General features: G+C 40.7%; 2 protein-coding genes across 8 annotated transcripts; one reads left to right on the top strand and one right to left on the bottom strand.

Annotated features, from left to right (window-relative positions):
* Positions 1-1,483: 1,483 nt before the first annotated feature.
* DHRS7B (dehydrogenase/reductase 7B) lies at positions 1,484-69,979 on the top strand. 3 transcript variants are annotated; one of them, XM_072597606.1, is made up of 7 exons: positions 1,484-1,597; positions 35,530-35,708; positions 41,324-41,433; positions 55,144-55,354; positions 58,909-59,001; positions 60,308-60,460; positions 68,317-69,979. In XM_072597606.1, the coding sequence occupies exons 1-7, from the start codon at positions 1,578-1,580 to the stop codon at positions 68,520-68,522; spliced, it is 972 nt and encodes a 323-aa protein (XP_072453707.1). In that variant the 5' UTR covers positions 1,484-1,577; the 3' UTR covers positions 68,523-69,979. The 3 variants fall into 3 exon arrangements, with proteins under 3 accessions (XP_072453707.1, XP_072453708.1, XP_072453709.1); XM_072597607.1 differs by lacking the exon at positions 68,317-69,979 and adding an exon at positions 67,409-67,567 and having other exon boundaries at positions 1,512-1,597; XM_072597608.1 differs by lacking the exon at positions 1,484-1,597 and adding an exon at positions 27,122-27,276.
* Positions 69,980-74,098: 4,119 nt separating this feature from the next.
* On the bottom strand, positions 74,099-88,611 carry TMEM11 (transmembrane protein 11). Of its 5 annotated transcripts, none has more exons than XM_072597610.1 (3): positions 87,866-88,324; positions 85,388-85,675; positions 74,099-75,002 (listed from the first exon to the last, which is right to left on the bottom strand). In XM_072597610.1, coding segments are annotated over exons 2-3 (519 nt in total). In that variant the 5' UTR covers positions 85,390-85,675; positions 87,866-88,324; the 3' UTR covers positions 74,099-74,485. The 5 variants fall into 5 exon arrangements, with proteins under 5 accessions (XP_072453711.1, XP_072453712.1, XP_072453714.1 ...); XM_072597611.1 differs by lacking the exon at positions 87,866-88,324 and adding an exon at positions 87,215-87,363; XM_072597613.1 differs by lacking the exon at positions 87,866-88,324 and adding an exon at positions 87,281-87,359.
* Between the last annotated feature and the right edge of the window lie 55,568 nt (positions 88,612-144,179).

The following is a 144,179-nucleotide window of genomic DNA, read 5'->3' on the forward strand; positions in this document are numbered from 1 at the left end:
TCAGTTCTTTCTCTGGGGATAGAGAGTATTTTTCATTATAAGTCCTTCAGAGTAGTCTTGGATTGCTGTATTGCGAGAATGGCCAAGTACTTCACAGCTGATCACCTTACAATATGGCTGTTACTTTGTACACAGTACATTTCACTTTGCATCGGCCCATGCAAGTCTTTCCAGGTTTTTCTTGCAGCACCTTGTTCATCATTTCTTATAGTACAATAGTATTGCACCACAATCACACACTACAACTGTGAGTCATTACTCAATTGATGGGCATTCCCTCAATATCTAATTCTTTACCCCCAGAAAAGAGCAGCTATTAAATATTTTTGAACATATAGGTCGTTTCCTTTTTTTTTTTTAATCTCTTTTGGGATACAGACCTAGTAGTTGTACTGCTAGGTCAAAGGTACCCCTATAATCTTAAGGTGGAGACGCAGCATCCCGGCTCTGCAAAAATGAGCCCTAAGAACACTTGTTACAGACATGTATAGTTTTTGTGTTATTTCTGTATATGCTGTTTTAACCCAATGGCACTGAAACGTCTTGGGACAACTGCCACCACTGAAACGAGAGGTTGTGTTCGTACTTACGCTACGTTTGTGAAGAGTATTAAGATCAACGCAGCGTCAGAAAAAGTAAAATATTTAAGAGTTGGAATTGCAATTTCCGGTTCTGGGCTTCCAAGGGCAGAAATGTCCACTGTTATTGGGACAACTTTTCAAAGACCTCCGAGCCAACAATTAAAGTGTCAAAATGCGGGGTTTTAGATCGCAGAGAGGAACTTTAAAAGGCCACTTAGTGGGCGACCCCCCGCCCCCAGCTTGGTTATTAATAGTAATAACGTTTACGCAGGACTTTCAAGCTCCCACAATCTGAGAGACTCTCCCCGAACCTCGCAACCACCTCGTTAGGTACGGAAGACAAGGACTCCACGAGGTTCAAGGAGTCGCCGACGGGCAGGGGCGGCCGGGGTGAGGCCAGGACTTCCCTCCCCACCGAGGACACGTACCCACAAACCCGCCGTCCCCGTCGGGGTCAGGGCCCAGCTCACGGAGGGCCTTCCCCCCCTTCCCTCCTCCCCCCCGGTCCCGTCCAGCTCGTGGCCCAGAGGGAGGCCGGGAGAAGAGACGCAAGGGCTGACCTTCCCGGGGTCCTTACCCTCCACCCAGAGCGGAACCCCAACGACACGGACCCACGTTTCCCTCACAGAATGCGGGGGCGGGGAACTTTAAAACCCAAGCACCCTAAAAAGAGCCGGCGCCTTCAGCCGGAGATGGAGTGGGGTGAAAGACTGGGGTGTCCAACCTCACACCCCGCCTCTGTCACAGGGGGCGGAGCCGCGCGGAGTCACCTGGGAACCAGCTCCGGGATTTGGGCACCGGCCTTCGGGACGGGGGGGGGGGGGGACGTCCTCCCGCGCTCGCGCGCTCCCACGCACGCACGCACGCAGGCCACGTTCTCTTCGCGCTCCACCTTCCCGGAATTGGGCGGACTCCAGAGCGCGCCGTCCCCCTTCGGGCGGAAGTTATTGAACGCCTTGCGCAACTTCCTGTTGGGGCGGGGAAAGTTGATTTATCATGGTCTCTCCGGCAACCAGGTAGGTGGGTTCTACGGGAAAGAATCGCCCGGACTCTGGAGGGAAGGAAAGAAGGAAAGGGCCGGGGAGGAGAAGCCCATCGCGTCGGGCCGGTGGGGCGGACGATAGGGAGGGAATTTGAGCGAATCCGTTGGCCGTCTGAGAGGAGAGACCGGTGTAGACGAAGCGTGCGGACGGATCCCGAGACGGAGCGGGCCTGGGCTGTCACTTGGCACGGCCTCAGTTTCCTGCTCCTTCCCTCGGGCTGGGTGGGCCACGTCGTCTCCTAGGCCCCTTCCCACTCTTCATCCCCGAGCCCCCGGTGCGCTGCTGCGTGTGTGCGGGGCACCAGGACAGCCCTTATTAAGCGCCTACTGTGTGCCAGGCCAGAGAGGGGGAGCAGGGGCGAGAACCCGCGGGGAGGGGGAGGGGGAGGAGAAGAGAGAGACAGAGCTTTGCCCTCGAGGGGTTTGTGATCCGCTAAACCAGCCCTGTGTTCGTGTCTCCTAGCCAGGCTGCCCGAGGCCTCCCCACTAAGGAGGGCAGGCAAGTCATGGGCGGCTTAGTTTTCACAGCTCCCCAGGGCTGACTTTCTCTTTTGCAAAAGGGGGGTGTTGGAATAGACTACCATTCAGTGCCAGAGGACTAATTCATGCCTTATTTCTGCCTGTACTGATGTGACCCTGGGCAAATTGCTTGACACTTCCATCAGTGGTGCACTTCCGTGCAGGGTTCTTTAATACTTCAAAGAACATATTCCCGGGATAAGTAGTTACAGCATGATGTGCCACTAGAAATGTACCTATTAAAAGAATATTGCCATTTTCTTGTTTCCTTTTCACTTGTATTTGGTTTTGGCCATTTTAGTAGGAAAGCCCCACTCGTGGCATTTTGGGTCACTTTCTCTAATTTTATGAATGACAGTATCCAACTCTCCTGAGACCGCATTAGAACTTATAAAAGTAATAGGTTTGTCTGGTTTTACGTAAAGAGTTTCATTTTTGTAATTGTTTATACCCAGTTTTAGTTTATGCATTGCAAACTTTGCATTTATAAATAATATTTTTTATAATCAACTTAGCCCACTAGAGGCTTCAGTTTTGTGGGTCCATCTCAACCCATACCTTTATTCATATAATCAACAGGCATTTGTTAAATTCCCATTGAGTGCCAGGCACTTTGCTAAATGGTTGACATAAAGAAAGGCAAGGAGGGTATTCACCTACTTTCAAGTAATAGGTTGGACCCTGGGCTGGTTACAGGTCAGGGTTAGGGTGGGGTATAAGGATAAGATAAAGATAAAAGACAGTCTGAAAAAGGTTGTTCCCAAAAGACCTAAGTTAAATAATCATTTTGCATTATTTGTTGCTCTACTCATCTCCTGTAACATAGATAACTGAGTTGACTATATTTATTTGCCTTCCATTTCAAAGCTCAAGTGCTTTATCAGCTTTACCTGAGCATTCTTTAAAGCTCTCAGGAACAAAATGTCATCACTGCTGTACAGAAGATGAAATAGTAAGGTAGGGGAAGGTGAGCCAACTTGCCCTCGGTCACATAGTCACATGATCAGAAACAGAACAACATACTCCAAGTCACTGCACTACCTGATGTCAGTATAGTGATAATGGAGTAACTATAAAGCTAAAGCTGAGCTAAAACTAAAGCTAAGGTGCCTGCAGATGACCATAACTTCATATATGTTGATTTCAAGAAAAATATGTAAGATCCTAAGATCATAGACCTAGAGAAGGAAGGGATTTCAGAGGGCATCTAATCTAGTCTCCTCATTTTACAGACGAAGAAATTTTGAGATGTTCAACAAGGTGAAGTGACATGCCTAAAATCACTAATATTATTTCCTTAAGAACTTGGTGATGTTCAGACCATACTTGTGCCTGGTAGTTTGACATTTTAAGGCCTGATCTTGTCTTATTCCTAGACTTAGTATAGTGGAAAAACCGTTGGAACTGATGTCAGAAAACCTACATTACTAGGACCAGCTCTGACATTTACTTGCTTTGTGATATTTGGGTAAATCACTTGACCTCCACTGAGCCACAGTGTTCTTATCTATAATATTGGGATAGTATATCATCTACTTTGCCTGGATCCAATGGTTGCTATGAAGATCAACTGCGTTGATGTGCATGAAGGTGCTTTTTAAACTGTAAAGTGCTATGTAAATGTGAGATGTTGTCATGTACTGTGTGGTATGATTATGTACTGAAATTATTATTCTAGGTGATAAAAATGAGAAGTATTTTACTAGTTAATTGTTATTTTTTAAGGTAAAAATGTTCTACCAGGTAATATATGTGTACTCCAGCAGCAAGTTTATTTGAATATATTTGTAACATTTATATATTAGAATTGAGATTTTATGGCAGGCTAAATTTAGCTTGGAAGTTTCTTGTTATCCATCAAGTTAAAAAATTTAATAAATTCTTTTTGATTCTAGTAGCATTCTTCCTGCCATCTACTTAAGCCCTCAGTAACCTGAAACTTGGCTAGTAGACTCCTTAGTGTCTGCTGGTGGCAGCTGAACTGATTTAAACATTACTTACCAGTAGAGTTTGAAATTCAGTTCTGTAAGCAGCTCATTTTTTTAATTAGTTAAGGTCTTGCCAGTACTAAGCACAGAGCCATAATAGCTTTGACTGTTTAAATATGGGTTCTTATTAGCAGTGAATTAAATATTTCCAGCATTTGTATAAAAAATTTTTTTTAAGATTGTTATACCAGAAAATATGTTATGAAACGTACTTTTTCAAAATTGTAAATTAATATGGCATTATAACCTAGTTCTATTAAAGTCTTGCTAATGTGAATCAAGGAAATTGTGTTAAGATCCTGTTAAGCAATTGCACATGTAGAGTTACTGTTGTATGACAGGGTTTTGGCCTCCACTTGGAATTTAGCATCTAAAACTAAATTTAGTTAAATTATTCACCTCCTAGACCTTTTGAGGGCCCGATTAAAAAGCTTTTTAACGGGGCAGTTCTAATCAGTACATTTTAAAGACTGGCTTTCCCTTTTTGTCCAATAACTATATACAAACTAGTTGAAAATTGCTTTCATCCATACTATTTTTCCAAGTCTTTTTTATACACAGTCATGCCATCCATGCTATACCAATTTTTGCTTAGCATAATTAAAGATACAGTATGAATCAGAAACATCCAGTGATCATATAAAAAAGTAGCAATACATGTGTTTGCATATAGATAAGCATCTCTATGTATTTATATATTTGTAGCAATATATATTTAAGTAAATGTGTACTTGAAAAGCTGAAATATCAATATGGTTATCCCAGACTAAATTCTGATTTAACTGCTTAATGTTTATAATTTGTGCTATATTTTCAAAGAATAGATGACTGTAGCTTTTATACTCCTCAGCGTTCTATGACATGTAAAAGGGCATCTGGAAGTAGTAAAGGAAGTTTAAATTGCTTCAGTTTATTCTATTAGTCATTAACTGCTTACAGAGCAGCAGTTTTTTTTCTACAATAGCAAGAATTGGAAATTTGCAAATTGTGATAATGTAGTAGTGATCTAAAGTACTTCCAATATCTCTTAATACTTCTTGGCACTTCTGTCCTTTATAGATTCTTTGTAAAACAAATGTGGTTTTTATAAGGGTACTTCCACTACCAAACAGAAGTCTGTAGCTTTGAAAATTCAGTTTTCCTTTGGAACATTGCAACTGATATAGAAAACCAAGAGGTTCACTGTGAGAACACGGGGAATTAATTCCAACTCTCTCCATTTACATAGCCAGTAGTTTTTATTTGTCACCGCTAAACAGCTTTAAGATATCTCTTGACTTTAATTGCTTTAATCTCCTGTTTGTGAAAACATTGCCCTGAAAATAAATATGCTGCTGCCAAAGGTTGTACGTAAGATCTTTGCAACAATGAAGTAAATGGAATTACTTAACTGTAATAATTTGTATGTTACTTTAAGAAATTCAGTTACTGTATCCAAACATAATTTAGAGGCTTAGTGTTTCTTACAGTTGAGAATCCATAGATTTAAAAAAGGACTCCCTCTGTTTCATTTTCCTTTCATTAAGAGTTCTCCAGGTTTATGGTTCTCAAAGGTGGTTCAAGACTAGGTATTTACAGGACCCTTTCAGAGGGGTCAATGAGGTCAAAATTATTTTCATAAGAGTACTAAGACATTTCAGTTTCTAACATGGTAAATATTGGTGGGCTTAACTCACATATACAAAAGTTGTTTGGGAGATCCTCAGTATTTTTTTAAGACTGTGAAACGTGCAGAGACCAAGAAGTTTGAGAGTTGCTAACCCAGTTGATGTAAAATATACATCTGAAAAAAAAATAGAATTATGGCACCTAATATGCTTTATAGATATTAGATACTAAACAATTCTTTGAAAGAATGATTTACATAATTTAAAAGGAAACATATCTATCACATTCTGTGATGCACACCTTTACTGTGTAGTTACTTCTGATTAGTTAATTTATGCCCCTCACCCTCCTAGCTTTGAAAACTTATGGCCCTTTTATTCCTTAGTAGCATCTCAATGGGTGAGAAGAATCTTTAAAGAGATTCCATTTTGTTATCAGATAATTTGTAAAGAAAGGAAATAGAACTTAAGTCACTTATTAAAAGTTGTCTGGAAAAGGACATTTTAAAATAAAACAAGATATTCAAATTATCATTGTCTTTCATTTACCCATTTTTTTTCCCTCTTTTCCCATCTACTTCTCCTCAGCTTAGAGAGCATATCACCCAGCAAATTAATGCTAATGAAACTTTGAAATTGTCATGGCATCTCAGTTGCTGTTTATTTCCGAATTGAAAAATAGAATTCCTAGCAAGAATTTGTTAGTTAAACAGTATGATAATCATATATTTAAAGAAAAATTAATTCATGAATAACATAGTGAAACAAGATTTGTTTCTGCATTGCAGTTGGAAAAGGGTGTGTGTGGTTGGACTATTAACAGCTAAAAGCAGGCCAAAGGTGCTATGTAAAAGGTAGAAAAATACATTCATATGGGAGGAGAAAGATTTTGCAAAACTCTTATCTCTGTCTTCTTGGTTTGATAATTATACATGAAATTATGAGTTTTGCTACTTTTCAGATATTTTTCTATTTAAAATATCTATCCTAAATGACACTTTTCTGATGAAAAGCCTCTATTTTTGCTGCATTTTGTTTTGTAGACCAAGCTATATCCCTCTGGTGTTATTTGAGTTATAATTATAATGTTACTGAGTTTATGCTCATAATTGTTAAATATTAACTGCTTATTGGTCTGTGTTGTTCTTTAGGCGCTGTGTAAAGTCAGGTAAACAGAGGCAGAGTTGTGGAAAGAATTCTGTCTCTTGAATCTCAGAGAATTTGGATTTAAATCCCATCTCTGTTGCTTAATACCTGTGTGATTTTTGGCCAGGTCACTTAAGCTTAATTAAGGGCATAATTTCCTCATCTGTAAAATGAAGACACTGTACTAAATAGCCTCTGAGGTCCCTTTCTAGCTCCAAATCTATGATCGTACAACATGATTCCTGTCCTATTGAAACTTTACATGTGAGACATTATAAACACAGAAGGATCTTATTAAGAAATACTAAGGACAGTTCTATTAATATTATAACTGAATAAATAATAAAGAAAAATGAAGTTTATTATATATATATATTTTTTCAATCAGGAAAAATCCATCTTCTCTCCTATTCCATGCCACCATCCCAAATGAGAACAAAATTAAAACAAAGCTCTTGTTACAGTCAAGCAAATCAAATTTCCATGTTGGCCATGTCCAAAAAATATGTCTCATTCTGCATTTGGTTTCTACACAGCTCTGTTTTTTTCATTAGGAATCCTTGAAAGTCTTCTGATTTCATTAGAGATCCATTTGTTACCGATAGCATATTTTTGGTTATAAGCCTATATCCTTAACCTTCTGAAATATCATATTCCAAACTTTTCACTCTTCTTATTGGTAGCTGCTAAATCATGTGCAATTCTGACTGACTCCTTGGTATTTAAATTTTGTCTTTTGGGGTACTTGTAGTATTTTGGTTTCCTGTTTTTCTGCCTTTTGCCTTTTCCTTTTTCCTAGATGACTAAGTGGCACCGGATAGAACATTGGGCCTGGAGTCGGGAAGGTTTCATCCTTGGCCCTTTTTCTTTGACCTGGAATTTCTGAGTTTTGGCTATAATGCTGCTGGGAGTTTTCATTTGGATGTTTTGTGTTTTTTTCATGAGATGACGGTTAGATTCTGTTTCCACTTTGCCATCTGGTGATCTGCAGGTAGTTGCAACTGTTGGTCTAGACTGGAGCCTGGGAGAGAGGTCAGGGTTAGAGCTGTGGATTTGGGAGCCATCTACTGAAAGGTGATAGTTGAAGCTTTGAGACTTCACCCATCTGCCAATTAATATCTGTGTCAAACAGTTCTATGACTGTACATATCATTCAAGTTATGTGAGCCTCTGTTGCCTCATCTGTAAAAAAAGGGGACAATGACTTCCCCTACAGGGTGGTTGCCATGATCATGTGAGATAGAAAATGGATGTAATAGGTAACTAGATGGTGCAGTGAGTATGATGAGTGCTGGAAGGGGGGTGTGAGACCCCCACAAAGATCAGGATACCTGGGGCAGATCATCTGGAGAAGAATTCACGGACTGAAGCATTGTTGAAGTCAGGGTAAACATTTATTACGCTTTTCAGCAGACAGGAGTTCTTAGGGAACCTGCAACCTTAGAGGGGTACAGGGAAAGTTTATATAGGGTTAGTCTATAGTATCACTTGTGCCAAATACACTAACGAGGTGTTTTGGGGTGGGATTAGGGAGTGGTTAAGGAGTGGTCAGTTCTTAAAGGAACATGCACTTTTGGTATCTACTGCACAGGTATTTTACCCAGAGTTCATCAGGAAATAGCCCAAGGAGGTGTGGTTTTAGACCTGAAATGTCACTAAATCAACCAACAGTCAGGGCTGGCTCAGAAAGACCTGGTTGCTCTCATCAGTGTAGACAAGATAAATGTAAGGGAGTACACGTACGTCTAAGGCTGGGATACAAATGATTGGTCATTGAGTAGCAAACGTTGTTATGACGCAGTGAACATTACACAGCTAGTTCAGACTAAGGAGTTCTATAGGTTCAGCTGGCTACTACAGCAGGAAGGGAGATAACGGTTGTTGCTGGGGCAGGCTGTGTCCTTGGGCTAGGGAGAAACTGCCTGGGAGAGTACTTTGAGGCTAGGGACAAATGTGATTTTTAAAGAGAAATGTGATTTTAGAATTGGGCCCCAAGCACCCCATCAGGTCTAGGGCTGGGCCTGGAGTCAGGAAGACTTGAATTCAAATTCATCCTCAGACAACAGTTGTGTGACCCCAGTAAAGTCACTTAATCCCTTTGCTTCAGTTTCTTCATCTGTAAAAATGGGGATAATAGTACCTACCTCCCAAGGTTGTAGGATGTAATGAGATATTTGTAAAGTGCTTTGCAAGCCTTGAAGCACTATAGCTAGTTATTATAAAGTATTTTGTAACTGTAAAGCATTGTGTAACTATAAGCTATTATCATTATCTTCTTTCTGTTAGAAACTGACTTCATCTATCAACTTAATTTTTTTTTCAATCTTTTACTATCTTGACCCTTTGCTTGGGCTCCAGATGCCCGTATAATATCTCATATCACATCAAATTTAGCATATCTACAGTCATCTTCCCTGTCCATTTCGTTCCTCTCCTACTTTGAGATTTTTGAGAACCAGAGAGGCTCAAATTCTGATTGTTCCTTCCTTTTCATATACCTTTCAACCAATGCCAAATCCTGTCTAATTTTCCATTAAAGGATCTCTTGCATTCATCCTTTCTTCTCAGTGCCCCTGCTACCACCTGTTGCAGACCTCCAGTTATTATTGCAGTAGTCTCCTAAAAGCTTCTGATATCTTCCCTGCAGCCTAACATACTGCCACCAGATTAATCCCTCTCAAGCTGATACTAACTCCGTCATCACAAATATTTATTGACTCCATACTATGTACATGTAGGGTACAGAAGCATACATCCCTGCTTTCCAGGAAATCAATCCATTTAGGGTCTTAAGACACGTTTGATAAGTACATTAAAAAGCAGTATATGATTAATGCCAAGGGAGCATTGTACATATGGCTCTGCCTCTTACTATCTGGTTTACTTTAGGCAAGTTATTTAACCCCTTTGGACCTCAATTTCCTCATTTACAAAATAAGGAAGTTGATTTTTAAGGATTTCTAGATGATTTCTAAAGACTAGATAACTTCTGAGGTCCTTTCTAGTTATAAATCTTTATATAAATAAATGCTGAACAGGTTTCAGGGAGTGAAAAATCATTTTTACCATAGTAATCAAGAAAGAGTTCTTAGAAGAGGAAGGAACTAAGCTGGGGCTTAAAGGATCTTGATAGTGGGAGGGAAGACATTGCAAGGAGACCTAGAATTAGGGATATCTAAATAGAGATCGCTTTATTTTTTCTTGTAAGAAAATTCTTTTAAGCTTGAGGTTTGCTTTTCTTTAAAGAGGCTTTCGTAGAATCTTTGGTTGTCACCCTATTATTTGTCATCTTGCTAATTGGTCACCTGTCGTGAGGTCAAAGACTCCTAGCCAGTTACCCAAAGCTCACCATGGCCCCACTGCCTCCAGGTGACTATATTTCTCCTTGAGACCCTTTGGAGGTCAGGAAAATAAGATGTCTTAGAACCTGAGAGCACCCAGCATCCTAGAGAAAAGAAGGATGTAGACCAAGCCCCTTCCTACATAAGAGACCTTTGTTCCACAGTGATGCCTCCTTTCCTTTTTGTTCTCATCTTATAAAAAATGAGGTCTTGGCAGCACCACAAAGGTGACCTAAGTTGCCTTTACTATGACTTACCATAACTAACTAGAGTGCAAGCCTAATTTTTTAAAACTAGTGCAGAGACCTGTCTCTGTGAAAGCCATGGTAGGAGATTTCCTGCTGCATTGGTCCTTGTGACCATTAGGAGTAATATATTCATGATGAAAGAATGAGAACATACTATACTGGGATGAAATGATTCATAACTATGATGTTATAAAAGGGGGGACTGCAGTTGCACATGAGGCAGAAAGAACATGACTCAGATATTAAAAACCTTATACCATGACCAGACATCTTCAGTAATAGTATGTGGAGGCAGAATGGTATGTTGGAAGGAAGTACTGGTTTTGGTCCTGGTTTTTCTGTCTACCATTGTAAACCTGCTCAAGATGCTTTACTTCTGGATTTGTTTGCCTGTTAGTAAGTTGAGGAAGTTGGACTAGATCAGAGGTTCCCACATTTATTTGGCCTACTGCCCCCTTTTAAAAAAACATTTACTCCCCTCTGGAAATCTACTATTTTTAATCCTTTAATATTTTTTAAAAAATTTGCATCATTTCAAAATAATATATATACATTTTTTTAAATGACAGATCTTACATTTAGTAACTTACTGTAAATTTGTGGGTTTTTTCCTGCATTGAAATTCTGGTGATGCAATATTATATCATGTAACCATATAGTATCATTGTAAACAAGTCATTACATGCACATATTCTGGCCAATACATGCAGGACTTAGCGATAATATGAGACATGCTTGCTTGCCAGTGTTTGCTGGTTGGTGGACTTGACCACTGATCAGTTATAACTTGTCTTAGAAACATGCTTGACACTGAAACTCCGGTTTCAAGGAAAATTTATTTAAAAAGAGTCCAGAGGAATTGGATGTTTCTGGCCAGAAGCTGGCTGAACCCTTCTTTAGGAAGGGAGAGTGCTGAATACTGAAGCAAGATGAGCTTTATACTCTTAATCTGGCGCAAATCCTTTCCTCCTTTAAGTACATTGGTTCATTCCTTGTTAGGCTTCATTCTTTTTTATGCTCATCCTATGTGCCCTCCTTAATATATTCAAGCATGTCCCCCCTCCTTCATCATACATTCCATGATCAGAAAATGGAGGAATAATTTTATGCAGGGTGTGTCAGTTAATGTGCATGAAGCTTATTAAATATGCACTCTGAAGAAAGCTTTCCCCCAGTCGTTGACCCCAGCCAGTTTAGGGCCTGGCTCCCTTTATCAGGAACTTTGTGGTTAGGCTAGCTGCTTCTCCTGAGAACTGATTGGTTGGTAATTCTTGTTATCTTATATCACCTTGAAACTGCAACATTTTATGGAAACCTAACTTTTAGTGTTTATCACACTTGCATTTTGTGTGTTTATTTAGAAAATAATGTAATCACTATGACCTTAACTCTGTTACACAACAGATGAAACATGTATGAGCAGTTTTTCAAAATTCTCTTCACTTCTTTCCTTATGCATCCACCACCCCTTATTTTTATTCAACATTTCCCAGCTGTACCCAAGGCTACTAACACCCCCTTGGATCAGTCCAGTGCCCCCCCAGGAGGTGGTATTGCCCACTTTGGGAACCTCTGGGCTAGATCCTCTGAAAATAAATAGCTAGTTAGCATACTGCCTCTGAGTGAAGCTTTGGAGGACCTGAGTTCAAATTCAGCCTCAGACATGTACTAGAAGTGTGATCCTGGACAAGTCTTAACTCTGATTATCTCCAAAAAAAAAAAGAAAAGAAAAGAAATAGCATTTATGAAATTACATTTCATTTTGTTTCCTCCAGCTTCTAAAATTCTTTGATGTTTTCCTGGCAATCACCATTTCTACTCCTAACAATATGTTAAATCCCTTTTTATGTTTGGTTCCATGTAGAAATGATACATTATGTGGCCTAACTTCACTACATTTCCTTTCTATTTCCCATTTAAATATGCACTCAAGTTTTTCATTGTCTAGAATTTCAGACAATGAATTTTCTAAGATTTTGAAGAAACTGTCATTCTTTTTTACTTGGTATAGTGAAGTTTGTTCCAGACTCTAATTACTATAGAATATTAGAGCTGCAGGGTACTTAAACATCACCTAGTCCAGGGGTGGGGAACCTGCTATCTTGAGGTCACATGTGAATGTCTAGGTCCTCAAGTGCAGCCCTGTGACCACACCCAAACTTGGCGGATTTGTTCCCCATACCTGACCTAGTCAGACTCCAATCATTTTACAAATAAATATGAGGCTCTGTGAGATTAAATATTAAGTGATTTGCCAGTAGCTAGCTAATTGTAGAGCAAGAGCAAGAACCTATTTTTTTTAAGCTCCCAAGTCTACTATTCTTTCCATTATATCACCCTGCCTCTATAGATATCATGCAGAAACTATTTTACTCTGAGGTTGAACAATTTGTTCTCGTATAATTTTAAATTGATGTGGGATCTAGCGCCCTCCACTGGAGTTGGGGTAGTGGGCATAGCATTTGGCTGGATATAATGATAAAATACTATAGGGCTCAGTTTTCTGTTAAGAATGCTAAATAGGGAGAGATTTTATATTAACTATATTTTGGCTTGAAATTCTGGGATGACCCAATGAACATCCTTTTTTAAAAAGTCAGTTTGTCTCCTTGACGTTTTCTGTTGGATAGCAGCTTTACCAATGACAAGAAAGACTAACACTTGTGGGCATAGAAATCAAACCAAGTAAGCAATCATGCTAAAGAAGAGGGGAGGGGAGAAAACATTTCAAAATCTTGAGTTCCCTAATCCAGATTCAGCTTGTTCACTGACAGACCAATTAATGCTTGTGAGATGTGAAAAAATCATATATTTCAATGTATGTTGACTTTCTGGTTATTAATGCAGGGCAAAACAATCCATGCTGTATACTCATAATAGTAATAACTTAGGATAAATGCATTTGGAAATAGCACTATTTGAAATAGAGCCCAGGAGATCAGTGGAGACATTATACCCTAGGCCTGGGCCATGGAAAGGAGTGAGGGGTAAGGGGCATTGTGTCATTCGCTGTTTGATCGTACAGATCCTGAATTTACCATTGTTTTTCCAGTTTGTGAAGTCTTATAAATAGAAGTGATAAACCTCAGCAATAAAGAAAGTGAAGCTGTCTTCCAAAAACTAATGCCAATAAATTCCCTAAGCTCTTAATTTTCACAGGATACACTGTAAAAGAAAGTGATAATGCTGGGTTATTTTTAGATGTAAGTATAGAAGTTGGAAATGGGAGAGCCCTCTCAGGATTGTCGTTTCTTTTCCCTCTCTTTCCCTCCCGTCTGTTGTAGTGTTCTGAAGGTTCATTCTTTGATTGGTTTTTTTACTTTTAGTATTTTCTAACATGAAATGATCATCAGTTGCTGCCCTAAGTTTTTCAAGAAGAGAAGTTTCAAGAACTCTTTTTTCCAATGGAACATTGTTTACATGTTTTGTAGTGATGTTTTTGAAAGGCAGCATGGTATAATGGATGCCACGATATGTTGACCAAAAACACTGTCAACTGTGGGCAGAGAAATCAAGCATTCATCCCAAAGAAGGGGGAGGGGAAAAGCATTTACAATCTTGAGTTCCTTAATCCAGTTCAGCTTGTTCACTGACAGACCCATTAATGCTTGTGAGATATCCAACTCACCAATGGGAGAAGGGAGCTATCTTGGTGGGGGAAGATTTTCCACAGCGATTAGGTTGCAGGGATGATTCAGTGTTTAAGAGTGAGGCATGTTAGCAGCTGAAACATAGTTTTGAAATGTGAAAGTCAGGAACAGAGCCAAGGAAGGGAACATGGCTGGTCATCCTGGGCCCCTCCACAAAATGGATGGTAGATAGGGATTATTGTGATTTTCAATTCTACAAATGGGTTGTTATTCAGTGTCTTTTATCAACTTAACTAAATTATAGTAAAAGGGAGAATTTAGATGTAGACAAATAGTTTCTCTAAGTTCAGGAAAGAAATCAAGATTGCAATTGATAACAATTAAAAAAAATTTTTTTTAAACCTACTCTTCGAATTTTTCTGGTAGACTTAGTCCTTCACAGCACTGCAAGGACCTAAAAAATTCCCAGTGGACTTTTGAGATAAAACACTTTCCACATCCAGAGAAAGAACTGTGGAATTGGATTGCAGAATGAAGCAGACCATTTACTTTTGTATTATGTTTTGTTTTATGGTTTCTCCCAGTCGTTTTAATTCTTCTATCCAACATGATTAAGGTGAAAATGTATTTAATAGGAACGTATATGTAGATCCTATATAAGATAGCATGCTGTCTCGGGGAGGGAGAGGAGAGGGGAAAATCTAAGATATATGGAAGTGATTGTAGAACTCTGAAAACAAAATAATTAAAAAATAAAAATAAAAACCTACTCTTCTGCCAGAGTTCAGCTATAAGAAAGGTTGAACTTAGATACTTGATATGATATGCCATCAGTCCTTTGTGTACCAGCCATATTCTTCCTTTCTTAGCTTTCTACTTGGTTACTGGCTCCTCTAGGTTTCTCCCTTTGCCTTGCTTAAGCTATTCCTATTTTCAGTGTCCTTGTCAAAAACAAAACATGAGAATTTTTGGTTCTTTCATGGAACAGGGAAAGCAAATAATAAATGAGATAAGTGAATCTCTTCTTTAAGGTTGGGGCATATGTAGGGACCTGACTTGTGATTTCATGTGTATTGGAAACCCTTGGGAAAGGAAACTCCCGACAGCCACGTGGGTCAGCACCTTTTCTGCAATTTATAGTCTTGAGAATAGCCCTAGACCTCCAGGAGATCCAATGACTTGCCTAGGGTCAGAGGCAGGTCTTCTTTGTCTTTATTCATTAAAACCATATTGCTTCTCATAATAAGTAGTGTTTTCCATTTCATCACATAATTATTTTAAAAATTTATTTATTTGTTTAATTTTAGTTTTCAGCATTTGCTTTTATAAAATTTTGAGTTCTGAATCCCCCCCCCCACTGCCACTCCCCCGCTTCTCAAGACAACATATGCTGTGATATAGGATATACATGTATGATCATATTAAACAATTCCACATTAGTCATGTTGCATCACATCATCATTATTATTATTTGCTTAATAAGCACCACAGTGTCCTTGGCACTATTAAAAACAGGGTTCATTTCAGTTTCTGACTATTGATATTAGTCTAAAGTAAATTGTGGGACACTAACCACATTGGCGGGACATTGAAAGCACTACAGTCTTTGCCAAACTTTCTTCTCCATGAATACAAAATTGCTTTGTGATTGTGACATCTTCTCCGAATATCAGGTTCTTTAAAAAACAAAACAGAAACGAAAATTGATTTTAGTCACCAATTGCTCTGTTTGTTTTTTATTTCAAATTTACACATAAAGAAGAGCATTTCCATATACATAGCAGAACCCCAAATGAGAATTTTATATGAAACTGAATCTCTATTTCATACTGCTTATTTTTTTAAGTGTATAATAAATTCCACGTATTACTTTCAAAACTGCCTCCTTGTCTGTACTTCATTCCTTCTGTTTTCTTCTTTGTACCTTTTAGTATTTCAAATATCTCTGGATTTGCTCTCATCATTTGTGAAATGGTGGTGATATGACAGTGCCCCCCAAAACTTGGCCTTCTCCAAGTTGAGGCTTCTAATTAAGTGTTGCCATCACAAATTGTGTGTTCTTAAGCAATTTGGGGGGAAAAAGCCAATTTAATGGTTCTGAATGCTACATGAGTTATATAATTTAGTTTAAAAGCACAGAACCTTGTTTCAAGGAACTAGAACTTAGGCTTTAAAAAAATCAAACCAGAATTATGTCCCTTCTTATTATTGACCATTGGAAAGGCAGCATGGATAGAAGGCTGATCATAGATTCAGAGAGATTCAGACATGCCAGCAGTGGGGCCAAGGACAATTCATTTAAACTCTCGGTGACAGGTGAGTTGCCGGTCTACATTTGTGAAAGGAGTTTCCATATGGGAGCACCTTATACTGATGAAATGCCTCTCCTACCCCATTCCCTAAAATGATATTGCATATCTGTGCTATGCTGACTGTATTTTATCATTTCATTTTATCTGTAATTAGATAAATGAAATTTCATGTTTCTGAAATTATGGTCCTTTCAGGATTCCTAATAGACAACATTCAAGGGTAGAGATCAAAAGAAAGGTTTCTTGTTTCATACAAATATGTCTGTGTAGAATGATAAGGAAGAAAATACCTTAAATAGGTAGGTTTAAATTGCTATTGTACTAGTCTTGACATAGCTTTTAAATGGATGTGCTTCATAATTTGAAACAGATTGGTTTTTGTTTGTATTCATATTGACAGTAGTTATAGTTGACATTTTAATAGATTTTTTTTATTTTTAAAAAGAGCAAATTGGGTGATTTTGAACTTTTGAAGTCATTTTCATTTTACCTATAGTGTAATTGTTCATTATAAATTCATGCTTATAAAGGAAGTATGGCTATAAAAACATGACTTTTTTATTTCTTTAAAAACAAACATAGGAGCAGCTAGGAGGTGAAGTAGATAGACTGTCATTCCTGGAGTCAGGAGCACCCGAGTTTAAATGCAGCCTCAGACACTTACCAACTGTGTGACTCTGGGCAAGTCACTTAACCCTGATTACCTCCAAAAAACCAAAACCAAAACAAAGAAATTCATATGTTCCAATGAATGTCCCTCCAAGCAGTAATGCTAAGAGGTTACTCTAGAGATGATACCAGTATTAAAAATTTGTTTAAAATTCCTTTCTAGGGATTTCTGTTAGAACCTGCATGCTGCAGTAGAAAGAATGCTAAACTTGAATTCACAGGACCTGAGTTCAAATTCTAACCATACTTCTTATTACCCGTGTGAAGTCAAGTAAGGCCCTCAAAGTAGCTGGGCCTCTTGTTTCCTCATCTGTCAAATGAAGAAGTTAGACTAGATGACCTTCAAGCTCTGGAGTTTTTTAAAAGCCACATAAAATCAGCCCTTTTAATATTGTAGTTATCCACATGTCCCATCTATGTTATTTATCAGATTGATTTCAATCTAGTTGTTTGCAAAAATGAAATTCACCTTCAAAGGATGAAGGTTTGTTGACACTGAACATACTCGAAGGAATGTGCTGCAGAGTCTGAAGCCCACTGCGTCTGTGGAGTAAGTTTCTACTTTGATTCATTTATATTTATTTTTTTGGATGTATACTGATATTATTTTTTAAAAATCAGTCTCTTTACCATCATCACCACCACCAATAAGTATTACTGTTATTCCTGCAGATGTATTTCCCATTGACTGATTGTTTTAAAACTTGTTTTTAGTAACTTTTTCTTTTTTACAAAGCTAAGGAAGTAAAGCGACTTCTTTAGAGCAATAAAAAATAACGGTCAATAGTGTCTAGGGCTTGGAAAACAGTCTGATGAGTTTATTGACTTAAAGGATGAAGAAGAAATGTAATGGTCTGTATGAAAGATTAAACAATTTTCTGAGGAAGATAGATGGTTATTTGGTAGTTACAGACTGAAGACAGGTACTAGTTTAAGCCTAGCTATTTGAGCTTCTTCCTCATTGTACTGCACAATATATTTCTATGGGGCAAAAAACTTTTTCTTTTCTTTTTTTATTTTATTTGTTTTCAGTGTTCTGCAATCATTTTCATATATCTTAGATTTTTCCCCCCTTCCCTTCTACCTCCCCACTCCTTCCCTGAGATAGCATACAGTTTTATATAGGTTCTACACATATACATTCCTATTAAATACATTTTCACTGTAGGCATGTTGCATAGAAGAATTAAAATGAATGGGAGAAATCATAAAACAAACCAAAACATAATACAAAAGAAAATGATCTGCTTCATTCTGCGATCGAGTTCCATAGTTCTTTCCCTGGATATGGAAGGCATTTTGCCTTAAGAGACCATTGGGAATTATTTAAGTCCTTGCATTGCAATGAAGTACTAAGTCTACCAGAAAAATTCCATGCACACTGTGGTTGTTGCTGTGTACAAAGTACTCCTGGTTCTGCTCCTTTCACTCAGCATCATTTCATATAAGTCTTTCCAGGCCTCTCTGAAGTCTTCCTGTTCATCATCAAGAAACTTTTTCTTTTGACCTGTATGACTTCAGTACAACTCTACTTATTTGTAACGATGCTTTCATCCTTGAGGCTGGCCTGAAAGCAGGAATGTGGGTTTTCTGACTAATGTTCAATAATTCTAACCCTTTTTGTGTTCTCTGGGGAAAAGGTTAATAAAGGATATAAATAACTAATTTAATTTGGAACTATACTCCCCAAATTACTAAAATGTATATATTCTTTAACCCAGCAACAGCACTACTAGGCATATGTCCCAGTGAAATAAAACAAAAGTCAAAGGTTAGGTCAAAGACAGAGGGAAAAGAACCAAATATACAAAATATTTATAGTAGGATTTTTTGTTATAACAAAGAACTAGAAAATGAAATATTTTTATACCACAAGAAATGATGAAAAAGACAAATTCAGAGAAACTTGGGATGATAACAATTGGAAGATTACAACAATGTAAAGCATAACAACTCTGAAAGACTTAATCAGTTACCCAATGCAATGACCCACCAGTGACCTTAGAAGACTGATAATAAACCATGCTTCCCACCTCTTGTCAGAGAGATGGCAGAGGCAGGGGTACAGTTTGAGACATGTATTCTCACACCCTGCCAATGAGTCAGTTTGTTTTGCTTGGTATTTGTTACCAAGGAGGGCTTTTATTTGGGGCAAAGGCAAGAATGGTGGGTGGAAGAGAATTGTTAGGTAGTGATCGTGATAACTAAAAGGGGGGGAGGGAGAAAAGAGCATCAATGAAGCATTAAAAATATCCAGAAGAAAGTTCAGAAAAAGATATAAACAAGGAGGCCAGTTTTGTTATTTTTCTACTGAATTTAATATATACTTTAGAAACTATAATAATAAAGTTCACAGTTTCATATAATCTTTTTTCTTTTTTGAATATTGAAATGTTCATCTTAATATTTAAGCTCCTAATAAAGAAATTTTAAATTAAAAAAAGAAAAAAATTACTTAATGCAAGTAACTACTCAATCATATGGATTCTCACTGACTTATTTACAAAATACTGTAATGTAGAGTACATGATAAAGATAGGCTTTTCTGTTTGTCAAGCTACTTCATTATTATGATGATTACTTTAGTTATTATAATAATTAAAATGATAGTTATAGGATTATAGACCTAAAACTGGAAGAGGACCCAGAGGTTATCTAGTCCAACTTCCTCATTTTATAGATGAGGAGCATGAAATCTAAGGTGATTAAGTGACTTGCCCAAGGTCACACAGATGGAAAGTGTGACCATGTGTCAGAATCTGGTCTTCTGTGTAACTATGGAGATGCTTTTGCAGGATATCACTGACCCTGAGATCATGATCTGTGTGAAGTTTTCTGGGATTATCTGCATAGTATTCTGATAAAAAGACCCCAGGAGATGAAGGAGAAGGCAGGGTACAGCATGTGACCATGTCTTCCATCTTGGGAACATATGATGAAATGGTGGAGCCCAGATGACCCTGTTCTTTCATTCATTCAGAGACATCAAACTGATAGTGATTGCAGAAGGTAGTATGACTGAAATGGTGATCAGGAATGATGAGGCTGTGTGCTACATGGACCTACATTTGGGGAGACTACCTCTAAGAGACGGATGAATGCCACTTGCAGGAAAGTGCCATGCTACCATCATTATTGAGTATGCTGCTACCATGACAAACCTGACGAGGTCAAATAAAAATTTTGTAAAAACCTAGAGGCCCTCATCACCAGTGGGCTGAAAGAGGACAAGTTCTGGGTGACTTTGATGTCGACTATCAGACATGACAAGGAGTCCTTGGGAGTAACGGAGTTGGAAATAGCAACAGCAAAGGTTGTTACTCTTACTACTGAAGATTTATGTCTCATGACTTTCTCATCACCAACTCTGTCTTCTAGTTACCTAAACACAATTAAACTTTGTGGATGCACCTTTGCAGCAAACATTGGCATGTAATAGACTTTGTCATTATAAGTGGAAGAGACTGAAAGGATGTGAGAGTGACAAAAGTGATGTGTGACTGCAGAGTTACATTCAACAGAAGCAGTGGCCCCAAGCAACATGACTATTAGAAGACTGAGCGGCAGCAGATTAGAGTGCTGATTCCATTCCAGCAGAGATCTACCAGGCAGGGGGTCCAGTGCTCAAACAAAAACTGACTCAAGTCTTCTGGCTTGTATGGCCAGGGAAAAGATTATCCCCTAGGAGATTAAGGATGCTTCCATTGACTGTCTCTATAAAGGAAAGAAAATATGTTGTCCTGTGACATTCACAGGGAGGGGTTCGCTCTCTTAGTCATTGCTGGCAAGGTTCTTTCCAGAATCTCTCTGACCCTTCACCTGGAAGATGGTCATCTACCCCAGACCTAGTGTGGCTTCAGAAAGGACTGATGTGGTGTTTGCTGCCCAACAACTCCAAGAGAAATGCCAAGAGCAGAACAGAGGCCTGTATACAATGTTCATTGATCTAACCAAGGCCTTTGATAATGTTAGTTGTGAAGGCTTATGGAAGATCATGGCAAAATTTGGTTGCCCAGAAAAGATCATTAGTATTTTATGCCAGTTTCATGATGGCATTATTGCACGGGTTCTGGATAATGGATGATGTTCTCAAGCTTTTTCAGTCACCAGTGGGAAGAAGCAGGGTTGTGTTCTTGCTCCCATGCTTTTAAGCATGGTGTTTTCTACAACAGGGATGAAAGTAGTATCAAGGTATTGATTGCAGCCACAATGTTATTTAACTTGAAAAGGCTACAAGCCAAGACTAAAGTGGAGGGAGAATTGATATGCTACTTTTTATTGGCAGATGACTGCGCACCCACTTCAGCCTCTGAGGCTGAGATGTAATAGAGTATGGGTCAGTGTTCTGCTGCTTGTGCTAATTTTGACCTGACAACACAAAGAAAATAAGAGGTTCTTCACCAACCAGCACCACACCATCCACATATGGAACCATCAGTGCCAGCAAATGGAGAAATTTTGAATGCTATGATGTTTACTTACCTTGGCAATATATTTTCCTGGATATATACAAAGATGAAAAGGTTGACAGACATGTTACCAGAGCCAGCTCAGTGTTTGGGAGATTCTGAAGGAAAGTATGAGAGAAAAGAGATATTAGGCTGCCTACGAAACTGAAGGTAGACAGAGCTGTTGTGCTGACCTCATTGTTGTATGCTTGTGAAACCAGGACAGTGTACCAGTGCCATGCCAGAAAATTAAATCACTTTCATTTGAATTTTCATTTGTTGAGTCATTCATTTTCATTTGTCTTAGAAATATTCTGAGGATCACCTGGTGAGATAAGGTGCTGGACACTGAGGTCTTTTCTCCTGCTAAGCATTCAAACTCTATTGCAGAGGATACAACTCCAGTGTCCTTCAAATGCTAGCTGTATTAATCAAATGCAAAACACAGTTTGCCTAAAAATCTATTTTATGAAGGACTTACATGGTGGTCAGTAGAAGTGATACAAAGACACTCAAAGTAAAGAACTTTGATATTTCTTGTGAGACATAGGAGACACTGGCATAGCCTGCCCAGCATGGCATGCCCACATCAAAGAAGAAGCTGTGTGGAATGAGCAAAGAAGAATTGCAGTAGCTCAAAAGAAACATAAGATGTGAAAATTTAGAGTTATCTCCATTTTGAATGTTCATACAGGCTATTTGTGTCCAACCTGTGGTAAAATCTTCTGAGCTATTGGTCTGATCAGCTGCATTGTACGTTGACCCTGACTTAATGATTTCCTCTTCCAGTATGAGGGACAACATCTGACCCCCCTCTCCAGTGGCTAAGTAGGATAAAGCCATTTTCTGCCATGGTAGCCACAAGTGACAGCATTGGCTGCGGTATTTCTGGTAGACAGTTCTTCCTATTTCTTCCTGTTTTCCCTCACCCCTGGAGCTTCCTGTCTCCCCCTTTTTTCTTTCTGCCATTGGCATGATACAGTGGAAAGGAACTGAATTTGGAATCAGAGGATCTATGTCTGAGTCCTAGCTCTGCTGCTTACACTTGTGTGTGTCTTTGGACAATTTATTTAACCCTTCCATGTTGATAAAATGAGGTTATTGGACTAGATGGCTTCTGAGATCCCTTCCAGTGCTAAATCTATGGTCCTGTGTTAATGAGTTTAATTCTAAATTTCATATCCCTGTGTAATATTCTTAAAATATTATCCTTACAATCCGGATCTATGCCTAATGTCAGCACCTATCTTTTTAGGATATTGCTTGAATCACACACCTATAATAATATTTAGAGCAATAAAAATTGTAGCATTACGGCAAACAAAATTATTTGCTTAAACATGAGGTTATTATGTAAAGCATCATCAGATCGATAGGTATGAACTCAGAATCATGAAAAAACTATCAATAACCTATTTCTTGTACTAACATATAGCAAATAATTGTGTAAACCATTTGAATTCAAAGTGTTCTCATAACCACAAGTATCTAAGTGAAGTTCAGCATAAACATTTTACATAACAATATATCCATGTTAGCAGCAGATAGACTATGGAAGACAAGCTAGTCTGGAAGTCTTATAAGTCACATCTTCTAAAAAAAAAGAACATTTGGACTAAACAAGACTTTACTGGAATGATCACTGGTAGAATAATTCTAATATGTAACCAAGAAGTAGAATAAAATTATGTTGGAAATATATTTGAAAAAGTTGAAAAATATGTTCAGTAGCCACAGGATAGTAGTCTGCCCGTTATGGGAAAAGTTGCAGAATGAAATATAATTTCCAGAGTGGGAAGTCAAATTCCCTTTCTGAGGCAAAAGCAAAAACAAAAAACACAAATTAGAATCCAAAAAACTAAAATAATGCCCAGATTTTATAAACTGTCCTGGTAAGGAAGGACCACAGTTACATTTATACCAAGAAATTCAACAAATTCCAGGAAAAAAAAAAGATGTAAAATTCCAGCCAGCTTCACAAAAAAGAAAGTAAGGCTTGTTGTAGGAACCCATTTAAATTCAAAACCTATGCATAACACAGCATAAAATAACCTTTAAAAATCTATTTTTCCCATGATGGGAGATCCATCCACATACCACATTCCATATTCCCTTCCAGAGACCTTTTACCCCAAATCTCTGTAAATAATCCCCAAAACCTTTCCACAGATCATGAATTTGTTGACCAGTAGGATCTTTGGAAAGAGTCTGCATCGCCATGGTTACACTGAAGCAGCGTCAGATTCTGATTCAGACTTATATAATAATAATAATAATAGCTAGTATTTATACTGTATAGCCCTTTAAGATTTTCATGGTACTGTGTGTAAACTAACTCATTTAATCCTCATGACACCTCTATGAGATAGGTACTATTATTATTATCATAACCATTTTACAGATGAAGAAACTAAGTTTAGCAGAGGTCAGGGTGATTTGCCCAAGGTCACACAGTTGGTAACTGTCTGAGGTAGGAGTGAAATTGGCATAAAGAACAATAAATGAACCTAATTGCAGAGCCAGTGCTCTTTCTACTGTACTAAATTTCCTCCTAGATAAATATTTGGATCATAATCTTCTAAAGAGCCAGAATATGGGGGAGGAGCCAAGATGGCGGAGTAGAAAGACACACATATGCTAGCTCTGAACCCACAGCCCATAAAATATCTGTAAAGAAGAACTCCCAACAAATTCTGGAGCAGCAGAAGCCACAGAACAACGGAGCAGAGGAGATTTCTGTTCCAGAGAGCCCTGAAAACCTGACACAAAAGGTTCGTAGCACACCAGACCAGAGTGGAGCCCAGCCCTGCCTTGGCCGTGTGGCACCGAGAGGAGCAGATCCCAGCAGGCTTCAGGGATGGAATCTCCAGCGGCCGCGCAGGTCCCTCCACCCACAAGTGGTGGGGGTCGGTGAGAGAGTCTTTTTGGGCGACCGACAGGGGGGTGGGGTATCCCCGTGGCTTGGGCCGCCTTCGGAGGCAGCGGCAGGGGCGGCAGCAGACAGGGGCTCTCCAACCAGGCAGGAGCTCAGATCCATTGTTGAAGGTCTCTGCATAAACCCCCTGAGGGAACTGAGCCCCGTGAGGCGGCCCTGCCCTGACCTGAGCACCTGAACTTAATCTCACACTGAATAGCAGCCCTGCCCCCCGTCCAAAGCCCTGAGGCTGGGAAGCAGCATTTGAATCTCAGACCCCAAGTGCTGGCTGGGTGGATCTGGAGGCGAGGTAGGGGTAGAAAGAAAACCCAGAAGTCAAGTCACTGGCTGGGAAAATGCCCAGAAAAGGGAAAAAAAATAAGACTATAGAAGGTTACTTTCTTGGTGAACAGATAATTCCTCCCTTCCTTTCTGATGAGGAAGAACAATGCTTACCATCAGGGAGAGACACAGAAGTCAAGGCTTCTGTATCCCACACATCTAAAATAAATATACCATGGGCTCAGGCCATGGAAGAGCTCAAAAAGGACTTCGAAAATCAAGTTAGAGAGGTGAAGGAAAAGCTGGGAAGAGAAATGAGAGAGATGAAAGAAAAGCATGAAAAGCAGGTCCACACCTTGCTAAAGGAGACTCAAAAAAATGCTGAAGAAAATAACACCTTGAAAAATAGGCTAACTCAATTGGCAAAAGAGGTTCAAAAAGCCAGTGAGGAGAAGAATGCTTTCAAAAGCAGAATTAACCAAATGGAAAAGGAGGTTCAAAAGCTCACTGAAGAAAATAGTTCTTTCAAAATTAGAATGGAACAGATGGAGGCTAATGACTTTATGAGAAACCAAGAAATCACAAAACAAAACCGAAAGAATGAAAAAAATGGAAGATAATGTGAAATATCTCATTGGAAAAACAACTGACCTGGAAAATAGATCCAGGAGAGACAATTTAAAAATTATGGTACTACCTGAAAGCCAGGATCAAAAAAAGAGCCTAGACATCATCTTTCATGAAATTATCAAGGAAAACTGCCCTGAGATTCTAGAACCAGAGGGCAAAATAAGCATTGAAGGAATCCACCGATCACCACCTGAAAGAGATCCAAAAAGAGAAACTCCTAGGAACAATGTGGCCAAATTCCAGAGTTCCCTGGTCAAGGAGAAAATATTGCAAGCAGCTAGAAAGAAACAATTCAAGTATTGTGGAAATACAATCAGGATAACACAAGATCTAGCAGCTTCTACATTAAGGGATAGAAGGGCATGGAATAGGATATTCCAGAAGTCAAAGGAACTAGGACTAAAACCAAGAATCACCTACCCAGCAAAACTGAGTATAATACTTCAGGGGAAAAAATGGTCTTTCAATGAAATTGGGTGCTTTCAAGCATTCTTGATGAAAAGACCAGAGCTGAAAAGAAAATTTGACTTTCAAACACAAGAATGAAGAGAAGTATGAAAAGGTAAACAGCAAAGAGAAGTCACAAGGGACTTACTAAAGTTGAACTGTTTACATTCCTACATGGAAAGAAATATTTGTAACTCTTGAAACTTTTCAGTATCTGGGTAGTGGGTGAGATTACACGCACACACACAGAGATAGAGAGCACAGAGTGAATTGAATAGGATGGGATCATATCTTAAAAAAATGAAATTAAGTGGTGAGAGAGAAATATATTGGGAGGAGAAAGGGAGAACTGGAATGGGGCAAATTATCTCTCATAAAAGAGGCAAGCAAGACTTTTTAGTGGAGGGAAAAAGAAGGGAGGTGAGAGAAAAACATGAAGTTTACTCTCATCACATTCCACTAAAGGAAGGAATAAAATGCACACTCATTTTAGTATGAAAACCTATCTTACAATACAGGAAAGTGGGGGAGAAGGGGATAAGCAGGGTGGGGGGGAGGATAGGAAGAGGGAGCAGTTTGAAGTCAGCACTCTTGGGGAGGGACAGGATCAAAAGAGAGAATAGAAGCAATGGGGGGCAGGATAGGATGGAGGGAAATATAGTTAGTCTTACACAACACAACTATTATGGAAGTCATTTGCAAAACTACACAGATATGGCCTATATTGAATTGCTTGCCTTCCAAAGGGAATGGGTGGGAAGGGAGGGATGAAGAGAAGTTGGAACTCAAAGTATTAGGAACAACTGTTGAGTACTGTTCTTGCTACTAGGAAATAAGAAATATAGGTAAAGGGGTATAGAAAGATATCTGGCCCTACAGGACAAAAGAGAAGATGGGGACAAGGGAAGGGAGGGATGACAAAAGAGAGAGCAGATTGGTGATAGGGGCAATTAGAATGCTTGGTGTTTTTGGGGCGGGGGGAGGGGACAAATGGGGAGAAAATTTGGAACCCAAAGTTTTGTGAAAATGAATGTTAAAAGTTAAATAAATTAGTTTAAAAAAAAAAAGAGCCAGAATACCAGAGTATATTTTTCAATATATATTTCAATGATCGCTGTTCCACTTGTGTCGAGTGTTTTACCAGAGAATATTGTTCATTTGAAATGTGTGTAAAATGTCCATTAGTTCTGATATTGTGGGTACTTGTCACCCAGTCAGAAATAATATTACTCCCTCTTTTAAGTTTTGTTTTTTCAAATGTGTCTATAACTTTTTAAACTGGTGATAGGTTGGGGAACAATGGATTGTATTCTTCTAAAGGACGTAGAAGGAAACTTGCATATTGCTTTTCTGGAAGACTGTTCTCAGTAATCCTGACCAGTGGCTGTTGGCTGTGGAGCATTTGTTTGGTGCCTTGCCATTTCCCAATTTGTCTGTCTGCCCTTGTGTCAGAAGACCCAGGAAGGACACTGGCATTGGGACCCACTGCTGGCAAGGGAGCTGCTTTCAAAGGTAGGATATTGTACTTTCTTCAGTCCAAAAACTGGAGCTGAGGACATGATGCTGTTGCTAACAGAATCCTAGGGCACAAAAAGAGGAACTTTCCTTTTAACCAGCACTCTTACTTTCTGAAAACAGATTTTTATCTGCTACTTGTAACCTTAAATAGACTGACTGGATTATAGCTAGTACAGTACTTGATTATGAAAGTAGAACGGGTGTGTATGTGTTTGCAGGGAAGAGATCCTTATTGCTTTTTAAGATATTAAGCCACTCCTTGCCTCATAATTTCAGGGTTCCTTCCAGTTGGAATCCTTCTTTGCCCTTTAACCTGATTCTCCTGTATGTAACATTGTGAATTATTATGTAATCCAAGCTTTTTGACTGTCCTACAACCATTTCTGACTTTAAAAAGGGTTTTAATATACCTTCTTTTATAAAATAGCCATGTTTTTATTCTCAGAGGAGGGTATTAATGGTTTAATTTCTGTGTCATAACTGAACAAAGTCCAGTAACCAACATGAACTAATTGAAAATTTGTAAAGGTGGTGATGGGTCTTTTTTTTTTTTTTCTGTTTTTTGGGTTTTTGAAAACTGCTGGGGAAAAGAAAAGAATTCCAAGGAAAAACTTCATCTGTGAAATGTAATACAAAGTTCTTACTAATAAGGAGGAAGGAATAGAGAAAAGGGTTAAAAGGCATGATTGTGCCCTGGGTGAGCTGGGTCATCTCAGCCATAAGACAGTGTTGTCTCATTTCTTATTTGGTGTCCTGGGAACTGTTTTAAAAATGTCACTCTGGAAATTTAGAGTAGTTGAATTCCAAATGAGTAGTGATATCTCCTGACCTCTCAGGATGAGTCTGGACTTAAGTGCCAGTGGTTGACTTTAAGAGGATTTTTCATCTTTACTTTAAATTGTAAAATTTTGTATAGCTATGGTTCTGACTTTTGTGTAGTTGATAAAATTCAAACAGGCTTAATGCACCAGTGATATCCTTAAAGTTTTTTCAGCTATGTAAAATGATCAGCCATACAAAATAGACATTAATGCCTTTTTTCCATGAAATAGTACAACCTTATTGCTTTCATACACAAATAAGTTATATGTAATGCCCCAAGTATTTATTTTTAGCTGTAGTTGTCTGTTACTTGTTACCTAGAAATGATTCATTCCTTATTTTCCAGACCTAACAGCTCTTTCTCTCCATGACCCCACTTCCCACAGTGACCCATAAAGATACTGATACATGTTCCCCCCTTCCTTTCTACATGCTGATCCTTAAACAGAGAAAGTCATATGAGCAAGACTTCCCCCATTTGAATCTTTCCAACAGACTTGTCACTGATTGTACACACTAGGTTTCTGAAATCCTATCTAATTATTAGTTGTGGATTTTTAAAATTGTAAAGTTAGTTTACTGTTATAGAAAACCAAGTAATTATTTATGTAAAAAAAATTCCTTTTATAGGTGTTATCTCCCAAATAAAAACTAAAATGCATATTTTTTTACTTTTACTACTTTACACAGGCCATTTTTCCACTAGGTTGAGGGTTATGCCAGCCAAGACATAATTATTTTGTGTAATTTTGAGGACCTTTCCTTTTACTTCTCTTTTTTGATGGAAGATGGTACCCCCAAAATCAGTCCTGACTACTGAGAATGGGAAATGATAATATGGGAACATGAGAGGTGGCAGTGAGTAATAGATAGAAAGCAAGTTTCAAGCTAGGATGACCTGCCTCTAAGTCCTGCCTCTGGCACACACTAAGTGGGAGAACCTGAGCAGGTCCCTTAGTCCTCTTGTGTTCTCAACAACTCTTTTAAGATTGAAAGTTGCAGAGAAAATGCTGACCTGTTTTGTAGACCAGGTTTTGGCAGTCTTGGGGATGAGAGGGAGACTCCCAACATTAGTGAAATTGCAGCTCTTGTCTCACGTCCCATAATAGCTGGGTACATGGAAGAGATCAAATAGCACGGACTCTTCTCTAATTCCCTCATTGCTGCTACTTATATTTTCTAGGAGAGGAGTGAAGATAGGATGGAACTTTGAGCCCCTAAAGTACTGTCTTGGAACAGCAGTGATTATCACTGTGAAACTCTCTCCTTCAAATGATCAGGAGAGTTAGTCTAAGATTGAACTTGATTGTCCCAAATAAATAGCACACATTGATTTGACTGCTAAATAGGTTTTGTTTTTTTTCCCCCATAACTGATTCCCCAGGCAGCTGGGACAGATCCATAACTGATTTTAAACTTGTTTTGCATTCTTAGTACTTAACAACAGGCTTGATTGAATGCAGGAATCTGCTTTCCCTGTAGAAATACAGCATATAGGACTACCAGATGGATTAAGTTAACCTGGCACCATGTTTACTTGAGGCAAAATGTCTTCCGGTTCCAGGAGATCCAGATTGCTTAAGGTATTGTTTCAGGTATTCATGGAATCCTGGAAGATTCCTCCTTGGGCGCAGAAATTTATAAGACGGTTTGTAGTTTCTCTTTCTTTTATACATTTTATATCTTGCTCTTTGGGCTTTAGTTGAATTCTCAGTATCCTTAGTATATGAAAGATAAAAATCATAGGATTCCTCTTCCAGTAAGAAGCCATGCTGAGATGGCTCATTTTAAACTGTCTCCCCTGGAGGTGTGAAACAGTACTTGAGGTTTGTCTCTTCTAGTCTTCTTGGCTTAGTCAGTCTGTTTATAGGGCACATTCTGTTCCAGAGCATTTTTTAAGATATTCTCTGAGTCTTCAACCCTCATGAAGTGAGTAATGAGCATTGAGAAGAATGAAATCAAATGAATGACAGCTTGTTCACAGCATATTCTCTACTTCTTTGTAGTTCCATTTTATTTTATTCAACTCTAGGGTAGTAGGTGTGAACTGAAAAAGAACTGGACAGTCCTGGTCTATGGAGCACCTTGGGAGAGAGAACAGAGTATTTCATATCTATAGGAACCAAGGGAGACTTAAGTTTGGTTCTAGGATTGCCTTTGAGATTCAGGGCCTTGGGTAATTCTGATTTTGACTCAGGACAGACCAAGCTTACTGGAGCTGCTTTGGACTGCTAGACACACTAACCAGTACCTGTATCTCTAGGGAAAGAGTTGATCTAATCAGGGAGTAGGAATGTAGGTCACAAAGAGAACTGTTATTAACCTTACTTCTTAAGGAAATGTGTTTTGTGATTTTCTTTTTCTCTTTACCTCTTCCTCCATCCCACTGTCCCTCAAAGTTATTTTATGAAAGAAGTCAAAATCTTAGTTATCTAAGGGTTTACCCATACTCTGTCTTCATTGGTCTAACTAATAGGCATTAAATGAAGTTGTCTTGATGAGGCTAAATCAGGAAACAGGCGTTCTGTCTATCTTGTCTCTCTCTCTCTCTCTCTCCCTCTCTCCCTCTCTCCCTCTCTCCCTCTCTCTCTCTCTCTCTCTCTCTCTCTCTCTCTCTCTCTCTCTCTCTCTCTCTCTCTCACACACACACACACACACACACACACACACACACACACACACACACACACACACACACCCCTACTTTTCACAGAAATGGCCTTATTGATCCATCAGTGCCAGCTGAACTCTAAGGAACCTATTTGTCCTTGGATCTCAGGAGTATCCTAGAAGCTGTGAAAGTAGGTCAGGGACTACCCTGCCCATAGGCCATAGTCATCTGGCCTGTGGTCTCTGCAGATAGTGCTAAACCGTAATAGTACACAGGGCAAAGAGCTCTGTACTTTGGAAATCACTTTCATTCTCAGTGTGCCCAAGCTTAGGTTTGGCAGGATGAAGGGAGAGAGGAAAATATATTCACTTAGCAGGATATAGGTGTTTATCAGAAATACGGTGGTTATTGATGGAAGGGAATGATTTTTACAGTTAATTATGTATAGATATTAGGTGGTATAGTAAATAGAGCCCTGAGCCTGAAGTCAGGAAGACTCATCTTCCTTAGTTTAAATCCAGCCTCAGGCACTTACTAGCTCTGTGACCCTAGGCAGATCATTTTACCCTGTTTGACCCAGTTTCCTCATCTATAAAATGAGTTGGAGAAAAAAATGGCAAAGCACTTCAGTATTACCAAAAAAGTCCCAAATAGGGTCATGAGGAGTCAGACACAGCTGAAATGACTGAACAACAATAACAGATTGTTTATTATTTTCATTACAGTGAAATATCTAAATGTATTTTGAAAGGCATGATAGAAATTTATATATACTATAAAATAATTATTTAAGTAATGCAATTGATAGAGCAAATAATGAGCTGATTCCTTTTATCAGCATTATAGACTTGGCCTGATATCTGGAACAAATCCTTATTTTCATTATGTCTTATACATAATCCACCACAATAAATGAAGATTATGGATTTAAAGAGTCTCTGTAGGTTATAGGAGACTGAGTCAGCCAGCTGGCTGTTTCCCAGTGATTCTGGTTCAGTGACATTGCAGAGATAAAATTTATTTGTTGTTAGGAAACAAAGTAGAGTCTGCAAAACATTTGTGACTGGGATATTGGGACAGTCCAGAAGTATATAAGGCTAGTGTACAATTACTCTCAGGGTCAGACCTTTGGCATGTGATTCTGTCCTTGCTCAGATTTTATTTTAGAAGCAATAAAAATTATTTTCATTTACTGGATCATCTGTCTTCTTCTTCTAAAGACCAGGATAACACAACAGCACCAAAAGATATTATAGGGTTGAGATATATATAAATATATATAATACATATTTACTACCATGCTTTCTTTTGCTGGAACTTTCCCCAGGTCCCTTCTGCTAACCATAACTGTGCTCCAAAGGTCTGTCCAAGGCCCTCTTCTCACTCTATACTATCCTGTTTAATGATCTCATAAGCTCCTGTGGGTTCATTTTTCATCCCTATTCACGTGATTCTGAGATCTGTTTATCCAACTCTAACTTCTCTCCTGACCTCTAGTGTCCCAACTGTAACTTCTCTCCTGACCGCTAATGTCATCACCAACTGACTATTAGATATTTCAAACTGGATGTCCTATGTATTTCTCAAACTCACTATAGTCCAAAAGAGAACTCATTATCTTTTCCCCAAAACCCTTCCTTCTTCTGAATTTCCCTATTACTGTAGAGGGTACTATCATCCTCCCAATTGCTCTAACTTGCAACCTTGATGTCATTCTTAACTCCCCACTTTTTCTCACAGTTCACCCTCCCCTTCTCCCCCCAATACCTAAGCTGTTGCCAAGATTTGTCAGTTTTACCTTTGCAATATCTCTCCATGTGCCCCCTCCTCTGATACTGCTACCACCCTGGTGCAGGCCCTTATCACCTGATGCCTGGACTATTGCAATAGCCTGCTAGTGGGTTTCTCTGCTTCATTTCAAACCCCCCCCCCCCCCCCCACACACACACTTCAGTAGAGTTCAGCTACAAAAAGTGATCTTCCTAAAGCTCCATCCCCCCCAGGTCACCTCACCCCCACCCACACATAAACATTAAACTTTGGTGGCCTCCTGTTACCTCTAGGATCAAATATAAAATCTTCTATTTGGCTTTTAAAGCCTTTCATAACCTGGTCTCTTCTTACCTTTCCAGTATTAGATATAAAAAGATTATATTTCCACACATATATAGGGAAGTGAACTGTCCTGCAACAGAAATACTTAGAGTTAAGAGAAAAGCAGGAAAAGGTTGCGGTGACACCAGTCTCACTTGGGTCTGTGGTCAAGAATAATGCAAAGGGTAAAAATAGGCTTAAAATATACATCCTTAATAACCTTATGAATATTAACTTCTCCTCCATGGGAGGAGCCAAAGCTCATTTGCACAGGCAAAGTATAGGAAGGGAGGGGGAGCATATCAAGCGGAAACCATGAAATTGGCATACCAGAAAGTTGTACACCTCAGAGTACTCAGCCAATGAGGAAATGAGGGAGGGACTTTTACATTCTGGGACAGGGATAAAAAGGTTTGCTCTCTCTTCTATAGGTGTGTATTTGTTCTAGCAGCACACTTGCTTCTTCAGTAACCATAACATAAATGAGCTGACCTCATCTAACTCAGGAGTCTTGGTCTTTCCTCTGGAAATTTTATTCCTAACACCAGTATTCTTAAAATTTTCTCCCATCTAGTCTTAAGATCCATTTATGCCAGCCTTCTTGGTGCTCTTCATGCCTAACACACCATCTCCTGACATTTCCACCGGAATGTTGTCCTCACCTCCCCCTCCTGGCTTCCCTTAAGACTGAGTTCCAATCCCACTTCTTACAAGCAGCCTTTCCTACTCGTTCCCACTGCTAATGCACGGTCTGAGATTACTTCCCATTTATACTACATATATGTTGGATGTACGTGGTTGTTTGAATGTTTTTCTAACTCAGTAAACTCTAAGTTCCTTGAGGGCAAGGACTGTGTTTTTACCTTTTTGTGTTTTCCGAGCCCTTTGCACAGTGCCAAATATATAACAGGTACTTAATAAATGTTTGTTGACTGACAGGCTGACTATGCAGGAAATTTGGCCTTTCTTTTAGATGGGGTTATTGAGGCAATACTATGTTTTCAGTCAGTTGTAAACTGTAGAGGATAGATTGTCTTCTAAATTCAATGATTCTTTGGCCTATTAACAAATGATGTTACTGATCTTATTAGAGGCATGTTCATTCCTGTTGATATAGAGCACTGTGGGCTAAACAAAGGTATATCGTTATCCGTACTCTCCCCTAAGGATGTATTCCTTGGAAGTAGGAACTGTTTCCTTGTATTTGTATCATCAGTACTCACACAATGCTCAGCACATGCTTAAGAAGTGCTTATTGATTAATTGATTACTACTGTTGCCTTAGCCTTCCCTTGGCTTTGTGTTCACCTTTCCTGTGGACCTTAGGGAAATCCTAGCGCATACTGAAGCAATATCATATAGATGCATTTAACTGCTTGTGCTGTCATCCAGGCTTAGAGAAATGCCACAGCCTAGTTATTCCTCTTCTCAGTTGTCACTGAGCCCCTCTTGAACTATTTATATAAAATATATCTAATGATCATTATGACAGTCATGCGCCAACCTTATGGTCTCTTAATTAACCTTTGTGAGAAGTTGATAATAATTGCTTACATTGATGTAGTGCTCTAAGATTTACAAAGTGCTTTCCTCACATCCTATGACTTCAGTATTATAAGTACACGAGGAAACCTAAGCTCAAGATAAGTTAATTGATTTGCCTGAAGTCACATGACTAGCAAGTGGCAGAGCTATGATTTTAACCTGAGTCTGGTGATTTAAGTCTTATACTCTTTCCACTTCTGAACTACTTCTTAATAGATCATTTTAGTTCTGAGATTTTTTTATTCCTAAAATACATGGAACTGAAATTAGTAATAGAATCTCATTTCAGTTCCAAAAATCTAGGTTTCTTGGGGAAAATCAGGTGAGCTTAGATATCGTTAGCAATTTAGGAGTTAAAGAGAGCATTGGGATGCAAAGAGGTTTGTATCTATGGTCAGACCATGAGTAGAGGTTGATTAAGAATAGAACCCAGGTCTTCTAACTTTTAGACTAGAACTCTGTCCAGTCTTTCCCACCTCTTCCCTTAGGTTTACTCTAAATCATCTCATTGCTTCTAAAAACTAGAAATAAAATCTATGAGAGAGGGAAAGTAGAGTGGTGGATAAAGAATCAGCCTGGGAGTCAAGACCTCTGTCTGAAATGGACTAGCTCTGTAACCATGCTCAGCTTCTTGGAGTCCAGTTGCTGAAGTAGTTCCTAGCTGAACTAGTTGCTGGAAGAAGTTTCTGTAACTAAAATTCCCTGCACAGATGAAAGTTACAGAATTTTCTCCCCACCCACTCCCCCCGCCCCCCGCAAAAATCTGTGATTTGCGCTCCAATGAGTTTTACTTTGGTAAATATATCTACAATTCAGTGCTGCAACTTAAATGTGAATACAAAAAGGTAAATAAATGCAGCTTTAGTAACATCAAATGTTAGTTGTTTGTATGAAGTAACATATGTACATATATATATTATATATGTATATATAATATATATGTATGGAAACAAAACCACAGGGAAGAGAAATTAATATCAACATAAGTAATGGAAAAGAGCTTTTTGGGAGCTAAATACCTAGTATACTATTTTGGGAAGGAGACATATTATCTGGGGTTCAGAGGTTAGGTTTAATAAAGAGATCAGGAATATTGCTCAGATAGAAAGAGAAGGATTATTAATTCTACTTAGTATGCCACAAACATTCTTGTTTTTTGCACTTGACACCCTTAGGAGGATTGTACTGAAGAGGAAACTGATGGATTATATCACCTCCATGGCCATCATCCCCCTGCTCTTTGGGTGCATGGGAGTCTTCGGTCTCTTCAGGTTGCTGCAGTGGATACGAATGAAGGCCTACATCCAGGATTCTGTAGTCGTGATTACAGGGGCAACCTCTGGACTGGGGAAAGGTGGGTTCCTAAGTATGTTGCTGGCTGATGAAGAGGAGTCAGAATATTTCTTTCTCCCCATTGCCATTTCTAGACTCTTGTTCTTCTGCATTTACTCAGCAACCTCTCCCTGACCCTCTATCCAAATTTATCACCTAGTCTAAACCATGCTGACTGTTATCTTCTGCCTCTCAGCTAATTTTCTCTCCTTTCTATAGGAGTTCAGTACCTAGTTGATAGTCTCAGAACTTCTCTATCCCAGCTTCTGCTCTTATACTAGAGAACTTCAGCATCCCTGTTCATGTTCCCTCAAGTACCCTAATCTGATCTCCTAGTTTTTACTCTGCTCATCTCTCATGCCCTACACTTCTGCTCTACCTGACCTACAGAAAGAGATAGTTAATTACATTTTTGATCTTGACATAACCTGTAACTGTTCTGCTTCCATAATCAAGAACTCTGAAATTCCTTTATTCAATCATAATCCTATCATTCCATTTCTCCCTGTGCTACACTCCTCCTAAACTTATTCGTAATCCTTGTTATGACCGCCAATCCCTCTATTACTCATTATGTTGTGGAGCCATTGAGCATTGCTCTCTCATTACTTTCTTTTTTTTAATCTAGACCATTTAATTTACCATTTCGACCCTGTCCCATTACTGCTCGCATTTTACCAAATCCCAACCCTGGATTACTTCCACCATCTACTTTCTTCAGTTCTACTCCCATGTTACTAAACTGAGATGGAGAAAGTCATGCAAACATTTTGACTACACCCACATCAAATTTATGTAATCTAGATCTTCAGTCTAGCAAGTTAATCCTTTGTCTTCACCCTAATTGATTTTCTATCTCACTCCCTACAAAAGCTGTTCCAAACCTTCTTTTCCCTTCCCTATCATCTTATACCACTTACTCTTTTGAATGAGAAAATAAGGGCATCGACCACTAGCTCTTTCTTTACCTTGTATCATCCCCCTATTTTCTCCTTTTTTACTCAAGTCTCTGATGAATAGGTGGTACTTCTTGCCAAGGCCAGCACCTCTACATATACCCTTGATGTTTCATTCCTACCAGCTTTTCCAGCATATTGTTCCCCACAGTCTTCCTCCTCCCCTCTCTGATCTTTAGCTTTCCTTCTTTGACTCTTTCCTCACAATCTACAAAATTGGCCAGGTCTCCTCAATTAACAAAAATTCCCCACTTGATAATACTATTCTCCTGTATTTTCCTCTCTTTCTTAGCCAGACTTCTAGAGGGAACAAAAACCAACTGTCTGCAATCAATGCCTTCTCTTCTCCTCTTACTCACTTCTCATCTCTTGGCAATCTGACTTATAACCTCATCATTCAACTGAAACTGCTGTCTTCAAAGTTACCCATAATCTCTTTTTTAAATTTAATTTTTATTCAGTTTACAAGCATTTCCCCTATTCCTCTATGGAAAAAAAAATCCTTGTAAGAAATATACATGGTTAAGCAAATTCCCACATTTGTTATTTAAAAATGTATGTATTTACACAATGAATGCAACAATGTAAAGGAAACCAACTTTGAGAGACTTGAGAACTCTGATCAATGTAATAACCACTCACAATTCCAGAGGACTCATGATCAAACATGCTGCCCACCTTCTGACAGGTGATAGACCCAGAGTGTAGATGAAGAAATACAGCCTCTTAATATTCTTTGATTACTTGTCAGTTGGAGAATAGGTCTTATTTTTTATAAACTTGAGTTAGTTCCTTAAATATCTTAGATATATGAGGCCTTTTTAGAAAAACTTGCAGCAAAGATTTTTTTTTTCCAGTTAACTTTCCTCCTAATCCCAGTTTCCCTTCTCACCTTATCGGCATTCAACCTAGACCCTCTTTTTTTTTAACTTAATTTCATTATTTTCAGTTGATGAAAATCTACCTTCTCTTTTTCCTGTCCTCTCCCCATCCTTGAGAAAGAAAGAAAAACAAAACCTTTGTAACAAATATGCATAGTCAAGCAAAACAAACTCCCCAGTTGACCAAAAAAAAATGTATGCACCAATCTGGACCCTGAGTTTATCATCTCTCATTAGGGTGGGCAGCATACTTCATCATGAATCTTCTGGAATTGTGGTTGGTCATTGATCAGTTTTCTGCTATCCCTTTTCAAAGGAGAAATAAATAGTGAGAGCAAAGGTCTGCACAATAACTAGTTTGATAATATATGCTTCTGCTTCTCACTTGACCCTTTTCTCCTTTCAAGGGCCCTTGTCCTTTACTTTTAAATTTCTCTTCCCAATTCACCCTCTGTGGATAGAGTTTGTTTCCTTTGGGACTGATCCCTCCTTTAATTTGCTCTCCCTGCCCTTTCCCTCCTATTTTCCTGGAGTGAAATTAATTTCTATACCCAACTGTGTGTGTCTTCCTTCCTTTGATTAGTTCACATGAAAGTGAAGTTCAGGGGTCTTCCATTCCTTCTACACCTTCCTCTTTGTGCAGTCTTCTTTTTGTTCACTCAGATTATATAAGAGAATTTCCCTCATCTTTTTTATTCTTTTCCTACCTAGTGAATTCCTTTTCCCTTCTATTTCCTTTTTTCATAAGATCCTCAGAATAGGTTCTCTATCTTGTTAAACTATGTCTGTGATCCTTGAGAGTGATAATAGGGTTCTGAGGGATCATGTATCATCTCTTCATATTGGAATGTAATCAGTTCATCTTTGTTTAATCCCTTATAATTGCTCATTCGTATTTATCCTTTTATGTTTCTCTTCACTCCCAAGATTGGAATGCTGGTCCTTTCATCAGGAATGCTTACAAATCCTGTTTCAATAAAGGTCCATTTTCCTCCTATAGGATTAAACTCAATTTTGCTGCATAAATTATTCTTGGTAGTAAGCCTGTAGTTTCTGCTTTCTGGAGTTTTATATTTCGAGCTCTCCACTTCTTTTATAGTTGTAACTGCTAAATCTTCTGTGATCTTAACTGTGACTCTTTTTTTTCTGTCTGCTTGAAATAATTCTTTCTTTGACCTAGAAGCTCTCGATTTTGTCTGTAATGTTTCTGAGAGTTCTTATTTTGGGGTTTCTTTCAGAAGGTGACCAGAACTTTTTTTTTTCAGTTTTCCCTTTTCCCTCTTGTTCCAAGAGGTTTTTAAAAAATGATTTCTTGAAATATGATATCTGGGCTTTTTGGGGGGGGGGGGTTAATAGTTTTCAGGTAGTACAATGGCTCTCAAATTATCTCTCCTTGATCTGTTTTCCAGGTCAGTTGTTTTGACATTTATACTTTTTTTTCAGTCTTTTGACTTTATTTTAATATTTCTTGTCATCTCATAGAATCGTTAGCTTCTCTTTAGTCCATTCTAATTTTCAAGTAATCTATTACCAGATTCAAGGACTCATTCTTCATTCATGTCAAAGACAAGCAAATCATATGAGGACTTTTTTGAGAGGAAAGCTTATAACTTTCTTGGGTGAATCTGCTAACTTCTACCTTCAAGCTTTTAGGAGCTATGATATTTCTTAGGACTATTTGATGTGCCATATGGCTATCTTTTTGGACGATTTTGTTGGAGTAAAAAAATAATATTGTTGACTAAGGAAACAACATATTTTTATATTCCCATTTTAGGGAGCCTACACCCCAAATGTGTGAGGTACTAACATGTTTACTAAGAAGGAAATCCCAGAAATCTTCCAACAGAGAAGAACTGTATGATAGCCTAGATGAGTGATAGTTCTGGGGACAGCAGCTCTTTTCTGACTGTCACTCCTCCCCATCTTGCCGTCATATTTTTTTTCCTAAGGACTGAAAACAGAATGCTTTTCCAGTCTGTGGTTGTATCTCTGTTCCTCTCTGTACAGGGTTCATTTCCTCCCACTTTGGCTTTGTTGCTCTCAGATCTAGTGTAGAGCTTGGGTTATCATTTTTCAAAGGCTATTTATATACTGACTTTCCTAAGATTTACTCTTCTTAGTTCTGTGTCCTTTTCCATATTCCAAAGTAGTTCATTGTATTCCTTCATCAAATCTGCATCAAAAGTTTTTATATTCCTTTGGGAATGACAGAGAATGTCAGAAAACATTCCTCTTCTCTAAGATGTTGCCATCTGAGTTTAAAAGAAATCTCTCTAACAGCTTCTTCTGGGAACTTGACTCATTGCATATGCTGGAATGGCCTGAGCTTGCAACACTGCACTAACTCTAGAAGACAGTGCCCACTAAGGCTGTACAAAAGTATACTGCCCTTCACCATGATGGGTCCTGTTCTTAATTTGGCCACAGTTGGTGTTCAAGCAGCTTCTGTACCTGCATCCTGCCTCATGCATTCATTCAACAAGCATTTAGCAATTACCTGCCATCTGTCATATGCCATTTCTTGTCATCTCATAGAATCGTTAGCTTCTCTTTAGTCCATTTTAATTTTTAAGTATTCTATTACCAGATTCCCTTGTTTAGCAAGGGAGATACAAAGACAAAACACAAAGTCCCTGTCTCGAAGGAACTTGTATTCTATTGCCAGTCATGTGCCTGGCCCACTGAATGAATTAACTAATGACTATCCCTGTATGAACACAATTGAAAATGTCCTTGTTTAATGGATATAGTATCTTTCTCCCAGAGATTTCAATGCAGGTACATTTTTTACATGCAGAAATAATGTACATATAGAGATGCATAAAATTTATGAGAGAAATTTGGCCCTGAGGTTGAGCAATAGGAAGGAAGACCATTTGGAGTGGCTTTTGGTGAGAAATGAAGGGTCTTAAAACAGTAGAACTAGGCTAATACTTAATGATGAACTTTCTTCCTTAAGAAAGAGAGCCCCTACATCCAGAACTGTCTTGTGACTTCTATCCCATCCTGCTGTGATCTCTTATAGTTACAAAGATGTTTGAAACAGTACTGGGGAAAGAGTATTTAGATGGGGTGGGAAACTTGGGCTCAAGATCACATGTAGTCCTCTAGGTCCTCAAGTGTGGCCCTTTGACTGAGTCCAAACTTCATAGAACAAATCCTCCTAATAAATGAATTTGTTCTATAAAACTTGGACTCAGTCAAAAGGCCACACCCAAGGACCTAGAAGGCCACATGTGGCCTCAAAGCTGCAGGTTCCCCACCCCTGATTTAGACTGAAAGAATATATTTTAATACAAATACCTGCCTCCTCATTCTTCTCGGCAGTGAAGTCATGAATTCTCCAACATGGAACTCCTTTAAAAATATGGATGCTAAGATAAAAGTATCTTTTACATCCTGAATGTTAAAAAGCTGTTTTATGGTCTGGAGCCTTGTTACTCATATCACCCAGAACCACTGTGGAAATCTTGATATCACAGAACTATTACTTTTTTTAACACACTTAGCTACAAGTCTAGGATAAATGGCAGAGTTGTTGCTAATTAGCATTTGGGATATGACCTGAGCCTGACCATACTCTGCCTCCTATAGTTGTGAGGCTCTATTATGAAAAGGAGAGTTAGGTTTGTGACCATGGGCCCCAGAGGTAGGAGGTGGTAGGAGTGGGGATGGGAAGTATTGAGTCATTTAGATCTTCTGAATTTTCAGTAAGTATCCATTTAATTACATTAATAGAGAATGAATTTGGATCTCTTTGGCTATAAAACTTCTGTTCTTATTGTATCTTCCTTTAGAATGTGCTAAAGTTTTTTACGCAGCTGGTGCTAAGTTAATCCTTTGTGGACGAAGCCAAGAGAAGCTAGAAGAGCTCCTCAGAGAGCTGTCTGCTGCTCGCTCTAAAAAGGTAAGGACAGAGTGATGGAGACCTGCAAAGTCAGGCGTTTCTGAGGGAACACAGAGGTGTTCTTGTTATGACTGGACATTCAAAGCTTCTTCTTATTCTGAAATTGGAGGGAGTCACATCTCCTGAAATGTTACACATTAGAACTGAACAGAGGCAAACTAACTAAAGAACTACATTCCCAGTCTTACTGAGAAGCACTTGGTGCTTTCTCAGTTAAGAGATGGCAAATTATGTATCTTTGGAGTTAGTGGGAACTTGGCTGAAATTTCAGTTTTCTATTATGGTTGCTTATTCCCTACCACATGGGGATGGATGGATGTAGTACCCAATTTTCAAGTAAACAGCTGGTCATTTTAAAACTTATGGTTACATATATATATATATATATATGTATATATATATATATATATATATATATATATATATATATATATACACACACACATATATGCATGTATATATATGCACACACATACATATATACATATACAGATGCATATTTCTGCATATATCATCTGTTTCTATATAGTTACATATATATAGTGTTTATATCATCTTCTTTTCCAAGTACCTCATCCATCTTCTCTACCCAACAAGTCATCCCTTACAACAAATAAAAAAAAAAAGCAGAAAAAAGTAATTGAGTGAGACCAAACAGCATATCAGCTGTGTCTGATAGTATTGGTCACTTTTTTTTAAATGAAAAGAATCAGTCTCATATATTCTTCCCAGATAATTTTCACCAGATCTAACACCCCTTCTCATAATTAATTTGATTCTTGTCAAAAAAATTTTTAATTTAATAAAAGGAAGGGTTTATCATTGTCCATCATAGTGTTTTGTATATAATAAATACCTTATAAATGATTATTGAGTGAATTAATGAGCCATTTAACCCTTTCTAGAATACTCAATTTCCTTAATACTAGGACTAGGAATACCCTGTGTAGATGAAAGGAGATAGTTGTCAATTAAATATAAAGAAGTATAAAAGAACCCCTGGATAACATTGGTGTTACAGGGGGAGCCCAACAGTAGCTTTTACTATGTGTGTTGTTATATTCCTCCCTTATGACATAATAAAATAAAAATTAACAAGACTTTTAAAAACAAACCAAAGCTTTCATGTGCAAGTATGTATTGCCCTTCAAAAATAGTCATCTTGGGAGGCCAGGGCTTCATTTTAGTGATACTGCTGTTGTTCCAGACATTTTTCTTACTTCTAGTCTTGTTCCCTACATTGAATAGGCACTTGAACATTTGTTGATAAGAAGAAAATCCAGTTTATGAACTACATAAAAAAGCAGTAACATTATCTTGTCAGTTTTTCTTGTGTCATATGTCTAGTACCTCTTCTTTTCTTTGCTGTTCCCACTGCCTCCATACCTACCTGGATTTTTGCAGTAGATCCCTAGCAATTCTTTTCATTTCACCTCTTTCCTTCCTCCAAAACATCCTTCATACGATTACTAGGCTTGTCTTTTGTGTTCACAAATCTGGTCATGTCAGTCCTTTACTCAAAACCCAGGAAAGGTTCTCTATTGCCTGCCTGGCAAAATTTAAACTCCTTTATCTTTACTTGGCTTTCAAGACCCTCCTCAATATAGCATCACCATAGTTTTCTAGACTTTATCTTTTACTCTTCCATGTACTCTGTGCTCCAGCCAAATTAGATTACTTGCCATATGCTGTAGATACTGAACGCTTTCACACCTCTGTCCTTTTGCTTATTCCATTCCCAAATTGAAATGTCCTACTCTCTTTCCTGGTTGACTTTACGCATCCTTGTAAGCTGCCCCAAATATCTTTCTTCTAATAAGCCTTGCCCAAACTCCCTCAAATATGACCTTATTTTGCTTGTGTTTCTTATATCATATATTCATTTGTATTATAACTATCTATGTAAATGCCATATCCCCTACTGGATTATATAAGTCACAGGGGTGGAGAACCTGCAGCCTCAAAGCCACATGTGACCCTCTAGGTCTCCAAGTACAGCCCTTTGACTGAATCCAAATTTCACAGAACAAATCCCCTTAATAAAAGGATTTGTTCTGTAAAATTTGGACTCAGAAGGCGGCACCCAAGAACCTAAAAGGCTACATCTGGCTTGAGGCTGCAGATTTCCCACCCCTGGCTAGCCCTATAGAACCTGGCTCAAAAGAATTTGCACACTGTTCTTAGTGAGTGAGCACCTTTCAGAACTCTACTTTAGTCTGAGACCTTTCTTTTGACCTGCCTATCTGTCATCCAGTTTCTTTGGCTTTGTATTGTGGATTTTGCCCACTTGCTTGCATCCCATTGAACAACAGTAACAATTTTTATTTGCATAGCACTTCACCATTTACAGATCGCTTTCCTCACAACTGCGTAATATATGCCATGCCAAGACAACAAGTATTGTACTGCTAGGACGTTGAGACTTGGAGAGATATGGTCACATGCTAATAAATGACAGAGCTATGACTTAAACCCACATCTCCTATACTTATATACTGATCTGGTCATTATTCTTTCATATACATTACTCATTGTTGCTAGTTATATAACATTCTACAAATATAAATTGTCTTGCCTCTGGCCATTATTGGACAACCATTTATTGATATACTTCACCCCCCCATTTGTAGAAGCAACCTCTTTACCTCTGGCTCATCATCAAATCTCCTATGCCTCTGCTGAACCATGGATCCCTCACCCATCTTTCCTTCCTGTAAGGTGACAAGGGAAAGAACACTGAAGAAAGTGTCTTAAACATATTTTCAGTTGGCCATTTTCATGGAGAGTAATTTTCATGATCAGTGGTGGAAACTCTCCAGCTGAAGGATTTCAGAGGAGGTTGGAGGGTTGGTGTGTGACACAAAGATCAGCAAACATATAAACCCCTGAAGACCAAACGAGTGAACGCAGAGAAGCAAGGGTTTAATAAAGAGCCTAAAAATATGTGTTTTTTGTAAATGAATGAGAGCATTTGAGGAAAAATAATTAGAAACTAAATGAGAGCCACAGAATTGGGAAGGAAATTAATAGCTTAGCCCAAGAGGTACAAAATTTTGCCTATGAAACAAAGTTCCTGAAAATTAGAATTGACTAAATTGAAGCTCATGAAGCTTATTTCCTGTGAGAAAATAAAAAAAATTAAAACAAAGTCAAAAGACTGGGAAAACATAAAAAAAAACTGTAAGGTTGCCTGATAGCAAAAACAAATGACCTGGAAAACAGATTAAGGAGAGATAATTTAAGAATCATTGGATTACCTGAAAAGCCATGATCAAAAAAACTATTTCAAAATCTTAAAAACAAAGCAAAACAAAAACCTGCTCAGGTCTCTTAGAACCAGAGGACAGAGTGAACGCAGGAAGAATCTACTAGTACTACGTAAAAGACACCCCAAAATGAAAACTCTCAGGAACACTGTAGCCAAAATCTAGAGCTTCCAAGTCAAAGAAAATATACTGCAAACAGCCAGAAAGAATTCAAGTCCCAAGAAGTCACAGTCAAAATCACAGATTTAGCGAGGAACCACTATAAAGGAGTGGAAAGTTTGGTATATGATATTCTAGAAGGCAAAGAATACAGGCTTACAACCAAGAGTAACTTACTGAATATAATCCCGACAGGAGGAAAAATGAAACTTTAATGAAATAGGAGGTATAGTTAAGTAGGACAATTTTGAAAGTAGTATGTAGAATTTATTGTCTGATATTTTTTAAAAGAAAGTGTTTTGAAGTGGAGATTCACAATTTCTATTGAATCTGATTTTTGTGTTCTGTTGTATGTATAGAAATGCCCTTTTTTGTGTTTAAATTGAAAATCAAAACAGTTTTTTTAAAAGGCAAGTATGATTACAGAACATTTGTCAATCAGCAGGTTGTGATAAACCAGACAGAACTAGAGAACAAAAGTCTGTCCAAATCTCCAAAAAAAAAGGAAGAGAATGAAAACTTCAGACAATAAGCTAATGAGACTGACTCATTCCTAGCAAAATTTTGAAATCTATTAATAATTGGAAGGTTAATAAACATCTAGAAAAGGGAGTAGCAATCACAAAAATACCAGCATTGTTTCATCAAGAACAGGCCATACAGGGTTCTTACTAGTAGATTAGGAGAAGTGATATAGGTTACCTAAAATTTTTAAAGCATTTGAGTATCTCTTTCATCACTTCTGGACAAGATGGAAAGATAGAGTCTTGGGTGCAGCCTTTTGACTGAGTTTTACAGAACAAATCCTTTTATTAAGGGGATTGTTCTGTGAAGTTTGGATTCAGTCAAAGGGCTGCACTTGAGGCCTAGAGGGCCACGTGGTCTCGAGGCTGACGTTCCCCACCTCTGCTAGACAATAGTACAGCTGGATAGATACAGAACTGGTTGAATAAGCAGACCCAAGGAGCAGTCACTAGAGGTTCAGTATTCATTTGAAAGTTAATATTTAAGTAGAATGTTTTAGAAATCTGTCCTTCGTGCTGTGTTGTTTTAAGATTTTTATCAAATGATTTGGAGAAGAAAGAGAGAGTGAAAGAGAGTTTGTTAAGTACTTACTGTGTGCCAAGCACTGTGCTAAGTTAGTGAACAATAATAGACATGCAGGGAAAGAACATCAATAAAACATGTTAAATACATAGAATGAGGGAAAAAACTTTATTAAATTTATTGTGTATTTCTTTTTTAAAAAAAACTAGATGACAAATGTAAGTTTTTATATAGTTCTTTTTCCTGTTTTTCTTTGGATCTTGAAATATCCGTTTATGATTAGATTCACATCTCTTCCCACCCCACCCCCATCTCGGCTTGTTTCCCTGCTTAGTTTGATGTAGTTGTACATCAAACTCTGTGTGTGTTCAATTCTCCTTTGTTTTTTTAATGAAAGTGAAGTTAATCATATGCCCGCTCTCCTTATCCCTTTCTCCATGTTTGTATATTCTTTTCACAAACTCCAGTTCTAAGAAATAGCAAGTGTTGTCTTCCCCCTACCCTTCCTTTCTTTATACCGTACTGGTGTGATATTTCTCCTTTTACCTTGTTTTTTCTTTCCCCTCTTCAAACCCTCAGAATAAAACCATTCTACTCTGAGGACTGTTTTTTCTTAACTCCCTCAGTACCCTTTAAGGATATTTTGGTTCTGATGGGATAGTTATTTCTTCTTTCCATACTAGAATGTTAGTATTAGATTACCTTACAGTTTCTTCCAATTCCCCAAATAATTTTACCTTTCTTCATCTGTCTGGACTCAAATTTGCATTTCAAAGTTCTTTTCCAACTCTAATGTTTAAATTAGAAATGCTTGAAAGTCCTTGATTCCATTTTTCCCTGTAGGATTATATTCGACTCAGCTCTTCAGGGTAAGTTATTCTTGACTGTAGGCCTATCTTTTGTGTCTTTTATGATATTGTATTCTAGGCTCTCCTCTGGTTTTTATTAGATACTGCCAGATCTTGTGTGACACTGATTATTTCTTGGCACTTAAAATGTTTCTTTCTGAATGTTTGTAGTATTTTTCCTTTCATGCAGGTGCTTTGGATTTGAGCTCAGACACTCTTGGATGTTTTTAGTTTAAGGTTCCTTTCAGTAACTAATTGGTGGATTCTTTTTATCTTTGCTATCTCATTTTAATGGATCTGGACAGTTTTCATTTGTGATTTCTTGAAATATGGTATCCAAGCTTCCTTTTTTATGATGGTTTTCAAGGAATCCAGAGATTATAAAATTTTCTCTCCTTGATGTATTTTCTAGGTCAGTTTAAAAAAAATCAACTTACATTTTCTTCCTTTTTTTAATATTTTCATTTTGTTCTAAAATTATTGTTGTTTTTTGAAGTCATTGGTTTCCTTTTTGTCTATTCTAGCTTTCAGGTGTTCTGTATCTTGGGTAAGGATTACCAATTTCTATTCTGAACTACTTTTTCTCCTTCTAATTCTTTTCTCTAGAGATTTTCATTTTTTTTAATCTTTTCGTATTTTCTAGGTATCCATTTGGTCCTTTTGAAAAACTCTACTTTTTCCTTTAAGTCTCCGCTTTGCAGGTGTTGTGGAATTAGATTTTCAATAATTTTGATTCTGGTGGGTATTTTCTTTGATTTTCTCATCTCCTCCAGTATTAGTTCCTGAATTGGGGTTTTGTGCCAGGGCCACATCCCACTTCCTGATCTACTCTTGGAGGATGGCAGGAGGTGATCAACCCTGCTTATTCTTGTACTGAGTCCTCTATGATCTGCCTCCAAGAGTTAAGCCTTTATGGATCTTTGAGGTTCAGAATACTGGATCTTCAGAGACCTCTCAGAACAGAATATTAGGGACCTCAGAGGCCCTGGATTATCTTCATATAAATGCTGACTTCCTCAAGGAAGCCCTCCACTCTTGCTGTCTAGAGTCCTAAAGGTTACATATGTTTTGTCTCTAGTTACACTGGAACTCACTTTACTTGAAAAGTTCCCTTTCCTATTGTCTGTAGGCTTTTAGTTGACTTTTTTAATGTCGTTCTAGGATAGAGGAAGTCACTTACTATACTTTCTCATTGAATTTCTTGATTGTTAGTCAATCCAGAGAAAATGCAGGGTTTTGCTAGAATTAGGTTTATGAGAGCTAGGTGGTCTGCCTTCCATTCAGACAGCTATCTTGGCGGAAAGTGGTGCCATTTCTTTCAGTACCCCCAGGATGACACTTCATCTGGGACTAGTGACTTGAATTTATTAAGAGTGGATAGATGCTTTTTACTGTCCCTCTACTTACCTTGGTTTTCAACCCCCCATTTGCCATTTTTGTTTTAGCCTTCCTACTCCAAAAAATGTTCTCCTTGAAAAAGAAAACAGAAACAAAGTAAGAGTTTGACTAGTTTTGTTTTCTCTTCATCAGTTTTAATTGTCCCATTCACCTGAGCTATGGGCCCATCCTTTCTTTTCCTTCATATAGTTAAAAGAAAAAATAATCTTTTTGCTGTCTTTAGATTTCCTGTTTTAGATTGCCATTTGTTATGAAAGATAGAGACATGTTTTATTTCCTTGTTGCAGTAAAGTTTTATTGATATTTCTTTTTAAATTTTTAAACTTTTAATAAATATCTAAAAATGAACATTCAGACTAGAAAAAAAGAATTATATTACTAATTACTAGAATTACTATTTTCTATTATATATAGCTTGCTTCTTTTAAAAAGTATATAATAAACTCAACATGTTTCTTTTGGAGTTGTCCTGCTTATTTATATTTCCTTCTGTACTTTCTACTGTTCTCTTTGTGCATTAAAAAAAGTGCTTTAGTAACGCACTTTTCTTTCTTTTCTTCCCCATCATTACTCCTCTTTCCCCTACCAAAATAAAAAGAGAAACAGATAAACAGTCACATGCTCACATTTGCAAAGTCTCATTTTTGCTATGTCCAAAAATACATGCCTCATTCTGTACATTAAGTCTCTCACACCTCTGTCAGGTCAGTACCATACGTTATTACTGCTCTTCTAGAGTTATCACAGTTAGTCATTTCATTCATCAAATTTCTTAAATCTTTCAAAGTTGTCATTAAAATACTGCTGTTATTGTTTTAATTGTTCTTCTGGTTCTTTTCATCTCACTCTGCATCCCTTCATGTAAGTATTTCTCTGTTTCCCTGAAACTTCCTTTCCTCATTTTTTATGGCACAGTAATACAGCTAGATCATGATTAGTGCAAGTGATAATCACCAGAAGTGGTCATGTGTATTAGAATTTGCAATATTCACAGTTATATTTTATAAAGTTGGTTTCAACCCAGTGGACATATGCGGTACAAATTCAAATGATGCAACCACTTCAGGAGATTCATTATTCAATCTAATCTTTTTTGTTGTTTTTGTTTATTTTTAGTTTTCAGCATTCATTTCCATAAGTTTTAAATTTTCTCCCCCTCCCTTCCTTTCCCCTCCTCACGATGGTATGCAATCTGATATAGGCTCTACACACATTCCTATTAAACACATTTTCACATTAGTCATGCTGCATATAAGAATTATAATAAATGGGGGAAACTATGAGAAAGAACGAGAAACACAAAACAAAAATGAAAATAGTTTGCTTTGCTCTGCATTCCAACTCCATAGTTCTTTCTCTGGATGTGGATGGCATTTTCTATCATGAATCCTTTGGAATTGTTTTAGGTCTTTGCATTTCTGAGAAGGGCTAAGTCTATCAAAGTCATTCATCACACACTATGGCTGTTTGCTGTGTACAGTGTATTGCTCACTTCTCTTAGCACCAAGTTCATATAAGTCTTTCCAGGTTTTTCTGAAGTCCACCTGTTAATCATTTCTTATAGCACAATAGTATTTTATTACATTCATATACCACAATTTGTTCAGCCATTCCCCAGTTGATGGGCATCCCCTCAATTTCTAGTTCTTGGCCATAAGAAGAACTGCTATATTTTTGTACATGTGGGTCCATTTCTCATTTTTATGATCTCTTTGGGTTACGGCCCTAGAAGCAGTATTGTTGGGTTATTCAATCTAATCTTGATCTAACTATTCCATGACACCCAAATACCATTTTGTTTAGCCACTCCTCAGCTGATGGAAACCTTCCCTTTGTTTCTAATTTTTTGCTACCACAAAAAAGCTACTATAAACATTTTGTATAATGTGAGCTCTTTTTCTTTTATCTTTTTGGGATATAGGCTTATACAATTTAGTAATTCTTTGGTGTGAGTATAGCTCCAAATTACTGTCTAGATCAAGTGACTTCTGGGTGGCATGAGCAAAAAGATGGGGGACTAGATATTTTCTCTGATTCCTTTGACCTCTCAAACCTCTCCAAAACAGAAATAATGTACCAAAGATAAAACAACTTCAGCTTTCTCCATCATCTAGGATACTCAGAATGCAAAAGAAAGTTTGAAAAAGCAAAAAACCCATGAACTAACACTTACTGATCCTGAGCTCCTTCAGCACCCTAGCCCAACCTCTGATGCAGAGAGGCTGCAGTTTGTCCTTCATTTTTTAAATGGATCGGTGACATCACAGGGTGATACCTTGTGTGTGAATTGGATTTAAATGAGACAGAGTTGCATACAGTCATCAGCCTTTCCCTTTCTCTCTCTCTCTTCCTTAGTCATCAAAGTCCAATGGCAGGAAAAAAGTCAAGATGATTAGTGATGACCAGGGATCCAGTGGATGACCTTAATTGTTGCCATCCACCCATTTCACATGGTTCAGGCAGTCATCCCCTGACTCACCAACAGGTTTGAGACCTCTCAGTTATCCGTCAGCCTGGTTTAGCCATCTGCCATGATGGTTTGCTGGGGTGTAGTCACTGTGCATACTACCGCTTCTTGGAGCCACAGATGAGAGTTGGATGAATCAAGAGGACACCAAAGCCCTAAAGAGGGCTCGACAAGCCCTTACACCAGAGGTGCTAGTTCTCCCTGAGCACCCCAAACACCTCATGAGGGTGCACTAGCCAACCCATGGATCCAGCAAGTGGGTCCAAATAAAATCTAAACCCACAACCAGTACCCCCCTCTCTCTTTCCATTGTCGTGGAGATCTGGCTTCAGCTGTGTGGGTTTACTTGGGTGGCAGCAGCCAGCCAGCTGCCCTTCAGCAACAAAATCATATTGGAGGCCATAACCCAGTAGCAACCAGCCCTGCAAATCTCTCAACTGCTGGTGTGGGAGCAGATAACCCCGCAGCACCAACTCAGCATTTCTGCTAGTGCCCAGGCAGACAACAGTCCTGCTGGTGCCAGAGTGGACAGTCCAGAGCATGAGCATGGCATCCAGAGAACAGAGGGAGCATGATATACCACTATGACAGGACACTGTGTATGGAAGGCTGTGCAGTGCTGTGCAGCTTGAGGGAAAGTACACACCATCCATCTGGGGCCAGTTCTGACCACCCACAAGTCACTTGGGGCAGAGGCCTAGTCTGCTCAATTGTGAATTGCCCAGCATAGAAGGAGGCTGAAACTCTGAGATCCAGCCCCGAAGAAAATCACTATCAGGGAGTATAGAGTCAGAAAGTAAAGAGGGGGAAATTGGGGTGTGGCGGGGGGAAGGACTGAAATTACTAAAGATCTCAGGAAGGAGAAAACTCAGAGACTTTGAACAAAATCAGATAAACTAACAGGAAAGACATTTGAAACTGAAGAAAATATAGTCCGTAGATCTAGTAAACGAGTTCGGGCACCTATGAATAAATATTGGGAAACAAAGGAAAATGCTCTACCAGCAGAGCGTCGGTTTGCCTGTCTTCCAGCAACTGTTCTAACAATAGTCAGTTTTTCTTTTTTGTCATGTTGGCTAATCTGATAAGTGTCAGTAGAAACCCCAGAGTTCTAATTATCATTTCTCTAATTTTAGTGATTTTTCATATGGCTATTGACAGCTTGTATTTCTTTGTTTTGAGAACTCCTTCCTTTTGTACATGTTTTTTCTTTTTTTCATCTATGTTGGTTATGAGTTCTGTACCTCCACCCAGGTTCCATTAGGAAACTCACCTTTTCTTATAACATTAGTTACTTCTCTTTGTTTCTCTAAAATTTCATTATTGAGAACTTTCCATATATTTCTGGGCTTAGTTCCCCCAAGGAATTTTAGGCTATGGGATTTTTCTTATCCCTTTTATAATCTTTTTGAAATTTGTTCTCCCAAAATATAGATTGCATGTCAGACTATGCCTGAATTTCTTGTAGGTGGCATAGAGGGTAAAAGTCTGGGCCTGGAGTCAGAAAGACCCGAGTTTTAAATCTAGCCTTAATTACTAGCTATGTGACCGTCGGAAGTCACTTAACCTGTGTGTGCCTTTTTTCCTTATCTATAATAAAGGGATAATAGTAGCAACCTCCCACAATTGTTGAGAGGAGTTTCCTCCCTTCCTTCTTTCCTTTCCTTCCTTCTTTACTTCCTCCCACCCTCCCTCTCTTCTCCTTCCTTCCCTTCTTTCCTTTCTTCCTGGTCCTCAGACAACAGATACACGGTCTACTTCCAGACCTGTCCTTTCTACCTTTCCACTTTGAAAAACTAGAAAGCTCCTGTTTTATCTTTTTGTCTGCTGTTTGCCATCTGTTTTTTATTAGCGTTTGGAATCCATAGTGACCTCCATGTTAATGTTGAGCCTTAGGAGGAGGTCTTTAATGGAGGGGCCTTTCATATTCTAATTTATATTGTAACTATTTGAATATGTCATTGTACCTAATAGATTGTAAGCTTCTTGAATGAATGAAAAATCATTAATTAAGCATATTCCAAGTGCCAATCTACAGCTTAGTGCTGGGGATACCAAGATTGTCCTGACCCCCAAAGAGCTTACATTCTCATGGGAAAAGCAGTAAGCATCTAGGAGTAATGGCTTGGGGGGAGGGGGACCTGAGATTATATTGACACCAGCCAGCACCAGGGGACAGAGTTGATCTGATCATGGTTCATGGTTCTAGAACAGGAGGGGAGGGAGGGGCAGAAGGAAAGAGGGCAAGGCATTTAGCTAGAAAGGAGAGAATAAAGTGCATGACCTGGGAGATTGGGAGACCCTGGCACAGGACCGCCCAGTGTGGCATGCCTGCTTCAGAGAGGGTGCTGTACTCTATGAGCAAAGCAAAGCTGAAGTAGCTTCAAAGAAAAGGCAAAAGTGCAGATTTAGAGAATCCGCCCCAGATGTTCACATGGAGTATTTGTGCTCCACCTGTAGTAAAGCACATTGTACGTAGGATGTGATCTGCCACGGTCAGTCACACTGTGACTTGACTCTAATATAGTGATTTCATTTTGGTCTTCTTTGAGAATGAAGGGCAAGCATATGTACATATATATATATATATATGTACATATGCACACACACATCTGCTACACGTGTGTACACATACACGCACGCACACGGTGAGACATTCACATAGAGCATGATCGCTGGTTTGGAAATTTCATCTGGAAGGCTCCTGGAGAGGAGTGTCTGAGAGAAAGGAGCGCCTCCTTGAAGGCACACACCTTTTATTCATCTTTGCTTCCCTCCTACTGCTTAAACCATGCATTGTTTACATTAGGCCTTCAGTAAATATTTGTTGAATGTTGAATGCATTGTTCAGCATCCTGCACCTTGTGCAGTATCTTAATAATTTATGTATGCAAGGCTTCTCTGTTTTAGTCCCCTCCCACGTTGTACCTTGTTGCATAAACAGTCCATATTATTATTAATATTATTGTATGAACTTTTTCTCTCCAATCCTACTCTTCTCACTTCTGTGTTTCTGTTAATGGCAGTCACATATGCTTGAAACTTCAGTATTTTCTTTAATTACTCCCTTTCCTTCCCTTCCTACATCTAATCAGTTACCAAGTTCTGTCTGTGCTACTTACACAATATCTTTCAACAACTGTCAGATCCTTTCTGCTGGCATTATCCCTTTATAGGTGCACATTACCACACGCGGCCTGTCACAATAGCTTCTCAACTGATTTCCTCACATCTTGTCTTTTCTCATTCTGTACTAGTACCAGATTACTCTTGCTTCTGTATAAACCAGATCATGTCATTCCTCAGTGCAACACTTTAAAGTCCAAACTCCCTGGACTGGCATTGTAAACACCTCTACAATCTGCCACCTACCGATGTGGGCTAATTTCATACTAATGCCTAACCTAATGCTTCAGCAAAACAAGGTTACTGCCTGTGATACACATCCTGTACTTTCCTGAATCATCCATCATAACATGTAGAAATACATTAATTCCAGCTATTGTCAGTCTTATCATCATCATCTTCATTGTCATCAACAGCTTTTAAGTACCTAATTGTGTGTAGTGTCTGCTACTTGTATACAAAGTGTTACACAGACCTGATACCTGCCTATTAGACATGTATAGTCCAAGACATACCTTGGCCTAGTCATACATGTACCTGTATCCCTAGTGTATTATAGCCAGCTCTCAAATAGCCAAGGAAACAGAAGACAGCTATTGAAAAGAGCATTTACATCCATAATTTCATACTAGTTTTTCATCATTCGCTTACCATAATAAAATATCAATGTACATGAGTTCCATTTTTTCTTTCTTTTGCCATTCTTTAAATGGCAAAAGAGCTGATGACTGTGGTCAAAAGGCAGCCAACCAGTGTGGGGGCGGGGGTATTGAAAACGAAGATCCTAGATAATCTATAACTTGGATAATTAGTCTCTGATTAATTAAAAGTTGATTTCATTCATTGTAACATTTCCTCTCCCAAGTAAGTAGATTCAGAATATGATGAACATAAAGGAGTAGAAAATGAAAAGAAATCTCTGGGGAAACTTGTAGGTGCTTTATAACGTGTTCTTAATGGCAAAATATATATCTTTTGGGTTTGACTACTGGTCCTACCAGAACTAACAGATCTCAGTTATTCCTAGATGGCCAGTGTACCTACAAGATAGACTAGTAATTAAATAGCTTGCGTTCGCTGCCAAGAAGTTCCCTATACTATAGCCTTTGGAGAGAAATAATTTGTGATGCAAGCTGAAAGCTTCTCATTCTGTGCAAGGAATGCTTTAAAGGCACAAAGATGAGGGTGATTATAACCTGGTTAATTTTATGCCAGGTCAGTACATCTTCTGAGGTCCTAGGTAACTTTTCAGTCAAAGATCAGATTGACTACATTTGGAGTTCTTGAAACATTAGATTCTTTTCTGGTTTCCCATAGCTCTGCAAATCATGAATATGTTGATCAAATCATTCTTGCTCAGAAGTTGAATTGTGTTACTGTTTTGTTTGTTCAAATTCAGACACACAAGCCTCATGTTGTAATCTTTGACCTTGCTGATTCTGACACTATAGTCCCTGCAGCGAATGAAATCCTAAAATATACTGGTCATGTGGACATATTAATCAATAATGCAGGCATCAGCTATCGAGGCACAGTCACGGATACTGCCCTGGAGGTGGACAAGAAAGTGATGGAGATAAACTACTTTGGTCCAGTTGCCTTGACAAAAGGTACAATGACTGTGGATTTCTTTTAAATAGAGGAATATCATTTTGAAGTTTACTTAATTTGGCCCCTTGTTTAATCACCCTCTTTCAAGGCTCCCTTTCTTACCTATCCCATAATTTATATTAGAACATTTGTTTTCCTGGTTATTTCATTTGTCTAAATTTGGCTATCTCTAGTTTATAGCTTCATCTTAAGATACTCCTCCAGGTTTTAATTCCATTACTATTGTTTTCCTTTTCAGTGTGAATTGTTATTGATCAAAATCTCCTTTGGAACAGGAAATAGGGTTTTCCTGCCCACCAAGCACAGCTTTTAATTTGAGTGGTGCTAGCTACTGATATCATTCAAGGGGGGAAAGGGACATTGAATTTACCATGTAAAGCTGTCATTCATTCATTCTTTCAATGAACACCTATTTTCTTTTTGCCTTTTATGAGCAAAGGATTATTTGGGAGAAACATAAGTAAATGAGACAGTCTTTAGGAAGCTACAGTTGTCACATTTGTTCTGTTAGTCATTCAGCATGAATATATTAAGCACTATTGGGGGCAGCTAGGTGGTGCAGTAGATAGAACACCAATGCAGGAGTCAGGAGGATCTGAGTTCAAATCTCACCTCAGACACTTGACACTCACTAGCTGTGTGACCTTGGGCAAGTCACCTTAACCCCAATTGCCTCATCCTGAGTCATCTCCAGTCATCCTGATGAATATCTGGTCACTGGATTCAGATGGCTCTGGAGGAGAAGTGAGGCTGGTGACCTGCACAGCCCTCCCTTCCTCAAAACAAAGTCAAGTGCAAGTCATGTCATCATTTCTCTGATAGCATGATCTTCTTTGGCAACGAAGGATGAACACACACACACACACACACACACACACACACACACACACACTAAGCATTACTATGTACCATGCACTGTGCTAAGCAATGAAGTGACTATTAGAAGATTGGGCCTGATGGGATGGAGACCACCATGGTAGTCTCCCCTTAGGGGAGACCATGGCTCATAAAATTTATACATGGAAATCACTGTTATGAGGTTAGACCTGATGGTCTTGAGACTGTCATGATAGTTCCCCTGTTTTTCTTCTGTCCCCTTCCCCTTCTTCCCCATTGCTTGATATAAAGTTTTGCATTGAACTGATTCCCATTGTTTTACATGTTATTCCCATAAATTGTTTTATAATCTCCAGCATAAGGGAGTCCTCTCTGGGAGGATGGACATAAGGATCCTTTAGTGATCCTTGCTTTCTAGAACTAGCTCACAGTGTCCTACTCCCCCCATGCAGGTGCATTTGTTAGTAGGGTAAGTCCTTGTTCAGGGGCCCAGGTTATGTCCAAGGAAAGACCCATGGGCCCACCAGAGATGTTGGGGAAAACAACTCCCTAACGAATTTGGATGCTGATAATAAGCTTTGGTTTTATTGCAAGCAATGGAGAAAAGGGGAAAGAGGAGAGACGAAAAGGAGGTACAACATACAACTCACAAATATATACTAACATCAAGTATAACTCAGGTAAAGCAGGCGCTGTGTGGGGAGCATGGAGGCAGGGCTCCATTCAGTAGGAAGGAAGGTATACTCCGAAGTGCTCTTCTGAAAGGGGAGTTCTTATACTCTGATTTTGGGCAGCCCCCCTGCAGCTGGCTGATTTGTATACCAGAGGTCAGAGCAAAATACTATTTTAGGGACTTGTTATTAGGGAGAAAAACAAGCTTGTGGTAGGCAAAATATTGCTTTGGGGGTTTGCATATGTTTTAACAGAATCAAAAAAGGACAAAAACAAGGGCCCTGCCTTCAAGAAGCTTATGTTCTAATGGGAGAAAACAGCATGTCAAAAAAACCTCACCTCATTATACATCCAAGATATATATAAATATATATATATATAGTATAAACAGAAGTTAGTCTCGGAGAGAAGGCATTGGCATAGGGGGCGAGGAGGTGGTGGTCAGTGGAGGTCATGCAAGGGAGGAGGTCTGGGAAAGGACACCTGCAGAAGATGGAATTTGAGTTGTCTTAAAGGAAGCCAGAGAAGCTTTGATGCAGAGGATTCTGGACCTGAGGGACAGTCTGAAAAATGACACTGAGTTAGGAATGGAAGTCCTTGGATTGTAGAATATGTGGCAGTGAACAAAGTGTAAGAAGAAGGAGAGGCAAGGTTGTGAAGTGCTTTAGAAGGGAGAGATTGAGAATAATAGGGAGCCACTAGAGTTTTTTGAGGAGGGTGGGGTCAGTGTGGTCAGACCTGCACGTTGTGGAAAATTCCCTCTAGCAGCTGAGTAGAGGATGGATTAGAATGGGTGGAGACAAACCAGAAAGCTACTGCAGTGATCCACCAAGTTGGCATTTGTGTTAATGGCAGCAGGGGGATATAAGAGAGATGTTTTGAAGGTAGAAACATGCCTTGGAACAGACTGCATATGTGGGGCATGAGTCAAAGATGATACTAAAGTTGTGAGCCTGTATTTAGCTTGTTTGTATATATTTGTTCATTTATCTTCCCCATTAGACTGTGAGCTATTTGGGAGCTGGGACTATTTTTGCCTCTTTTTTATATCTCCAGTGCTTTGTAACAGTGCCTGGCACATAGGTGCTTAATAAATATTTATTGAATAATTGATAGTAATAGGGAAGTTGAGTAGAGGAATTTGGTAGGAAAGATGAGTTCTGGTTTTTGGACATTTTTAAACAAGTTCAAGATCTCAAAGGCCGATGTCCAACGAGCTCAGGAGAAAGGTTAGGATCTGGGAATCGTCTGCAATCTACAGGAGAGAAAGTATCCAGAAGAAGATGATAAATGGTGCCAAAGATCACTGAGAAGTAAAGAATGGTTATTGAGGCCATTAAATTTGGCATTTGTTAACTTTGGAGAGAGCAGTTTTAGCTAAATTGAATGAAAGGAGAAATGGGCTTTCTCAAGGAGTTTAGCCATTGCTGAGCAGATATAAAATGATAGATAGCTAGGAAGGATCAAATTAGGTTTTCTTAAGTATGGGGGAGACATAGTTGTGTTTATAGGCAACAGGAAAGGAACTAGTACATTGATAGATACTGAAGATAGGTAAGATAATGAGGATGATGGAGGGGACAGGGTGCTAGAGAAGATGGGATGGGATCTAGGCATGTATGGAGGGTTTGACCTTGGCAAGCAGGATGGACATTTTATCCATCAGATGAGAAAGGAAAGAGGGAGATAATACAGGATGATTTTAGGGAGATGAGATGAGGAGGAGGATAGAGAGATTAAGTGTCCTCCATTTCTTTGGTGAAGTATGAAGCAGGGTACTCAGCTGAAAGGGTGGGAGAAGAGGGGGCCTTCAGAGGCTTGAGAAGGTTTGAAACAGCTGGCCCTTGGTGAATATGAGCATGAATAGATTAGAGAGATCTGAAAATGATTGCCTTGCTGAAGTAAGAGCCCAGTTAAGATTATATAAATGCTCTGGTGAGCTATGCCTGTTTAACATAATGGCTTTATTTTGGGGGAGCATTTTGCTTTTTTAACTGCTGTGATTGTGATCTGTTATATTCTAAGGCTTTTTCTCCTTCTTTAGCAATTCTCCCCTCCATGATAGAGAAGAAACGAGGTCACATTGTTGTGATTAGCAGCATTCAGGGCAAAATCAGTATTCCTTTCAGATCAGCATGTAAGTATCTCCTCAAATCCTTTATTGAAATTTAATAAGTCCTGTTCAAAGTCTTGCATGCTTCCAACCTGTGAACTTATCAACTAAAGGGAAGGCAAAGAATAGGAATGAACATTCTTGAAGAAATGGTATCTCTTCAAAACTAGGTCATTTAATTTTGATAAATTTTTACTTTTAATCACATTCCATTGATTTTGTTTTCACCTGATACAGAATTGAATCAAATATATATGTGTCCCATTGCATTATTAAATGTGGTCAAGATCTTACCAATGTCTTATAATTAGGTTGAACTGACCAGGCTTAAGGATGCTGTCCATTAGGACTCTGCAGCCCTTTAAGACCCTGACTATGTACAGAAAATCCCAGGCCCAAAGATTCTAGGGAGGCATCCCTTGGCAGGATACAGGTTACAGCCTTGGTGTCTAATTTTGGTTTGGCACTTAAGGCTTGCTGAAAAATAATCCAGGTCTTTGAGGAGCCCTAAAAGTAAGCCAGTCCCTTGAGAAACCTTAGGACTAGACTGAATTCATAGGATCACTGACAGTAGGAGTGAATCCCTCACCACCCATCCCTAGCTTATACCCCCTGAAAACCTTGGATCAGGTCAGTCTTAAACTGCTAGCGCTTGAGAGCATTCTAAAGGTCACCAGTACAGCTTCTTCATTTTATAGATGAGTAAATAGATCCAGAGAGACTGTGCCCCAAGACCAGAAAGGTAACGGAGTTGGCATTTGAATTCAGATCCCAAGACTCCAAGTTTAGCACTCCAAGTTCAGCATTCTTTCCACCAAACCATGCTGCCTTCCCATGAATAGGATTCATCTAAAAATTGATCTGAGGAGTGCAATCCAGGGCAGTGAATGAAGTAACTTTAACTTCCTTCATTTGGCTTTCTCTGATCTTTCCTTAGTTTTGTAGCCATTTTTATTTCTATCTTCTTGGCTGGTAAATAACTCTTTCTTTCTTTAGACCTAAAAGCTCAGAACATTGTATTTTAGAGAACCCCAAATTTCATATGAGTCTCTCATTTATATACTTAAAGACCATATTTTAGGGATATTAGTTCCCTGTTTAGGGCACATTCTTCCCTAGTACCCCTGGAGCAGTGCCCCACAGTCACTTTATTTGAGAAGCCAAGATGAGCACATTTCTGTAGCAGGTGAGTGATTTCTGCAGTATTTCTAAATGAAAATATACCAGAGAAAAAGGTTTGCAAAATGGAATGCATAAAGAATGAAGTTATCTGTTTTAGGGTCAACGTTTCTTCCCCTTTGTGTGTTCCTTATGTGGCTGTGTTTTGCAGATGCAGCCTCCAAGCATGCAACCCAAGCATTCTTTGACTGCCTTCGGGCGGAGATGGAACAGCATGAAATTGAAGTGACTGTAATCTGCCCTGGCTATATCCAAACCAATCTCTCTCTCAATGCCCTTACTGGAGATGGATCCAAATACGGAGGTAAGAAACAAATTTCCCTGTGCTGACAAGAAACACTGATAGCTGCAGGCATGTGAAGTCACAAAGTACTGCTTCCTTTGACCATGGGATTCTTGTTTCTCAATTCCCCAGAATGAAAACAATCCCAGGATTGGTTCTTAGATACTAACACTTGAATCACTTCCCAGTGCCTCAGCAAGAGCTTGTGACTCCTGACTAGTCAGGTTTTAAACAAAGTGATGTCAGGTACACTGACCCTAGAGAAGGGCTTCTGTGGTGCCTAAGGACCTTGACAACAGTTCATCCCTAACTTGAAAACTCTCCAGACCTCCTTCAGAAATGATGTGAGAATCCTTTAAAACTAATGAAGTTTACAGAATCTGTAAATTGTCATGACCTTAAAGGTGGGGCTTTTCCCTTTATGCTTGGGAAATGAAAGAGAATTTCCATGTTGTGACACCACATGGCTCCCTCTGAATCTGCTACTGTTACAGAGGTTACAAATGGTTGGAAATAATTCTGCTATCATTGAAAGAAGATTTTTTTTCCCAGTCCTTAAAGTTTTTCTTTTTTTCAGTTAAGAGCAACATGTCAGGTCCTCTTTACCCTCTGCAGGTAGTAGAAACAAGGTTGAAACTAACCAACTAGCCTCTATCTCAGCATCAGCGTTTAAGGCCTGCACGGCTGTGCCTTCTACTGACTCTGAACCATGTCTGTCTGCCTAGGCCTGGAAGTATGCACCTTCTCTTTCCTGTCTTCACTGTCCTTGACCTTTTGTCTTCTTAGGTCTACAAGATCTCAGAGACTTCTCTTGTGTAGTTTGACTTCCATTCCTGGCAGCTCCTGACACACTGTCACTCATTCTCCTACAACTGGGCAAACATGTATTTGTGTTTTAGTAGGGTGTATAAAGTTGAAAACCACCACAGTCTCTGGCCTCAAGCACTCAGCAGGGGGAATGTGATGTGGACACAAGTAGATATGACTCAAAGCCGATGAAGGAAAAGGGGAAGTGTCTAGACAAAGTGCTCTGAGAAAGAGGAGGAAAAGGGAGATGTCACTTTGAGCTGGGGAGTTAGGCACCATGGTACTTAAACTGGCCTTGGAAGGAAGAGAAAGATTTCAGTGGGCAGATGGGATATCAGTGGGATAATCTCTGCCAGATCTGGTGGGGAGTATATACAAATGCACAGAGGTGGGAAAACCTCAAATGAGATAGAGAATAGGAACAGCAGTAATAGTAGGAGGATAGAAAATAGAGTCCATGAGACTAGAAGAACAGGCTAGATCCAGTTTGTTACATACCACGCTGCACTTTGTATTTTCTCTTATGAACATTAGGGAGCCGCTCGAGGTGAGGAGTTTTCATAGTCTGACCTGTGTTGTAGAAAGATAATCTTGGATGTAATGTGGAGAAGAATGATTTGGAAAGTAAAGATTTGAAACAGGGACAGCAGTGAGAAGAACACTGCAATATGTAGTGCAGTTGAAAAGCAGTGAGAATGCAAACTGAGGTGGTGATATTATAAGTAATGGTTGGGAAGAGAGGAGAAAGAGAACGAACATTTATTAAGCATCTGTTACGTGCCAAATATTCATTGGATCCTCACAACAACCCTGCAAGGAATGTACTATTATATTACAGGCCCACATTACAGTTTGAGGAAACTGAAGCAGGCAAAGGTTAGTGACTTGCCCAGGTTGCACAGCTAGTGAATATCTGAGCCAAGTTTGAATTCAGATCTTCCTGACTTCAGGTCCATTATACCACTTAGCACAAGACGAATGAGACAAGAGAGACCATGGAGCTAGAATCGACAGGATTTTGGATCTAACTGGATATTATAGATGAAGAAGAAGAAAGAGTTAAAAAGGTTTCTGAAATTTTGAGCCAGGATAACTGGGAGAATGATGGTTGTGTCATTTAAAAAACAGGTAAATTGGGAGAATTTTTTTTTTTAAATGAAAAAAGATAAATTAAGATTTGTACATGTAGAGTTTGAGGTACTTTTGGGACACTGAGGGAGTGACTAATTCAAATGTAAGACTGGCAGAATCTGGGAAGTTATTGAGGCACAGGTTTTTTCCAACATACAAACTTAAACAAAAAGTTCCCTAATAATAGAAGTCAGTCTTCTGAAGCAAAGTATATGATAACATCCATCCATCTACCCATATATATGAACGTATACACATATATGTACGCACACACACTTACGCTTGATTGTTATCAGTCAGGATCCACAACTTTTTTGCTGGCTTATTTATCTCTCTTTTTGCATAAAGAATGACTTTCAGAGGTATGTAGCATCAATACTTACAAAACTGTTGCCTTGATAGTGTTCTGAGATCATTTTCAAATTAGCCACAATGAGTACACTACCATTTATTTATACTGACAGAACTAGAATGTGAAAAAATGAGTTCTGTCAAATAATAGTTACACATGGTCTTTTAGATGTGCTCCTACCTATATTTTCCTATCAGTTAATCACACTTCACTTAGAAAACCAAGAGATTACCTCTCCTGAGGATGTTTTTATCCTGAGCCCCCTCTTGATCCTAGATTTAAATATTGCCTCCAAACACTAGCTTTGTGACTGTTGGCAGGTCAATCCTCTGGAAAGAGGATAGATTTCATGACCTCTGAGATCCCTTAGATTTCTAAATCTATGATCCCATAACAGAACAGCCCTCAGTTATAACCTCTAATTCTTAAAATGTTGCTACCTGAATTCCTGATTAGTTACTAGTTAGATTAGCCTGAGAACCAGGCCATCATCAGTGTGTGATATTAACTCACAGATGAGATTAAGGCCTATTTAGGTTAGATGGAAGAGATGCTGCACGGCAACCTGCCTCCGATGTAGACTGGCTGGGGGACCCTGGACAGAGGACCCAACTTAGAAGAATAATAAGGTTTGGGGGGTGGGGGTTTAGGTTCAAAAGGCATTTATTAATCATTTACTTATATATTTTTGCACAGATGTCAGACACCATACAAAAAAATGGTTAACCAAAAGTATGATACACTGTTAAAATTAGATTGTTGCAAAGGATTTCCTTCCCTCCATTACCCTTCTCTGAGCCTTGGTTCCCTCACCTGGGAATACTAATGATTGCATTACCTACACTTCCAGGTTTCAAAGCAGGGGCCATATACATGTGAAAGCTATTATAGTCAACTCTTCTGGGTAAGAGTAATAAGTTGCTGAGAAAGTGCTGACCTGTAATGGGAGAGGGAGTTTTCTCACCTGAGAGTTCACTGCACTGAAGAATCGTATGTCTAGTCCCCATCACTTCCCTTAGTTAAATAAGTGAAGTTAAGAACAAGTTGAGGGAGCTTTGAGGGGCCTTTGAGTCTATCCCATGTCTCTGAACAGTATTTAATTAAAGTCATAGGATCATAGATTTTAATCTGGAAAGGACCTTAGAGATCATGTAGTACAACTTGTTTTATTTTATTTCCAAGACCTAAAGAGGTTAAGTAACTTGACTAAGGTCATGTGGATCTTAATTATCAGAGCTGAGAATCTAACCTGGATCCTCAGATTCCAAATCCAGCACCAGTTCGACCATACCCCCACTCACCAAGGGCAGGGACTACCTTGCACTGTATTAGCACTGGTAGCTGCTTAATAAATGCTTGTTGACTGACTGACTGAAGATAGCAAAAGACAGAAGGAGACTTCAGTGCCTTTGGTAATCCATCCCATTAGTCATTTTCCAAAGTTAGGACACCCCATATAAAACATAGGGACTGTTACTGACTCACAGAATTACTGTTTGGAGTGACCTTGAGAGTTCATCTAGTCTCTGTTTCTGCCTGATGCCCCCTCCCACTGCTATTATTTGTCTCTCCACCCTGAGAAACTACTTTGCATAAAGTTATATCTCCTCCTCATTAGTACTTCTCCTTTCCTTCCAACCAAATGTCAGTTTTTGGTGGGTCAGCACTATTTTGTTTCTATCCTTGTACCCCTAGGACCTAACCCGAGAGTCCATATACACCATAGTGTTCCCAGGTTCTGTAAAAGCTTAGGAAAAGTGCAAGGGAAGGCTGCCTAGCCTGTTTTTGTTTTCAGATTTCCCAAAGACATTCCCAAGCACTACTTCCTAACTAATCCTAGAATCCATAGGGACAGCGGGCATTTATATAGCACTTGCTAAACTAAGCACTGCATACATTGCCTTACTGGATCAGTTAATTCAGCAACCAATTTATTAAGCATCTACCATTGAGTAATTGTTTTAAAATCAAAGAAATCGTAAGAGAGATGGATTCCTGTACCCTAGCAAAGGATTTTAAAGAGGGGCTCATACAGTTAGTGGAACACTGGAGAACCAGTGAATGACCTGGAGATGTTTAGCCTGGAGAGGAAAAGCATTAATGCGGACTGGACCAACCAAGTTCAAATATTTGAAGGCTTGTCCTGGGGAGAGGGCTTTAATCTGTTCAATGTGACTGTAGCTGCCAGAGCTAGGAGCCATGGGAAAAAGTTAAAGGTGTAGTTCTAGGCTTGATGTAAGTAATTAAAGCTTCCCACCTATGGAATGGGCTGCTTCAGGAGATAAGAGGAAGAGAAAGTTAAGTGGTAAGGTGGTGATATGGGGGGAGAGGGTGAACCAGAGTTCAAATGTGGCCTCAGGCTCTTCCTAGCTGTGTGCTCTGGGCAATTCACTTCCCTCTCCTCAGTTTCCTCGTCTGTAAAATGGGGGTGATAATAATAGCACCTACCAGGTTTGTGGTAAGGATCAAATGAGATAGTAATTCTAAAGTGTTTCCGCACATAGTAAGTGAAGAGGTTCGGGGTGCAAATGATGAAGTACAAGGTGTGTGCCTGGTGGGGTCACCTCAAAAGAATTCCCTCAGGCTGTCTCCAGATCAAGTCAAGGCATTTATTCTGGGTAACACATCGAGCCGGCTCCTCCTTAAGGGAAGTTACCTTAAGGGAGATCCCATCTTGGGGGGTTTGGGGGGAGGGGTAGCCAACTCCTTAAGAGACAGGCTGCTGTAGCCAGGAGGAGCTGAATTCTTATAGAGGAAAATCTGCCATGGGTGGGAGACTAGGTAGCATAGGGGCAGGAAGGTGAGGCAACCAAGGACTTGTAGGCAAGGGGGCAGTGGTAGTTCAGAGTTTTCCCACATATAGTTGAGCCAATTTGCCCAGAGTGGAGGGGCCCCTGTTAATTTTGGTATTTCATTGACCAGCCTACTTAAATCTCTTTATTTCCTAATGTGACTTTAAATGGTCCTTGAGACAGTGGGCTTCTCTTTGGCCAGTCTATTTGAATCTCATTAGTAACAGTGCTATATAAATGTTAGCTGAAATTATTATCATCATTATTATTAAAAGTTAGCTCCTAGACTGCCTGGGCCAAAGGTCTTCCCAGGGAAGGCTGGGATAATTATTTATGTCTTGGATACTTGGGAAGGGCCAGTGAGGGCTGAAGTGTGAGATGAGATTCCATGTATGACTCTGCAGCACACTTTGCTAAATGTTGAAGATGTAAAGATAAAAATGAAAACTGATTCCTGCCCTTAGTGAACATATGTTCAGATTATTTGAGGAAGAAAGGACATATAAGGAAAGACTTTCTATAGGAGACAGCACATGAGTTGAGCCTTCAAGAAAACTAAGGTGTTTTGGAATTAAGGACGGGTAGCCTTCCATATGTGAGTAACAGCCTGTGCAAAGTCCTGGAGCTGGGAAGTGGAATACCAGGTTCAAGGAACAGCAAGTAGGTTGGTCTGGCTGAGATGGAGAGTGTGTGCAAGAGCAGTGATGGTGAACTATCTAGAAAGCTAGACTGGGGCCAGATTGTGAAGAGATTTAAATGTCACACTGAGAAGCTTGAACTTGATCTCAGAGACAGTAGGAAGCCACTGACAGTTCTTGAGCAAGGGGAAATCACATGGCAAGATCTGTGCCTTAAAAAGATTATTTTGCTATCTGTGTTTCTTCTCTTTGGAGAAGAAAGACCCGAAGAGAGGAGACTGGTTAAGAAGTTATTGTAGTAGTCCATAAGGGACAGGATGAAGCCTTGAACTGATGTGGTGACCACATGAAGAGGTGGAAAGAAGGAGATGGAAAAGAGAGACGAGGTGGAGGTGGTGGTATCAATGAAGGTGAAGAGAAGTATGAGAGAGCTTAGGGTCACTCCAGGATTTCAAACCTGGGGTACTGGAAGGATGATGGTGTCCTCAGCAACATGTCCAACAGAGGGAGATATCCACCAGGCAGTTTGTGATGTGGAACTAGAACCTGGGAGAGTTTAGGACTGGATTCATAAACTTGAGTCATCTGCAGGCTCCAAGTGATGGGAACTTCTTCTAGTTAACCAGTTTTCTTGGTGCTATACTTTGTATCCTCACTAGGGCTGAAGTACAGCTGGCCATTACCTAATGTGGCCTTTTCTCATCTAGGCTTTGATTAATATCAGTTTCCTTAACCCTCCAAAATAGGTATTTTCTAGCCCTCATTTCCCCTGCCTTCTGCCCCCACTTTTTATTTTTTGCTTTTCTAAATTTTCTGTTGTCCATATCTATCCCTCTTTTGATATAGAGCATAAACTAGAACTTATTATCCTGGTATAGTTCTGAGTATAAGACAGTAACTATCACTATTCCACCAGAATACAAAGAAGAATTAGTAATGTGAATTCAAGCAGATTTCTAAAATAGGAAGCATGAACAAACATGTTGCCAGCTCTATATTGTAGTAACTACTCGAGTGTGCGTATTTAGTTGTGATACATAGGGTTTGACAATACTGTTATGAAAAATGAAAGTCTGTGTTATTTGTTGACTCCCATCCAGTATTATACTGACTTTCAAAATTACAGTTCTGTATTACCAATTGTAGTCAGTTTGTTTTCCATAGTGATCCTTTTGTCTTTTTAAGTCATATTTGTATGTAATTGATCCTTTCTGATCTTAAATTTGGGTAAATTGTTTTTCTTCCACAGATACCACTTACAAAGGGCACTATGAATTTTGTTTTTCTCTCCCAGGGTGCTAGTCATACCTCTCTAGATGGTTTCAGCTACAAACCCCAATAAAGATGCTTTTACTTTCCTCATTCATGCCAGTGATGAAAACATTAAATGGCAGCAGCTCTTGTGGAACATTATTCTCTTTCTTGAGACTGAATAGATTTCATTCTACTAGAACATATAGTAATCCAATAGGCAGCTAGAAGACCCGAGTTCACATGTGACCTCGGACACTTACCAGCTGTGTGGCCCTGGGCAAGTCACTTACTCTTTCTTCCCCTTGGTCTCCTTATTTGTAAAATGGGGATAATAACACTTACTTCACAAAGCTGTTGTGAGAATCAAATGAGATAATAATTGTAAAGTGCTTAGCACAGTGCCTGCTTTATATAAAGGTTGTTATTGTTGTTATCAATAAATTGTTAAATGAGATTAGAACCAACCTGCTTAGGGGACATATTTTTAGTCAGTTGAGGACTTTCTTAGATTACTGTAGACTCTATAGGATAGTCTGGTGAACATCTGAACCTTTTTTTTTTTTAAATAAGGAAAGAAAAATTATAGAATATTTGTTCTGGACGGAATCTTGTGACCTGCCCAGGGTCACAAAGGTAAATTAAGGCAGTGGTGAAAGCATAAACCAAATACAGATTAAACTTCAGTAGACTCTTTCCTGTAGGGTTGTCGACCAGCTTCCTTACATGTAGCATGTAGCCTAAAGAACCACAGAACAGTGGTAACCACCCTCTGGGCGTTACCAGTGGGTGGCCACCTTCTGAGGCACAAGTAGCCTCCTCATAGGAAATTTAACCAGCTTTCTTTTTCTTTCTTCAAGTAGATTTAAAGCTTTACATACTAGGATTTCTAACTTTATCTTTTAGTTATGGACAAGACTACAGCCAATGGCAGAAGCCCTGCAGAGGTGGCTCAGGCAGTTCTCACAGCTGTGGGGAAAAAGAAGAAGGAAGTGATGGTGGCAGACCTGCTGCCTAGTTTGGCCATCTCCCTGAGAACTCTGTCTCCTCGGCTCTTCTTCTATCTCATGGCAATGAGAGCCAGAAAGGAAAGGAAAGCAAAGGACTCTTAGTCCTACTTCAGAGAGGCTCCATTCAAGACCAAGCACATGCCCCCAATCTTGGTTTGGTAGTAGCATGTGTAACAGTTGAGCTAATGGAAACATTAAAGGGTCTAACCAGTGGGGAAGGTGATAGAGCTGTTTGCTCCAGGTCATATGGTAGCCTCTTGTGGCAAGGAAAAGGAACTAAGGAAATTATGCTGAGCTCACATGCATGTCTTTAATTGTGAAGAAAAAAAAGAAAAAAATGAACGGGACTAGCCAGAGTCTGATGGGTTCAATATGTACCTGCTGGAGAACTTCTGGCACTTCCAGGTTGCCAGTTTTGCTCTCTCCTGTCAATCCTTCGAGTCAGAAGAACTATCAGGATTTCTTGTTCCAGCAATTTGACAAGCCTTGGCCTATCAAAAATTACTTAACCTATTAATCTTCAGCATACAACTCATCCCTAATCCCTCATGGAAGGCTCTATACATTTGAAAAACTATTTCTTCTGTCTGTTCTACAGAATTGTTCAGCTGTTTTTGGTTCTGGGATGTAAGGAGCTCAAGGTGTGGAGATTCCTTCCACTGATCAGGCAACTTACTAAGACAGTTGCCATGGGTCCTGAGAAGCTGAAGTAACTTGTCCATGTCAGTGTATATCAGAAGCAGGACTAGAACTCAGGTCTTCTGATTCCAAAGTCAGCCAAGGTGCTCAATATGATGCTGCTTCTCATTCGACACTTGTGTCTTAGCATTTAACCTCTATCATGTACTGTCCCTGGACTTAGGAGCTTCTGACATATCCTAGGTTTTATAAAAATTGGAATTTCAGAGAAATGTCAGATTCATCACCACCTAACATGATACCATAATGAATATAAGGTGGCAAAAATTGAGAATATATTAATAGAAATTGAGTATTAGCTGCTGTCAACAATGCCTGGCTCAACTACAATCCAAAAGCAAGAATTCAGAAATAGTTTGGTAAGGGAATAAATCTGAAAGGAAGCAATGTCTAGTCCTTAGGAGGATCCAGCCAACACTGAGTATTTGCAAAATTAGCCACATTCCATTTTGGGTAAGGGCTATGTAAATGTAACGTAGTTACATTTCCTGGAAAGGAAGAGAATTTGGGTTTTGTTTGTTTTCCTACCTCTCCCAACCCAAGGTATCCTGGCCATTCCAGGGATTCTTGATTGTGTTAGAAAGCAGGTAAGATGGGAAGTGGTCCTCTCCCTAACCCAGAATATTTGCAGCCACTTAGGCCCTTATCACAGGAGGGAGAACTTTGTAAGTTTTCTTCTCAGCAAAGGATGAGACTGGTGGATAAGTGAAACAAACCAAGACAGTTATGATTCCTGATCCCCAATTCTAAACCAAATAAAAATTTCCTGTAATTTTCTTTCCTCTCACTAATGGTGAATGTGACCATATTATTGCATTGTCCTGTATGGGTGCAGTATTAAATAAGGACATTGACAAGTAGTGGGAAGTGCTTTTTTTCATCAATGTTTAAAGTTCCATGCTCTGCTCAGAATACTGGTGATAGCAAAGAAAGTGTATGTTTGGGAGTGTTTTAAGGCAAGCCAGGACTGGTAAGGTCCATCTAGTCCTTATCTATAGATATTTATTGGAACACTGAGCTCTGAGAAAAAGGGTAAAGATGGAAGTATCAAAATAGCACTGCACTCCACTACTCAGGTTTAATTGGAGATGGGTTTACAAGCAGCCTGACCTGCCACCTTGTAACAGTTCTTCCTGCCATACCTTAACGCTGTGAGTTCCCTCTTCTGCCCTTCTATCACTTCTGCCACTATCGTTTCTTTCACCCATCTCATATGAAGAGGTAAATCTTGCTTACTCCTTCTCAAGGCCTCTTCCTTACACAAGTGATCCCATCCCATCCCATCTCCTGACTCTCTGTCATTTCCACTCACCAGAACTGCTCTGTCCAAAGTTATCCTAGTTGACAAATCCAAGCGCCTTTTCTCAGTATTTAGTCTCTGTGACCTCTCTAAAGTCCTTGACAATGTTGATCACTATTTCCTTGATACTTTTTTCTCTAGGCTTTTGAGATACCCTTCCCTTCCCTCTCTCCTGGTTCTCCTTCCATCAGGCCATTCCTTAGTCTCCTTAGCTGGCTCCTCCTCCAGGTCACACCTTCTAATTGTAGGTGTCCCTCAAGAGTTCTATCCCAGGCTTTCTTCTCTTCTTCCACAATACTACTGCACTTGGTGATCACATCAGCTCCCTTAGGTTTAAATACTGGCTCCATGTGACTCCCAAGTCTGCCTTTCCTGCCCCAGCCTCTCTACTGACCTCTTACTGTATTTCAAATTGCCTTTTAGACATTCAAACTGGAATTGAACTCATCTTTCCTACTCCACCCCGATCCCAAACCCTCCTCTCCTCCTACCTTCCCTATTTCTGTAGAAGGCAACATCATCCTCTCAAGTCCCTCAGGCTCACAACCTAGGAAAAAACCCTGGACTCCACTCTCAACCCCCATATCCAGTCTGTTGCCAAGGCCTGTTAATTTTACCTTTGCAACATCTCAAATATGCCCCCATCTCTCCTAACACTGCCACCAATTTAATGCAGGCCCCCATCCTGTCATACTGCAGTAGCCTGCTAGTGAGTCTGCCTGCCCCAAGTCTCTCCTCACTCCAACCCATTCTCTCCAGGCATTTAAATGATTTTCTTAAATTAGTGCAGGTCCAACCATGACCACTCCCCTACCCAATCAACTCCCAGTCGTCCCCAGGATCTAAGATAAAATGCTTTGTTTGGCATTCAAAGCCTTTCATGATAATCTAGTCCCCTTCTACCTTCCCAGTCTTCTTAGTAACACTGGCCTCCTGACCATTCTATGAACTCCAGCTCTCAGCTTTGGGCCCACCAGGCCTCAGTGGTCTACTGCCTTCAAGTCCCAAATAAAATTCCATTTTCTACAGGAAGCCTTCCCCACCTCAATTCCAGTTCCTTGTTTCCTATTTGTCCTATATGTAGCTTATTTTGTATAAATTCATTTGCATGTTGCCTTGTCTCCCCCATTAGACTTCAGGCTCCTTGAACGGCAGATACTGTCTTTTGCCAGTTTTTGTATCCCCAGCTCTTAGCACAGTACCTGGCACATAATATAGGCACTTAATCATTCAAGCCTGAAATTAAATGGGGAGGAAGCTGAGCCCAGACTTACTCATGACTAATTACTTTAGGATAAGATAGGATAATTCAAAAGCTTCTCTATTGTGCTTCTTTTAACGTTTTCATGGGTGTTAAATCAGATGTTAACTGTAACAGGACTTTTCAAATAGACAAAACCCTTTGCCATTATCTTTAGAAGGCGTAAGCTCAGATGGGCTGCTGCCCATAAGTGTTTTTTAATTGTTTATGGCTCATCATTCACATTAAAAAGTTCCATGCTCCTGGGATTGAACTGTTTTTTCCCTAAATGAACACTTAAATACTATTAACTTGCGAACAGTAGAAGAAGTTGATGTTACTTCTGTCCAACACAACAGCATGGTTCTGACTTCACAATCAAACCATCCTACTATTCTCTGGATTATAAGACGATTTAAGAACTCTTCCACAAATTTCCACCAAAAAAACTTTTAAAAAGCATTAAGAATTTATAAAATGTACGTACTCAATCAAGTTCAAGTAAGTTTTACATGTTTTTCTTTCCAAGACCTACTCATTTTCCTTCTCCAGCAGTTTAACTGCAGCAAATCTATAAACTTACTGCAGCACTGAAAATCATACATGAAATTTTACTAGCTATCAGCAACAGTAAATGACTCCTAGTAAGTTCTGTCTCATTCTTCATATCTAGTCTGAAGTCTTACGTAGTTGAGTATATTATTTTATTGTATGCTAATTTATTATATACTATGTTCAGTATATTCAATTAATGTTTGTTCAGTGAATGATGATATAAAGTGAAACTGAGGCTGGAAAATTTGTCAGGGACAAAGCTGGAATAGGTCCAGAGGAGGATGACGAGACTGAGTACCATGCCATACTATGTTTGGCTAAAGGAACTAACGTTAATTTGAAAAGAGAACACTTGGAGGGGGGAGTAAAGTGATAGAGAATGAAAGTTGTCTTCAAGTGTTCACAAGAGCTGTCTTGTGAAAGAGGAATTAGATTTGCTTTGCTTGACCCCATCAGATTAAGTTAGAAGCAATGGGTGGAAGCCTCAAAAAGGAAAATTTCTCAATGTAAGGAAAAAAAAACCATCTTAATTATGAGTCATAAGTGCCACATGCTGCTTCAGGAGATAATGGATTTCCCTCCCATCACTGGTAGCTGCCACGTGTTCAGAGACTTGCAAAAGGTTCAGGTTAGTTCAGATGAACATTTACATGCAAAAAGCAGGAAGGTTTTCATTCTTCTCACAACACCAACCTTCACTAGTTACTAGATGACCTTGAATAAATCTTTAATTTGTGCCTTTAGTTTCCTCAGTGATGTTGTCTATGATCCATTCTCCCCAAAATGCAAAAATTTTACATGTAAAATTTATGTTACCACTGTCTAAAACTAGCACTGGATTGGTACAATACTTTAGTTTTATAGGGCATGGCATTATGCTGTGCTGCATATCTCTAGAAATAAAAAACACTACAAATTAATAACTGTCCGTTTATCCTCAATGAGGATGAGATAAAATGGTTAACCCTCATATTAGGGAACAGAATTTGCTACGGTCTAGGATAGCAAATGCCAGAATAAGATGTTTTAAGTTTCCTTATCGACAAGGTCCTTTACCTTGTATAGACACCAAAGATTAAAACTTCCTGTCTTCTTGTTCACAAAAGTGACAAAGTCTGCTTGGCTACAGAAAATGTATAATAGAATGGTGTTTCAGAATTTGGGTTATTCTCTTAACAAAACATACCCTGTTAAATACTGCTTGGGAAGTAGTGATAAAACAAGTACACCTGTTTACACAGCTTCTATTTCAAGGGCAAGAGCTTCTGCCTAACACCTCCTCAGTTGGCAACAGTGATCTTCCATTGCTCAAGTGAAGGCCACCGCACCACCTGAAATCTGATTTACAGGCAGAACGTTTCCAAAAAGGGCAAGTGGCTCCCTTCCCAAGTTAGGCCCTGTTACATAAACATTTGTCATTCAAGCAAAACAGGATTTCTAAGTAGGTAACAAGTTTCTAGATCCCTGAGAGAGATCTTCATTATAACAGGATTTCAATTAGCTCTGCAGAATCAAGTAAGGATTTATTGGGGATTGCTTTCTCTGACTAGTGGCAAATCACCTGCAAAACTTCACTTTTACACTCAAAAATCCTCAACACCATTTTGCCACCCAGACCAACTCAGCCAGTGAAATGTCGAAGTGACCAAGTAAAGCTTTGTAATCTACTGGATAAGGACCCTTAGTTGACCCCATTCAAATGGATTTCACTGTGGTACCTAAGGCACCTCTCAATATGCTTCTAATAAAGATGCAAATTTTGTTTGTAAGTAAGAACAAAAACACAATTTGTCCCTCAGATTAACCTTATTACTCTCAGCTGTAAGCCACCAATTCTAAAGCTTAAAAAGTAGGTACATATAAAAGCAGGGAGAGAGAAAACACTTGAAATGCTCATTATTTTAATGGTCAATAGCTTCTGGCTGGCTCTGGATGGTACAGTTAAACAATATACTTGAAAGGTTCCCACCTCCCCCCAAAAAGCATTTCACACCCCCCCTTGATATAGTTTGCTTCCATCAACATTCCACTGCTCAGACTTCCACAGCCTAGAATGTCTTGAGTCACTGCAGATCCACATATTAGTGTAATGAGCTGAAAATCCCTTGGTGTAGCAGTGATTTGTCTTACTCTGAAAAATAACAAATATTAAACCAAACACCTTCCCAGTCTCCACTGCATTTCAGAGGAAAAAAAAATGTTACTGTGGAAATCTTAATACATTGTTGTCTTTTGTGGGTGTTTTTTTTCTCTCTCCCGTTTCTACTGAAATCATACAGCATAAAGCTCGTAAATCTTCTTTACACAGTACACCAGGGCAGCGAGTGCTATTGTATTATGCAGTCTCTTTCTGTGCAGGTCATCCTTCCTCACCAGCACCACAGGAGTGGAGGAAGTGAGTGTATGCAGAGGCAGTCGAGAAAGTTTATAGGCATCATACTCCACTTGATACTTGCAGCAGGGGTCAAACTGCCAGGAGATTCCGTAGAGGGTGCAACAGGCCATGCTCAGCACGCCAGCAGGCAGGGAGATGTAATGGGAATAATCTAAGGGAAGTGCCAACGGGGTGAAGAGGCAGGCACTGCCTGCCAGCACGGCTGTCTTGTGCAGGCAGTTCCCAACAGTGATCCATCGGGCAGTCTCATCACCAATTCGGGTGGGCTCTATAACTATGTATTTGTATTGCGCCTCCAGAGCCTGCTCCAATTCATACTCAAACTGGTCTTGGGCATTCTCTCCATTGTAGATTTCATGAACGATGTAACACTCTGTGGCAGACAAGGTTACCCTGTTAAGGAGAGAACGGATGAGACAATTAAACAAAGAACTTGGTTTGTTTAATTTCAACAATGCCAGCTTTGGCATTGGAGGGTGAAGTTCTGTTTAAATGTGAAAAGATCCAACACTTTGAACAAGCCAAGGTCTTTGGTTTCCTGGTGGGATGTGGGGGTCCATCTCAAAGACTTCAGACACAGACCACCTTCAGTCCAATCAAAGGCATTTATTGAGGATGACAGATCTCTAGCAGGCTGAGTTCCAAGAAGAACTGACAGCTTCAGGAATACAAGACAGGTAATTTTACAGTATATGATATGTATGTAGTGTAATGATGCTGATTACACAATAGGAATTATAAATATTAAGGCAAGAGAGGTTTGTCAAGGGGATTACTTAGGTAATAGGGGAGGGATCCTCCCTTAGGTGGAATTGTGCATGTTATTTATTTACCCACGATAAATACAGAAAAACCCTTCTGGGGGGCATGCATGTATGATAATACATCAGAGAGAGTTCCCCTAAAAGACAGCTTTTGCTATGACTGCGCAGGTGCCTACTTTTCTTTTTCTTTTCAAGTTCTTTCCATTATTTTGAGATCCACATCCTGCTTGGGTCTTCTGGTGGTGCTTTCTGATTGGCTGGCTAGTGTAGTCCTGAGATCAGATGGATATGGTTGTGGTTGAGTACATGGACACACCTGTTGTTTCTGTGGGAAACACATGGGTCTGGGGGCAGTGGCTAGCATTTGATTACATGGACACTCCTGTTCTAGTGAGGCATCTAATTAGGATGTTGGGGGGTGGGGAGCAGTGGCTAGGTAGGGGCAGTGGGCCTGCTGTTCAATGAGACTTAGGATTGAGTCTGGGGGCTGTGTGGTTAAATCAGGACATGCCTGTTGCTCAATGAGACCCATAAGGAAGTTAGAATATTGGGGCTAGGGAGCAGCTTCTTAGAATTCCATCACAGGAATACTCTAGAAAGAACTTAATTTAGAATCAGTGCCAAAGAGGGAGACCCCAAAGTCTAGGAAAACTTCCTACTGCAGTTTATGATAGATCTAGTTCTATCCTGCTATAACAGATAAAAATTGGGGTTCAGTTAAAAAGCTGGGGGAGAAGACAAAAGGGGAGAGTTGTATCTCTGCAGACCTTTTAACATACTTAAAAGTGCACAAATTTTAATTTATTATTATCTAAGCCATTACCCTGAAACAAGTTCTATGTTGAGAGTCAATACACATTGATAAAAGGTAATGTTATAACACCCTGCCCTCACGTGCCCAAGGAAGTCATCTTTGTCTCTAACAACAAAGGGTACAATAGTACAATTTAGTCTTTAGTGATTGAGCACAAAGCAGCCTCTTGGCACGGATGTCAGACCAAATGGCCAGAACTCCTCAAAAGCTATCTGTAAACAACAGCCCTACTGTCTCCTTTCAAAGTCTGCCCAAATACCTGCTCTGTAGTTTCAGGGATAGTAAAGAAGGCTTGTTACTAATGAGGATAGCAGAACCTTCTGGAGCAATGGAAAAGGTAATTACTACAAATTTCATCTTGTGTTTCAAACTGCCTCTGAGAAATACAGACTTCTTTCTGGAAATAGACTTAACTTGAATGTTTTGGCCTACTGACTACATATATCAAAATGTGAAAAAAAGATGTTACCAAATTTAATAGAAATTAGCCAGTTACTCATTACATATAATTAAGACCCCAGTATATGTCCCATTAGCTATGATCAGCAACCACCACTTATGGGGCATTTCAGAATCACTGAAACTGGAAAACAATGATTTTTTAATTCATCTTCAGTCCACTGCAGGAAATTCTCTACTGTATTCAATTGTGTACAGCAAGCATCAAACAGAGCACATTAGCTTCAAAGGAAATTCCAAGATAAGAATTTATCTGATGGAGAAAGGAGACATCAAATCACCCACGTGTTATTTTTTGAAAGTCTTGCTGTGAAATCACTAAGGATATAATACCTGACACTTATATAAGTGCTTTAAGGCTTACAAAGCACTTTAAATCTTATTTCACTTGGTAGCCACAGCAACACTGTGAGGTGGGTAATTGAAGCTGAAATTATGGGACCATCTAAGGTAGAATTCAAACTCATGTCTTCATGACGACAACACTACGCACAGAAACATCCAGCCTCTGACTGAACACCGAATGATGGGCACTGCTAGGCAACTCTAATATTTACAAAGTTCTTCCATATGCTAAGCAAAAAGTTGCTGTCTTACAACTTCTACTCATTAGTCTTAGCACTTCAAAACAGACACTAAGAAGACTAAATTTACTCCTCTTTACCACGACAGGCCTTAAACCAAAGACAGATATCATGTTTGCTGCATCTCCCTTACCTCCCCTCCACCAATCCATTAGGGGTTAAACTGTCCTATTCAGATCACATTTTCCAAAACTGAACATGGTGATCTGTCCATGGTAACGGTGTGATCTGATCAACCCAGAGAGTCCTTACTACCTTCTTTGTTCTGGGAACTACCTTTTTCATTTTGATACACAATTAGATAAGCCTTTCTGGGAGTTAAAGTCACATTTATCCAGGCCAACCTAGTCCTGGTCTGTTTAGTATGAGCTTCTATTTCCCTCATTTGGCACATATACAGATTTTGTTTAATCTAAGGACTTCACGTTTGTCTATTTGATTTCACTTGTTTTAAAGCTCATCACTCCAGCTCATCAAGATCTTTTAAAGTCTTTAATGTGGAAGTATAAGTAGTATGATTGTACATGTATAACATATATATCAGATTGCTTGCAGTTTGGGGGAAATGGAGGGGGGGGGAGGAATTTGGAATTCAATCTCATAAAAGTGAACATTGAAAAGCTATCTTCACATGTAATTTGAAAATACTATGAAGTGTAGTTAAAGTCTTAAGACGTTGTCTTGTTTCTACTAACCAATGGTCACTGTTTCTTCTCAGTTTTTCATTATTACCTCTCTAAATTTGATAAGCCTACTTTCATCAGCCAAGAAAAATGTTGGCTACAGAACACAGAAACAAGCAACTTAAGACATCTTGACTACCCTGGTACAATCCAATTTTCAATCTAGCTTATGCTAGTACTAAAACTCTGCCCATTTCTCCATCTTGTCCATAATACTACGAGAGACTTTGCCAAACACCTTGCAGAAACAAGACAATGCTATTTACAACAGTTTCCTGATGTTTGTCTGTTTGTCCTTTGTTCTTGGAAGTGAACTGGATTTAAGTGAGGGAGGGCTGTACCAAGTTACCAGCCTCACTTACTTCTCCAAAGTCATCTGGGTCCTGAAATCAGGACACTGGAGATGGCACTACAGACCCCCTACCAAGGAAAGAGCTCCTGGTATTTTCTACATGCTAAAAGATTGATCTTTGCTAAGCTAGATACTATTTGCAAGAGATGCTACCCTGAATAACAAATAAAAAGCTCATTGGAATATATCCCTTAAACTACACCAAAAGATCTAGAATATTATTATATTAGCTATGTTATGAAGACAAACAGATCTGACTCAAACAGATCTTGATTCAAACTCAAAGTCTGCTATTTAGTTTTAAATTTACACTGTCCAAATTTCCCCCTGTATACCTTACCACCCAACCCTTTCCAGTGAGCCATCCCTTATAACAATGAATCTGGTTTGCTCTTTAGTTACCCCAAAATCACTTCATTTAAGGGAATTTGTTCCCTCCATCAATAAGAAAGCAATTAGTCTAAAATTACATGGTATGTAAACTGGGAATGTCAGACTACAAAGAAAAAGGGCAGGTACTTGTGATTTATTGAAATAGATTTCAAATGTTACTCTCAGGTTAAATCAACTTTAAGGTAGAAATTAGCCTGAGGCAAAATTTAGTTTTAGTCTACTTAAAAGCTAATTAGGGTAAACAACTGATTAGCTCTCCCACATGCTCACATCAGAATGAAAAACTAGTTATTAATGGACTGACAACTGCTTCTAAAACTCCTAGGAGATAAAGCTGTCACAGGATGTAAACTATTAGACAGGGTAGGGGAGTAAAAGGTAGAGAGCTGGCCCATTACAATAAGCAGCAGGTTTGATTTGAGTGTAAGAGAACCTAGAAATAACTCTTTTTATCCCAGGGAATGAAACTGATAATTAATTTTGGCTAAAATAGACTAGTCCATTCTAATTAAATTGTGTGTTATAACTCAATTTTGTATACTTTAAAGATGGCAATCATGGGAATTAACCAGGTGGTAAGCTAACTGCTGTGCTTTGAGGACAAATTAGTTCCCTAAAGGCAGTTGGGATGCATAAATATGATCAGTTGTTATAATGCTTCCAACAATGTGTTGCCAAAACAGCTTGTCCACAGTGCAAAAATAGCAGTCTAAATCTATCATTATCAGTTCCTTCTTGAGGGGTAAATTAATAGTTTTAAGAAGCAGGTAGAAACCTGGAATAGAATTTTGCATAAATAGATATTAATTCTGAAGAGACATATACAAAAACTAAGTTCATGGGAATCCCCTAGATATTCTCTGGATTTTCAAATGCATCAGCTTTTTTTCTTTTCCATGATAAGGGTAGACTGGAGAAAAGGGATCAGAAAGTGAAGAGGTAAAAGTACTTTATAAAGGCTAAGTTGCTTCAAATTTAGTTATGTGACTGATCCACTTAAGAATATCAATGTTCTAGATGTGGGGGGGATAAAATCTCAATTGTATGGCAGTGATTGTTAAACATTAAAAAATAAAAAAATAAAAAAAAGAATATCAATGTTCAAAGTCCTGGGACTCAAATGATTTAAAGGCTGAGAAAAAGAAATCCTAAACACTATCCCCCAAAGAACCTCTTTGATTCAGAAGTCTCTGTACTCAAGAAACAAATCCCCCAAATAGGTTTAGATGTTTTGACCAATACCTCCACTTTTCCTAATGAAGTCTGTTTCTTCCCCCAAGGCAGAAAAGTGAAGTGGACAGTCTACTGAAGCCTATAGGTCTCAGAATAATATTCTTAAATGCACAAAATTTAAGATTACAGAGAAACCAAATGACATTGAAATAGTTATCAAAATTTTTTTTAAAAATATGCCCATGGAGAGCAGGTTAAGAAGCCCTTAAGGTCTGGGTCTTGATAGTTGTTCTGGATGTGATGAGAAACATGGTTTACTTTTCCTAAGACTACAGATCAAAACCAGGGAACCTGAAAAGATCTCTTACAAATACACATCTTTGGGCAGTCAGCCCCCAGCCCAATGCCATTGCCCTAATTCTGAGTTCCCTGCCATTCTTTTCTATTGCTCGTGAGCACTCTACCATTATGGTTTCACATGTGACAACCACTTTTCTTAGTTTATTTCCCCAGGGCTCAACATGTGAAAAGACCAGGGAGAAGCAAACAAGCCAACGTTTTCCATTCTGATCTTTTCAAGAGCTAGTTTAAAACTAGTTATTGCTGAAATTGATGAAACAGCTAATAGGCATCAGCTCTTTACAACTGGAAAGTTTTCCATCCCAGGACAATCTATCCCCCTGAACTATCATGCAATTTTATGGGAGTTTTGCCATATGGCAGGCTCTTTTTATCAGGAAGTAATATGTAAGTACTAACTTGTCCTACTAGGCTATCCTATAGTAAAGTTACATTCTATACATGAAAATAAAATGTGTAGTCTCTGGTATGCTACCTACAGGCAAATAAAAATTACAAGAGTGAAGGTAAAGCCAATTTCTATTAGTGTATATGTGTGTATAATATAATTACTATATTTATTAGGTAGTATAAATACTTTAAATTTGAGTCCCTCAAAAGCATTAAGGGATCCACTACTAAGACAATTTGATCCCTGTTTGCATAGAACAAAATCTATCTAGCCCATACCACAACAATGGTGTCTAGTCAAAGAAGGAACTCACCTCCTGAGGGCAGCCTATTCCATGTTCCCATAAGGACATTTTCCTCTTCAACCAGGTCTAAATTTTATCTTTTTGAATTTCTACCCCATTGTTCCTACTTCTGCTTTCTGATAACACTGCCACAAATCAAGTCTAATTCTTTTTTGACCTGACTGCCTTTCAAATACCTGATGACAGTTACCAGTCAACTGCCACCCCATGCCATCTTTTCTCAAGGTTAATCACTAAATTCTTCAACCAATTCTAATATGTCATGGTTTCAAGATCCTCATCCTGGTTGCCTTGTTTACTGATGTTTCTATTTGAAAAGAAAAAAATTCCCCAAGTCAAGGAGGGTGCGCCCCGACAAATGACACCAGCAGTGCTTGGGACATGACAGGCAATGGCAGCCACCACACAGGGTGTGAAAAGAGCTGTGGAATACCTGCTGAGAATTAACCTAGACCTGCCTGGGAAGGAAGAGATTTCATCCCCGGCCTCTCTGCCAGAGATGTACTACCAAATCCTCTTTGGCCAGTCCACAAACAGGCATACAATCTGTCACCAGGCTTGTGAAGCCCTCCAAATACCCAGAAGTTCTGCAGTTCTGTGACTGATTCTGTAGGTTTATTGGCACACAAACTCTTCTCCCGCACAAGACACTGTTGTTCCTTGCCTTTCGTGGATACACTCACCTCTGCCTCCAAGAGTATCTGCCTTCAGGCACAACTCAGGTCACACCTCCTCCTGATCCCCAATAACTGTTAGTGACAGTTATATAATCTCTTGAAATTATTCTACCTTGCTTTATATGTACTTTGTATCTACTTTAACAGCCTGTCCAGCTTGTCTACCATGCTGATCTCCTGCTACCCCTATCCCCTCCCAGGAATCCTTCAGGGCAGACTGTCTTTGTGCCCCTGTCTCCTTCTTGGAGACACTGTTTGATGAATTAACTGGCTTCCCAGAAGAGACAAGTAAAGATAAGTCAACATATTAAAACCAAAGAGAACAAATATTCTGTCAGAACTCATTAAGATCAGGATAGACAGTGCATGTAACCACCCATTAAGCCTACATTTTTAAAATTCTCTGTCACTACTAACATGGATCATTAAGGCTGCAAAGACTGCCAAGATCATGCTGTTTGTTGGTTCAGCTTTGAACTGCTGATGCTGATTTTTCATTCTGCTTTAGTTAAATGTAAGAGTTCCACTGCTCCACTGAGGAAGCTATTTCTAATTTCTAGCCATCACCCAACACTACACACTAGCATTCTTCTAAAACACACATAATCTAAATGAATGGCCAAACAAAAGATGTGGTTAAAACATTGCTTTACACTTTCTGAGCACTACTGGTCAACTTCCTCCCAAACCAATCACGAGTCTGCAGTAAAACATGTAACATGCAATAAGTATGCTTGGAGAGGGGCGAATAAAAAGCTTGTATCTCTGGGCGGGCTTTAGGCTGACAAAAAACAACTATCTTTCACAGTTCAGGCGTGGGGAATCTGTGGCCTCTGAGGTCAGAATGTCCTTCTAGGTCCTCGGGTGCAGCCTTTTGATCCAAGTTTTACATAACAAATCCATTTAAGGGGACTGTTCTATGAAGTTTGGATTCAATCAAAGGAGGACTTAGAGGGCCACATGTGACCTTGAGGCTGAAGGTTCCCCATTGCTGGTTGAGATATTCTCTAAATAGTGATTTTTTTCACTGCAGGTATTAAATGTGTATTAAGAATTAACATTAACTAAAATACACATGACCACTCTTGTGCCCACCGCCCCCCCAGGATTTTTCATTTCTTAATCATCTACTACAAATACAGAAGTGGAAATATCCATTAACAAGAAACCAAACACCTGTCAAGACAAGAACCTCAGCCTTCAGCAGTTCACCTCAGAGCAACCAAAATTGTTTTGAGTAAACTCCCCACTCTAGTCAGGTCTGTGATCTCTTTGGTCCTTTCACCACTAAAGGCCTTTGCTACCTTTCTTTCACACACCCTGGGAGCCTCCCTGCTACACTATTATGCCTTTCAAAATTCAATTCAAATTAACCTCTTCCATGTAGCTTTTATGGAGAAAATTGAAGGTGGACACTCAGTTCAATTCATTTCTGCTACCGTCACTGTTTGTTGTTAAATTCTTAATTTTCTCCACTACTGAGATGAGGGTAATTTACATGTAAAGCTTTCAAACACTTTGTACAGTTTCTAACAATAGCTGGTTAATTCTGAAATCCTTTTGCATTTCCTGAACACTAACTATAGTTATTATGAGTCCAATTCAAACAATGGCAGTTAAAGAGACTTAGTTGAATTGGGCTTAGGGTAGTATCAACTTGGAAATGAAAATTTCCAAGGTAACCTACAATGTATGTAATTCATATAAAGGTCAGAGAAAAATACCTGTAGATGTAGAACTGAGTTTTTCTTTGCACACAAATGTTTGTGTGGTACGTATGTCCAATTCATCTACTCTCTTAACTGTAAGCTTCAGGGCAAAACTCTTTTCCACACCCTGTAAACTCCCCAAGGATCCAATACATCCAATCAAATAAAACTCAAGTATTTACAAGTATCTACTACATAAAACTGTAATATGAATAAAATATTACTGAGAGCAGCGTTACTAATCAATTAGTGTCCTGAAAAATTAAGAGACCAAAGAGTCATTTTAAGCCAAACCTAAACTTACACTGAAAACTGTTCCTTCTGGGGCACTAACAAACCAATGATCAAAGTAAGTATTCACATGTTATGTACTGCAAAATGAAAGACCAGGAAGTTGTGTGGTATGAAGCCTAAAATATTAACAATTCAAAAATTCCTAGGAACTGTTACATTAATCCAAATATTCCAACCTTCCACCCTTTAAAGGAAAGGGTACAGAAAAATATCTTCCTGTTCTTTCCATTGGCAACTGCTGTGACCAAAACATGCATGGCAACTTACATGCTACTGAAACATGAGCAGATGTTGGGAAATGAAGAGGACTGGGAGGAGGGAATGTCAGAGTGCTGTACACTGGCAATATTCCAGAGAACTCCAAGCTCTGGTAGGTCAGGAGAGGGACTATTAGTTCCCCAGAACTAGAGACTAAGGCTTCTTTTGATCATGACCTTTCCTCTCCGGGCACATATTATTAAGATGTCACAAATCTCCGCTAGCTAAAGACAATAATGTCACCATACATCACAGGTGAAACTGGGAAGGTGACACAGTGAGGCAGCTGGGTATTTATCTAATCACAGAACACCGCCTGAAAGGGAAGGTTCCACCCCATCTTGTTCCTTTACTCATTCTTTTTAAAAATTATTTTAATTGAGAAGCAATGCCTTCATATAAGCTGACTGGTCATAAACCTAAATTAAGCCTGACCTCTAGTATCCAGGTTCTTCACTTATTTCATTTTCAGCCTCCTGAGCATCAAAACAGGCAATTAGGTGACCATTCCCATTTCATAAAACTGATTATACATTAAAAAAATGATTTTTTTGGTTAGATACTGGACAGTTAATGTACTTACAAGAAGAAAGCAATGTTTTACACCAGGTAGTAGTTTGTCAGAATGAATTAAGATAAATTTTCATCTCAAAAACTAGTAAGGCACCTTAATTCCAACCTTGAACTAAAATGAACCCAAGCATATCCTAACTGACACATCCAACTCCAGGAATCTGAATACAGCAACTGGGTGCCTACTTCAGTGAAGTATGAATCTATCCTTTGTTTGGCTTGCTAAGCAGAACACAAAACGTCTAAAGGCTTGGGATTTAATCCTCTATAGTCACGAGCAAAAAATACACTTGGTGGTCTTTTCCAAATCAGTCATGGAAAAAGTTCTACCACAAAGCCACTTGTAGAAGTTCAAGAGTCTTTCTGAAGAGTGGCCAGGCTAGAGATGTCAGATCTCCAAAGGTGCCTTCCAGCTTTCAAATCTACTCATCTAAAATGAAGGATGGCCAATCAGGACAGAAAGTACACTAACAAAGGAGCATAAGACAACTTTCCTAGGTCCTGCCAACATGGGGATTAAATGGCCAATCTGTTCAACAAGAGTAATAACCTATAACTACCATTTCGCCATCAAAATCCAAGTCAAATCAGATAGCTGAGTCAGTCTGTGGACTCCACTGGAAAAAAAAATTAAAAGTTCCAGCAAAATAAGGTGTAATCCTGAAAGACCTGAAAGGAGTGCCATCCAAATCTTGCTTCCTAAAGGATGCTTCTATAACATGGAACCCTAAGGCAGGAGAGAGTATATATTGGGAGAGGTTTTTGTTTTAAGAGGCACCTCTGGCTTAGTAAGGAAATGACTTTAACCCTGGAAAAATAAAAACTGAAACCACCCTGGAGCCCCATTTACCTACAAATCTATGTAATACTGCTGGCCTTTGAAGGCTCATTATATGAAGTAGCTGCAACAGCAGCAAAAAACAACAGGGTGCAAAGAAAATCCATTTTTGGTCAACTATAAAGAAACCCCAAACAAATGACTATACTCACATTCAAACCATCACTGATGGAAGCAAACTCTTAAGGCCCCTGCGTAAGTCTAAGCAGCAAACATAGGGGAAAGTAGAGCTGTGATCTGTTCCAAGTTGGCCCATGTATTGCAGAACACACAGATACCTGCACTGTTCTGTCCTAGGTGTGCAAGTTTGTCTCAAAGACTCCGGAAGGAACAAGTGGCATTCTGTTTGGTGCTCTTGCAGCCAGTGTGCTGAATTTTAGACAAGAACTCAGGTTACAGCTCAGAGTCTGCTGTTCTTCATTATAAACATGGTTGAATCCCTAGATTTAATGGAATATGTAAGAAGGAATTATTAAGAGTCCAACTGGAAAGGAGAACAAAGCAACATGCAAATAGCTATCATTTCCCTATTTCCACCCCTCTCTTTCCCCTCTATAGCAGAATCTACAGTCATTGTAAATGTGACTTAAATAGCTTCTCTTTGGTGTACCCTGTTGAATTTATAGAATCTCTAATAGCGCTACCATATATGGAAAGTCTGGCCCTTCCATTTTAAGGCAAATGTCCGTGTTTCCAACTACTAGTTAATGCATTAGGTTTTCCCAGTCTCCACGCCCCACATACTAGGCAATGTTTAAGAATTCCACCACAAACCAGATGCCAGTCAGGTAAATGCAGTAGTGGTTTTAAAAAAAGTGAATGAGAAATGTAGAGCTTTAATTTTAATCAGTGCAAACTGGACATGGAACAAAGTCATTTAAAAGTGCCATAAACAGTCTACTTCAGTCATAAGACCCAATAACATGCAGCCATTATACTTTATGGTGGTGTGTAATCAATTAATCTACCCTGCCCTCAGAGTAGTCTCCCCACCTGCCAAGCAAGATCTGTAGGTGTGCCACAGAAAGCAGCTGACAAGCTGGATCTACATGGCAGGGTTATGTTTCCACCTCCTGCTTTTTGAGTGGGAAGTGGATCTTTAGGGAAGCTGAGATGTGGCAAGCTACTACCCAAACAAAAACCTAGCTAAAAGGAAAATAAATAGGTAACCTTCAGCCAAAACAAGTTATATTGAAAGAGTTGAGAAAGGCACTAAATGAAACCAGAAAATCAGAAGCCCTGCTTCTAGGAGGCATACCGTATTCTGTTACAACTGAGCCATCGGTTTGAATGGGTTTTTCCCTAGCTTCTTGACCATCATCCCAAGGCACAAACCATTTTCTACATTTTGGCGACACCTCCAGGGATCAGTCAAGAGTTTAAAATCCAGACGATGGGACATCCGAACACAGGATCGCGTATTTACTGAGGGTGCAGTTTTTCACTGATTCCCTTTTTCTAAACTGATGCATACGGCACCAAGTCCAGGGGATCTGAATACTTCGATTTCTAATGCCATCTGGATATCAAAATAGCTCCATGACTTCGCCTGATCTTAGCAGCACCAGTAAACAACGTCAGAACCTAACACTTCGCGTCCTGTCCCCCCAACCCCACTTCAGTGATGAGGGAGCACAAACCAGCCCGTTCTTCCGATCTAACTTTAAAGCAACCCAAATATCTCCTCTCCTTTCCAGATCAACTGTCAGCCCAACGAGACGAGCAGACTGGCGGGGGACGGACACACACACAGACACACAGACACAACTAAAAAGTTCTGACAGTGTTCCCCGAGCCAGAACTGCTCCATTAACCCGAGCACCAAGAACAGGAAGGATCCTCCCGGATCGTTCTGGAGAGACCTTTCTTCTGCCTGCCCACCCGAGCCCCGGGAGGGGAGGGAAAGGTCACTAGGAAGGACGCCCCCGCCAAGGGCCGAGCACCCCGGGCCGGGGGTGGGGGTGGGGGGTGGCGGGCACCTCTGTCCGGGCGGGATCCACATCTGGAAAGGGCCTGGCCCGGGAAACGTGCACGCTCGCACTGACCTTCCCGCGGCTGACCTGCTTCTGTCACTACTGGCTGCTCTCCTCCGGCCTCCCCACCCCCAGACTAACAGACCCACATGCGCACTCACGCGCGCGAACGCACTCACACGCACGCCCCCCGCCGGGCGCCCCCTCCGCGCCCACGTGGGGGATGGGCGGGGGTCCGGCCACGCCGGCCCTCGGGCCCAGGTGGGACGCCGGCGCCTCGCCCTAGGTCCTCCCGCACGATCCGGGCTCTCCGCGGCCCGGACTGGGACCACACTTCCCTGCAGACGCGCCCACCCCTCCCCGCCGCGGCGGCGCTCCCCGGACCCCGCGAGAGGTGCCCCAGGCCGACCCTCGCGGCTCCGCTCCTCTCCGCCCTCCCTCCCCCGGCTTCTCTCCTCGAGCCCAGATTCCAGGCGCCCCTCGGAGGGCAGGCAGGGGGACCGAGCGGGCGGGGGGAAGGAGGAGCCCAAAGAACTGAGGGGAGGGCGGGAGAAGAGTCCGGCGCCAGGGCCGCCGCCGCAGCGCCGCCTGGTTCCCTTTGGCTTCCCACGCCCTCCGCCACTGGCCCGGGAGGAACCGCGGCTCTCCCAGGCTCACCTCTCTCGGGCACTGCCGCCACTGCTGCCCGGGCCAAGGCGCCTCCTTCCCCAAGCAGCCATCTTGGAGACACTCCGTTCGCAAATGTCTCCGCCAAGGCGGCCGAGGGGAATCGGGAGGACTGAAGGGAAATGTAGTCCGGCTCTCGGCACCGGGATAGCCCGAGGTGCGGAAGCCTGAATCAAATAGGAACTACAACCTCCACAGTGCACCGCGCCACCTCTCCAAGCTGCCTTCTCGCAAGTCGCCTGGGAAATGTAGTCTGGATCCTGAGGGAGGAAGGCGACAAGAAGAGGAAAAGTATCTCTTGTATCCAGTGTGGTTTGGCCAAGTCATCCCTTCTCGAGGGGAGCCCCCCAAAGAGTTCAGATGCAGAGGTCCAGCAAACGTTAGCATGCCAGTGGCCCCGAGAAAGAGAAGCTGAAGAGACCCGCGGGGAGAGCCTATACTTCCCAGAATGCTGTTGGGAAGGCGTTCCTCCTTCCCCGCCCCCCTCGGTCTCCCGCCTCTCCTGCTTCCACGCCGCAGCCTCGGCGCCTTCTCCAGACTAGGCCTGGCAGCTGCTCACAGCGGCGGACCGGGGACGAGCGCCCCGCCCCTTCCTGCTCCTTCCCTGCCCGCCGCGGCTCCGCTAAGGGTCCGACCTCTCCGTCGCCCCCTCCCCCGGAGGCGGGCCAGGCGGGCCCTTTCCGAGCGAGGCTCTGTCCTTCACGGGCTCCTTTACGTGCTAAGGTCATGGAGAGGAGGGAGGCTGCCTCCCGCCGCCCGCCCCGCCCTCCGCCATTCATTCATCCATCTGCCCTCCCTCCACGTATCCAGCCCCCCTCCGTCTCTCCACTCTCTTCTCCCCCGGACGTTGGCCATCTCCCCTTCCCTCCACTCCTTCATCCATTCTGCCATCTCTCTCGACAACCTGGATTCCAGAGAAAAGAGCCAGTATAGCAGAGCTGAGGTCTTTCATCCCCACGAGAGAGCTGCAGCTTCAGACGCTGCCACACAGCTCGTGCTGGGGTATCCAAGGAGGGGAGCAGGGATTCCATCAGGGTGCTAAGGATGCGTCTGGGGTTCACCAGGTCGGTTGTGTCCCTAGAGAAAGCTTGGGAGTCCCTGGAGGAGACAAGCGTGGGTCTGGGCATGGGGACACGGTCCCCTCGCTCACCCACCTGGTGGGGTGCTTGGGCCCCAACTCTAAAATCCCATTTCTCCCTAGCCTCAAAGCACTACCCCAGGCAGTTTCTGGGTCCAGGACACAGCCTGCCCTGGTAACAACTGTCATCACCCTTGTTGATACAGTAGCCAGCTGCACCTGTAGAATTTATTAGTCTGAGCCAGCTGTGCACTGGCTGAGGAGCTGGCTGTGCACTGGCTGAGCTGGCCGTGCACTGGGCTGAGCTGGCCGTGCACTGGCTGAGGAGCTGGCTCTGCGCTGGCTGAGCTGGCCGTGCACTGGGCTGAGCTGGCCGTGCACTGGCTGAGGAGCTGGCCGTGCACTGGCTGAGGAGCTGGCTCTGCGCTGGCTGAGCTGGCCGTGCACTGGGCTGAGCTGGCCGTGCACTGGCTGAGGAGCTGGCTGTGCACTGGCTGAGGAGCTGGCTGTGCACTGGCTGAGGAGCTGGCCGTGCACTGGGCTGAGCTGGCTGTGCACCGGGTCATGATGACATTTACTACTCCCTGACCAATCATTTGTATCCTATGTATACTCCCTTACATTTACCTTGTCTAACAAGACACTGATGAGAGCAACCAGGTCTTTCTGAGCCAGCCCTGACTGTTGAGTTGACTTAGGGACATTTCAGGTCTAAAACCACCCCTCCTTGGGCTATTTCCTGATGAACTCTGGGTAAAATACCTGTGCAGTAGATACCAAAAGTGCATGTTCCTTTAAGAACTGACCACTCCTTAACCACTCCCTAATCCCACCCCAAAACACCTAGTTAGCATATTTGGCACAAGTGATACTATACACTATCCTATATAAACTTTCCCTGTACCCCTCTAAGGTTGCAAGTTCCCTAAGAATTCCTGTCCCTTGAAAAGCGTAATAAATCTTTACCTTGACCTCAGCAATGCTCAAATCCTCAAATTCCATCTAGGCAACTGCCCCTGGTACTCTGGTCTCTGTGGGGGTCTCCCCCCTCCCCTTCCAGCCCTCATCACAACCACCATCTTTTCCTTCCCTCTAGAGAGTGCTTTGTTGTTTCTGAAAAAGCAAGAAGGCTAGTGTCCCTGGATTGAAGGAAGAGTATATGGGGTCAAGTCCTGAAATCATCAGGAGTTAAGGAATAAAATGTCTTTAATTGAGATAACAGGGTAGTGAACTTACCACCTGGTAGGATGTCCAGTGGATTTTCCCAACCAAAGAGACCCATGAAAAAGTTTTTGTAGTTTTAGGAAGAGGTAGCAAGGGCTGGTCCCAAGACCCCAGTGGCCCTTGGCAATCCAGACAAGGAAAGCCATTTTATTCTAGCTGTTTTGCTCCTCATACCACGAATTCCAATGGAATGGGGCCTGCACACTAGAAGCTGAGATCCAGCTTGAGCTGGGCTCCCAAAAAGGCAACATCCCAGGGCGGAGGGGACCTAGGATATGGGTCAGCTCAACCTAATCTTGTTATCTTAAGGGTAGAAATGTAAAGACATTACTGAAATTTTAACATAGTCATGATGACTAAGAGGTTTAGGCAGTCCATATTACAATTAGCCTTAACAATTTTCTGTTATTACATTGATTATATTAACAATTTTGTCAATGGTGAAAATTAAGGGGGTAGGTTAGATTATGAAGAGCTTTGAATGACAGAAGAATTTCTATTTGATCCTAAAGGTGATAGGAAGCCATTGGAATTTATTGAGTAAGGGGGTGACTTGGTTAGACCTGCACTTTAGGAAAATCATTTTGACAGTTGAATGAAGGATGGATTAGAGTGGGGAGAGACTCCAGGTGGGCAGACACACCAGCAAGCTATTGTAATTTTCCAAAAGTGAGGTAATGAGAATGAGACCTGGTACCAGGGTGGTGGTGGCAGCAGTGTCAGAGGATAGACAGGCGTACATTGGAGAGATTTTGCAAAGTCAAAATCGACAGACCTTGGCAAGAGATGGGATACCAAGGTGTGTAAGAGACTGTGAAGAGTTGAGGAGGAGACATAAATTTCAAGCCTAGGGGACTGGGAGGATGGCATTTTCCTTAACAGTAACAGGTGTTTGGAAAAAGTGATTCTCTTTTGGTATCTGGAGTTTAAGATGTCTACTGGACATCCAGTTCAAGATGTCTGAAAAGTGGTTGGAGATTCAAGATTGAGAGTTAACAGAGAATTTGGGGCAGGATAGGTAGATTTGAGAATCCTTAACCTAGAAATGGTAATGAAATCCATGGGAGCTAATATCACCAAGTGAAGTAGTATAGAAAGAGAAAAAAAAATCATCTTTCCTCCCAGTCATACATCCCTCATCATCCCTCCTTTTGTTATGTTTGAAAATTAAGGTAAAGTGGAAAGACTTTTATGAACTGAAGTAGAACTGGGAGAACATTGTACACAGTAACAGCAGCGTTGTGTGATGATCAATTATGAATCACTTATTCTCAGCAACACAGTGATCCAAGACAATTCCAAAGGACTCATGAGGAAAAGTGCTACTCACATCCAGGGAAAGAACTGATGGAATCTGAATGTAGGTGGACACGTACTATTTTCACTTTTATTGTGTGTGTGGATTTTATTCTTTTGATCTGTCTCTTCTTTCATTACATGACTAATATGTTTTACATCATTACACATATATAACCTACATCAGATTGCTTACCATCTTACCAAGGGAGGAGGTAAAGGAAGAAGAAAATTTAAAGCTACGGTTTTTAAAAGATGAATGTTCAAATTGGTCTTTACATGTAATTGGAAACAATAGAATACCATTTTAAAAAATTAAAGTAAACTGAGAGGCAGTGGTTCTGATCATGATCAGTTTATTAATTAGGCCTCTTCTTGTTACTCAGTTCTGTCCAACTCTTCTTGACCCCATTTGGGGTTTTCTTGGCAAAGCTCCTGGAGTGGTTTGCATTTCCTTCTCCAATTCATTTTACAGAAGAGGAAACTGAGGCAAACAGGGTTAAATGACTTGCCCAGGGTCACACAGCTAGTGTCTGAAGACAGATTTGAACTCACTGCTCTATCCACTGTGCCACCTAGCTGCATTAATTAGGCTGGCAAGTAACCAATAAATCAGCCTTTTACAATGACCAAAAACCCTGAGTGAGGGCAAACAGGGTCTTTGAAAGGGTTAAACCTAAGTGTGTCTGACAGTATATCATTTGGATCCCCCTTTTGGCAAAAATCTCCTAATTGGTGGACATTTTAATGAGGAAGTGACTTGAGAGTACTCAGCTCTTCTCCATTACTTTCTCTTGGTAGATGGGAGTAATCCTTTGGTGATAGGATTAGTGGGGAGAAATTCAAGTGGTGTCATCTCTACAAAGCTGGAGAATAATAGGGTGGAGATACAAAGTAAAATAATAGAATTGAAACTCCTGTGACTGGAGGCTACCTGAGTAAAGGGTGGAGGTAATTACAAAAGCTTGATTGACCTTTGGGCAAGTTTCTCCAGAATGTGAGTAAAGGATAAAGTTACTAGGGTAAGGAGGTTAGACTCTCACTTTGTGGGAAAAGATTAAATCTATGCCAGCTTGATGAAGCCTTAAAAATAGAATTAAAATCAATTTTCAGTTTTAAACTTTCAATTCCCTATCTACCTTACCAACCATCCTCCCATCCAGCTGATGTGGTTTGGGGTTGCTGGAAATCCTGAAATGTCAAGGTACAGGGAGAGTCTGCCCAGAAAGAATTCAAGCACTCAAGCTCAAAGTGGCCAGGTTTATTGTAACACCAATGAAGGTAGATTCCTAAAGAATCTTTTTAATGAGTGTGAGACTGATACTTATAAAAAACAAAAAAACAAAAAACAAAAAACTGTGAGATCAGGATGGTATTAAGAAATGATAAATAGCCTGGGGTGGCCCAGGTGCAAAGTGAAAGGACTATTAAGTAGTGGGGGGGGGGCGTGTAGAGGACAGTGAAAGGACAGTTGAGTATCTAGGTGGGCTGGGTTGGGCCAGATGTGTGGGGCCTGTCACCCAGTGATCTGAGCTGCTGAAGTGTATGGAAAAATCCAGGGACTAGGTTGCTTTCAAAGGTGGTCTTTTCCTTATAGGGGTCCAGGTCCCATAAGCACATCACTTCACCCACTCTTTTCCTTCTTGACCTAGCGTGTCATCTCTCGGTCATATTGCTCTCTTTTGGTTCTCTTACATTTTCTGACCACTGTTGAATTTTCTTTGTTGTATCCTCAGCCATATTCTGACCCCTAACAGTGGATGACAGGGCAACTAAATGACAAACAACTCCAGTGTCTTTGCCAGGAAAACCCCTAATATGGTCATGAAGGGTCAGACAAGCTGAACAAGAACAAAAGTGAATGTACCCCAAGGTTCTGTCCAAGGCCTTCTTATCTCTCTGGACTCGGTTAGTAAATCCATTGTTCCCTTGGGTATAATTATCATCTTTATGCAGATGATTCCCAAATCTACCCATCCATTCCTAGTCTTAAGAGGGACAGTCTAGTATAGTATCAACTGTCCCTAGGACATTTCAAATAGGATTCCCACAAGACATGTCTTAAACAGAACTCATCTCTCCCCTGCAAATGCATCTTTCCCCCATAACTTCCCTAGATCTGGGGAGGTCAACACCGTCCTTCTAATCTCCCAGATTTACAAGTTTAGACTTAATCTTGACTCCTTACTGTGTGTGTGGGGGAAAGCACGACCCCTCCTCTTACTCAAATTGACTGCTGAGAGGCATCTCAAAGTAAAAACAAAATCTCCTTTATTCAGTTCTCGCAAGAAGCAGGCGATCCCTTCACCAGTAAAGCTGGAGTCGCAGGCGCCTTACAGAAGCAGAATGGCAACTTATATAGATTCTGACTCGGAAGTACCCCTCCCACCACTGATCATTATTCTCATTGGCTGAGAAGCATGGTCTTGCATTCTAGGTGTGAAATCTAACCAATCCCTTTTGGAACCCGGTTCAAATTTCCGCTCCCTGGTCCATTACAGAACCCTTGAAAATACATGTCATCATATGCAAATGAAGCATTGACCATTCATGCAAATTGGGCATGGAGAACTTATGCAAGTTAGGTGAGTGAGGTTACCAGAGTGAGGACTGCAGCCTGTGTGAGCATATGCAAATTAGGTATTGAGGAGTTAGTGAACTGTAGCTAATCATTGATCCTAATGCACTGTATAGCCTTATATGGAAATCACCTTACTCTGGAGGAATCCAAACCTGGGCCTAAGGTCTCTTCTACTCTAGGGAGGAGTCTCCATACTACTGAGAAGTCTTCACTAAATCTGTTCCCTTTCATTACTTATCCTTACCCTACATGTCCAACTATTTGCCAAATCTTGTCAATTCTACCTACACATCTCTTTTCATCTGTCCTTTCCACCCAAGCAATCACCACCCTAGTTCAGGCCTATATCAGTCATCTCTTAACCTGCACTACTGAAATGACCTCCTAATCGATTGTCCGGCCTGAAGTGCCCTTCCCACTTTTCTTAAAGTAAATGTCTGACCATATCACCTCCCAGCTCAGCAGGCTCCAGTGATTCCCTAATCCCTTCAGGATCAAATAAAATTCTTGGTTTGACTTTTAAAGCACCTCACACCTGGGGTTTTCCTACCTTTCCAGTCTACTTCTGTTCTACTCCCCTCCATAATCGCTGTGATCCAGCCACCCTGTCCTGCTTGCTTTTCCTTGAACACGATAGTCCATCTGTTTCCATGCCTTTTCATTGGCTTTTCCCCAGGGATGTTCTCCCTCTCAACCTCTAAGAATTTCTGGTTTCTGTTAAGACTGAACTCAGGTGCCATGTCTTCACTTGTCTTTTTTGTTGTTGTTGTTATAGCTTATATATGTTATCACAGCAGCTAGACAGCCCAGTGAACAGAGAGCTGAGCCTGGAGTCAAGAAAACTGAGTTCAAATCCAGCCTCAGACATTTGCTAGCTGTGTGATCCCAGGGAAATCATGTACCTGTTTTCCTCAGTTTCCTCATTTGTAAAATGAGCTGGAAAAGAAAGTGGCAGGCCACTTTAGTATCTCTGCCAAGAAAATTCTAAATGGGGTCAGGAAGAGTCAGACATGACTGAAAAGCTGAAAAATGACTGAATGACAACATCTGTTATCACCTTCATTAGAATGTGACTTCTATTGTTGAAGGGACCATTTAAAATTTTTCTTTGTATGCTCTATTTCTTAACACGGTGCCTGGCATATAGGAAGAACTTCATAAGTTCTTGTTGATCACCCCCCACTCCCTCGATTACTTCTGTCTAATTATCTTGTCTTTATTTTGTATAGACTTATATGTGTTCATGTCTCTCTGCATAGAACGTGCCCTTGAAGGCAAAGACTATTTCATTTTTGTCTTCGTATCCCACAGGGCCTAGCACATAGCTGGAACTTGATAAGTACTTATTTGATTGATTGATCCATCCGCTTGTATGCCCATAGAACTAACTAAAACAAGACAATTGCAGCTTTGGTCCGAGGGTACTACTGTGGAAGCCAAGGGTCTACTGCTTCCCACAATAGTCCTCATGACTGCCCCCTCCCTCTACCCCACCCAGCAATTGGATGGTCTTGCCCCTTTTTGAATCTCCCATACACCTGCCTCAGGCAGGGAGGGAAAATGTCTCTCTTTAAAAGAATCACACCCCTCCCCACATATGGATACCTGGGCCAAGACTCGCCATGATTTCTCACAGTTTCCTTACCATGGGGTATTTCAGGCAGGGCCTGGGCATGTCTCTCCAGCTCTTTCCTTACCTCAGTTTCTCTCTGTATATCATCCTGTAGTTACCTTACTCCTGGGGCTACAGGACTCAGCATGCTTAACCAGGGTGTGGTGAACCATGGCATTTCCATAGCCTTTGAAGATGAGGCATTTGAGCAAATTATCTCAGCAACTGGGCAGGAAACTTGCTCAAGAATGGGCATTACCTTGCTTGGTGTAAAAGAGAAAGCACCTATGTTTTGGAGTAAAATTTACTCCCAACTTTTTCTGCTACAGAATACCCTTAGGCATTTATTTCTTCTCCCTTTGTTTCTTCCACCTCCAAGCTCCACTTTCTCCACCCTCCTCCTCTAAATGACTGCTATTTTCTATTCTGCTGCTCTTAGTTCTCTGGTTCTCAAAATGTTTCTTAACCAAGGAAGTGACCTGAATGGTCCTGTATAAGACTTCACTGATGGAATGGACAGATCAGAACAGTTTGTTCCAATAGCAGTGAAAGTGGCTAAAGCCAAGGCCGTGGAGGCTTAGAGAATGGTCGGACACTGAAGACAAGCCATTGCCAGCTGTCTTGACTTCTGTTTTGCCACTGGATTGTAATGACTATGGAAGAGAAAGTAAGGCTGATGATAAATCCAATTCACAGAGGAGTCTAGACTTTACCTGCCTCCCCCCTCCCCCACTATGTCATTCATCCTCTTCAAAAACAAAGAACACTTTTAGGAACCAAAGGATTGAGGATTTGGGAGGGAAATAGAACATCTGGACCAGTGGTGTCTAAACTCTAATAGCAATGGAGCCCTGTAGGCTGCATATTGACTTCAAAAACCTCAAATTAACATTACCTAGGTTAATTTGTACTTTTATTTATTTTGTTAATCATTTCCCAATTGCATTTTAACATGTCTTCGGTCTCACTGTGGAGTTCTGTGGCTTAAAAGGGCTTTCAGGCCTTCACTTTGATATCTCAGTAGACCTGTGGTCTCTTAAGTGGGTACTGTTCACAAGTACGAACAACCAGAGGTTGAGAAGATGGGTTGAATTCTACCCTCCCCAGGAAACCAGTTGTTCTATTTGTCTCCAACTTAGCCACACCTACTTCTCTCCCTAGTGCCCCCTTTTCACCTCATTTCTCTTCTGAACTGGCTCTTCCTGAGGGCAATTATTTCCTAACTATTACTGTATACTTACAGTTTTCGCTTGTACAGTGGTATTGGGAAACTCCATACCCCACTCCCGCCCTTACCCCATCACTTTGTGGCTTTGTCAGATGTTTCCTGAAGGGCAGGAGCTGTGCTTACAGCACTGATTAGTGAGTTAAGAGTCTCACCTCCCCTCTTAATTTGGGGAGGGAGAGAGCAAGTTGAATCATCAGATTTAAAACTAGAAGAAATCTTAGAGATCACCTACTGATTCCAAACCTCCTTGTTTTACAAACGAGGAAACTGAAGCCCAGAGAGGGGAAGTGACTTTCTCAAGGTCACACAAGAACATAGCTACATTTCAAACCCAGATTTTTTTTTGCTGCTTAAATGGCTGTTATTTCATTTTACCAAGCAGAAAGATTATGTTTATGCCCCTACCCTTACCTTCCAAATCAGTCTAGCGCTGGGCACAGTCTAAAGTGGAAAGAACCTTGGATGTGGAGAGGAGGAACTCCATTTTGCAAGTACTAAAAGAGTGATGTTTCATGACAATCACAGGAAAGGAACAGGAAAAGGAGGTGCTAAACTAACTGTAAAAATGAACCAAACCAGGTTGGCCCTTTATAAAATGTGAATAAATCCCTTCAGTGAGTCAGAAAGGGCCAGGACTTTGACAGGTCACTTTATTGGTATACGACACTCCCTCCCTCGATGCAGGTAGGGCCTTCCCTGGGCAGTGAGGTGGTGAAGTGGATAGAGTACCTGACCTGGAGTCAAGTTCATCTGGTGTCAGACACTTATTAGCTGTGTTACCTTGGGTAAGTCCTTATAACTGTCTGCCTCAGTTTCCTCTTCTGTAAAATGAACTGTAATGAGAGGGAAATGGTAAATTACTCCAGTATTCTTGAAAAAAAAACCCAACTCATCCCAAATGGGGTCACAAAGAGTCAGACAGAGCTGAAATGACTGAATGACACCTTCTCTGAGACTTGTCTTTGAGAGTCCTCTAGATCCCTGATTCTAAAGCAGTGAGAATGTGTGAGAAGCAAGACTTGAATCCAGGGGGGTATTGGTTCTAAGATCACTTTTCTATCTAATGTAAAGGGATTTATGATTTTCATATGCTAATAGTTTAGATTTTTCAGAAGTACCATTTCACCAGCAGTTTCTTGCTTGGGAGTCAAGAGACTCACGATGCACCTTAAAGTTATCAGTTAACTGATGGTTCCCACATTCTTGTGTCTGTGTACCTTAAATGAAGCGAATCAAAGACTATGAATCCTGTTCCCTCACAGAACTCTGAACCTGAGTTTCACCAAGTAATCATGACCCCCAAGACTGGAGAACTGTTCCCCCAGGACTCAAGAACACCTGTATCGTCCTAATCTCATGGGCGTGCTCAAGCCCCAGAAGTGATTGAGTTTTAATCCATCTTCTCCCCACCCCCCATCCCCCTTGTGATTTATGCATATAATCTTTGCCTTTACTGCAGCATGATGAGCTCTCCTCAGGAGAGTGTTGTTCCTCCTTCCTTCATTCTCAAAGAGTTCCATGACATCGGGAAGGTGATACCATGACTTGCAAATGAGTTGGATTTAAGGGAGGGAGGGCTGTGCAAAGTCACCAGCCTCACTTTCTCCTTTGGAGACATCTGGGACCAGTGGCCAGGTATAGATCAGGACAATTGGAAATGCCCCCTCTCAGGAGAACTTCAGGTTTGCAAACTTGCATTCCTCCCTCTGAAATTAATTAATTAAACCACTACTTAGTTCCTGACATACCCATCAATTCCTCCAACTATTTCCAGGTTAGAGACAGGTCCAGTCCAGAATGTGTTTAAAATTCTGTTAACACTACTAAGCCATTCTATCAGAAGGGTTAAACTTAATTCAGCTCAGTGAATTCAGGAAGAAGACTAGAAGAGGAATCCAAATCCTACCAACACCTATAAAATGATACAGGGATCTGGGAAAAGGAAAGCCAGGAAGCCCCATAGAGCTAGGAGAATGGAAGGAGGCAAGAAGAAGAGATACAGCTGCCTCTGGCAAAATCAAGGCTGTTTGGGCTAATGGAGCACAGTTGAGCAGTGAGGTGGTGCAATGGATAGATTACTAGGCCTGAAGTCAGGAAGACTCATCCTGAGTTCAAATCTGACCTCAGATATGTGATCCTGGACAAGTCACTTAACCCTGTTTGCCTCAGTTTCCTCATCTGTAAAATGACCTGGAGAAGAAAGTGGCAAACCTCTCCAATATCTTTGCCAAGAAAACCCTAAATGGGATAGCGAATGACTGATATTAGAAAAGATGCTGAATTACTGAAACTATCTTCTGGTTATAGACTAAGACAAGTAGTCCTTAATCTACTTTCTCCTGCTTTAGGGGAAGTCTGAAACCTTTCCTTCTGGGAAATCTATTTACCCCCTTTGCTTTAAATGTTTACTTTATAAACACTTTACCACAAGCCCTGCTACTCTGCTCTCATTTATGGGAAATTAAAAGCCAATTGATTGGAGAACCTTCTCCAGAGTAACAGTTAGAAGCTTTCCAAGGTACTGTTTCTGGCTTAGGGCTGAAAACTAGCTTGACGGGTTTTGTAGAAATCCTACAGAATGTGACCAAATCCTCAACCAATTTGAACAGATTTCCTATGGTAACAGTTGTAATTCCTCTGATTGATTGATTCAATCCTGAAGAGAGTCAAAGACTTGTTCACACCTAGTTCACACCTGTATTTCCCAAGGGATGTGTTCTCACTTGATAAAGATATCTAGGCTAAGTGGGGGGTGGAGGGATTGATTTATATAGGCAATTGCCTTACATAGGTAGTGAATCACTGGCAGAATGGGTAAAACAACACACCACTGCTACATAGGTAAGAAAACAGAGATTTAGAGAAATTAAGTAATTAGCCCTAGATGGCAGAGGAAGGATGAGAACTCAAGTATATGGAGCCCTACTGCAGCATTATTTCCACTGCATTCTGTTGATATGTGGTTGAGGTACACCAGAGTAAGATAATCAGCTACCTTCCTCTACTGGGAATCACTCTGGATCAAAGGTATCAAGACTGCGGGAGTTGGAAAGCAAAAGCCACTGGGTGATAGGCAGCCTACTTGCCGCCTACTTCAAAATTTAACTAATTGCAAGGCATTTGGGTTTATTTGTAGTTGCTGTTCAGTTGTTTCAGTTATATCTGACTCTTTGTGACCTCATTTAGGGTTTTCTTGGCAAGGATAGTGTGGAGTGGTTTGTCATTTCCTTCTCCAGCTCATTTTACAGATGAGGAAAGTGAGGTAAACAGGGTTAAGTGACTTGCCCAGGGTCACACAGCTAGTAAGGGTTTGAGACTGGATTTGAACTCAGGAAGAGTCTTCCTAACTCCAGGCCTGGCTCTCTATGCACTGTACCATCTAGTTGCCCAAGTGTTATATAAATGTTAGATTCAAAATTATAGGGAAATAACTGAAAATACTGATTCCCTGGGAATAATTCATGGAGCACAGAAGTGGACTCTAGGGCGACTGCCAAGTTTTCTCACTCACTTCCTATATTATTGTTCATTTATCTAGATGTTTTCATCTTGGACTATGTGTCTTGTTCCTGTAGCATTTGTGTCATATTTCAGTCAGAAAAAATGTTCTTGGTAAAGGACAAACTTCAGCTTGGGAATGTGAACGCTAGATATCTATATCCAATCCATCTTTTTTCCCCCAAAGCAGGTTGGTTCTTTTTTGCCAGGGGGAGAAGGGGATTGTTATAGTTCCTTCATTTTCCCTTAGCCTTTCATCACCCAATGTCTTCCCCTCATCTCCCCCCCCCCCCAAAAAAAATTAAACAACCCAGCACTGATTTGAGTGAAAAAGGTGATCGTTTGGAAATAAATTTCTTTCTTAGTCTACCTGGGAACCCTCCAGATTTTTCCCCCCGACATTGTAAAACAATATGATCTTGCTACCATCTGCTGCCCCTTGTTCTGGATTCATGTGCTATGCCAGATCTACTCTTCTGTGTTAGCAATGAATCAAGATGCACAAAGTGTTGAGGCAATAGAAAGGAATGGAAGGAAGGAAGGAAGGAGGGAAGGGAGGGAGGGAGGAGGAAGGAAGGAAGGAAGGAAGGAAGGAAGGAAGGAAGGAAGGAAGGAAGGAAGGAAGGAGGGAAAGAAGGAAGGAAAAGAAAGAAATTAACAAGGCACAGGGGAGGAAAAAAGTAAGTCAGATATTTTAGAGATATCAAAATGTACAGAATTTTGAAGAGACTGGAGTCTGAATATAGAGGAAACGACACTGATGTGGGAAGTGGCAGATCAGACTTCTGGTCCTACTTCTACCATTTACTGTGTGATCTTGAGTGGATTAGTATCTCTGGACTACAGCTGCCTCATCACTAAAGCAAAGGGATGATCTCTAATGTTCTTCTAAAACTCTATCTCTTTTGCTATTCCTTTAAATATTTGGATCAAGTTGTTTACAAAAAATAGGGTGTGAATATTGATAAAGAAGCCCCTCTAGGAATTTATTATTTTCATGACCCATAGAATCAATTCAACACTCTAAAATTTTTTATTTTTAAGGTATGTACTTTGTTTTGGCTTAATAGCCATTTTCCAATAAGAACTGTTCACGTCCCCATAGTACCTTCCTTAAGAAAAACAAGTTCAACTTTTGTCAGTATTGGACCATTGTCTCATATAATAATTGTAATCTATAGACCATGTAATTTTCCACACTTAATAGTTTACTATTTGTTAATAGTGGGGAAGTAAGCATGTCAATATTAGTTATCTAGAACTAATAATGGTCACTGTATTTTTAAAAAATAAGTTTTATTGATGCCTTCTGTTTTTTATCACAGCTATTTTGAGAATTCCCTCTTCCCCTGGTCGAAACCTCTCTTGTAATAAAGCAAAGAAATTAAGCAAAAAATAAAATAGGATGATTTCATCACCTCTGCTTCTTTTCAGAGCAGAGGGAGAATTGCTTCATATTTGTTCTCTGCAACCATTGTTGTTTATTTTTCAGTTACTCACAATGTGTCTGCCTTTTTAGTGACTGTTTAATTTACATTCCTGTGGTTGTAGTATACATAATAGGACACTGGCCAATAATAGCCCAATCCTAGGATTATACACTGCCTGATACCATTTCCCAACTGGAGATTAGGAGTGAGCCTGCCTCTGGAAACTCATGGTAACATGGCATGGAAAGATCCTGCTCTTTGCTTTGAATCTTATGCAAATTTTTCATAATTGTTTATGTTGTGATCTAGGGGTGCTGGGAAACCTAAAATTCAAGGGCAAATGATGCGAGTTCTGCCTGGAAAGAATTCGACTGAAGCCTTCTTTCAGACAGAGACAAGGTTTATTAAAACACAGGTTAGGGTGGGTGAGATTCTTAGTGAGTTTGCACTATTGGCCAGAGTTTAAGAATCTGAACTATTTGTGATGCCAATAACAAGTGGGCCGAACTCTTAAGGAATTTGGGAAATTTAATGGGGGCTAGATGGACACTTATATAACAGAAAGACTGGAGGATCTGGATGGGATCTAGGAGTGGCTAAAAGTTTGGAGTGACTGGGAGGTAACAGAAAGGATCTAGATGGAATTAAGGAGCAGGGAAGTAACTGGGGGTGCGTGGGGCCAGATGCAGACAATGACCAAAAGGAAAGGGTGGTTAAAAGGATTATACTAGGATGGGCCTCTAACCCCTTGTGAAGAAGGCCATGAGCAAGTTTACCTTGAGATAATTACAAAAGCCCTTTTATAATTCATCCAGATTTGAATTTCAAGCCTTGAACCCTACTGGTCTGCATTCCAGGGTTCACTAAACCCCACCCCTTGATTACATCTTCTTATTTCCACATTTCAGTCCCTCCCCTCCCTTTTCAAATACTCTGTTCTTTCAACTTTTAGTCTATTTGATTGCTTCAGATATCATGAGAGAGGAATTTTCAATTGCTCAAGGAATTGACCAAAGCTGTGAGTCTGAAGATTCAAACTCAGGATATCAATGACAAAAATCCAATTATCTAAGAGGTCTGGGTTAATAGACTTCATCCTCATCCTTTGTGAATGAGACCTGGCTGGCAGTTCTTTTGACTTACAGTAAGAGGCCTTCTCAGAACAAAGAAAAGCAGTAGGTATGCTGATTTTCAGGTGGCCAGCATCCCCCACTGCCCCCCCCCCCCCATTACATTAGCCACCAGTATGGCTTCAAATCATGTTTCATATAATTTCTGTGGAAACAAAATTCAAGCATACCTTATTCTTACCAAGACATTAGGCAGTCAAATTGGGCTCTCTCCGTCTCTGTCTCTTGCTCTGCTTGAAAGGAAGATGAGGTGTGGTAAGGCTCTGGCTGGGCAGAGAGAAGCCTCAGAACTAGGCCTTTATTTCCCCACCTGCACTGCTGCCATGCATCCCACAGATACAAGGTCCTGTTGTCACTTCTGTCCCTGCAGTGTCTATTCTTTCCTGATCTTCAGTGGGATGTTGGAGATGGGACAGACAACTACCACCTTGTGAGCTTTAAAAGTTTAGAAGAGCCTGCAGAGTTTGACAGCTTCTATAGTCAATGCAGCCCAGAGGAGTGAGCTATGAGGTCCAGCCCAACTGGGAATCTACCTGGTAGCCAAGATACTGTGTCCTACATAGCAAGGGAACAAATCATCCAGAAGCTATGCCGCATGTGGAAGTGAACTTACTGAGGCAAACACATTGTACCAGCTACTTTAATTGTGAATCCTCTCTCCCCAGGGACCAGGGTAGAAAAAGGGAAAGTCTCCCCCAGTTCAGAAAGGGATATTTGTATTTCTTTTCTAGTATTCTCAGTGAATAATCGAATGCAAAAGTTAATTGATGTTAATTGGTTGGTTAATATTGGGGGCACCCATCCTTGGGTCAATCAATGATATAGGAGAGATACTAATCAGCACTAGCGAATGATGTTGGGGAACATACTGGAATGGGGACTTGAGCCAAAAGCATTAGTAAGCTCCTGCAGCTCCTCAGAAGTCCCCTCAGAACCCTGCTGAGGAGATGTAGAGGGTGAGTTGGAGTCAGGATGGTTCATCCCCACCCCCAACTCATCCTTGGGTCTGTGTTCTACAGATATTATGTTCTTCTAGTTCTACTTAATTAATTAAGTCAGTCCATATTTTTCTTGTTGGTTATTGTAAGATAGATAAACACAGCACTCAGGAGGGCTGCTAGTACAGGTTCACTCTTGATCTGGTCAGACAGGAAAGACAGTAATAAGGGGTTAATAATCTTACTTTATTCTAGTCTAGTTTTCCCAGAAGAGGATTTCTGATGACAGGAGCACAATACCTACAGTATTCCCTAATCACCCTTCTCATAGGGGTGAGAAGCGGGGACAACTACCCCTCCATATTGATGGGATCAATGGAGACAGGCATAATTTATGGCTCCCCTAAATCCCCTCAAGCCTCAATGGGGGACAGTTGAGGCCAACACAGATTCCCCCCCAAGCCTTGAAGGGGGCCGATCAAGGCACGTATAGCATTTGTGCATTTAACCCTAAGGTTCCCCATCCCTTGACCAGTGCCCACTTCCTTTATAGGGCAACAGACAAAGAAGGCATCTTGCCAGCGATAGCCTCACAAATTTACATCACCTTATCCCTGTATCTCACTGTGTAGTTGCAGTGGATGCTTATATTATTTATTATTCTATTACACTGCACAAGTGTGGTAGAGATGTTTTGAGCCATAATTGTGAGAACTCATATCTAATACCTGGGAACAAGAGATTGTTGTGGCTATGGATCCTGGGAAACTGAACTCTCAGAAATAATAACAAAAATCCACTTTACACATGCTAAAATCCACCTTACAGTCATTATGCTTAATCTAAATTCTGCTATTTTTCAAGGTTTCCTCCATTTACGTTATTGTAGTCATGAATGAATTCTACCCCTTTGACATCTTTGGACTGAGACCTCTGTCTTGAAAGGTAGCTAGCCTTTGATTTTGTGTTGGAAGGACCTTACAAGCTGAGCAGCAGCCCAAGGCTGGGGATGTTGTCACCATTTATTGTTGTAGTTATATATTTCTTAGCCATTTAATAGATATAAAACTATGCTACCATTTTTATTAAGCTCCTACCCCTTTAATGTGTCACAGACAAAGTTTTTGGACACTGTCCACTAAGGCAGCTTGTGGTTCAGTGGATAGAGCACTCAGCCTGGAGTCAGGAAGACCCGAATTCAAATCCAGCCTCAGATAACTCCTAGCTGTGTGACCCTGGACAAGTCACTTCGCAAGATGAAGGACATGGAAAACCACACTAGTATCTTTGCCAAGAAAACCCCATGAACAGGGTTCATAAAGAGTCAGACATGACTGAAAGAGGAGTGAAGAACAGCCCTCTTCCACTCTATATTTTACATAAGTCCTGTGAGGTTGTAAGCTCTTTGAGAGCTGGGACTCTCTTTTGCCTCTTTTATATCCTCACTGCTTAGCACAGTGTATGGCACATGGTAGGCATTTAATAAATGTTTATTGATAAATTTATTTTTATTGCATCTGTAATTCTTGGCTCACAGAACCATTTGCATAAGACTCTCCTCATTGGTGGAGATCTATTACTCAACATTCCAGACTGTGAAAGAGGTCAAGTTGGAGATCCTGGACTCCTAGCTTCCAACTTTGAGAAAGATGACTTGTGGTTCTAGATTTTGTTGAGATCCGTAAAGAAAGAAAGATTTGTGATAAAAATCTGCAATAAAAAGAAACTGAGGCACAGAGTTCTGAGTATGATCACTTAATTAGCAAGGCTAGCAATTGCCAATAAAAAGCTTCTCAGTAGCTAAGGATTCATCTGACAATCAAGGCAGTTCTTTTATACAGAGGAAAATAGTGACATCAGTCTGGTACAATTGAGGTATATCTTACTTCTGACTGGTTAGTTCTAAGTCACTTAACCACAATTTATGTCAATTTATCACCAGGCAGACTAAACATCCTCTGGGAATTCCCCGTGATTGGCAATTTCTGGGGTGGAACAGATCACTTGTGGTTTACATGCTAGCAGGTTCTAGCAGATTAGAATAAAACTGAGAATATTGTAGCTGGAAACTCCTGAGAAAGGAAACAGTGGGTGGAGGGAGAGTGGTTTGTATTGCAAAATAGGGAATTAACAGTTTCAGGTTTATGGAATTCGGAGGGAGTTCAAGTTCATGTATCAAGAGAGAATTACTAACACATAGTTATGTGATCTTTAATGCTAGAAAATCAATAATATAAAAATAAAGTGGGATATCAATTTTCATTTCTACCTATAGGGAAGAATGTAGGGAAGCCAGTACTTTAACCACATCCCTTTTTCTAGCTTAGTACACTAGAGACTTCAGGGAATGGTCCCTTGGGTGGGATCTGAGACTTTCTCTTGGTTGAGCTGAGTTATCTTGTTCCCAGTGGGAGACCTCATTTACTCCGTGTATTACTTGGTGTGTATTCTCATATGTATACTTTCTCTAATTTCAGTTTGTTATCTATTTGGATAAATGATTTTATTTGCTATTCACTAGGTGTATTCATTGAGGCACTGACATCTGGTAGGAAAAAGGTTAAGCCTTGCCTACATAGCTTAGGCACTCCTTCCCCATTAAGGGACAGCAATCAGGAGCATGGCGTGAGACTAAGAATTATTTCCCCTAGACTAACATTGTTTAAGGGAGCAGTGTGCTATAATTCTAGTCTGGTAGCCCCTTTCTTTGAAGAGAGCAGAGTGGCCAGTCTTCCTACCCAACTTCCTGCTTCCCTTCCTGGTGGAAATTGAAGTGTCTCGTAAAAGGTAAGGGAAGGAGATTCTGGATATATCTATTACAGACCCATGTGGACACAATAACCAACATGGGCAAAACACAGCAATGCCCATACATTACTGTACACAATTTTGCATAACATAACAGGAATGCATATGTCACCTAATAACAGAATTGACTGGCATTCCAAGTATTTGGACCAGCTCCCCCCTCCACCAAGAGTGTTTAATGTATCTCAACACACATTTATTAAGTGCTGTTTATTAAATGTGCTAGGTGCTAGTGACAAAAAGATGAGGAAATTAAGCAGTGCCTACCCTCTTTTCCTAAGAAAATACATCTTCTATGTGGACAAAGATGTTAGAACGAGGTAATTTGAAGAAGGAGAAGGTAATAATGCTTGGAGGAATCAGGAAAGTACTTGACATAGAAGGTGGAACCCAAGCTGAGTCTTGAAGGAAGTTAAGAATCCCAAAAGATAGAAATGAGGAGGGAGAGCATTCCTAGTAGGAATGATAGCCTGTTCAAGGGCACAGGGACAGGCAGTGGAATACCAAGTTTGGGGTACAGTAAATAGGCCAGCCTGGCTGGAAGGAATGTAGAGGACAATAAGGAGAGTAATATTAAATAACTGGAAAGGTAGCTGTGAATCATATTGTGGATAACTTTAAATACCAAGCTGAGGATATGCATTTTATGTTATCCTCCAGGTAATAGGGAGACACTCAAGATTTTTGAGCAGGGTAGAGATATGGTCAGACTTGTTATTTAGGAATATTAATTGAGCCTCTACATATACCAAAAACCAAGCAGAAAGCCTCAGTTTCCAATTCTTTGCCATCACACAGAGCTGTTATAAATATTTTTGTACATGTGGGTCCTTTCCCCTTTTTTATGATCTCTTTGGGATATAGACCTAGTAGTGGTATTACTGGATGAAAGGATATGCACAGTTTGATTGCCCTTCGGGCATAGTTCCAAATTGCTTTTCAGAATTGTTGGATTAGTTCACAATTCCACCAACAATAATGAGCAGAAACTTTGACAGGTTAGGTTGGGCGGAGGTGATAAGGTTCTGAACAAGAGTGGTAGGAGCATGAGTAGAGAGAAAGGAAAAGAATCATAGCATCTCAGAGCTGAAAAGGTCCTCAGAATCTAAGGGGTGTATTTGAGCAGAAACCTCCTCAACAGCATTCCTCACATGTGGTTATCCATGTTTGGCTGGTAGATCACCCATGACAGGCAAATTCACCAGCTCTTGGGGCAGCCCATTCTATATCTGCATTAGGATATTTTATCTTATAATGAGCAGAAATTTATGTAAATAGTATTTTATTTTTTCCAATTACATGCAAAGAGAGTTTTCATTTTTTATACAATTTTGAGTTCCAAATTTTTCTCCTTCCCTCCCTCTGCCCTCTCCTCCCCAATATGGCAATCAATCTGATGTAGGTTGTATATGTATAATCATGGTAAACATATCTCCACATTAAGACCAGTAAGACTTGCTGAAGATGACCACGCCTTCAGAGAAATGATGATTTGACTTACACTTGACTTTGTTTTGAGTGAAGGAGGGCTGTGCTTAGTCATGTTGCGAAAGAAGAAATAGAACAAGAGGGAAAAGCTACAAAAAAAAGCAAAAAAGTGAAAATAATATTATTTGATCTGCATTTAGATTCTACAGTTCTCTGCATGTGGATAGCATTTTCCACTTTGAGTCTTTTGGAACTGTCTTAGATCATTGTGTTGTTGAGAAGAGGTAAGTTCAATCATAGTTGATCATCACACAATGTTGCTGTTACTGTATACAGTGTTCTCCTGGTTCTGCTCACTTAAGTCTTTCTTTCCAGGTTTTTCTGAAATCCACCTGTTTGGCATTTCTTTCTCTTTATTAGATTAATTAATTTATTTTTAGTTTTCAATTTTCACTTTTATAAGATTTTGTGTTCTAAATTTTTCTCCCTCCTTCCCCTCCCCCAAATGGCATATAATCAGATATAAGCTATATATGTATGTTCATATTAAACATATTTCCACATTGTGAGAGAAGAATCAGAACAAAAGGGAAAAACCATGAGAAAGAAAAAACAAACCAAAAATAGAACAAAGTATACTTCAATCTGCATTCAGACTCCATAGTCCTTTCTCTGGATGCTGTGTTCCATCATATTCAGATACCACAACTTGTTCAGTCTTTCCCCAAATGATGGGCATTCCCTCAATTTCCAATTCTTTGCCATCACAAAAAGAGTTGCTATAAATATTTGTGTACATGTAGGTCCTTTTCCCTTTTTTATAACCTAGTAGTGGAATTGCTGGGTCAAAGAATGTGCACAATTTGATTACCCTTTGGACTTATTTCCAAATTGCTCTCCAGAATGGTTGGATTAGTTCACAACTCCACCAATAATAATAAGCAGAAATTTTGACAGGCTAGAATGAAATTTAATTGAGATTAATGTAAGGTAGTACATTTGCATTTAAAAAATCAGCTTGGAGAAGGCACAACTAGAAGACAGTCCATGTGAAAAAGATCTATATGGTTTAGAGGATTAATAACTGAAGACTTCATCATTGCGGCAGAGTGAATCAAAATACTGGGCTTGGAGTCAGGAAGCCCTGGGTTCAAATTCCACCTCTGGATACTAATTGTGTGTCCCTAAGCAAGTCACTTAACTTCTGTTTTTCTTAAGTTTCCTGATCTGGAAAATAAAGGAGTGGACTAGATGGCTTCCAAGGTCCCTTCCAACTCCAGATCTGTGATCCTTTGGTCGTATCCATCCACAGTATGACATGGCAGCCAAAAATACTAGTGTAATCATAGGTCACATTGAGAAAAGTATAGAGTATGGGATGAAGGAGATGAGAGTCTTATTTCAGGACAGTTCATTAGCTCACGTATGTGTGTGTTTGTCCTTTGTTGCTGAAGAAGACCATGCCATCAGAGAAATGGTGACATGACTTGTACTTGACTTTGAGTGAGGGAGGGCTGTGCAAGTCACCAGCCTCACTTTTCCTCCAGAGCCCTCTGAATCCAGTGACCAGATATTCATCAGGATGACTGGAGATGACCCAGGATGAGGCAGTTGGGGTTAAGTGACTTGCCCAAGGTCACACAGCTAGTGAGTGTCAAGTGTCTGAGGTGAGATTTGAACTCAGGTCCTCCTGACTCCTGCACTGGTGCTCTATCCACTGCACCACCTGGCTGCCCCTGCCACCAGGAGCTATGATATTCAGGGATGGGAAACCTGAGATAGATACTCCAAATAATATCTGAGACTCTAAATTCATTGTAAGTTACTGTGGGTATAGAAAAATAAATCAGAGTGAAAATTCCAAGCCCTTTGATGCCTTAATGTTGAAGTTGCCAGATCCTGGGTTATCCTGATTGTATTTCCCCAGTACTCACTTGGAATCACTTGAGGGGATGGTGAATTTTCAGAATTTAGAAATATGAAAAGGATTTGCACAGGGGCTTTATCTTAATATTGGGGAAGGAAATGGACTTGTAGATAGTGGTAACATTGTTTCTTTAAGGATTAGGGAAAACTACTGGGCTGCATGCTTGTAGTTTTCTCTCTGGGATAGTTTGACCGTGCACTTAGCCAAACATAAAAATTAGGAGGCCCTTATACTGTAATTAAATAAGAAGGCCAAGGTTTCTAATGAATCTCTGAGGGAGAATCTAAGGGAAAGAGAGGGTTCCTCCTTTCAGTCACTTTGGTAAGGAATCATGTAGGGTAGATCCCAGAGGGGAATTTACCCAGGGAAATATAGTACCTTAAGAGAATATGGCCTTAGTTCCATTTCTCCTTTATTTCTGAAATATTCTTCAGAAATTAGGACAAGCTTGGCCTATTCCTTGCACTAGTTCCAAGGCAGCTACATGCGGTGTTCTGGTAAATGTTTAACAACTAACTGATCCTCGGGGAGGGGGGAGAGTATATATGATACACTTTTAAGTTTAATCTTCATTATTAACATTGTGGAAGGAAATCTAAAAAGGTCATCTAGTCCAGCTCACCTTTTACAGATAAGACCAAGACCCAAGTTGGTTAATGTACCTGCCCAAAGTCACACAGGTATTAAGAGTCAGATATGGGATTTGAACCCAGGTCTTCTGACACTAGAGATTCTGTTCTTTCTAGTTGGTCAGCCAACAAGCATTTATTTTCTTCCCTAAATTTATTTATTTGTTTTCCATTTTCAACAATTACTTGTTTAATTTTAAAATTTTGGGGGGAGAAGCCAAGATGGTGGAGTAGAAAGACGCACATATGCTAGCTCTTACTCCACAGCCCATAAAACACCTGTAAAGAAGGACTCTCAACAAATTCTAGAGCAGCAGAAGCCACAGAACAACAGAAGGGAAGAGATTTCTATCCCAGAAAGACCTGAAAGACCCACAGGAAAGGTCTGTCATGCACCAGATGTAGAGCAGAGCCCAGCCCTGCCTTGGCCACACACTGAAAGGAGCAGATCCGAGCAGGCTTCAGGGACAGAATCTCCAGAGGCAGCGCAGATCCCTCACCCTACAGATGCCAAAAGTCGGTGAGAGGGTCTTTTCAGCTGGCCGAGAGGGGAGCCGGGTGTCCCCATAACTCAGGCCTCCTCAGGAGGCAGCAGCAGAGGCAGCAGCGGACAGGGCTCCCAAAGCAAGCAGTAGCCTGCATCCATTGTTGAAGGTCTCATTGCAAATCCCCTGAGGGAACTGAGTCCTATGTGGCAGCCCTGCCCCCTCCTGAGCAGCTGATCTTAATCTCACATTGAATAGTGGCCCTGCCCCTGCCTAAAACTCCTGAGCCTTTGAAGCAGCTCATCTGAATCTCAGCCCCCAGTGCTGACTTGGCAGAACTGGAGGCAAAGTGGTTGTGGAGAGGAAACTCAGAAGTCAAGTAACTGTCTAGGAAAATGCCCAAAAAAGGGAAAAAAAAATAAGATCATAGAAGGTTACTTTCTTGGAGAACAGGTGTCTCCCCGCATCCTTTCAGATGAGGAAGAACAAGGCATACTGTCAGAGAAATTCAAGGCCTCTGCCTCCAGGGCCTCCAAAGGGAACTTAAACTGGGCCCAGGCAATAGAAGACCTTAAAATACAAGTTAGCAGCTTACTAAAGGAGAACCAAAAAAATGCTGAGGAAAATAACACCTTTAAAAAAGAGGCTATTGGAAAAAGAGGTCCAAAAAGCCAATGAGGAGAAAGAGGTTTTAAAAAGCAGAATTAGCCAAATGGAGGAGAAGGTTCAAAAGCTCACTGAACAAAATAACTCGTTGAAAGAGAGAACTGAGTTCAGGGAAATAAATGACTTTGAGTTAAACCAAGCAGTTAGTAAACAAAACCAAAAATTTGAAAAAATAGAAGATAATGTGAAACATCTCATTGGAAAAACAACTGACCTGGAAAATAGATCCAGGAGGAATAATTTAAAAATTATGGGACTACTTGAAAGCCATGATCAAAAAAGAGCCTAGACATTATCTTCCATGAAATTATCAAGGAAAACTGTCCTGATGTTCTAGAATCAGAGGGCAAAATAAATATTGAAAGAATTCACCCATCTCCTCCTGAAAGAGACCTGAACAGAGGAACTCCTAGGAATATTGTGGCCAAATTTCAGAGTTCCCAGATCAAGGAGAAAATACTGCAAGCAGCTAGAAGGAAACAATTTGAGTACTGTGGAAATACAATCAGGATAACACAGGATCTGGCAGCTTCAACATTAAGAGATTGAAGGGCTTAGAATGGGATATTTCAGAGGTCAAAGGGACTGGGATTAAAACCAAGAATCACCTACCCAGCAAATCTGAGTATAATACTTCAAGGGAAAAAATGGTCATTCGATGTTATAGACAACTTTCAATCATTCATATTGAGGAAAAGACCAGATCTGTATAGAAAAATTTGACTTCCCAAGACAAGAATCAAGAGAAGCATGAAAAGGTAAACAGGAAAGAAAAATCATAAAAGATTCTCTAGAGCTGAACTGTTTACATTACTACATGGAAAGAAAATAGTTTTAACTCTTGAATCTTTTCTCAGTATTTGGGTAGATGGAGAGATTGTACATATACACACACACATATAGATAGAGAGTACAGGGTGTGTTATATCAGAAGAGATGATATCCACACACACAAAAATAAAATAAAATAAAAATTAAGGGGTGAAGAAGGAAAATTCCGGGAAGAAAAAGGGAGAAATGGAACAGAGCAGGCTATAACTCATAAAAGAGATAAGAAATATTTTATTCAATGGAGGAGAAAAGGGAGAACAGGAGAGGGGAAAAATGAAGCTACTCTCTCCATATGTGGCTGAAGCAGGGAATAACATGCTCACTAAATTTGATATGAAAATTTATATCACACCACAGGAAAGTAGGAGAGGAGGCAACAAGTGGGGTGAGGGGAATGTTAGTAGGGAGGGTAAATAGGAGAAGGGAGTCACTAGAAATAAACACTTTTGAGAAGGGACAAGGTCAACTGTGGGGAAAAAAATAAGGGGGGATAGAGTAGGACAGAGGGCAATATAATTAGTATTACACAACATGATTATTATGGAAGTCTTTTGCAGAAGAACACATATTTAGTCTGTAGTGAATTGCTTCCCTTCTCAGAGGGGCTGGGGAGAGGGGGAGGAAGAGAAGTTGGAATTCAAAGTATTAGAAACGAATGTTGAGAATTTTTATTGCATATAATCAGGAAATAAGAACTACAGGGAATGGGGTATAAAAGTTTATCTTGCCCTACAAGAAAAGAGAGAAGATGGGAATAAGGGAAGGGTGGGGTGTGATAGAAGGGAGGGTACACTGAGGGAAGGAGTAATCAGAATGCAAGGTATTAGGAAGCAGGGGGAGGGAAGTGATGGGGAGAAAAATTGGACATGTTACAAAGTGAGGTAAAAGCAATTAGTATAAAAACAATTGACTGAATTAATTACTGAGAATAAATCAATGACATCTTTAATTTGGAGAAAAGAATTTCAGAATAAATTTCCTACAGGAAGGTAACCTCGGGTAAAATTTGGCATTGATGGAAAAGTTAAGGTTTTAATGATTTTATGATTGTTATTTAATCAGGAACTAGAACATGTATAGAAAGGCATGTAAGGCACTTAGACTTGCCTCAAAAGATGTTCCTTAGCCAAAGTGAAATAATAATCAAATTTGAAACCTGGTTATTGGAACTTTCCATTTTTAGATGCTATGGGACTATTAAGTGACTGTTCTTCTGAGTCTAACTCTAGGTATGGGTAGTAAGAAAGACGATCTGAGCCTCCAATCCATGATGCCAGTAAGCTGATGAGATGCTGGTATGAATTGCAAAAGGTGATCTCATGGGAAGGGTAGGAGAGCAGCTGTTCAGCCTGGGCTGAGGTAGGATTCTCCTGACTCAATTTCCCCACTGACACCTGGCAGACTTTAAGCCTGAATGAATGCAAGTGGACAATCTAATCCTGCCTGGAACTGACATGAAGTTGGGGAGATATTGTATCCCTGCAATGTCCCTACTCTTGGTGGAAATTTCCTATAGTCAAAAGGTTTGTAAGCTTAATACCAGATCTATTCAATTACAGATTATTGGTAGGGGAGCATCCAAGGTTAAGTCTAAAATCAAGCTATTAGGCGTAGGACTTTAGACCAACAACAATAAGGTAGGGTCCTTTAATTCTTAGTAATACTGTGGAGACAATTAGGTCCAGAGCTTGTGAAGTTAGCAACATAAATATTATTTGTGTCTCAGTTGGTTAATGTTTAAAAAATAAAATTCTTTTGCGGTCCATATTGTAAATGCTTTAAAAAGAAGTATCACCTGACCAAAAGTTTGAATTGTTTTATCTGTTATAAACTGTGTTAAAAATGAAAAATTAAAAATAAAAAAATTTTTTAAGTTTTCTCCCCCTCTTTCCCCCCTCCTTCCCCAAGACTGCATGCAGTCTTATATGGGCTCTACACATACATTCTTATTAAACACATTTTCACATTATTCATGTTGCATAGAAGAATTAAAACCAACGGGAGAAACCATGAGAAAAACCAAACCAAACCAAACCAAACCAAACCAAACAAAAGAGAAAATAGTCTGCTTCATTCTGTGTTCCAATTCCATAGTTCTTTCTCTGGAAATGTTTTAGGTCCTTGCATTGCTGAGAAGGGCTAAGTCTATCAAAATCAGTCCTTCCATACTGTGGCTATTACTGTGTACAACGTTCTCCTGGTTCTGCTCATTTCCCTCAGCATCCAGTTCAGGTTTTTCTGGAGTCCGCCTGCTCATTGTTTCTTCTAGCACAATAATATTCCATTTCATTCATATACCACAGCTTGTTAGGCAGTTCCCCAATTGATGGGCATTCTCGCGATTTCCAGTTCTTGGCCACCACAAAAAGAGCTTCTATAAATATTTTTGTACATATGGGTCCTTTTCCCATTTTTATGATCTCTTTGGGATACAGCCTTAGAAGTGGTATTGCTGGGTCAAAGGGTATGCACATTTTTATAGCTCTTTGGACATAGTCCAAGAAGCATTTATTAAGCACTTACTGTGTACCAGGCACTGTTCTATAAGTTCTGTTTATACAAGGAAGGGCAAAAGATTGCACCATGGGCAGACTATATCTGGAGTATTGTGTTCTATTCTGGGTACTATTTATCACGAAGATCATTAACAAACTGGAGGGTGTGCTGGGAAGGACAATCAGGATAGTAAGGAAACTAACAAATAAAGTTAGAGAAAAGAAGATTTAGGGGGAGATACAACAGTTATTCTCAAATATCTAAAAGTCAGAACCAGGAGTGGTTGATAGCTGCAGAGAGAGAGAGCACAGCTAGTCCTAAAAACCTATCAGTGAGAGCTATCCTAAAGTAGAAAGGTATGACTCCAGAGGTAGTAGTCCATTTTTCGCTATGCAAGGAAGGAAACAAGCATTTATTAAGTGCCTACAAAGTGCCAAGCACTCTGGATCCTCACAGCAATCCTATGATGTTGAAGGATTAAGGGAATCTAAGATCTTCCCTGTCCATTTATGGGCCTGTGTGACCCTTTTTTTCCTTGGAACAGGGACTGTGTTCCCAGGTCTAAAGGTACACAGGTATTTCCATCACAGATGTCTTGCTGCTTTGAACTCCAGCCCAGTTCACAGCTGTGATACACTCTAGGCTGTCATACCTTTTGGCACTGAGTCATACGGGTTGTGATGCCTTCTGGCTCTAAGTCTATTTGTTGAAAACTATATATACTGGGAAGCTGGTATTTTATTTTGGAGACTCACTCATGGGAAAAATGTTTCTTTGTGATTTGGCCAGACAAGATTCTGAGTGGCCACTGTTAAAGGCCGCCCCCCGCCCCAGCTTTGTGAATCCAGATGCTCCCTGGTCTGGGGATTATGTATCTATTACTTTGTTTAGACAATTGGAGCCCTGTCTATTGAATTCTTTCTTGAATACTCACTTCTCTCTACTTATATATTTTTCCCATTGTTTAATTAAAGTAAGATTACTACCCTCTTTGAAGCTGTCAAGAACCTGTGTTAGCAGCCCTCCCATGTGCTGGTGTTATTGGTTTTACACCCCCACAGTAGCCGCTAGTGGCATTCCCGCTACAGATTTAGGTGCTATTATGATCCTCATTTTACAGTTTAGGAAACTGAGGCAGGCAAAAGTTTAAGTGACTTGCCCAGGGTTCCACAGCTAGTCAGTGTCTGAAGCTTTATTTGAACTCTGGTCTTCTTGACTCCACATCTAGCCACTGTACCACCTAGTTACTTGTGGAGGGGCAACCACGTGTTAGGGATATAGACAGGCTCCTGTTCAGGAACAGGATTCAAGTTGGATTAGATGACCTTAAAGGTCTCTTCCAGTTCTGAGATTCTGTGAATCTGTGGGATCTGTTGCCTCTCAGCAACTTACATTCAAGGCTCATTTCTACTTTCTGGGGCAAAGTAGAATAAATTGAATCCCTTTTCCTTTGGATAGCTCTTCAGTAGTCCAAGATGATTATTCTGTCTCCTTCTAAGTCTTCCTCTCTTCCAAATTACATACTCGTAGTTTGTAACTGGGAAAAAAAATAAAATCTTAAATTTAAGGACAATTCCTTAATTCTTTAAGAAATAAACATTCCCACCCCTTCACCCCCAACCCCTCAGAAGACATACTCTTCCCCCAGCTGCTTCAGTTTCTGGGGAAGTGGGCTCAAAACTTCTTTCAGTTGGCTTATGGCATTGGTCCCACCAAGTTCAAGTCCAGATGAGGTATGACTGCTGGATAAATCTTCACCTTGGCTTTTGCTAGCTTGGATCCAAAGAGGTCACTTTTTGCTCCTCAGAACCTCACTGCTGAGTTGGCTGCAACTCTTGTCCTAGAACCTAGGCTCTGTCATGCCAGGTAGGTGGCACAATGACCCTTCAACCTCATTAAGTTGTGAAACTCCACTCTTTTCATGTAGAATGGAACACAGTAAATGAAAAGGTCAAGGACCAAAGCTTATTTCTCAGGGCCACATGGCCTCTGAAGGGAGAAGAACTGGTCCCTTTAATATATAGTTAATTTTCCCCCACCTGGCTGTAAAGAAACAGGTACATTATAAATTACCTGATTGGTGGAGCTGTAAATTTTGTTGCAATGTTTTTTGGAAAGCTAAGCTGCAACGAATAGCTGTTGATTCACTAAGGCCACTGTTGGAACTGCTGTTGGGAGAAGGAAAGGACCTACCAGTACAAACATGGACAGCTAGATGGATCAATGGACAGAGCACTGGGCTTGCAATCAGGAAGTTGATGAGTTCAGATCTGACCTCAGATACCTACTAGCTGTGTGACTCTGGGCAAGTCACTTAACCCTGTTTGCCTAGAGTGCCAGGCCTGAAGTCAGGAAGACTCATCTTCCTGAATTCAAATCTGACCTCAGATACTTACTAGTTGTATGACTGTGGGCAATTCACCTTAACCCTATTTGTCTCAGTACCTCATCTGTAAAATAAGGTAGAAAAGGAAATAGAAAACCACTTAAGTATCTGGCAAGAAAACCCCAAATGGGGTCATGAAGAGTTGATCATGACTGAAGCGACTGAACAACAGTATGAACAAATTCTCAGCAGCGTATTTGTAATAGCAAAAAATTCTGTTAAATAGGGATAATTCCTATTTTAGGATTAAAATGGAATATTTGAAGGGTAGCTAAACTACTTGAAACATATGATATTAAAGGGATGTGAGTATGCCCTAAAAATGGCAACTGTGAAAGATAAAAATAAACTAACATTAAACAAATAAATTCATTAAGACATATAAAATTACGGAGTGAAGAATCATTCGATGTCCTGTCTGTAGACATATATTCAGAATTATAGCCTCAGAGAATATGTACCTTCCCGTCTTCTTTGAGGACTTCACGTAGATTGTTGCATTTACAACGTTACATTGGTTGACTTTGCTGAACTCTTCTTTCTTTTTTCTTTTCTGTAACAAGGGATAGCTTGATAGGTAGGGAAGGGAGGGAAGATATATTTGGAAAGAAAGATGATATAAAAACAAAAGAGACATAAAATGAATAAAATAAAAGAACAGCAACAAGAAAATCTGAAAAAAAATACACATAAAAAAAAGATCCTCTGCCTTTTTCTTCCTTTTAAAATCTTTGTTAGAAGGGCTAGCTCATTGGGAAGGTCAAGACTTAATTAGAAATCAGTGTTAACAAAAATCAGTAAAAATAAAAACAGCCAAAAACAGACTCCAAAAAGGAATTTAAAAAAATTAAATAGGACATGTTTCTTATTATCTTATTCAAGTTAATTTTGAGTATATGTGTGTGTGAGAGAGAGAGAGAGAGAGAGAGAGAGAGTGTGTGTGTGTGTGTGTGTGTATGTATTTGTGTGTGGTATCATGACATAGTAGGGAGAAGGCTGGCCTTTAAACCAGGAAGACCTAGGTTTAAATTCTGCCTTTGATATACATGTCTTCCTAACCATGACCATAACACTTAACCTTTCAATGAGTGTCTTAGGTAACTCTTTAAGACTAAATTATGGAGGAGTTGCTACTCTGTACTGTGGAGGGGCCTTCCACTTAGGGAATTCCCTATCTTGATGATACAACAGGTCCAAATTGGGGGGAAAGATACAATTTTAAAATAAAAGGTAAATCATGGAGATTTTTGGTTTTATTTCTGACCATTTTTGCTTTTGTGTGCTGTTGGAATATTCAAACATGTTCTTGCTGATATTCACAAAAAAACAAAATAAAATGACTGAATAACTTGATCTCCTCATGAACATGGCCCTGCTCAAAATTTGAACTCCCTTACATGGGCAGACTATTCTTACCTAAACTGATCCCAAGGGTGCTGCTGCCATTTGTAGAATGGTTCCAATTTTATACATCCTGGTACAAATCAGAGTTGGGATAAGACCCATGTAGTGGAGAGATGAATTCAATCTCAGTTCTGTCATAAATAATCTGGATGACATTGGTCAAATACTTCTCTCTGGGCTTTGGTTATAGTCCTTTGGAAAGTATGGAGAAGAAAACACACAACCCCTAAGTTCCCTTCTGTCTTTGAAGTTCTCTTGTCTCTACTATGTCTTACGTAAATGTCGATCTAGAAAGTTGTGTGCTTTGTGCATCTACTGAACCTCTTCATTTTACAGACAAGGGAACTGAGGTCCTGAGAAGCTTACCTAAGGTCACACTAGAAATAAAGCACCAGAGGCAATATTGAACCCAGCTCCTTTAACTCCAGAGCCAGTGTGCATCTCATTGTACAATTAATTGAAGGTAAAGGTGAGGGGGGGGAAGAGATTAAGTTCTAGTAACTACTTGGTTCCATCCCTTAGATTGCAGTGTTTTTAAACACAAGCCTCAGTGGGAAACATTTCTGCTTTTGGGGATCATCTGACTTTCCCAGGCTGTTGACATGGTGGGGGGACCCCTTTGGGGCCCATAAATGCTGTGCATCCTGCTCATTTCATCCCCCATCCCCCTGGCTAGCTCTCTTCCTAAGGGAGATCTTGGGGTGCTTGGTAGGAGTGCCACTTTTGCTGTTTATGTTGGTCTAACTCAGGCTGGAGACTTTATTTGCTTGAGCTCAATTCCAAATGCACACAGGCCTTGGCTACTGTCCTGAATGGTTCTGTGCTCTCTCTGAAGCCAGACAGAAGTCTGCAACACCTGGGTTATTTTTTCTTTCTTTCTTTTTTTTGGCAGCATCTCTTGGAGAAAGTAGCTCGGGCCTATACTGGTTTGGGATGCTGCTGACAGCCAGGAGTACAGTTGACTATTCACACAACACTCTCGCTCCCTAGTGGTTGCCTGACGTCTTGAAAGCACAAAGAAAACATTTGTTACTTGAACTTCAGAAGAGGAGGGAATAGCCGGTGTGGCTATTGGTGTATCCTCTCTAGCCAGATGTGTGATACAGATATGTGAGTGGCTGATTGGAAAGAATTGCAAACATTTTTTGGGAAAAGAAAAAGTATGCATAGAAACATTCTAACCCCACATTATAAACTCCAAAGACCATTAGGTCTATGAGTCTTTCCCAATATCAATCAATCAATCGTCCAACAAGCACTTACTAAGCACCTACTATGTACCAGGCTCTGTAGTCGGTGTTGGGGATCCAAAGACAAGGTATGAATCAGTCTTTAGTAGCAAGAAGATCACATTCCAAATGTAGTAGAATCTAAGTTCCTTAAGGACAGGGACTATTTTATTTTTTGTTTCATCTTTCCTGTCTGGCCTTCCACCTGGGCCATCTCGCTGTTGTCTCGTTTCTAGAATATCATCCTAGAGGAGACCTCTAGTCATCATGCCAGGGGGAAATGGATTCATTTAGTTTGGGTACTCCAATCCTAGAGTTGAGCTTTTGAAATTGGTGACTGAGTGAGTGAGCACAAATTCACTGCCCTACTCTGGAGAGTTCCCTGCTCCCGTTCTCCTTCACCTCTTGTTCTGAGCACAAATCAAATCAATATTACTATTGATCCTGGAAAGAATGTGACAATCAACGGTCACATGACCTTCACACCAAAACTCCCTTCAGCAGCCACTACTCCCTAATGTGGGTGGCTTCCTTCTATCTGAACGTAAACCCCTTCTACTCTTTGCTCACTACACTCACTGCCTATGCCTGGGTATTTGTATTTTTATGTGCGTATCTCTATGTTTCAACAGAATCCAGGACTGATTCAGAAGAAGACTGATTTCTGATACTTCAATAAATATGTATTAAGTGTCTATAAGTACTAGACTGAGTGCTGAAGACACAAAAAGAGGCAAAAGACAGTTCCTACCCACAAGAAGCTTATAATCCAATAAGGGAGACAACATACCAACAAATATATATAAAGGAAGCTACATACAAGATAAATAAGTGCTTCCTTCTCAAACAACCTCATTGAAATGTGCTAACTGTGAATTTTGTGTTTACTAAAACAACGTAGTCAAGCAAATGTTATGGCCTAAAAGCTGAGAAAGCAAGATCATTGTCTTTCTGTTGCAGCTGATCAGAATCAGTGAACACTTGGAACATTTGTGTCAAAATAAATGATTGATGATATTTTAAAGATGATGTAGGCTTCTCTCAGGCAGGAACTGTCTTGATTTGTCTTGATTTGATATTGCTAAGGCTTAGCACAAATGTCTGGCATGTAATATGTCTTAAATGGTCATTTGTTCATTTATTCACTCATTATTTTTGTATGTTCCAGCCTGCACAGTGTTGCTAATAATGATAGCTAATATATATTAAGTGTCTACTATGTGCCAGGTCCTGTGCTAAGTGCTTTGCAAATATTATCTCATTTTATCCCCACAATAATCCTGGGAGGTAGGGGCTATTATAAATGCTTATATAAATATTTGTTGAATTCATCGGCTTTCTAGGGGCTCATGAAGAAATCAATTCTCCCCTACTGGACTGAGAATGTGGGGGCTGTACATTGTAGCTCCTTCAGCACCTAGAACAGCGCCTTCCACAAAAATGTGTGTTGAATGAACACCTGCTGGATTTGGTGCCCTCTTTTCCAACTCCTTCAAAGTGAGCACTGAAAATAGAACTAGGCCAGGATTCAAGAGGTCTAGATACTAATTTTGGATGTGTGAACTTATACCAGTCCTTTCCCTCCCCTTCCCTGAGCCTCTGTTTTTGTCTCTGTAAAGTGAGTGATTGCAAAGAACCCTAAAGGTTAGTTCTTTCTATAGCCTCTGGAGTGACTTGCCATTTCCATCTTCTGCACATTTTTTTACAGATGAGGAAACTGAGGCAAATTGGGTTAAGTGCCTTGTCCAGGGTCACACAACTACGAAGTGTCTGAGGCTAGATTTGAACTCAGGAAGATGAGTCTTCCTGACTCCAGGCCAGGCACTCTATCCACTGTGCCACCTAGCTGCCTTAAACAGATAAATATTTCATTTCCTATTTATCCTGCATATAGCTTGCTTTTAATATATTTGTTTATATATCATCTCTTCCATTGGATTGTAAGCTCCTTGAAGGCACACATTATCTTTTGCCTCCTTTGGCATCCATAGTACTTGGCTTATTGCCTGGCACATGGTAGGTCCTTAATGAATGTTTATTGGTTAAACTGAATTTATTTGATCAGACTAATAATTGCTTGCAGACCAAAGTACTTTACAGTCACAGGCCAAAGAATCTGCAACATCAACAGTAGCTGGGAAATTTCAGTGTGGAAACTCCTTCTATTTACAAGGCTTTTAATTCATAAATTGTGAAAGGCAGTACTGTGATAGAAATCAGGCCTGGCTTAGAATCAGGAAGACCTCAATTCCAGTACAGCCTCTGGTACATACTTCATGACCCTGGGCAAGTCACTTAATCCAGTACCCCAGGCAATCTCTCTCTTTTTTAATTGCTTTTTATTGACATTTGTTTTTTTTATCACCTTCATTTTTAAATATACAATCCCTCCATGAAAGAAGATAAAAGAAAAAAGAAATTCAAGTCAACAAGCACTTAGTAAGCTCCTACAGTATGTCTAGTCACTGGGGATACAAGGAAAGATAAGATGGTCCCTACTTTCAAGTCTTAATGGGAGACACAACATACAAACAGGTATGAATAAACAAGATATATAAAAGAGAAATTGGAGATACTGAAAGGAGGAAACTACTAGCATTAAGGGGTATCAGAAAAGGTTTCTTGTAGAAGGTGGAATTTTAGCTGAGACTTGAAGAAATATGATATGATATGATATGACAAGAGTGGAAGAGGAGGAAGAATGAAGGGCTTTAAAAACCAATCAGAGCATTTGATATTTGATCCTGGAGGTAATAAGAGAGTCACTAGAGTTTACTGAATAGGTACAGATGACTTGCACCTTAGGAAGATCAGTGTGATAGCAGAGTGGAAGATTGGATTGGAATGGGGAGAGACTTGAGACAGACTGACCAACCAGCAGGCTATTGCAATGTGAGGTGATGAGGACCTTCCCCATGTGGAGAAGAAAGAAGGGGGCATAAATAAGCGATATTTTGAAGGTTGAATTGATAGGACTTAGCAACAGATTGGTTATGGAGGGTGTGTGAGTTAGGAGTAGAGGACAACATTCAAGTTGTGAGCCTGTGTAACCAGAAAGATGGTGGTGCCCCCAAGAGTAATAGTAAAGTAATGGGGAGGGGACAAACTGATCAACCAACTTTGAGAGTATTCACAATATTCCCCACTCATTGTCCCTCATCTTTTCCATGAAAGGAGGCAGGTATATTTTCTCACCTCTCTCTGACTCGGGACAAATCTCAGACTATAAATTGTAAAACAGTTGTTTTGATCAACAGCAAACAGCCATCTAGAACTCAATACCTGCGCCCTTTGATTACCCTTGCAGTCCATGCAGAGATTTACAGGAAAACAAAGGCAAATAGTAACAGCGTATGTCACAAGAACACTTTTTTCTGCCTCAGAAAGAGATCTCAAGAAATTTGCCTTTGGTGTTTCCCCAATACTGGAAGGAAGAACAGAAGAGGTTGAAGCAAAAGTTTGGCAAGAGAACACACCTGGGATGTGGACAGTACCTGAGGACCAATACGAAAGATGCAAATCACTGATGCCCAACAGTTTCCACAATGGTCTGAGAAAACTCCTTTTTCTGTGATAGAAACCTTTGCAGGCACCTGCTGCTCAATGGCAGCTTCAGTATCCAGCAGCCCATATGCATCTCCCATACTGGTGGTGATGAGGTTCAGACTCTGGGAGCCTCCTTGAGCTCCCCTAGAATCTTCCCACTTAATCTGGCCTTTCTTACTCAAATCTAATCTTCCCATTTGTTCAGGCAGTCTCAGGAAGCCCATGGGCTTTTCATTATCATTTCAGGTCTCTGTTGCACTCCCCACCCTTGATCCCATCAACCCCATACCCATACTGCCCCTATCAAGATCTCTGGATTGCCCCACCTGCTTCCCACCCAAATCCTCCCTAGTCTGATATCTCCTGATAGCCTCCAGCTGTTTCCAGCCTTTAACCCTCCTTGGACTTCTCCTCAAGACCCTTCCTAAACCCCTCCTCCCATCACCCTGGACCACCAGACCACCCCCAAGATCCCTCCTATACTCTTTTCTGTATTTAAGTCCCACCTTGCCTCCATGAAGGTGCTCAGATGCAATCCAGCTCAGATTCTGTCTAGCTGGGATTGTGTCTGGCCCGCTTGTGAATACAAGCGTTACAAGTGCTTAGGCTCCTTAAGAGGCAACCCAATTAGGCGAATCCTTAATAAACTTTGTTTTCTTTGGCTTTAAGAAGGCTTGAGTCGAATTCATTCGAGCACGACCCGGACCGTCGGTATTTTGGGGTTCCCCTCACCATTAACCTTATCATTTTTGGTTCCCTGATCCAGATACCTGCTAATCTCAAGTTCTTCTGCTCAAACTGGAAGGTATGTAAGCCTCCCCCTCTCTCTATCCCCTACTTGCTCTCCAAGCACCTTGGAAGCGGTTTTTCGGACCTGGCTTTAGGTCCCAGTAGCAGGCAAAGTCTCTGAACTCTCTGGGCTCTAGAGAGTTAGAGACTCAGGTTGTCGGTCCATTGGTTAGGCAGTGGACCTGGGAATTCTCTGGATTTCCTGGGCGCAAGGAAATCGGGGAAAACTTGGTTACTTTTCTTGTGTGTGCCTAAGTCTCTGAACTTTCTGGGCGCTAGAGAGTTAGAGACTCAGGTTGTTGGTTCATTGGCTGTGTTTGAGGTCATGGACCTGGGCATACCCTCCAAAGCACAATTCTCTGAACTTTCTGGGCTCTAGAAGGTTAGAGAAACGTCAGTTAAGGGAGTGCCCAATTCTCTGGATTTCCTGGGCGCAAGGAAATCAGGGAAAGCTCGGTTATTTTTTGTCCTCTTGTGTTTTTTTCTCAAGGCTTACTTCCACGTCCTCTTTTAAGGAGGGGGGGGGACTTCCAGTCCCAAAGGGAAAAAAAAAAATGGGTCAAAATTCATCAATTCCAAGGAATTCGCCTTTGGGCTGTCTTTTACAAAATTGGAAAAAATTTAACTGCTCTAAAGACCTTAAAAAGAAAAAGTTGGTATTCTTTTGCAACACACTTTGGCCTCAGTATCACCTGAAGGACAACGAAGTGTGGCCCATATTTGGGACCTTACAAAGTGATATCCTTTTAAAATTACAATTATATTGCCTCCAAAAGGGAAAATGGATAGAAATGGCTTATGTAAGGGCCTTCGTGGAACTCTCTCAGGACCCCATTCTCAGAACAGATTGTAAGATGCTTGTAGCTAAAGTCGTCCCACAAAAGGGAAGTGGGGGTGAATTGGATGTTTTGGACGATCCCCTGTTTATGGTTCCTGGGATCTTGACCTCACCTCCTTCTCTACCTTCCGTTACCGCCATCCCAACCCCCTCCCGAGTCCTCCTCCAGCTCCCCAACCTCCTACTGCTTCCCCACCCCCCATGAGTCCTTCCACCCCCCCCCCCCCGTCAGCTACCTCTACCCCAACCTTTCCTTTGCCCTAATCCTCCCCAATTCCTGATGCTATACCTCCTCCCGTGCCTCCCCCCCCTTCGGTACCCCTTTCCCCTACCCCTCCACAACCCCTCCTGAGCTCTACTCCAGCTCCCCAACCGCCTACTGCTCCCCCACTCTCCCTGAGTCCTTCCACCTCCCCCTCAGTCACCTCTACCCCAACCTTTCCTTTTCCCCAACCCCCCCCAATTCCTGCTTCATTTGCCTGTCCTGTATCTCCTCCCGTGCCTCCCTCCATCCCGGTAACCCCTGATCAGTTCCCAGCCACTGGGCTTGCTGCGGTGCCTCCTTCTGCAGCCCCTCTCACTGGGGCAACACTCACTCAGGTCTCAGGCCCTACCCCCACGGCAGTCTCTACAGTATCACTGCCTGTAACCCACCCCTCGTTGGGGACCCTACCTCAGTCCCCAACTATGGGTCTTGCTGGGGTGCCTCCCTCTGCAGCCCCTCTCTCTGGGGCAATATTCACTCAGGCCTTAGGCCCCACTCCCGTGACATTCTCTGGGGCATCTCCCCCTTTGATCCCTACTCTTCCTCAGGTACCAGTGGATCTTTCCCCTTGCCAGCCAGATCCCCTGGCCCTGCAGCCTAATCCAGTTCAGCAGGCATTCCCTAACCCCACCCTCACAAGAAGTGGGACTTCCTATCTTCCTCCGTTCTCTCTTTCAGATCTCCCCCAGATTAAAGAGAAACTGGGGAGATACTCGGAAGACCCCACTAGGTTTACTGAGGGTTTTAGGGACATATGCCTACAGTTTGAACTTTCTTGGAAGGATCTGCATATTCTTTTCTCTGTCTGTTGTACCTTTGAGGAGAAGGGGAGAATTTGGGAACATGCCCAAAAGTTTGGGGATTGTATGGCTAGCAATAATCCCATAAAATACCCCCCAGGAGCAGCTGCTGTTCCCATGAGTGACCCCAGATGGGACTATCAAAAGAGTGAGGACAGGGAAAAGAGAGACTTTCTGGTAATTTGCCTGAAAGAAGGCCTAAAAACTGCATTTCAAAAACAAGTAAATTTTCAAAAAATTAGGGCAATTACTCAGGAAGAAAAGGAAAACCCAGCCCTTTTTCAAAACTGGCTAGTAGAAGCTATTAAAAAGCATACAAATTTGGATCCTGACTCTGTGGAACGGGCAATGATCCTTAGCATGTATTTTATTAATCAGTCTGCTCCAGATATTAGGAGGAAACTGCAGAAATTGGCAATAGGACCCCAAACACCTCAGGCCCAGTTACTGGAGATGGCCTTTGGAGTCTTTAACAACAGAGACCTCGGTGAAGCAGAGGAAAGAGAACGAAGGAGAAGGGCCAGGGAGCATGCTCGATTCCTGGCTGCTGCCTTGGCCAGGAAGAGACCCAGGGAGCACCCCTCCAGGGCACCCCCTTGGAGGAAGGCTGGCTACTTGGGCAGTGGGGAAACCTGCTTTCGTTGCCACAAGGAGAGGGTCACTGGTCCAAGGAGTGCCCCTCCAGGGCGCCCCCCCCAGAGGGAGCCCCAGGAACCAACGCCTGTGGAATCGTGCCCATGTGACCAGAAGGGACATTAGAGGAAGGATTGTCCCCAAGGTTGGAAAAGTGGTGGAGCCGCCCCCCTGTACCCCATCCTCCAGTCTTCTCAAGACTTGGAACGACAGGAAAACCTGGGTGCTGGTAGTGCTCCCACTTTCTCTACCTCCCTCACCAAGCCCTGGGCAAAAACGAAGGCTGAAGGTAAGGTTACCCACTTTAACATGGCTAAATTCTCTGCTTTAACCAGTCACTCTGGCTCTGTCCCTTGACCCCCTCGGGTCATAGGCATTAAAGGGGAAACTAAGGAATGTCTCCAGACATATCCCCTCCCCAGCCTGCTCAAGAATCTGTTGTTTAAACGCTCCTTCCTTATGCCCTCCTCTGACCCTGCCTCCTTGTTGGGAAGGGACCTGATGGTGAAATTGGGAAGTCAATTTTCTCTAGTTAAACCTCCCATCTCCCTTTTGCCGATGTTCACTATATCTTCCCAGGTTTGCTTGAGAGTGTGGGAGACAGTCAGGCCAAGTATCTGGGACCCTGGAATTCCAGAGAGAGCTACTTCTGCCACTTGAGCCATTGTTAGTCTCGCAGACTCTAAAGTGCTCCCCCATCTCAGCCTGATTAAGCCTGAGGCCTGGGAAGGACTGCAACCTTTAACTGAAAAATTCCTTAAGTATAAAATCCTTGTTTCTTGTTTATGTCCATGCAACACTGCAACCCTTCCCACAAAAAGGCCTAATGGAGAATACTCACAATTTATTTTTGCTTTTGAATGTACTTGTCCTGGGGAATCAAGTCCATATCAGCTAACACGGACAGTCTTGCCCCAAACCTTTCGAGATAACCCTCATTTATTTGGCCAGGCTTTGGGAAGGGATTTAAGGCACCCGAAACTAGCAGGCAGTAGCTTAATTCAGTATGTGCATGATATTCTTATTTGTAGCCCCACACAGGCAGGTTCTTTGGCTGCTGCCACAGAAGCCCTTAATTTCTTAGGCATTCGAGGCTATAGGGTCTCTTTGAACAAAGTCCAGATAGCATGCCAGTCCATAAGGTATCTGGGCCATGAACTCACACCCACCTCTCTCTCCTTAACCTCTGAGAGAAAAAGGACAATCCTGTCTATCCTTGGTCCAGACAGTAAGAAGCAAGTTCGAGTGTTTTTGGAAATGACTGCATTTTGTAGACTCTGGATTCCTAATTTTGGTTTTATTGCTAAACCTCTTTATGACTCTACTCAGGGCATTGACTCAGACCAGGCTAAAGTTTTTGAGACTCTGAAAACTAATTTGACCACCACCCCATCACTAGACCTACCCAATCTGGGAAAACCTTTCCCTCTGTACATTGATGAAAGGAGAGGACAGGCTTTGGGAGTCTTAACCCACTCCTTAGAACCTGATCCCAGGCCAGTTGATGTTTTTATTTACTCAAAATATGCTTTCCTTGTTCTACATACCTATGGAGCAATCTGGAAAGAAAGGGGATATCTGACAGCAAAAAACTCCCCTATCAAAGCATGCCCTTCTATGTTTTGGCCTTGCCACAGTCATCTTTAATTCTCTCCAGAGAAATTATCTTTTATGCCAGGGAAATTGTCTTTTCTTTATACTCCTTTTGTACCTGTTTGGTGTGTGTTTGCCTAACCTCCTTGCCAGGTTTGTCTTTTCCAGAGTGCAAGCCATCAACTTCCAGATGACAGCTCAGGCTGTATACCAATCTCCCTCTGAATCCAAGGTCTCCAGCCCACTGGATGTGGCACCACCCAGGTTCTGAAGTCTGACCCCTTGAACAGGACCCATCAAGTCAGGGACAGCTCTACGCCCCTTGCCAGCAGGAAGAAGTTTCAGAAGCTGAGACCTTCGCCCTTTACCCCAAAAGAATTTGGGTTCAATCTGTTTGAGGGGGGAATGATGAGGTTCAGACTCTGGGAGCCTCCTTGAGCTCCCCTTGAATCTTCCCACTTAATCTGGCCTTTCTTACTCAAATCTAATCTTCCCATTTGTTCAGGCAGTCTCAGGAAGCCCATGGGCTTTTCATTATCATTTCAGGTCTCTGTTGCACTCCCCACCCTTGATCCCATCAACCCCATACCCATACTGCCCCTATCTAGATCTCTGGATTGCCTCACCTGCTTCCCAACCAAACCCTCCCTAGTCTGATATCTCCTGATAGCCTCCAGCTGTTTCCAGCCTTTAACCCTCCTTGGACTTCTCCTCAAGACCCTTCCTAAACCCCTCCTCCCATCACCCTGGACCACCAGACCACCCCCAAGATCCCTCCCATACTCTTTTCTGTATTTAAGTCCCACCTTGCCTCCATGAAGGTGCTCAGATGCAATCCAGCTCAGACTCTGTCTAGCTGGGATTGTGTCTGGCCCGCTTGTGAATACAAGCGTTACAAGTGCTTAGGCTCCTTAAGAGGCAACCCAATTAGGCGAATCCTTAATAAACTTTGTTTTTCTTTGGCTTTAAGAAGGCTTGAGTCGAATTCATTCGAGCACGACCCGGACCGTCGGTATTTTGGGGTTCCCCTCACCATTAACCTCATCAGTGGGATTGAACAAAGGAAAGATGTACTAGAAATGTATTAGCAAACTTTGAACAAGAGGACCAAAGGGCAGCCAATACACCATGCCAAGTTCATGATGCCCTGTACCATCTGTTCAGAAGTCACTGGTTCTCAGGATTGGTCTTAGGCAGTGGATTCTACCAGGTTCCTATGGCAGAGGAAGACAGCTTTTATTTGCCCACATTGATTTTTACCTCTTTTAAGTGGATGCTCCAAGAAATTTCAGAGTTGCTTTCTACCTTCCTGATGGAGAGAGCAGTTAAAGACAAAAACCTCCTTCAAGTGTTGGTGTACCTTGATGACTTCATTGTCTTTGAGAAGACTCCTGGAGAACATGAGGCGAAACTAATAGTGTTGGATTGGCTAGAGGAAAATTCTTTTAATCCACAAGTGAGTAGGTCACATACAGTCTCAGCAAGGTTTGAGAAATGATGTGAAGGAGATTTATTTGTCCATGTCCATGGAACCTTTGTGATCTCAGAACTTTTCTAGGATTTGGTGAGTTGTTACCATGAATTTGTTAAACACTTTGCTCCTTCTGGTAAACCACTAAATGAGTTCCCTTATACATATATGGTTAAAGGGACCCAGAAGTAGAAAAGCTAGAAATGCAAAGTTGTCTGAAATCCTCTGAAGCTCTTCAGAAACCAATGGATGTGAACCAGCTTTCAAAGACTCAGTCAACTGCCACACAAATGTAGGTATCTATTCCTTATGCAGATCCCAGCAATTCTTTTCTCCCAAATACAGATCCTGGCTTAGAGGGTTTGGGATTAGCCCTGTACTGAGAGAGTGGTGGGCCCCAGAAATAAGGTACATTTGCCAGCAGAAACCTTAATGACAGTGCAACTCTGTAACCCAAGCACAGGCTGGAGTTCTCTTCTTTGAAGAGCATGGTCATTGGAGATTTATTTTTTTAAATGCTCAATGAACGTTTATTGAATTGAATCATCATATGTGTAATTAGAAAAATGATGGCATTTTCCTCAGTAGATATGATAGTGCAGGTGGTAAAATGTAGTGATTCTATTACGTAAAGATTTTGTGATGTCATTTTGTGATGACAAGAAATATACATGCACTTGTAGAGACTGAATTATTAGTGTTGAAAAGAGATGTGGAAGAGTTGGTTCAAAATATGAATGAATTCACTTGGACCTCCTCTGTAGCCTTTGGGAGCTTTATTGACACAAAAGCAGCAGCTGTGAGATTTAGCAAGGAGCTAAACAAAGGCAGTGATATAGGAAAAGGACCAGACTTATATCGGATGGTTTTAGGGTTTCCTTGTGGGGACTGGAGAATTAGGGTAAGTCTTGCAATATAAAGAGATAAGATGAAGATAGTGAATGACTCAAGGGAGATAAGGAAATCCCATTCCTCAGGATGAGGGAAGGGGAAGGAATTTTATGGTCCAAGATAAGGGGAAGTTTTGTGGTTAGGAGAGATTTGAGGGCACCTTCAGGTTAGAAAATAAACCAGAGGCTTCACAAAGTCAATCCTTAATATTATTATTTTTTTTTTATTTAACTTTTAACATTTATTTTCACAAAGTTTTGGGTTACAAATTTTCTCCCCTTTTATCCCCCCCTCCCAAACACCAAGCATTCTAATTGCCCCTGTGACCAATCTGCTCTCTCTTCTATCCTCCCTCTCTGCCCTTGTCTCCATCTTCTCTTTTGTCCTGTAGGGCCAGATAGCTTTCTATACCCCTTTACCTGTATTTCTTATTTCCTAGTGGTAAGAACATTACAGTTGATCCTAACACTTTGAGTTCTAACTTCTTTAGCTCCCTCCCTCTCCACCCCTTCCCTTTGGAGGACAGGCAATTCAATATAGGCCAAATCTGTGTAGTTTTGCAAATGATTTCCATACTAGTTGTGTTGTATAGGACTAACTATATTTCCCTCCATCCTATCCTGTCCCCCATTGCTTCTATTATCTTATGATCCTTTCCCTCCCCATGAGTGTCGACCTCGGATTGCATTCTACTCCCCATGCCCTCCCCTCTATCCTCCCCCCCACCCTACTTGTGCCCTTGTCCCCCACTCTCCTGTATTGTGAGATAGATTTTCCTATCAAAATGAGTGTGCATTTTGTTCTTTCCTTTAGTGGAATGTGATGAGAGTAGACCTCATGATTTTCTCTCGCCTCCCCTCTTTATCCCTCCACTAATAAGTCTTTGCTTGCCTCTTTTATGAGAGATAATTTGCCCCATTCAATTTCTCCCTTTCTCCTCCCAATATTTCTCTCTCACTGCTTGATTTCATTTTTTTTTTAAGATATGATCCCATCCTCTTCAATTCACTCTGTGCACTCTGTCTCTATGTATGTGTGCGTGTGTGCATGTGTGTGTGTGTACTCCCACCCAGTACCCAGATACTGAAATGTTTCAAGAGTTACAAATATTGTCTTTCCATGTAGGAATGTAAACAGTTCAACTTTAGTAAGTCCCTTATGACTTCTCTTTGCTGTTCACCTTTTCATGGTTCTCTTCATTCTTGTGTTTGAAAGTCAAATTTTCTTTTCAGCTCTGGTCTTTTCATCAAGAAAACCTGAAAATCCTCCATTTCATTGAAAGACCATTTTTTCTCCTGAAGTATTATACTCAGTTTTGCTGGGTAGCTGATTCTTGGTTTTAGTCCTAGTTCCTTTGACTTCTGGAATATCCTATTCCATTCCCTTCGATCCCTTAATGTAGAGGGTGCTAGATCTTGTGTTATCCTGATTGTATTCCCACAATACTTGAATTGTTTCTTTCTAGCTGCTTGCAATATTTTCTCTTTCACCTGGGAATTCTGGAATTTGGCCACAATGTTCCTAGGAGTTTCTCTTTTTGGATCTCTTTCATGCGGTGTTCTGTGGATTCCTTGAATATTTATTTTGCCCTCTGGTTCTAGAATCTCAGGGCAGTTTTCCTTGATAATTTCATGGAAGATGATGTCTAGGCTCTTCTTTTGATCATGGTTTTCAGGTAGTCCCAGAATTTTTACATTGTCTCTCCTGATTCTATTTTCCAGGTCAGTTGTTTTTCCAATAAGATATTTCACATCTTCCATTTTTCCAATCTTCTCGCTATGTTCTGTGATATCTGTCTTTCTCATAAAGTCCTTAGCGTCCATCTGTGCCATTCTAGTTTTGAAAGATCTATTTTCTTCAGTGAGCTTTTGAATCTCCTTTTCCATTTGGCTAATTCTGCTTTTGAAAGCATTCTTCTCCTCATTGGCTTTTTGAACCTCTTTTGCCAATTGAGTTAGGCTAGTTTTCAAGGTGTTAATTTCTTCAACATTTTTTTGGTTCTCCTTTAGCAGGGAGCTGATCTGCTTTTCATGCTTCTCTTTCACCCCTCTCATTTCTCTTCCCAGTTTTTCCTCCACCTCTCTAACTTGATTTTCAAAATTCTTTTTGAGCTCTTCCATGGCCTGAGCCCATTGGGTGGGCTGGGACACAGAATCCTTGATTTCTGTGTCTTTGTCTGATGGTAAGCATTGTTCTTCCTCATCAGCAAGGTAGGGAGGAAATGTCTTTTCTCCAAGAAAGTAGCCATCAATAGTTTTATTTCTTTTCCCTTTTCTGGGCATTCTCCCCAGCCAGTGACTTGACCTCTGAATATTCTCCTCACACCCACCTCGCCTCCTGGTCCTCCCAGCCAGGGTTTGGGGACTGGGATTCAAATGCTGCTTCCCGCCTTAGGGCTTTTGGCGGGGGCAGGGCTGCTATTCAGTGTGAGAATTAAGTTCAGATGGTCAGGTCAGGGCAGGGCCACCTCTCAGGCCCAGTTCCCTCAGGGGGTTTATGTACAGACCTTCCACAATGGATCCAGGCTCCCGCCCGCTTGGGGAGCCCCAGTCTGCAGCCGCCTCTCAGCTTCTATCTCCCGGGGGGGGGCCCGAGCCATGGGGGCACCCCACTCCCCTCTTGACCCGCCAAAGGGACTCTCTCACCGACCCCCGTCACCTGTGGGTGGAGGGGCTTGTGCCGCCACTGGAGATCCCATCCCTGAAGCCTGCTCAGATCCGTATCTCTCAGAGCCCCGGCCGCTGCAGGTCTGGGCTGGGCTCCGCGTCTGCAGCGCGACGGACCTTTTGCGAGAGGTTTGCAGGTCCCTCTGTGGGTGGAGGGACCCGCGTGGCCGCTGGAGATCCCGTCCCCGTAGCCCGCTCGGATCTTTTCCTCACGGTGTCGCGGCCGCTGCAGGGCTGCACTCAGCTCCCAGTCCCGGCGCCCAGTCCGCAGTGCGAAGGACCCCCCGCGAGAGGTTTGCAGTTCTCTCCGGAACAGAAATCTCCCTCGCTCCAATATTCCGTGGCCTCTGGGTGCAGAATTTACCGTGAGTTGATCCCCTCTAGCCGTTCTGTGGGTTGTGGGTTCGGAGCTATGTGTATGTGCGTCTTTCCACTCCGCCATCTTGGCTCCGCCCCCATTAATATTATTTTTAACTCTTAGGGCACAGTTTGTATCCACACCATTAGTGACTCAGTGAATGGGAAAAGCAGCCCCTCCAAATCATGGAAAACATTTTACTTACATGTGCGTTGCTATCTTGCTCTTTGGGTTTGGTAGGTATCTCTGTGCGGCTGAAAACCTCTTCTTCAAACTGAGGATCTATAGAATGCTACATCTAACAAGCACCAACCTATGAGCGAAGCAGCAAGTCAGACACTGCTTGTTAGAGACAGGCAGCAGCATCGGCCAAGTAAAAGGACCGGACTCACTACCAGTCAAGGAAGACTTAAAGCTGTAGATGCCTTGTCCCAGAGACAAGTAACACTGAAGCTCTTATGTTCCAAAGAAGGGAAAGTTGTATAGAATCCCCAGGGAAATTGGTTACAAACAGCAGAAAACAGATGAAAATTTGAGACTTGTATCAGATAACCTGCCAGAAGCAGATGGGGCCTTCCCTTCATTTCACTGGATTAACTCTTTTACATCAAACTTCAGCCAGAAACCCCGCTAAGATGGAGTGTAGTAGCCCTGCTAGCTATGCTGCGCCCTCCACAAATTCAAATTTAGGGATATGGGACAATGATGGCAATGAGGAATTTGACCATCTGATACTAGAAGATAGGTCAGCAAGTCATAGGAGAGTTAGGTGTATTCAGTCAGTGATTAGACTAACTTACTATGTTTAAAGGGGAAACTGGAGAAATTCTGACATGTGTAGCCAGATGACAGTATTGTTTACCTATGCTTTTTTGCCTTGAATATAATGGTGTTTGTTCATTGACACATTAATTAATGCCAGTTTTGAGTATGCCTCTGTTTTACTATTGTAATTTTTTTTGTGTGTGTGTGTGTTAGTGATGTGGTTCAGACTCTGGGAATCTCTCCGAACACCCCTTGAATCTTCCCACTTAACCTGGCCTTTCATACTCAAATCTGTTACCCTTAATCTAGCCTGGCCCTCCATTGTCTGTTATCTCTGCATGGTCCCACTTGCTTCCCACCCAAACCCTATACCTCCCAATTGCCTCTAGCTGTTTCCCATCATTGATTACATCACTAGTTACCCCAGTCTCATCAAGACTACCTCTAGATCTTTCCCATGGACTTTCTGTATTCAAGTTCCATCTTACCTTCATGAAGGCACTCAGATTCAGTCCAGCTCTGATTCAGTCTAGCTGAGATTGTATCTGGCCCACTTGTCAATACAAGTGTTACAAATGTTTAGGCTCCTCAAGAGTCAACCCAATATGGCGAATCTTTAATATACTTTGTTTTTCTTTGGTTTAAAGAAGACGAGTCAAATTCATTCAAGCAAGACCCAGTGTGTTGGCATTTTGGGGTCTCCAGAACTCCAAACCTCAACATTAGTATCTTGAATGCATTGCATATGCATTAGTGATTCCTCTGTTAACTATTCTTAACTATTGGAATTCTGGGTTAATTGTCCTTATTCTGTTAGGTACAGATGTTATTTTCATGCTCTGATATATAATTGCATATATCATGTGCACCATAGTCAAGGGATTGCAAAATTCTTGACCCCAGGAAGGAATATTCTCTTATTCAAGAAACTGGACTATAACTGAGGTGAGTGCCTGCAGGATAGGATAGAAATTCTTGATGTCTAATCCCAAGGACTTGTGGCTATTATTGAGAAAATGTAATTCTGCTTCCTTGAGGAGGGCACATAAAAGGTCAAAAGAAGTAGGAGATGTGGGATGTGGGAAAGGAAAGGGACTTAGGGAAAGGTACTGGAAGGTGTGATTGAATTTCATTTCCACAGGAATTATGTAAAAACAGAATTATAATTCATGCTGATGGCTAATGTCAGAGGCAAAAACTATTTGTAGAGAGAGCAGTGTGTGTGAGGTTGGCTGCCCGAAAATCAGCATATGTACTACTTTTCTTTGTTCTGAAAAGGCCTCTTTCATTATATCAAAAAAGAACTGCCAGGCTAGGTCTCATTCACAAAGGACAAGGATGAAGGCCATAAACTCATCTTTATTATTGATATCCTAACTTCGAATCTTCTGACTCGTGCTTGGTCAATTCTGTTAGCAACTGAAAACTCCTCTATCATGCTATCGGATGTAGACAAAAGGTGAGAGAACTAAGAGTATTCCTGTATTAAATAAAGAATAAAGTAAGTGAAGGTATCATCAAGGGATAGGGTTTAGTGAACCCTGGAATGCCGGCCAGTGGAGTTCAAGGTTCAAAATTCAAATCTGGATGACTTATAAAGGGCCTTATATAATTAGCTTAATGTGTGCTTGTGCCCAGTTTCTCCTTCACAGGGGCTTGGAGGTCACCTAAGTGTAAAAGACATGAAATAAAAATCTTTTTTTCTAAATTCACTCATGGCCAGATAGAATTCTTGCTTATTTCTAACAGTAGGCAACATGACCAGGGAGACAATGAGAGTCGGACTAGGAGGACACCCAGGGCCACGCAGCACCCCTGGGACTGCTACCATTGCTATCCATCCTAACCCAGCCATGTGAGATGTTGGGAAAGACTGGAGCTGTTCCTGTTTGCCAAAAATAACCATATGCTATTTTTACTTCCTTGTACTTTATATCACTCTGGCTCTTGTGCTGAGGCTATATGCCAATCTTTGTTTCTTAAAGGATTTGTTTTCTGTATTTGCCATATATTTTCAAGAAAAACTGGTGTCTCTAAGATAGTCAATATGTGTACATGTGCATGTGTATCAGTGTTTGTGTCCTTGAAAGGATTAAAAGCAGCAGAAGGAAAGGCCCTATTGAGGGGGGGAGTTGGAGGGAGAGGAGAAGGAGAAAGAGAGAGGGAAGGAAGGAGGAAGGGAGAGAGAGACAAAGAGGGAGGGAGAGAAGAGGGGAGAGGGAGAAGAGAGAGGGGAGGAAGAGAGAGACAAAGAGGGAGGGAAAGAAGAGGGGAAAAGGAGAACAGAGAAGGGAGAGGGAGAAGAAAGAAGGGGAAGGACAGAGAGAGAGGCAAGGAGGGAGGGAGAGAGGGTGAGAAGAGGGGAGAGGGAGAAGACAGAGGGAGGGACAGACAGAGAATTTTCTAATCACTGTTTTTTTTCCCCAGAAGAGGGCATGGGCTGAACAAAAGAGTTTTTATTGACACACATTATTATAATTCCTTCAAAGCAGAGAAAAGATTAAGTGAGTCCAGACTTGAACAGTGAGCTGGTAGTGTTTTGGTGGGGGGAAGCCTGCTAACTAAAAGTGGGGGAAAGCTCTTCTGAGTCAGTGGCCTCAGGCAAATTTTCCTCTATTATCTCTGGCAGGTTTAATGAACCCCAAGCATCCCCAAGGAAGAGGAGGATTTTGACTAAGGGAAAAGTCAAATCCTAACAAAAGGGTAAGGGTCAAAGAAAGAGAGTGGCTAGTTCTCAGCCAAACATCTCCAACTCCCAACTGCTGTTAAGTGTATAATATGGAATACCTAAAATAGTTGTGCCAGATATGTGTGTGGGTTGTTTAATATACAGACATAGATCATGAATGGCATGGGTAGATATGATCTGAGATCTGATCCATCTTTGCAGAAAATAGAAGGACCATGTCTGTGGAAAAGTATGATACCTGTGGAAAAGTAGTGCAAAGTCTGGAACAGTTGAGGCTGGACAATCTCTCCTCTGATCTCCAAGGTATTGGGCTAGAATTATAGCTATTCAGTTCTTCCTCAAATACCTTTGGTCTAGGGATATAAATCTCAATTCAGAAGGAATATGAGAGAAAACCTCTTTCCTCTATTCCCTTAAGGGGTTGGGTAACTCTTAGTTTATACTCACCAGCCTAGCCTCTCTAATGATACAAAGAACTGTCACAGATACGAAACAGCAAATAAACTCATTTATCTGAGGGAAACAACCCATGGGTATAGGAGAAATTTTACAGATTAGATATTTATAAGAAAACACACCCCTGGCAGGCAGAGATCAACCCTGATTGGTGAACAATCTATTTATGTTCATCCTTCATTTTCAAAGAAGACCATGACATCAGAGAAATAATGACATGACTTGCACTTGACTTTGTTTTGCGTGAGGGACGGCTTTGCAAGGTCACCAGCCTCACTTTTCCTCCTGAGCCATCTGGATCCAGTGACCAGATATTCATCAGGATGACTGGAGATGGCCCAGGATGCAATGGGAGAACTTGGCCTTTTTTGGCTAAGCCATATTCAGGTACTCACTTAGAGTGAGGTGACGCCCATTCAGGTAATAGCCCTCTTTAAGAAGTAAAGGGAATGGTCCTTTTAATGAGCAAAAGAAAGAAAAATAAGTAAATGAAGCTGGGAGGGAGAGAACAACAGTTACTATTGATAATCACTCTTAAGCCAGGAGGGTCCAGAAAACAGCCGTTAAGTGGAGTTTGGTCAGGGACCTATTGGTGTGCAATCTGATCAACTGGCAGGATAAGGTCCCAGACACTGAAGTCTTTGCTCGAGCTGAACTGCCAAGCATTCAAACTATGCTTCAGAGAGCACAACTCTGATGGGCTGGCCACTGTTATTTGAATGCAAACTATACTCTTGCCAAAAAGACTATTTTATGGAGAACTCACATGGGGTAGATGATCACATGGTGGTCAGAAGAAATGATACAAGGACACTCTCAAGGTCTCTCTCAAGAACTTTGGATTTGACTATATAACATGGGAGACACTGACACAGAACTGCTGAGCATGACAAGCCCACATCAGAAAAGGCGCTGTGCTCTAGAAGCAAAGCAGAATTGAGATAGCGCAAAGGAAATATAGGATGCACAAATTTGGAGTATCCACCCCAAAAATTCATATCGTCTATCTGTGCCCAACCTGTGGTAGAACATTCCGAGCTTTGTAATGGTCTGATCAGCCACAAGCACACTGAAACTTCACTTTATCGTAATGATGTCATTTTAGTCCTTTTCAAAAATGAAGGACAACAACCAAGTGAGCTTCAGAATGCATTGGGTTTAAGGTTTTGGAAAAGACAAGGAAGGAAGAAAGAAAGGAAGGAAGGAAGGAAAGAAAGAAATCTATCCAGTTAATTGGACATCCTTTGGCCATCCAAATTTACCTTCCTTTGGAGAGGAGAAGAAGGGGAGGTGGGGAGAGGGGGACAGAAGGGAGAGGATGAACTGAGTTACCCAGCTAGCTGGGTCCCCATTCAGGCAGCTTGGTTTACTCACAGGTTTGTGTTCCTCTTTCGTTTTGTTGAAGAAAACCATGACATCAGAGAAATGATGACATGACGCAGTTGACTTTGAGTGAGGGAGAGCTGTGCAAGGTCACCAGCCTTGTTTTCCCCTCCTGAGCCATCTCAATACATAAACAGTTTTTGAAGAGGGAAGAGAGGGAGGACAAATGGTACCTGGCAGGGCATCAAGAAGCTAAGCACTTGGGTGGGAAATCATGAGATTGCTGCCCTGGGCATTCTCCTTAAATGGGTGGACAATAAATGAGAGTGTGGACGTATTAATGAAGAGATGGGCTAAAAGTCTTCAGCTCTTCCTGTTGAGTACTTGACTTGATTATGGGACTCAGCCTGTAGCACTCTGGACAAAAGGATCCATCTCTACCCAAACCACTTAAGCTGAACAATGGTGGGAAGGGGTGGGGTGAGGAGTGTTTCAAGTGTAAATATGATATTTTGCTGGACTTAAGAGCTTTGCTTAGACCAGTTGCCAAAAAATGATCCCACTCAATAGTCTTTAGAATTGTAGGCATTGAAAAACTGGAAGTCAAGGGGATGTCCATCAATTGGGGAATGGCTGAATAAATTATGGTATATGAATGTAATGGAGTACTATTGTGCCATAAGAAATGATGAACAAGAAGACTTCAGAGAGGCCTGGAAGGACTTATATGACCTGATGCTGAGTGAAAGGAGCAGAACCAGGAGAACTTTATGCACAGCAACAACCACAGTGTGTGAGAGTTTTTTCTGGTAGACTTAGATTTTTGTAATAACACAAGAATTTCTTACCAAAAAAAAAAAAAAAATCCCAATGGAGGATCTCAAGGCAAAATGCCTGCCACACTCAGAGAGAGAAATATGGAAGTCACTCACATATTGTAGCAGATCATGTTTGTGTATGTGTATGTGTTTGTGTATCATGTTCTGATTTGTTATACGATTTCTTTCATTTATCTTAGTCTGACTACATAGCATGACTATAGTGAAAATATACTCAATAGGAAAGTATATGTAGAATCTATACAGAATTGTATGCAGTCGTGGGGAGGGAGGGGGGTAGTGGGGAGTAGGTGGGGAGGGATAAAATCGCAATTGTATGGCAGTGATTGTTAAACATTACAAAATAAAAAAAAAAAAAAAGAATTGTAGGCATTGATGGTCAGAAATTTTATGGGGTCAACTCCCACACTGGCCCAAGGCTCAAAGCACCATACAAATATTTTTATCTTCACCACCTCCCAGGAGGCCCTTTTCTTCATGCGTCTCTTCCAAGACTGGTGGAAACTAAAGTATCCCTTATAACAGGTACACTGCATTATGCTCAGCATTCTCAGCCAACCAGGAGTCAAATTTTCTGCAGCAACACACAAAGCCACCCCAGACTTGGGTAGAAATAGGGTTACACCTATTATTTCCTGAGAATGGGGAACTACCAGTTTGGAAACTCCTTTTATCGCCTAGCTTATGATTTAGTAGATAAGTTCCAATAAGTTGCACAAGTACATCAAGTTTAAGCAGCTTATCTAGGGTTACATAGCAAGTGTTAGAGGTAGGATTGAACCCAGTCTTTCTGACTCCAAATTCAGCTCTCTATCCACTCTTCTCCACTACCGGTCTTCTCTATATTATTCAAATTTAATCATGTACTATACTGAAGTGTTACTTGTTTCAGGTGTAGCTCGATTGTAAGTTGCCAGAGGGAAATAACTATGTCTTCAATTTATTTTCCATTCATCTTCGTCAGCACAGTCTTCAATGATCAAATGAATGAATGTTGTTAGGGGGAGTTTCTTGGATTTTCCTGCCTCTGGTGTATTCACTGCTAGACCATTATGTGGTTAGCCAGCCTTGCATCTTGGGTGTTTAAGCTTTGCTTGTTTTTATAAGGGAAGGTTCACTCTAACCAAGTTCATAAGAAATAGACTTAGAAATTGGATGGGCATGTTGATGGAGCAATAGGCCTTGGAGCCAGAAGGACTTGGTTGTTAAAGTCTTGCCTTTGATATATACTATGGATAAGTCATAACTTGTAATTGCTCCAGCAACTCTCCAAGATCATGGCAACACATGGATTGCCAATCTATATTATTGGAGGGGGGGGGGGTAGTTTCCACACTGGAAATTCCCTATATGCATGAAATCATAGGTCTAGTCAGGACTTATCTACAATCAGACCATTCTGTCTCTTAAACAATGGCTGGTAGGTAGCAAAGTAAAAAAACTGAAAAATGTTTACTCCCCTAATCGCCTTTTTCTAGATTCCATATTGACCCACACCTTCTAATTTCCATTGTTTAGATCTGAATCACTGAAATGACTGAACAATATTGGGCAGCCAGCTGGCGCAGTGCACAGAGCGCTACGCCTAGAGTGTGGAAGACTTATCTTCTTTAGTTGTAATCCAGCCTTAGACACTTATTAGCTGTGTGACCCTAGGTAAGTCACTTAGCCCTGTTAACTCAGTTTCCTCATCTGTAAAGTGAGCTGTAGGAGGAAATGGAAAATTACTCCAAGTATCTTTGCAAAGAAAACCCCAAATGGACATGACTGAGCAACGATAAAGACCTTAGTCAATTCCCTTCTGTCAGCTATTTGTAATATCAGTGCCATATTTTCCAATAACAGTGAACAGTTGGTTGAATGCCTAGAATCCTGTAATAGGTCTGTCTCAACCAGGGAATGGATCTTTACAAACTACATAAAAGCTGCTCCAATTTTTATCTTATCTGGTTCTTCTTTCCCTTCTTTCATAGAATCTCATAAAGGTTCTTAGAGATCAACTAGCCAGTTCAGCCTCTGAGGCAATGACTTTCAGGGAGAGGAACTCTCAGTTATTTTTTAGTCACGCCAGACTCTTCGTGACCCCATTTGGGGTTTTCTTGGCAAAGATACTGGACTGGTTTGCCATTTACTTCTCCAGCTCATTTTACAGATGAGAAAACTGAGGCAAACAGGGTTTAGTAACTTGCTCAGGTTCACAGATATATGTCTGAGGTCAGATTTGAACTCAGAAAGATGAACCTTTCTGACTCTCCTCCTGGCATACTATCTACTACCTCACTTAACTGCTTTGCAAAACATGCTACTTTGCAAAATAGTTTTTCCTTCCATTGTTAGATAGCCATAACTGCTAGAAAGTCAAATTCACAGAGTAGAATTTTCAGAAACACTGATCTTAATATGAAGCCTTAAAGTTTCCATCCCTTCACTTGAAATTGTTTTGGATATAGCAGAGTACAGTGGATAGTTTGAGGCTGGGACCCAGGAAGATCTGGGTTTATATCCCACTGCAGATGGTAATAGCTACCTGACCTTGGGATGGTCACTTAAACCTTTAGGTGCCTCAGGTAACTCCTTACCACTTGTTTAGTGGTTGTGATCAGACTTGGGGGAGGGAGATTCCCCAAGATGTTGTCTGTCACATTTCCAAACTCCTTAAAGGGGCAGCATTTTGCTCATCATGAGCACAACTTGAGAGTGCACTTTAAATTCTATGGAAAATCTGTTTCTTAATTATAAACGTGCTTCTATCAGATTAGAACGTACTTTAGTACAGTCTCAATGCCTCCCTTTGTCTCCTGTCATGTGGGTGGGGTTGTGAAAATATCACCTGCTTGCTTTCTCAAGCCACTTGTCATCTAGAATGGAAAAGTGTAATCATATAAGGTGTCCCCAAAGCTTTGAGCTTATTAAGTTTAAACTGTACTAAGACTTTTGGGATACCCTGTATAAAGAAACAAATTAGAAATAATGGAGAGTTCCACCCTCCCTATTAAAGTTTGAAACTGCACTTACAGTGTATATGTGTAATATCCTTTGGGTAAGAGTTTAAGAGCCAGCATCTCAATGCAGAAATCAGCCATCTCCACCCAGCTTGGAGGGATTGAGGCAGAGAACATTGTTACTGTTTGTCCTTCCTTCTGGAAGAGGACCATGACTTCAGGGAGGTGATACCATGACATGCAAGTGGAGCCATCTGGGTCCAGGGAACAGATATAGATCAGGATGACTGGAGATGGCCCAGGATGCAGTGGGAGACCTTGGACTTTTCAAGCTAAGGTCTTTAAGAGGTCTCAGTTTGACTGAGGCAGCGGCCATCCAGTGATTAAGGCTAAATAAAAAATGAGGCAAAGAATGGCCTCTTAAAAAAATAGATTTGGGAGGGGAAGCCCCTCAGAATTTCTGGCCAAAACAGAAACAATTGTTATTTACAGTCATTCTGAGCCAATCAGGGCTCAAACAGTGACCAAGTGGGGCTTGGTCTAAGACCAGAGTGATTTGGTCTTTAAGAGAAAAAACAAAGAACATGGGATGCCTGTGGAGAAACAGGGCTGGCAGTGAGTGTACTTCACTGATAGGGAACTGACTGAGTCCAAACAATACTCTTTGTACTTTCTCCCAAGGGCCCTGGCACAGTGAAGAATCCAAATTACTATTATACCTACATGGGTTTGTCCTTTAAATCCTCTTCCTTTTACATATTTTTCCCCATCATTTCAGGATTAATAAATTCACCAGTTCCATCTGATAGAACCAGAAGCCTCCAAGTGAGGGATTTTTGAAGATCCAGTACAGAAGCACTAGATAGCGGCATCTATTGGTGAAATGGGATAGTCGTTTCAGGCATTTTAATGTTCATACACAGATGGGAGAGAGCTAAGGTCCAGGAACCAGGTTTGTGAGGGCCAAAAATTCTTACAAAGACGAGAAATTCTTGAGGTCCAAGGGCTTCTTATGTCCAATGGTAGAGGAGAAAGCTAAAGTAGGGAAAGGTCTATGGAGGGATCAGTACACACCAAATACGGCACGTAAATGGCAACAATCTTTGTCTCTTTCTTGACACTTTTGGCTCTTATTTT

This window comes from Notamacropus eugenii, chromosome 3, assembly GCF_028372415.1.
Source record: "Notamacropus eugenii isolate mMacEug1 chromosome 3, mMacEug1.pri_v2, whole genome shotgun sequence".
Taxonomy (NCBI): Eukaryota; Metazoa; Chordata; class Mammalia; order Diprotodontia; family Macropodidae; genus Notamacropus; species Notamacropus eugenii.

Bases quoted from the DNA above. Each gene is read 5' to 3' on its own strand.
- TMEM11 (XM_072597609.1), bottom strand. From the start codon at position 87,927: ATGGCTGCTTGGGGAAGGAGGCGCCTTGGCCCGGGCAGCAGTGGCGGC. The intron at 75,003-87,865 runs GTGAGCCTGGGA...TCTCCTTAACAG, and splicing joins GGCGGCAGTGCCCGAGAGAG to GGTAACCTTGTCTGCCACAG.
- DHRS7B (XM_072597606.1), top strand. From the start codon at position 1,578: ATGGTCTCTCCGGCAACCAG. The intron at 1,598-35,529 runs GTAGGTGGGTTC...TGACACCCTTAG, and splicing joins ATGGTCTCTCCGGCAACCAG to GAGGATTGTACTGAAGAGGA. The intron at 41,434-55,143 runs GTAAGGACAGAG...GTTCAAATTCAG, and splicing joins CTGCTGCTCGCTCTAAAAAG to ACACACAAGCCTCATGTTGT.